We start from the raw sequence: 133,462 nt of genomic DNA, 5'->3' as shown, positions 1-133,462 counted from the left end.
TGTAACATACATGTCAGATGACAGCCGCGTCAACTTCTGGTAAGATTCTCACTCTTGTTCATCACATGCATGCAAACCAGTCTTTATAATTGTCAGAAATATCCTTCTATGTTTCTTACTGGAGTAGCTATGCTATGTTATAGTATTTGTTTTGTCTGTTGCATAATTTGTGTATTGACATAAGGCATTGTATTCTGTACCCTAATTTAGAAGTTGTAATCTTCATTCTACCAGAGCAACTTCATTAGCTTTTCATTAGCCCCCCCCCCACCAATGTGTGATCAAATATCTGTTTTTGTAATACAGTCCGGTACCTTTGACCAAACCCTTGACCCACCTCTTATGGAGTTGCTTTTGATTCGCTGTCACAGAGGGGGAAATGGCTTGGATCAAACACCTGCTTCAGCATCGATCCTATTTGCACGTTTACGGAGCAACGATAATGGCTTCTATGTAAATCGAAGAGACTCCAGCTGATTGCAGAGAGAAACAGAAAGATAGAGAGATGGGGGTGTAATCACGTGGCTATGTATTATCTGCTGGGTGAGTGTAATGAAACACGCTACTGGAGCAAGGACAATGTTTCTTTCAGCGATTGGAATCATTGATGTACTTAACAACTGAAAATCAAAATGCCATCTAAATGAATCACTTTAAAAATGTACACTACCGTTCAAAATACATTTCCTTGTTTTTGAAAGAAAAGCAAATAGTTTGTCCATTAAAATAACAAAAATTGATCAGAAATATGGTGTAGACATTGTTAATGTTGTAAATGATTATTGTAGCTGGAAATGGCTGATTTTTAACGGAATATCTACATAGCCGTACAGAGGCCCATTATCAGCAACCATCACTCCTGTGTTCCAATAGCACGTTGTGTTAGCTAATCCATGTTTAGCATTTTAAAAGGCTAATTGATCATTAGAAAACCCTTTTGCAATTATGTTAGCACAGCTGAAAACTCCTCTTTCTATTTTGGTTAGAGCCAGTTTGCGCGGTTCTGTGAAGGGAGTAGTACACAGCGTTGTACGAGCTCTTCAGTTTCTTTGCAATTTCTTACATGGAATAGCATTCATTTCTCAGAACAAGAATAGACTGACGAGTTTCAGAAGAAAGATCTTTGTTTCTGGCCATTTTGAGCCTGTAATTGAACCCACAAATGCTGATGCTCCAGATACTCGACAAGTCTAAAGAAGGCCAGTTTAATTGCTTCTTTAATCAGGAAAAGAGTTTTCAGCTGTGCTAACATAATTAAAAAGGGTTTTCCAATGATCAATTAGCCCTTTAAAATTATAAACTTGGATTAGCTAACACAACATGCCATTGGAACACAGGAGTGATGGTTTCTGATAATAGCCATTTACAACATTAACAATGTCTACACTGTATTTCTGATCAATTTGATGTTATTTTAATGGACAAAAAAATGTGCTTTTCTTTCAAAAACAAGGACATTTCTAAGTGACCGCAAACGTTTGAGCGGTCGTGTATATGATCGTTTAACACAAAGGGTTTCATACTTTCTCATGGAAACGGCTAGAATCACATGTAATGTTTACCTGGTGTTATGCATAACATTCTATCATACGTTTCCCTTTCTGAATATGGTCTTTGATCAAAAGAGAAGCATGATATGTCATTCTCCATTTCAATGTCGATCAAAGTAAAGATGGAAAAACTAGGTGACTGAAAACCACAATAATCCAAAGATTCAACACACCAGAGTGATTTATGCAAAAGGGACATTGTTCATGTTCCATATTATCATCTTAATATTCTCTGACAGTTTCCTGGTGAATCATTGACAAGTCATTATTCATTGCATTGTGTCTGATGACTCCATCAGTGTGGAAGCTGCCAATTACACAGAGAGGGATACGTTTCTAGGTTACCTGTCAGGGAATAAAGCTTACTTGCGTCTTATGTAAGATGGTCTCAATGAAAGTGGGCCGCCATTAGTGTCAAGTAGTTTGTGGCTTCAGCTCACTCTTAGGTCCTTTGGCATAGCGGTATGTTCTTTTTGATGCCTTGGTTAGGCATAATACATCATGTGACAACGATGCTAATGTTATGGTCCGTTCTATCGGGGATCCTTGGGATGTCCCTACCCCAATGAAGTTTACATTTAAATGGTTAAGGTAAGGGTTAGGGTTAGGTAAGGGTACGGGTTATGGTTATGATTAGGGTAAGGGTAAGGGTAAGGGTAGGGGTTAAGGTTAGGGTTTAGGGTAGGGTAGGGACGTCCCAAGGATCCCTGTTAGCACTGACCCTAATATTATAATCATTTGCCAACATGGATGGCGTTGTTCAGTCAAAACTCTCCATCCCAAAATGATGTCATGTTGTTGTTGTCCAAATGGATTTAATGAAAAAGGGGGCTAATTATACTGAGTCAGGGCCAGAAGGGGCAATTTTCTCGCACATTTCCTTAATGTTGTGACTGGTTAATCAGTCTGACCTTAGATCAGTCCGACAATAAGACTTAGAGGTTTATCCACCCAGCGTGCTGGACCTGTGCCCACACTAATCACAAGGTCATTATGGCCACGAGTGTCTCTCGCCACTCTGCATCCAAGAGCCATTTGTTAACCAACGGAGCAGGAAATGACCCAGGTTTTCGGCCAGTAACCCAAGCCTGGAGGATCTGGTTGAGGGAGCGCCACTTAAGACGAGACGTTGATCAAACTAGGTCCCTTCTAGACCGAGCGTGCGGGATTAGTGGGCGGAAGTGACATTGTGATTCACGGCCCTACTGCTCGTTGACGACGACATCAACGGCTTCAAACTCACTATTGTTGACAGACTATGGTACTCCCAGTCCACTGATGGATGTGGTTCCATGTCGAATTCCTCCTCGGTGCTCTGTGAGGAATGGGATCCTTGCCTCATCCAGTTGATCTATAGTATTTGTGTGACATACACGCCGAGTGGTTAAGTGGACAAACGCACCACTTCCTTTCCTCCACTTTGTAACCCTAACCCAGAGGCAAGAGAAGGGGAAGCGAGGGGAGGAGCACCACAGTATCCTCGTAATAATGGCTGTGAAAACGGAGAAGCTGTCATTAATATTGCAACTTTCTGGATGCCTTTAGCTGTTGTACTGTCCCATCAGGCAGAACCTATCATGGCCACGCACCCATAAAACACGAGACTCCATTACACAGCGTTCCATAGAGCAATGGTGGGTGTGGAAAATGAGTAGGACTGGTTGGCATATGACAAGGCATAACTCAGAGATTGAGTCGACTGGACACCCAGTACAAGCCTATTAAAGTGATTGGATTACATAGATAATACTGGTTTGACTCTAGAAGTCCAGTCCAGTACAGTACAATTCTATGTTGGGCGGATAGTAGGTGGACACGTTAGTGTAAAAGGCCATTGGTGGTTATTGATTGGATAGGGTATCCTTAACCCCAGTAGCTCAGTGTTGCACATACTCAGTGTTGCACATTCTCAGTGTTGCACATGACTATACAGTAAAGCAATATACAGTGGATGGTTCATTCAGGCATATATTTTATTGATTTCATATTAAGATGACCAAAGAGGTATAAGTGTGTAGTTAAACCCAGTTGGAATAAAATCCCAATTCTCTGTAACTTTCCTTAAAGGGCCAGTTCAGTCAAAAACGTGAATTTCCTGCTTTAAAAAAAAGTATAGTTCAAAATAAACACTGAAATGTTTGTGAAAATTATGATAATGCCTTTTTTTGTGTGAGAGCTGTTTGAAAAAAATGATCACAATCTGATCTTGCTTTAAAAAAAAGTATAGTTCAAAATAACACTGAAATGTTTGTGAAAATTATGATAATGCCCTTTTTTGTGTGAGAGCTGTTTGACAAAAATGATCACAATCTGATCTGATTATTCTGACCAATAACCAGTAATATTTTATTTGCATATATATCCTCCTACTCTGAAGGGGTAAGTGGGGTAGGCTCTAGAGTCTAGAATCCTATCTGCCAATCAGGGCTGTGTATGTAAATATCTAAACATTTGTATCAACACGCCCGTATGATCAGCCTGAGCATTTCAATTACAAAAGGAGGCTCAGGGAAATAAATTCTGAATAATATATTTGGAGTTATTTCCATGAAATGAACACATATTTATTAAACATACAGTGATGATTTAATACAATTAAAAAGACTGCATAGGGGCTTTAAAAATCTATTAACTCCTGCAATCCCACTGTGATACATGCACATTGTGGACTTTTTGAGCTACAGACTTCTGCACCATTGGATTTGTCTATTTCTTCTACACCGGTTGGTACCAATCAGTAGTCTGTGTGATTAATGGGGGCTGAGCCAGAGTGGTGTTTGTGAGACAAGGGTGGATCCCGAAGGGGCCCCGGGGCCGGGTCTTTTACAAAAACCTCAGGAGAGTCAAATTATGTTCTACTTGTAGCGCTGGTTGTCCTGAAAAGAAAATTGAGAAACACTTCATTGTGAGGCTTAATATAAGGGCTGGACATGCAGATCAATGAAAAGAAGATTTTCACTGGGGTCTCGGGACCGATACGGTTAACAGTTGTACACCTTGTTGTGATCAAATCAGAAAGTCTAAGGGATAACTTCACAATCAATATCTAATTTTAGGCTTCATTACCTTTTACTACGACCAAGTTGCCAATGGAAGTTTGTTCCCCAAAATCATGGCTCGTGGATCGAAATAGAGTAGAACAGTTGTAGACAGAAAAACACATATGGAGTGGGCATCAAAGCAATACCATATTGTGTTTTTTTATGATGGATACATGCCAGTGAGTGAGTCTGTGGGTCACAAACTCTGTAGAGAAAACAATCAGGGACCCATCTGTTCCCCTGCATCAGCCATTACCAGTTCCATTTCTACAGCAAGCTGTTCTTGCCAGTATGAGCACAATAAATGACAAGCACAGTGTCGTAACCAGTCATAACAACTAATGTTAGTTTATGACAACCAACATGGCTGCAGAAAATGACATTGACTGCAGGGCTCCAGACTAACATTTTCCCCTGGTGGCACTAACGTTTTTCAGTTGGTGACACCAGCCCATGATTTAGAAAGTTATTCACAATGTTTTATTAAGAAGTGTAATAGACTAATGATATGGTATTCAATAAACACGTTGTTACATCTAACATGTCCATGCAGGAACGCATGATATTTTGATATGCGTTTTGGGTTGACAATAAGGCTATTTTTAGGTAACACTTTACTTGGATAATCTCAAGTAGATGTTCAGGAGATGTTCAGGAGATGTTCAATAACTGTCAACAACATTTCAACTAACTATCCTCGAACCATAACCCTGACCCTAACCTTAACCCTTATCCTAACCCTAAACTGAACACTTACCCTAGCCCTAATCTTTACCCTTAGCCTAACCCTTATTCTGAACCTAACCATAGCAATCATTTGCATGTCAACAATGACTTTGTTGATAGTATGACAATCTGTACATCATCTATGTGGCACTATCTAAATAAGTGTGACCTATTTTGTAAAAATTGTACTGTCAAAATAGGGCTCCAGAATTCAGATTTTTTTGTTAGAAGAGATGAATTTGCCTTCTTCTTTTACGTACACTAATATTATATACAGGCCTAATTCAATTGGTTCTAATTCACCACCCAAGGAGGTGTAAACTCAAAACACATTAGCTAGATTGCTAACTCTAAATATAACACCTACTGCTAGTAGCCATGTATTCATCTAAAAGTAAATGTCTGTAAAAAAGTGAACTCGCGATGGCCAATGTGCAATTTCTCGAGCTACGTATTTCAAAGCCACACAAAGGTATGTTGATTGTTAATTAAACAGTGTGCTTTGACCTCAATTGTGATCAGTGAGAAATACAAAGTATACTTACCGAAAGATATGACCCTACTCTCTTTAATATGGACAACTAGTTGTTGTTGTTGTTGTTTACAGCAGCCTGCCCCAACGAAACAGGCAGGCACTGGCAGCACAGACACTTTTATTACAGGAATCATGAGGATAATGTACTTTATTGTTTAACAAATTCATGGTTTTATCTGCCCCAAAATTTGGACATTTTGATTGAGGTGACCGGGTAGAATGTGCAGTTCGCACCAGTGTGCGACCAATACATTTTTTTTTTACTTGCAAAGCCGAGTCAAAGGGTCGCTTCATGCGTGGTTGCAGTCTGGAGCCTTGTGTTACATGTTACTGCTTACAACGTGACAAGAATAGATCATGACATATTGCCATGATTTGTAATGTCTGAATATGCTTTTTTTTTAAACTTATGAATGGGGTAACCAAATGTTATTTTACAACTGGTCAAAATAAGTCCCCAAAAATAGTCTTACATCCAAGTTCTCAAGCTACAGTTGAACTTACATCCTTGCTCTATCTTAACTCCTCTCCTGTAAGGGCTAAACAAAACACCAGTGCATTGTAAGCCGATACCACCATCAAGTGATTCTGAGGAGACTTTGATGAAGTCATGCCCCGTCTCACCTGACATGGACATCTAGGTGCCCATGCTGAAGCCTGTTTTGAACCTGCCGTCTCTAGTCTTATTTATTGATTCATTTATTGGACTTCCCAACACCTCCATAGGAAGGACCATTAAACTTGATTGTCAGAGCGTGATAACTTTAACATACTCTGCAATATAGTGTTACTTATTCTGGATGAATAATAGATTGTTGAATAAGTTGAACCCAGCCGTGAGTGACTACAGACCGCTCTTGCTGATTAACACTGATATCAAGGACTGATACTCAAACATGTAGACGCATCTCAGAGCAGTAAGTATATCGAAATGATCATTTGATTTCAGGTCTGGCCATTAAACGCATGCCTTCGATGGTTATGAGAATGATTTGAAATGGACTGCCCAGTAGGTCTTAGTCTTTGGCCTTTTGAAGATGCACACTAAAGTTTATTGTCAATGCATGCAAAACAGAGTGTTTGTGTAGTTGGAGCATGTCTTATTTGCAAGCCATTGGGAGTGACTACATGTGAACACGGTGTGTCTCTGGGTAGAACCAGGCTTCTTCCCTCTCAAAGGTCAGTGAATCTTTATGTTGTATTAACTTTTTACATAAGTGACGGCAGTTGTCAACAGGCTTGTTTCTGTAGGTCTCTCTGGAGCTACAGGTAATTGATACAATAATAGATCTATAAGTATATTGTGAAGTGGGTCAATGTTAAGAGCAGTTTACTTTTCTCCTTTCTCTGTGTGAAAATGACAGTAGCAATGGTTGAAAATGTAATGTATTTATGGAAATACATATCTGAGGTGTATTATTAACAACCAAACGTTAGATCCAAAAATGCTAGCAGGCAATAGTTCATATGGATTTAACAATATTACTGTACTTACTGTGAATGTTGTGCTAGATTCAGTGAAGGCTTATCAACAGGAGAGCAATAAATTATACTGTTACATTTGGTTTACACTTTAAATATTAAAGCACATGCTTCCCTATGAATGACCAATAATGTAAATACAGACTCTAATGGCCAAGACCAGTTGACTTGGATATACCCAAATGAGAAAGTTTATCTTCCGATGCCAAGGTTAACCCGAAACTTTAACCAACTCATCAGACACAGATTAACCAGGTCTCATTACCCCTTGTGGTGATCAGATAGGATCTCCTGTTTCTCTTAAGGGCCTCAACCGGCCAAACTTGTGTCTTATTGAAACACTAATCAGGTTGACCCGTGCATCACGTTTGTAGCCGTTTGTTTTGTATTATGGGTCTTGTTAAATTGTAATTGGTGCAGAAAGTTAGATGGAATCTCAGAAGAGGTACTGAGAGACAGAGCACTGTCTCTCTTCTCTTCTTTATTGTTTATCTTCTCTGGTCTTTGCAGCTAATCCTTCTACCTGAACACTTCATCAATTTCTGTCTGAGTGAGCAGGCACACACACGCACACACACACACACACGCACACACGCGCACACACACACACACACACACACACACACACACACACACACACACACACACACACACACACACACACACACACACACACACACACACAATCTCCTCCTAGGGTTAAAGTCCCCACGGCATGTGTTAGTATTGAGGTGAGCCAGCCAATTGTTAGATCTCGCCCATGTCTTCTGTGTTACAATATGTCATCACATATAGAGTTGTAATATATTATTCACCCTTTCTGTGGGTTACTTAGGTCCTGTACATTACACTAACAAGCAGCTCTATTATAGCAGAGTTGAACGCCTGTATAGAAGCCTAATTGCTCTGCATAGGTAATTGCTGATAAATGTCTCCGTAGAATGATGTATGTAGTCAGGTTTAGTCACAAACCTCGAACTTTGTTTGAACTGATTTGTTCATGTTCAGTTTTTACACAAACATTTAAACAACCAACATTTTCAGACTGCAAAACCAATGTGCCAAGTGCAAAAAATACCATGAATCTCATTAGAGTCTGGCATTGTGATTTATATTTAAACTTTTCTTCAATAATATGCACGATAAAGCTGTGACTATTTATGCATTGCTGTTTACTAAACTTTTATTTAAAAACTCGCTTCCTCTATATTGCATATTGTTGAAGACAAGTTACAAAATTAACTCACACTGCGAGATTTCAATGAGGTTTAGAGTATTTTTAGCACTTTGCACAATTATTTTGCGCTCAGAAAATGTTGCCCTTAATGTATGAAATACAGAGTTTATGTGTATTGGTTCAACTGTTGTGTCTATTTATACTGAACAAAAATATAAACACAACAGGTCATGAAACATGGGACCAACACTTTAAATGTTGTACTGACCAAAAATATATACACAACATGTAAAGTGTTGCTCTCATGTTTCATGAGCTGAAATAAAAGGTCCCAGAAATGTTCCATATGCACAAAAACCTTATTTCTCTCAAATTTTGCCCACATATTTGTTTACATCCCTGTTAGTGAGAATTTCTTATTTGCCAAGATAATCCATCCACCTGACAGGTGTGGCATATAAAGAAGCTGATTAAACAACATGATCATTACACAGGTGCACCTTGTGCTGGGGAGAGAGAAAAAAGGCCACTCTAAAATGAGCAGTTTTGCGACACAACACAATGCCACAGATGTCTCAAGTTTTGAGGGAGCATGCAATTGGCATGCTGACTGCAGAAATTTGCACCAGAGCTGTTGCCAGAGAATTCTCTACTATAAACCACCTCTAACATTGTTTTAGATAATTTAGCAGTACGTGCAACCGACCTCACAACTGCAGACCAAGTGTAACCACACCAGCCCAGGACCTCCACATCCAGCTTCTTCACCTGCAGGATCGTCTGAGACCAGCCCCTGGACATCCGATGAAACTGAGGAGTATTTCTGTCTATAGGAAAGGCCTTTGTGGGGAAAAAAACTAATTCTGATTCGCTGGTCCTGGCTCCCCAGTGGGTGGGCCTGGCTCCCAAGTGGGTGGGCCTATGCCCTCCCAGGCCCACCCATAGCTGCACCCCTGCCCAGTCATGTGAAATGTAGAGATAAGGGCCTAATTAATTAATTTAAATCGACTTGATTTCCTTATATGAATTGTAACTCAGTAAAATCGTTATTGTTGCATGCAGCATTTATATTTTTGTTCAGTATATATAAACTCAGCAAAAAAAGAAACGGCCCTTTTCAGGACCCTGTCTTTCAAAGATAATTAGTAAAAATCCAAATAACTTCACAGATCTTCATTGTAAAGGGCTTAAACACTGTTTCCTATGCTTGTTCAATGAACCATAAACAATTAATGAACAGGCACCTGTGGAACGGTCGTTAAGACACTAACAGCTTACAGACGGTAGGCAATTAAGGTCACATTTATGAAAACTTAGGATACTAAAGAGGCCTTTCTACTGACTCTGAAAAACACCCAAAGAAAGATGCCCAGGGCCCCTGCTCATCTGCGTGAACGTGCCTTAGGCATGCTGCAAGGAGGCATAAGGACTGCAGATGTGGCCAGGACAATAAATTGCAATGCCCGTACTGTGAGACGCCTAAGCGCTACAGGGAGACAGGACGGACAGCTGATCGTACTCGCAGTAGCAGACCACGTTTAAAAACACCTGCACAGGATCGGTACATCCAAACATCACACCTGCGGGACAGGTACAGGATGGCAACAACAACTGCCTGAGTTACACCAGGAACGCACAATCCCTCCATCAGTTCTCAGACTGTTCGCAATAGGCTGAGAGAGGCTGGACTGAGGGCTTGTAGGCCTGTTGTAAAGGCAGGTCCTCACCAGACATCACTGGCAACAAATTCGCCTATGGCCACAAACCCACCATTGCTGGACCAGACAGGACTGGGAAAAAGTGCTCTTCACTGACGAGTCGCGGTTTTGTCTCACCAGGGGTGATGGTCAGATTTGCGTTTATCGTAGAAGGAATGAGCGTTACACCGAGGACTGTACTCTGGAGCGGGATCAATTTGGAGGTGGACGGTCCGTCATGGTCTGGGGTGGTGTGTCACAGCATCATCGGACTGAGCTTGTTGTCATTGCAGGCAATCTCAATGCTACGCGTTACAGGGAAGACATCCTCCTCCCTCATGTGGTACCCTTCCTGCAGGCTCATCCTGACATGACCCTCCAGCATGACAATGCCACCAGCCATACTTCTCGTTCTGTGCGTGATTTCCAGCAAGACAGGAATGTCAGTGTTCTGCCATGGCCAGCGAAGAGCCCTGATCTCAATCCCATTGAGCACGCCTGGGAACTGTTTGATCGGAGGGTGAGGGCTAGGGCCATTCCCCCCAGAAATGTCCGGGAACTTGCCGGTGCCTTGGTGGAAGAGTGGGGTAACATCTGACAGCAAGAACTGCACTGCAGTAGTTAATGCAGCTGGTGGGCACACCAGATACTGACTGTTACGTTTGATTTTGACCCCCCTTTGTTCAGGGACACATTATTCCATTTCTGTTAGTCACATGTCTGTGGAACTTGTTCCGTTTATGGCTCAGTTGTTGAATCTTGTTATGTTCATAGAAATATTTACACATGTTAAGTTTGCTGAAAATGAACGCAGTTGACAGTGAGAGGATGTTTCTATTTTTGCTGAGCTTACATATACACCTACTCATTCCAGGGTTTTTCTTTATTTTTACTATTTTCTACATTGTATAATAATAGTGAAGACATCAAAACTATGAAATAAAACAAATGGAATCATGTAGTAACCAAAAAAGTGTTAAAGACATCCAAATATATTTTATTTTGAGATTCTTCAAAGTAGCCATGCTTTGACATGACAACAGCTTTGCACACTCTTGGTATTCTCTCAACCAGCTTCACCTGGAATGCTTTTCTAACAGTTTTGAAGGAGTTCTCACATATGCTGATTACAGTACTTTTCCTTCATACCCTCAAATGGGTTGAGGTCGGGTGATTTGGAGGCCAGGTCATCTGATGCAGCACTCCATCACTCTCCTTCTTGGTCAAATAGCCTTTACACAGCCTGGAGGTGTGTTGGGTTATTGTCCTGTTGAAAAATAAATGATAGTTCCATTAAGCGCAAACGAGATGGGATGGCGTATCGCTGCAGAATGCTGTGGTAGCCACCCTGGTTAAGTCTGCCTTGAATTCTAAATGAATCACCGACAGTGTCACCAGCAAAGCACCCCCACACCATCACACCTCCTCCTCCATGCTTCACGGTGGGAACCACACATGCGAAGATCATCCGTTCACCTACTCTGCATCTCACAAAAGACAAGGCAGTTGGAATAAAAAATCTAAAATTTGGACACATCAGACCAAAGGACAGATTTCGACCAGTCTAATGTCCATTGTCCCAATCAAGTCTCTCCTTTTTGTTGATGTAATTTAGTTGTGGTTTCTTTGCAGCAATTGGACCATGAATGCCTGATTCACACAGTCTCCTCTGAACAGTTGATGTTGAGATGTGTCTGTTATTTGAACTCTGAAGCACTTATTTGGACTGCAAACTAAGGTGCAGTTAACTATAATGAACTTATCCTCTGCAGCAGAGGTAACTCTGGGTCTTCCTTTACTGGGGTGATCCTCATGAGAGCCAGTTTCATCATAGCGCTTGATGGTTTTTGCGACTGCGCTTGAAGAAACTTTCAAAGTTCTTGAGATTTTCCACATTGACTGACCTTCAAGTCTTAAAGTAATGATGGACTGTCATTTCTCTTTGCTCATTTGAGCTGTTCTTGCCATATTATGGACTTGGTCTTTTACCAAATAGGGCTGTCTTCTGTATATCCCCCCTACCTAGTCACAACACAACTGATTGGCTCAAATGCATTAAGGAAAGGCAAAGTGTGGCTACTTTAAAGTATTTCAAATATAAAATATATTTTGATTTGTTAAAATATGTGTTACTTTTTAGTCTTCACTAATATTCCATAATGTAGAAATTTGTAAAAAATAGGTAAGTTAAAAAACCCTGGAATGAGTAGGTGTGTACAAACATTTGACTCGCACTGTATATGTTATCCTAACAAAACACTGTACATGGATAACAGGGATTAAATACAATAGAGTTAATACAATGCTCAGTACTAAATTATGTACAAGACCACCAAGAAGAGAAAGGGATGGCACTGTGTCTTTAGCAAGCACCATATTGTAAGGTTGCACTAATCAGCTTTGCTTTGTGTATGAATGAGCATCTATATGGGGAAAGGCTCATGTTGCAACTGGCTAATTCCTCTTAATCCTGACATATCTCCTACTACTTAGAGATTGTTTCCAATGGAAGGAGCGAGGGGATTGCTAGCGAGATTAGCGCTGTTTAGCTCCTCCTCTGCTGTTTACACTCATAGTTGCTTTCCCTCTCTCACTCCCTCGAAGCTAACCGAATTCACCGAAAATGGATTAATCCTCCTCCAAAATATGTCCCCAGGCACAATGACAAAACGATGTAAGTTTTTTTTTCTGTTGTTGGTTTTGGTGTTGTTGTGGATTAGATAGACAAAGTTGTGTGAGTGTGACCAGGGGATAACCTTGGCCTGACTGAAATTTGGCCTCATGGAGGTGTACTGTGTGTGGTTGTCAGGTATTAGTGCTGTAACTTACTGGAAGATAATAGGGCAAGATGGCCTTCCCCCATCCCAGCAAACAAATGATAGTAACCAAATAAAAAGATCCAATCAACACTCAAAGAGCCATGTCTGCATATAAGTGCATATAACATTTATATATTTTTCTAAACCACATTTTATATGCACTTACATGTAGACATGGCTCTTTGAATGTTGGTTGGATCTTTTTCTTTGGTTACTATCATTTGTGTTCTGGGATGGTGGAGGGTTATCTTGCTCCCATTATCTTCCTCTGATTGTAGGTCATGCAGTGTAAAGCCCCCATTCAGGAGATGGAAGACCTGCAGGTAAAATTATGAGTCCTCTACTCTAGAGATTGGGACTGATATCACTGCTTTGACTCTTGTTCTGGATGCCGTTGGAAATGGGAACATACACCCCTGTCGTGTGAATTTATAGAATGTGTGTCAGAATTACAAACCTTGTTAAGGAAACTCACAGTGGGATGCAATCTCCACATCGGTAGTGACTGGAGGAGTTGACAGCATGCACGTACACCTACAGGCCTTTAAGTTGAGGTGGATCTTTATAGCCTCGTTAGGCTGAGATACAGTGCATTCGGAAGGTATTCAGACTCCTTCCCTTTTTCCTCATTTTGTTACGTTATAGCCTTATTATACAATTGGGTGTGAATACTTATGTAAATGTGATATTTTTTTATTTTTTATACATTTGTAAAAAAAAATCTAAAAACCTGGCTTGCTTAGTCAATATGGGGTATTGTGAGTAGATTGGTGTTGGGAAAAAACAATTTAATCCATTTTGGCATAAGGCTGTAATGTAACAAAATGTGGAAGAAGTCAATCGGTCTGAATTCGTCAAATGTTTGTTGTTGTTAGTCTTTTAGAGCTTTCCTAGTATGTCTAGTTGCCTTTTCAGATACCCAAACTATAGTACACCCATCCATTCACTAATACAGTATTATACAATTTGTTGAACGTTGCTGGCTAGCAGCTATCATCAAAGTGCACCGTCAAAGAACGGTTCTTCCAGGTGGAATGATACACTCACCTTTTGGTCTTTCACCCTACACCAAGACAGTAGGCTTATTTACGCCTTCCTGTTCTATCCCATTGTTGTCTCTGATGTTTAAGGGATCATCCATTAGGTTTTGTTTTGGAAGCCTTTGATCGTGTAATGGACCCAGAGAAACATCCCCCTGAGTTCTTGGTCCACGCTAACAGGGCAGTCATTCGTTCAGTACTGGTATGTCTGGTGTTCTCAATGTCTAAAGTGTTAGGACTCATTCCCACTCACACACGAACAGTGATGTAAAGTACTTAAGTAAAAAATACTTTAAAGTACTACTTAAGTCGTTTTTTGGGGTATCTGTACTTTGCTATTTCACTTTTACCTTACTACATTCCTGAATAAAATAATGTACTTTTTACTACATACATTTTCCCTGACACCCAAAATTGCTTGTTACATTTTGACAGGAAAATAGTCCAATCGATACAGGGACGTAATCCCCCATCCCTCTTTCCAACAAAGAAAAAACCTGCTCCTGCAAGTGAATTGGACGGCCAAATGAAACCTGCCCCCAGCGCCTCCTTAATATAACTTTTCATGGCTGAGTCTCTGGACCTGAGAGAGAATACAGCCCTCCTCTCGGAGGAGTGGTGCTGAGCAGGAGGTCAATGGCACAATCGTAGGACCTGTGAGGAGGCAGTCGGCTGGCCCTTCGTTTGCTGAAGACCTGATTCAGATCCCCGTAATCCTGAAGGTATGCGGTAAAGATCAGGCTTGTCATCCCCAGCTGGGGGAACAGGAGAATCGAAAGCCTCCAGACGAGCATGGCCAGAAAGATGTGGAAAGCGTTGCTGGCAGATGGACTGGCATGAAGGATTCCATCCCAGAACTCTTTCAGAGGGCCAGTCAATTTGAAGGTTATGGATAGAAATCCACGGATGTCCAAGAACCAGGGGTAGCTCAGGAGAGTCCACCAAATTTCACTGGATAAAATCCACATGATAATCCAGAACTCGTAGCTGAATAGGCATGGTGAGTTGCTTCACCTTCCCAGACCCTAGGGGCACCCCATCCAGCGCAGTGACCGACAACGGAATGTCCAGTTTAGTGAGGGGCAGCCCCTGTTGGCGAGCTAATGTGCGATCCAGAAAACACCCGGCAGCCCCAGATTCTATGAAAGCAGGAATGTCCAACTGCCCATTGTCCCACCGCAGGTTGGCTGGAAGCATCTGACTCGCCAGTATTCTCCCATCTACTGACGAGTCCTCCCGTTTCCCGTCAGCTCGGGACAGGAGGCACGGAAATGTCCAGACTGTCCACAGTAAAGGCAACGTTGCTCGTTAATCCTGCGTCTTCTCTCCAGACCGGAAAGTCTGGGGCGTCCCAATTGTATTGGCACCTCTGAAGGAGAACCAGAGCTGAATTGAGAACTCTGATGGGGTATAGGACAAGCAGACGCATAAGGCAGTGGAACAAATGAAGAATTGACTCCCTCAGCGGAACCCGAAACACTTGAATCCACTCAGAACCCCTCCATCCTCTTACAACAACGTTCCCGAAGCCGGTTGTCAATCCGTGTGGTCAGAACGATAAGCTCATACAGAGTATCAGGGTTGTCCCGGGAAGCCAGTTGAGAACCTCACTGAGTCTGTTCATAAAGGCTGGGTGAAGTGCCTCTGTATACCGCTCTCAGCGGCGTGTGTCCGAAAGTCAATAGCGTAATCAGCTACGCTCTGGCTGCCCTGACAAAGCGCAATGAGTCTTTGAGCAGCATTCATGCCACTGATGGGGTGATCAAAAATCCAAATAATCTCCTGGGTGAAGCTATGCCAGTTAAAACAAACGTCCGATTGCTGCTCCCATATGGCCATGGCCCAGGCCAGAGCCCGTCCTGAGAGCAAGGAGATGACGTATACCACTCTGGAACGCTCGGTGGGAAACGTTGATGCCTGCAGCTCGAAGGCCAGCGAGCATTGGATGCACCTCATAGCGCTCTGGTGCCGGGAGATGAGGCTCCCAAAGGGAGGAAGATGCTGAGCTGGTAGGGAATGGAGGATTAGGAACAGCCATAGGTGCAGCAGCCGTTGCTCCCGTCTGTCCTGTCTGCAGAACGAACACAAGAGTTCTTAAATCATCCGACAATGTCTGCAGCCGCGCCTCATGGCAGCCAATCACAGCTTCATGGTGGGTGAGAGCCAACCGTAAATGGTGGAGTTCGGAATGTTCCTCGCACGACTGAGAGATCTCTGCTGGGTCCATTGTTGACTTAGGTCTACTGTCACAATAATGCTTGTACGAACTCAAACCCAGGTGCAGAGAAACACAGCAAGCAGAGGTAAGGGTAAATCCAGATCTTTTGCTTAGAGCCTTAACATAAACAAGTCAACCGCACAAGAGCACACTAATAAAGCAATGAGACCTAAGCAAATATCCAGACCAACTGAGGAACCTAAATAAACAAGGCAACCAGGTGAACAGAGAAGGTAATTAAACACAGGTGAATCCAATAAGTAATAATCAGGGTAACCTGGAAACTAGAAAACAAGGTAAGGGTGCCCTCCAGCAGTAACCTAAGGAAACAACAATCAAATAAAACAGAAGCTGTGACACCTCTCCCCTGAATTCTGCAAAATACAAAAGTATAAGAACACATTTACTCATTTACTCTGGATATCCAAGAAAATATATTTTACAAACAAATTCCAAGAATCCTTAAATAATATAAAGTCAACTGGGAAAATCATCAGCTATTGAATAAGGAAAAGGCATCAACAAGTATTCAATCTCAATTTATTGTTGGAAATAAGACATGATCCTGATATTATTTAATGTGAATTCAATACACTTTTTTCTGAATATGGGTTCCTCTCTGTCAAAGAAAATGTAAAAAACTGATGGAAATCCCTTAGATTACATTAAGGGACATTTCCCATCTGTAGTTCAGTTTGATCTCTCTCAACCACCTTCATGAGGTAGTCACCTGGAATGTATTTCAATTAACAGGTGTGCCTTGTTTAAAGTTAATTTGTGGAATTTCTTTCCTTCTTAATGCATTTGAGCCAATCAGTTGTGGTGTGACAAGGTAGGGTTGGTATACAGAAGATAGCCCTATTTGGTAAATTAATTTTGTTATTTTTAAAACATTTTATTTAACGTTTATTTAACTAGGTAAGTCAGTTAACTTCTTGCGTCGAGCCATCCCGGATCCGGTATCGTGACTACAGCCTCAAGCTCATTACCATAACGCAACGTTAACTATTCATGAAAATCGCAAATGAAATGAAATTAATCTATTCGCTCTCAAGCTTAGCCTTTTGTTAACAACACTGTCATCTCAGATTTGCAAAAATATGCTTCTCTACCATAGCAAACTAGCATTTAGCATTTAGCGTTAGCATTTAGCATTAGCATTTAGCATTAGCATTAGCAGGCCACATTTTCACAAAAACCAGCAAAAACATTCAATAAATCATTTACCTTTGAAGAACTTCGGATGTTTTCAATGAGGAGACTCTCAGTTAGATAGCAAATGTTCAGTTTTTCCTGAAAGATTTTTTGTGCAGGAGAAATCGGTCCGTTTGGTGCGTCACGTTTGGCTACCAAAAAAACCCGAAAATTCAGTTATCCAAACGCCAAACTTTTTTCCAAATTAACTTCATAATATCGACTGAAACATGGCAAACGTTGTTTAGAACCAATCCTCAAGGTGTTTTTCACATATCTCTTCAATGATGTATCGTTCCTGGAAGTATGAGTCTCCTTCTGTAACGCAAGGTACAATGATTGCCACTGGGAATTACGCACCGACTTAGACAAAGGACACCGGACGGCCCCCTGGCAAATGTAGTCTGTTATGGCCAATCTTCCAATGATATGCCTACAAATACGCCACAATGCTGCAGACATCTTGGATGAACAGCGGAGCGCATAAGCTCGTTCACAGCATATTCACAGCCATATAAGGAGACGTTAGTAAAACACAGCGTCAAAAATCCTGTTCATTTCCTGTTTGAAGTGTCATCTTGGTTTCGCCTGTAAGATCAGTTCTGGGGTACTCACAGATAATATCTTTGCAGTTTTGAAAACGTCAGAGTGTTTTCTTTCCAACTCTGGCAATTATATGCATAGTCGAGCATCTTTTCGTGACAAAATATTGCGCTTAAAACGGGCACGTTTTTTTATCCAATAATGACATAGCGCCCCCATAGGTTGAAGAGGTTAAGAACAAATTCTTACTTAGAATGGCAGCCTAACCCAGAAGACACTGGACCAATTGTGCTACCCTCCCCCCTATGGGACTCCCAATCACGGCCAGTTGTGATACAGCCTAGATGTAAAAAGAACAAGTCCATATTATGGCAAGAACCGTTCAAATAAGCAAAGAGAAAACCACAGTCCATCATTACTTTAAGATATGAAGAAAATTTCAAGAACTTTGAATGTTTTTTCAAGTGCAGTCACAAAAACCATCAAGCGCTATGATGAAACTGGCCCTCATGAGGACCGCCACAGGAAAGGAAGACCCAGAGTTACCTCTGCTGCAGAGGATAAGTTCATTTGAGTTACCATCCTCAGAAATCGGCAATTACCTGCACCTCAGATTGCAGCCCAAATAAATGCTTCACAGAGTTCAAATAACAGACACATCTCAACATCAACTGTTCAGAGGAGACTGTGTGAATCAGGCCTTCATGGTCCAAAGGAGGAGGTGTGATGGTGTGGGGGTTCTTTGCTGGTGACACTGTATGTGATTCATTTAGAATTCAAGGCACACTTAACCTGCGTGGCTACCACAGTATTCTGCAGCGATAAGCCATCCCATCCCGTTTGTGCTTAGTGGGACCATCGTTTGTTTTTCAACTGAACAATGACCCAAAACACACCTTCAGGTGTATGAAATATAAAATATATTTGGATTTCTTTAACACTTTTTTGTTTCCGTATGTGTTATTTCATAGTTTTGATGTATTCAGTATTATTCTGCAATGTAGAAAATAGTACAAATAAAGAAAAACCCATACATAAGTAATGACTGGTACTTTTGACTGGTACTGTATATCTTCATCAAATCTATGCAAACTGGTCTTGTTCCTAAAGATTTGAAAATTGACAAAGTTATCCCCCTCTATTAATCTGGGGATCCAATATATTTTACAAATGATCGACTAATATCTGTACTGCCATGTTTTTCTAAAATCCTACAAAAATTGGTGTATAAGACAATATTGAAACTTGTAAATCAACATTGTATTCTATACTCGCACCAATATGGTTTACGTGGATAAAATCTTTACAACTTTTAACAACAATGAATATGCTCTTGGCATCTTTTTAGATTTATCCAAAGCTTTTCACACAGTTGATCATGAAATATTATTTTCTAAATTGCATTATTACAGTTTTCATGATTATACATTTAAAAAATATATATATATATTTCACCTTTATTTAACCAGGTAAGCTAGTTGAGAACACGTTCTCATTTACAACTGCGACCTGGCCAAGATAAAGCAAAGCAGTGCGACACAAACAACAACACAGAGTTACACATGGAATAAACAAGCGTAAAGTCAATAACACAATAGAAAATGAAGTCTATATACAGTGTGTGCAAATGGCGTGTGGAGATAGGCAATAAATAGGCCATAGTAGCGAAGTAATTACAATTGAGCAGATTAACACTGGAGTGATAAATGAGCAGATGATGTGCAAGTAGAGATACTGGTGTGCAAAAGAGCAGAAAAGTAAATAAAAACAATATGGGGGTGAGGGCTATTTACAGATGGACTATGTACAGCTGCAGCGATCGGTTAGCTGCTCAGATAGCGGGTGATATAATGTAGCAATATGTATGATAGAGAACAATTTGTTTATGCAAACGGCTGTGCATCTACCAGGACCAAGATATCCTGTGGTTTGCCACAGGGTTCAATAATTGGACCTTCTTTATTCCTAATCTATGTCAATGACTTTGCTGGTGTGTCTTCTATCGTACTTCCTATTCTCTTTGCTGATGATACACACAATCATTTTGATTCACATATTAATGAAGCCAACTCAGGTATGGCCACATTTTCTGAATGGTTCCAGATAAACAAATGATCTCTAAATGTAAAAAAAAAAATATATAAAAAAATAAAACTTTATTGTATTCACTAGTAAGCATAAGAAATATAGTTAAGAAATGAAAATAAAAAAGAGCCAGAATCTCAATTGGTAGGAATGAAATGGAACAGGTCACATCCACTAGATTCCTCAGAGTTCAAATTGATGAAAAGTTATCCTGGAATGATCATATTCAATTTGTTTGTAGCAAAGCGATGACATCTGTTGATATCATCAGAAAGATTAGTGGTTTGGTTCATCAGGCTTGCTTCCTAACTCTATACTATAGCTTAATTAACTGTAATATTGTCTGGGCCAGTACATATGCCTCCTACCGACACAAATTACTCATCATACAAAATACATTTAATTACCTGGCTCCATCTGCACCTTTGTTTAAGAAACTCAATATCTTGTCTATTTACAACATTAATGTACGCCAGTTATGCACTTTCATCGACAAATACCTCCCAGATAGTTTACCTAACCCTTCAATGGATTCTTCCATGGTCATTCTGAAATCAATCTATATAACACAAGACACTGCGAAAACCTTCATCCTCCCCACTGCCGCACCTCACATAGTTAATTCTCTATCAGATACAGAGGTACCATACTCTGGAATTCTTATCTTCACATTGCCAAAACATCATCCTCCCTCAATAACTTAAAGCAAAGACTGGGGGTCAGCCTGAAACTGCATAATAATCCCCTCCATATAGCCGAACTCTCTCTCTCTCTCTCTCACACACACACACACACACACACACACACACACACACACACACACACACACACACACACACACACACACACACACACACACACACACACACACACACACACACATTGTTTCTTGTATATTGAGTATATCATGTACAATTATAATTAATATGCTTTGATTAACTGATTGAAAAAACACCTTACTTGCATAATGTTTTTACCGTTTTTTTTCAAATCTATTTTGTCTTTCACGTCTTTTCTTTGGTGCAAATAAATAAAACCTAAAACATTGGCTCTGTTTCAACCCAATTAGATCCACTCCAGTGTTCAAAGTGCAAGGCCTATGCACGCTGTGCATCTGAGGTAATCAAGTATCCTTGAGTAATGTTCTCAGGACATTGTGAACAACCCTTACAATTACAATCATCTCACTGGAATTCCAACAAGGCTAAACACTGCGGTAACAAATCTAATGAGAGATAAAGCTACAGATCCTTTACAATCACTTTTCTTTACACAAACCCAATATTTGAGAAGGCCCAGGACTACACTATTGTTTTGACTACCAAAAATAGACCATGGACTTATAAAGACACAAATAACAAGCCTGGCTAACAAGGTTTCCCATCCATCCATCAATTCATCCATCCATCCATCCATCCATCCATCCATCCATCCATCCATCCATCCATCCATCCATCCATCCATCCATCCATCCATCCATCCATCCATCCATCCATCCATCCATCCATCCATCCAGTACCTTCTTCGTCATTTGAACTGGCATGTGGGGAGGGGTTAAGGAAGATACAAGACACACGAATGGAAGCATGCAACCATGGTAACCACAATTGGAAGGGAATATGTAGAACGAACTGCCAAGACTGGAGACATATTGCTTATATGCAAAGATGTGAATCATTTGATTTGATGTGCCAAGATTGGTAGCCCTTTTGTTTATTTCATTCGCGGAATGAAAAGTTGGGTCTTTAACAAGAAATGTTCATTCACAATGGCCATGTTATTCCTTTACCCCTCTCTTTCCCAGGAGATCTCTCATGAAGATGTTTCCACAATCAGGGAAATCGATTATCTTCGACACATTTCCTGATCCGACAGATACCTGGGAGATCATCGAGACCATCGGGAAAGGGACTTATGGCAAAGTCTATAAAGTACTCAACAAGATCGATGGCAGCAAAGCGGCTGTCAAGATACTGGACCCCATCCATGTGAGTAATGTTTCCTTACTTTCTGAAGTAGGTTCTGAAGTATGTGTGTCTGCATGTCGAGGTGCATGCTTTTGAAATGAGCATGTTGGGGTTTGGTTTTTAAGTAGGCCAATAATAGGAATGTCCTTTCATGCCATGCAGGTGTTGTTGTTATTATGCATTAGTGTGACTGGCCGGCAGTAGCCTTCGGTATGTTTATGGTCCTGGGGAGCCATAGTGAGGACACATCACATTACCTGTAGCCCCAGAACTGTCATGTGGGGAGTTTCAGGGAGCTTTAGGTCCTGGGCTGCCATCCATGATGAATAGAAACTACACATTGGTCAGGAACGTGGTTTTCGGACAAGTTTCACATGGATTTTCCCGTTTATTTTTCACATATTAGAAAAATGTCACGTGAGGAAAATAAATGGCACATTCTCAGACATGTGTAAAGTTTCACAAAGATGTTTCACATATATTTTTCACACAAGTTCATTACACATTTTCCAACATTTCACATGTGCTATTCTAAGTTTCACATGTGTGCTTTTGGAACCGGTGGGATTGGAGTCCATGTCTCCCACAGGAGAAGCCAATGTCTTGACTGTTTGATCAAGAGCGCCAATATTGGGTTTCTCTTCCAATGTATATGTAATGGACACAATGGGAGACAGAGAGCTGTTTTAAAGGTGTTTATTTGTAACGGACCACAGGAGGAGGCAGGTAGCTGGGTCCAGGGGCAGGCAGAAGGTCATACACAGGGGGTCCAAAAAGGCAACAGGACAGGCAGGGAAAAGGCTAGTAACGTCATCCAGGATTTCAGGCAATAGGTTGATAACAGGAGTACAGACAGGGAAAAGGCGTTGTTAGTGAGGCAGGCCAAAACTATCATACACGGGAGGATTAAATTGCAGGGAACCCAGCACTCCAAATAGACACGTGTCACACATCAAAAAACAAACAATATCTCACAGTGACGGGGTGCAAAGAACTTAACTAAATAGTGTGTGATAATGACATACAGGTGTGTGAACAGGTTATCAGAATTCAAGTGATTGGGATCTGGAGAGTGAGCTGCGTTCAAGAGATCTACGTGTTTGAGAGTGTGAGCTGGAAAGTGGGCTGAAAAGTGAGCTGCGTTCAGGGGATCTGTGTTTGAGCGTGTGAGTTGGAAACAGACGTTACAGTATATTTATTATCAATTTCTCTCAATCTCAGAATATTGATTCTTCAATAAAAAATAGGGCTGTCAAATGATACATTTTTTAAATGAGTTAATCGTAGGATTTGCTGTGATTAATCACGATTAATAGCAAATTCAGAATTTTCTCGAATTGAGCTGTCATTTAAGCTTTTTTACATAAAGAATATTAACGTCTTGATATTGTCCATGGTAACAGTTAGCAAAATCAGGTAAATTTAAGATTTAGCAAAGCTATCATCAAGGCAAAGGGTGGCTACTTTGATGAATCTCAAACATAAAATATATTTGTTTAACACTTTTTTGGTTAACACTTTGTTGGTTACTTCATGAATTCATATGTTATTTCATAGTTTTGATGTCTTCATTATTATTATACAATGTAGAGAAAAGTGAAAATAAAGAAAAACCCTTGAATGAGCCAAAACATTTATAATGGAAATTAAAAATCCTCAGAAACGCCAACTTGTTCTCGTTGACTTGCATACTAAATTTAACTAGCTAGCTTGTTTTTCACTCGGTAAAAACAATAGAGGATACAACAAAAAAAGACCAGAAAACTCATCACAATTTTGTTAAACATGTCATCTCTAGATTTAGAAAATGTAACCATGTGTACAAACTGGAAAACAGGATAAAAAATAAGAAGATATGGAGAGATAGCTTCGCTGTTCTTTTCACTGGACTTCAACGTTGGAAGAAGGACGCACTCCAAATGCCTCTCCCTTGTGGGATCGCATAGTATACATGTATATCAGTGGAACCCCATGGAGCACTGCAATAAAAATGGAGTGGATGCTCAGGAAAAATAAAAACATTTTTTTACGCACTTTAATTATTATACACAGGTAGGAAACATTGCTACTGCAACATGTTAACACCACCTTTTCACATGTGAGGAGAATAACATTATTTCACCCCCACATGTGAACTTGCAATTCCACATGTGAAAGTGATATTTTCACATTAAGAGTTTTCTTCATGTCAAACTGCAAATGTGATTTTCACATGATTGTTTTTCACATGTGAACATGCAATTGCCTTTAAACAGCTTGGAAAATTCCAGAAAACTTTGTCATGGCTTTAGAAGCTTCTGAAAGGCTTATTGACATCATTTGAACCAATTGGAGGTGTACCTGTGGATATATTTCAAGTCATACCTTCAAACTCAGTGCCTCTTTGCTTGACATCATGGGAAAAATCAAAAGAAATCAGCCTAAAATGATTGTAGACCTCCACAAGTCTGGTTCATCCTTGGGAGCAATTTCCAAACGCCAGAATGTACCACGATCATCTGTACAAACAATAGTACGCAAGTATAAACACCATGGGACCACAAAGCCGTCATACCGCTCAGGAAGGAGATGCGTTCTGTTTCCTAGAGATAAACGTACTGTGGTGCGAAAAGTGCAAATCAATCCCAGAACAACAGCAAAGGACCTTGTGAAGATGCTGGAGGAAACAGGTACAAAAGTATCTACAGTTGAAGTCAGACGTTTACATACACCTAAGCCAAATACATTTAAATTCAGTTTTTCACAATTCTTTCACAATGTGAAATGTCAGAATAATAGTAGAGCGAATGATTTATTTCAGCTTTTATTTCTTTCATCACATTCCCAGTGGGTCAGAAGTTTACATACACTTAATTAGTATTTGGTAGCATAGCCTTTAAATTGTTTATCTTGGGTCACATGTTTTGGGTAGCCTTCCACAATCTTCCCACAATAAATTGGGTGAATTTTGGCCCATTCCTCCTGACAGAGCTGGTGTAACTGAGTCAGGTTTGTAGGCCTCCTTGCTCGCACACGCTTTTTCAGTTCTGCCCACATATTTTCTATGGGATTGAAGTAAAACAAGTCCTATATCGACATAACCTGAATGGCCGCTCAGCAAGGAAGAAGCCACTGCTCCAAAACCGCCATAAAATAGCCAGACTACGGTTTGCAACTGCACATGGGGACAAAGATCTTCACAAAATAGATGGCATCACGAGGAAGGAAAATGATGTGGATATAGAAACTGAAATTCACTTGAGGTGAAAACATGTTATTTTCGTCACATGAGAAAAGGTGGTGTTAACACGTGAACTGTACATTTAATACATGTGAACATATGGTGTCGTGAAAACAGCCATCTCAAATGTGAAAATCCGCTTTTCACACGTTAAACTGCAAATTGAAAGTCTATCTTACTGGCTTCTGTTCTCGCCTGAGGCTCTGTCTTCTGTTTGGTCACACTTTGTCACTTTATCAAATCTTTTCTCTCTTTCTTTATTTCATCTTCTCTATGTCTCTCTCTCTCTCAGTTCGTCTTCAGTCTCCACAACAGACTTCCCCAACCTCCTCATTAGAATTCTTCCTTCTCTTTCTTTCTCTTAATCAATTTATACATTTTAATCTATCTCCATCTATCTCTCTCTGTATAGCTTAATATCAAGCCTCCCCTTCTTTTGTTAACAACACAAAGCATCGACTGTAGATTTACCTGGGTTGTGCTTTCAAGGCCCTACAATTACACGAAAGAGGGAAATGTTTCATTGTTCATTCATTAAACGTATATTTTATGACTGATCTAGAGACAATACACGTTTGAAATTTACGTGGTTGCTATGGCTATAAAACCCAGCTAACATTTTCTTCCTCTCACTCAGTTTTGAGAAGTTAAATCTGGTGAGATGCTGGAGAAATAGGACACAAACGGTACATTGCTATGTTGAAAGACAATTTGAAAATGATCAACTACAGTAGCTACTTGACTGTAAAATGTTTTTATTATTGGCCATGTAGTTCAGTAAGCAGTAGAAGTGTTTACAATTCCTAACAATGGTTTCTTTCAAAAGCAGATACTCAACACTATACGTGGACAAGGTTTAAGTAGATTATGCAACTCTTGTTGTGTTCATTTGCTTTTCCAGGTACAATGAATGGCAATATCAAGTGAAAGCGTAATGAACAGTTGTTTTTATCCATTAAACTCTCGCATCATCTTAATAACTGTCTCATTAGTCTGGAGAGAGTTTGTTACTGTTTTTCATTAATGAAGAACAATTATCTATAGACCGTTCTCTGAGAGGAGCATCCTGTTAATCAATCGGTTGATAGGTTCCAGCAGAGACCACAAGCACAATATCACTCATTAAAGATGATCAGATTCGTAAGCATCGAGATGACATTTTAGTAACCGCAGCTGTTGGTTTCATTATGACTGTTTAATTCCTCTTTGTGATGCGAGCATGTACTGTGATTTGGCATATGATTGAATTACATAACATGACCAAAAACAATGTATGATAAGACGTGGCTGCAGAACACCACATTGTTACAGATCGGTCATTGAGGATTCATGGTAAGTCTTCTGTCATTTGACGTGGTTGACCCCATGTTGGTTCTTGTTTTCCAGGATATCGATGAGGAGATTGAAGCAGAATACAATATCCTCAAGGCTCTCTCTGACCACTCCAATGTGGTTAAATTCTTTGGGATGTACTACCAGAAGGATGTCAAAAACGGGGACCAGTTGTGGCTAGTTCTTGAGGTAATGTTTATTTGCTGTACATCAATGTGACTAACTATTTACATTTTAGTCAATTATAAGACACTCTTATCCAGAGTGACTTACAGAAGCAATTAGGGTTAAGTGCCTTGGTCAATGATAGATTTGTTCAACTAGTCGGCTCTATACAAGGTAGACAGCACAGTGGTGAAGGGCCGAGGCGGGGGAAGGTATTATGTAACCGTATAAGATCCAGCAGGAGGTCTGGACATACAGCTTTCCCATAGAAGGCCATATGGGCTCTCGTGTCATTGGCTCAACCTGTGTCGTGCTGAGAGAAGTAGAGGGAGGATTTGTATTTCCTGGGCCGTCTCCACAAATCAGTGTGGACAGCTAATTTTGCTCTTGTCTGGCTGAGTGCAGTATATTCTGGGTGTCCAGGGGCTATTTCACGACTGCAAATATAAGTTCATTACACTTTTTATACTACCCTGCAATCGCCAACATACAGTTGAAGTCGGAAGTTTACCTACACTTAGGTTAGAGTCATTAAAACAAATTTTTCAACCACTCCACAAATTTCTTGTTAACAAACTATAGTTTTGGCAAGCCGGTTAGGACATCTACTTTCTGCATGACACAAGTAATTTTTGCAACAATTGTTTACAGACAGATTATTTCACTTTTAATTCACTGTATCACAATTCCAGTGGGTCAGAAGTTTACAAACACTAAGTTGACTGTGCCTTTAAACAACTTGGAAAATTCCAGAAAACTATGTCATGGCTTTAGAAGCTTCTTATAGGCTTATTGACATCATTTGAGCCAATTGGAGGTGTACCTGTGGATATATTTCAAGTCATACCTTCAAACTCAGTGCCTCTTTGCTTGACATCATGGGAAAATCAAAAGAAATCAGCCTAAAATTATTGTAGACATCCACAAGTCTGGTTCATCCTTGGGAGCAATTTCCAAACATCTGAAGGTACCACATTCATCTGTACAAACAATAGTACGCAAGTATTAAAAGCATGGGACCACGCAGCCGTCATACCACTCAGGAAGGAGACGCGTACTTCGGTGTGAAAAGTGCAAATCAATCCCAGAACAACAGCAAAGGACCTTGTGAAGATGCTGGAGGGAACAGGTACAAATTATATACATTACATTTACATTTACATTTAAGTCATTTAGCAGACGCTCTTATCCAGAGCGACTTACAAATTGGTGCTTTCACCTTATGACATCCAGTGGAACAGCCACTTTACAATAGTGCAACTATACAGTTGAAGTTGGAAGTTTACATACACCTTAGCCAAATACATTTAAACTCAGTTTTTCACAATTCCTGACATTTGATCCTAGCAAAAATTCCCTGTCTTAGGTCAGTTAGGATCAACACTTTATTTTAAGAATGTGAAATGTCAGAATAATAGTAGAGAGAATGATTCATTTCAGCTTTTCTTTCTTTCATCACATTCCCAGTGGGTCAGAAGTTTACATACATTTGGTAGCATTAGTATTTGGTAGCATTGCCTTTAAATTGTTTAACTTGGGTCAAACGTTTCGGGTAGCCTTCCACGAGCTTCCCACAATAAGTTGGGTGAATTTTGGCCCATTCCTCCTGACAGAGCTGGTGTAACTGAGTCAGGTTTGTAGGCCTCCTTGCTCGCACACCCTTTTTCAGTTCTACCCACACATTTTCTGCCCACACGTTGATTGAAAGGTATGGATGGAAAACCAGGAAACATAACTGCTCTGAAGGACCTGAGTTGGGGATACCTTCCCTGGAGGCCCCATCATGGGAAGCTTATGTTCAGTATTGGTGTGGGTAAGACTCAACCTCAGGTAAAGGATTTAGCTGAGCAATGCGCCTCAGGATTATAGCAGGTATCCCCAGGTGACCCTTTTATACAACGCACATAAACATGAACATTTAAAGAGCAACATGTATTGTTCAAACTGTAGCATGTGTTGTTACAGTTTATAGTAGTGGGTTTTTAGGGCAATACAAAGGCACAATGTCAGCAGTCCAGCAAGCTTGTCAGTGTTACTAACTATTCTACTGTAAGTACAGTGTAATGCCTCGATTAGAAAGGATTTCCTCATTTCAACATGTCAAGTCAAGCGCACTATTTGACTGGCTCAAGAGGAAGAATAACCGCAGTGAAGGCTGAGACTTTTTGCCAGGCTGCTTTTTATTCACACAATGAAAAACAACCTCATCCTTCTGAACGTACCGAGTGTGAATTTCATGACTCAACTATGAAAACGGTGGTATTTGAGAGAGAAATTCAAGGGGACCTGGTTGATGTTATGATTGTGAGAGGCAATGTGGCCCGTAGCTCTGCATCCTTTATGTTGTATTTCCCCCAGAATGCCAAGCTCCAGAGAAACGTGTTACCGAGGTCAACCTGCGTCTGACGAAAGTGTTAGCGAGATCTGATGCGCCACTAGCTGAGCTTTGTGCTGTCTGAAATTTGACCCTCAAATGTGAGTTCCTGGTGTGAAGATCGAGAGAGAGTATTTCAAATATAATATGAATGGCTGGTAATAATGGTTAGCTGGCCCAAGAGGCTCTGGTGAGAAAGCTCATAGCGCCAAAAGTCACACATGCTGTCTGTGTTGGATGCTTCCAGTTGTGTGTTTGTTTGTGTGAAAACACATAATATCTTTGTATGTAGGGCTAGATGTAGGATATTTTCTGTATGTTTACCGAACAGTGTTTGCCAGTGTGCGTGTGTGCGTTTTTGAGTTGTGTGATTGTGAATGTAAATGTGCACCTGCGTGCATACGTGCGTGCGTGTGCACGTGATTGTGTGTGCACGTGTATCCCCGGCATTTGTTTGTGAGCCCCTATCGAAGCATGTAGGACAAGTGGCCTCTCTGCTGTGCCTCAGGGAAGGTTATTTGTTGGCCTGCTTCTTAACTGATGTTGTCCTCCGTGCCACTGTGTTCTGTGTGATGCTTCAGCCTGTTTCCATTACCCTAGCCTCTTTTACAAGTCTGTAATCTAAGGTAAAGTAGCCAAGCTTGAACAAAGCTCCCACATTTCTGTTATCCAAGTTCAGAGTGGCTTGAACATTATCATCTATCCCCTCTCGGTGTAATGCTAGCCCAGTAGATAGTTTTCACATCGCCAGCTTATGTTTCTGCCTGGCTGTCCTCAGTTTCCTTCTCGGTGGAAGGGTCGTTTAATCACCTGTCTGACTTTAGATGTCAGGCTCCTCTCTGAATGAATGTCGGACTTAAAACCCATAATGTGACCAGCAGGAGGACAGGGGTTTTCTGTTAGCATAATCAGCATAAGCATACTCTGAATACAATGTTACCACACCATTCAGACTTCCAAAGCATACCAATCAAGGGCCGCAGTCTTGGTTAGAGTAAATCCTATTCTGTCACAAGGCAGGTGTTGATATGTACCAATTGTGCCTTTGTTTTAAGTCCTCGCTAGGGCTCCCTGAGGTATTTCAGTGGAGCACAATTACCGCGGGTTAGAAAAGCAAAGCCAGTGTTTGGGCGAGTTCAGTCAGCTTTGCAACTTTGTTTACTCTCTATCCCCACTGTGTTTTGCATATCTGTATGCAAACTCTTTCCTCATGCAAAAACCTCAAGCCAACAGCCCAAATCTGAGGGACTAATCCACGGGGCTGAAATCACTGCCAGTCGCGTTACTGGACGCTGTATGTGTGTGTGTGTGTGTGTGTGTGTGTGTCTGTCTGTCTGTCTGTCTGTCTGTCTGTCTGTCTGTCTGTCTGTCTGTGTGTGTGTGTGTGTGTGTGTGTGTGTGTGTGTGTGTGTGTGTGTGTGTGTGTGTGGGTGAGTGCTTGCATCTGTGAGTGTGTGTATGAGAGTGTGTGCATGTGTGTGTATTTATACAAAGGGAGAGGGGAAAATACAAAGGGGCGAAGATGGGTGATAGAGGATGCAATCACCATGGTTACAGTCCTTCCTTCTGAACTGTAATTTTCCGTGGTTCATTGTGGATCAGAGGATCCCCTCTCCTCATGCCACGCTGCTCATTATGACGACGATCTGCACAAATTGCATCCTTCACTTTGTTGCTTCCTCATTGGGCCTCATTGGGCTCTGCTCTTGCGCTTATAACTCAGTCTCTCTAGTGGACTCCTTTATGATAGATAGCGGATGTGGGGAGATGAGGGAGCTTTCATCTTTTGCTCCCAATCTGGGTCCATTGAAGGTTTGAGACCTCAACCCTATCAAAACTTCAAAGATACCAATAAAGGGACCAATTTGATTCTCTAATTGGGAATATTGTTGACCTAAATTGTATACCTTGATATTTTTGGTTCTCATGGTTGAATGGTAAACCCAAGGAGCTGTGCTATTTATGGGGCGGCAAGTAGCCTAGTGGTTAGAGCGTTGGGCCAGTAACCGAAAGGTTGCTAGATCAAATCCTCAAAGTTAAAATTTGTCGTTCTGCCACTAACAAGGCAGTTAACCCACTGTTCCTAGGATGTCATTGTAAATGAGAATTTGTTCTTGCCTATTTAAAAAAAATGTAATTCTCAAGATCTTATTTCACATGGCTTTTTAAATTTACTTGGTACTTTAATGATGAAAAAGCCACAAACTAACATAATTAGGAGTTTAGTTAGGGAGTAACTTTAATTCAACTTTAATGTCCTCCTATCTTTGAAATCAAATCAAATCATATCAAATTTTATTTGTCACGTGCGCCGAATACAACAGGTTCACCTTACAGTGAAATGCTTACTTACAGGCTCTAACCAAAAGTGCATTTTTTTTTTAAGTATTAGGTGAACAATAGGTAAGTAAAGAAATAAAAACAACAGTAAAAAGACAGTTAAAAAATAACAGTAGAGTGGCTATATACAGTAGCGAGGCTATAACAGTAGCGAGGCTATATACAGTAGCGAGGCTATAACAGTAGCGAGGCTAAATACAGGCACCGGTTAGTCGGGCTGATTGAGGTAGGATGTACATGTAGATATGTTTAGAGTGGTGGGTGGCGGGACACAATGCAGATAGTCCGGTTAGCCAATGTGCAGGGGCACTGGTTGGTCGGGCTAATTGAGGTAGTATGTATATGAATGTATAGTTAAAGTGACTATGCATATATGATAAACAGAGAGTAGCAGCAGCGTAAAAGACGGGTTGGAGGGGAACACAATGCAAATAGTCTGGGTAACCATTTCAGGAGTCTTATGGCTTGGGGGTAAAAGCTGTTGAGAAGCCTTTTGGTCCTAGACTTGGCACTCCGGTACCGCTTGCCATGCAGTAGCAGAGAGAACAGTCTATGACTAGAGTGGCTGGGGTCTTTGACAATTTGTAGGGCCTTCCTCTGACACCGCCTGCTGTAGAGGTCCTAGATGGCAGGCAGCTTAGCCCCAGTGATGTACTGGGTCGTACGCACTACCCTCTGTAGTGCCTTGCGGTCGGAGGCCGAGCAATTGCCGTACCAGGCATTGATGCGACAATGCTCTCGATGTTCCAGCTGTAGAACCTTTTGAGGATCTGAGGACCCATGCCAAATCTTTTTAGTTTCCTGAGGGGGAATAGGCTTTGTCGTGCCCTCGTGCCCGACTGTCTTGGTGTGTTAGTACCATTCTAGTTTGTTGGTGAAGTGGACACCAAGTTACTTGAAGCTCTCAACCTGCTCCACTACAGCCCCATCGATGAGAAGGGGGGGCGTGCTCCTTTCCTGTAGTCCACAATCATCTCCTTAGTCTTGGTTACGTTGAGGGATAGGTTGTTATTCTGGCACCACCCGGCCAGGTCTCTGACCTTCTCCCTATAGGCTGTCTCGTAGTTGTCGGTGCTCAGGCCTACGACTGTTGCGTCATCTGCAAATTTAATGATGGTGTTGGAGTTGTGCCTGGCCATGCAGCCGTGGGTGAACAGGGAGTACAGGAGGGCACTAAGCATGCACCCCTGAGGGGCTCCAGTGTTGAGGATCAACGTGGCAGATGTGTTGCTACCAACCCTCATCACCGGGGGCTGCCCGTCAGGAAGTGCAAGATCCAGTTGCAGAGGGAGGTGTTTAGTCCCAGGATCCTTAGCTTAGTGATGAGCTTTGAGGGTACTATGGTGTTGAACTCTGAGCTGTCGTCAATGAATAGCATTCTCACATAGGTGTTCCTTTTGTCCAGGTGGGAAAGGACAGTGTGGAGTGCAATAGAGATTTCATCATCTGTGGACCTGTTTGGGTGGTATGCAAATTTGAGTGGGTCTAAGGTTTCCGGGATAATGGTGTTGATGTGAGCCATTACCAGCCTTTCAAAGCACTTCATGGCTACGGATGTGAGTGCTACGGGTCGGTAGTCATTTAGGCAGGTTGCCTTCATGTTCTTGGGCACAGGGACTATGGTGGTCTGCTTGAAACATGTTGGTATTACAGACTCAATCAGGGACATGTTGAAAATGTCAGTGAAGACACCTGCCAGTTGGTCAGCACATGCCCGGAACACACGTCCTGGTAATCCATCTGGCCCCGCAGCCTTGTGAATGTTGACCTGTTTAAAAGTCTTACTCAAGTCGGCTTCAAAGGGCGTGCTCACACAGTCGTCCAGAACAGCTAATGCTTTCATGCATGCCTCAGTGTTGCTTGCCTCGAAACGAGCGTAGAAGTGATTTAGCTCGTCTGGTAGGCTCGTGTCTCTGGGCAGCTCGCGGCTGTGCTTCCCTTTGTCGTCTGTAATAGTTTGCAAGCCCTGCCACATGAGCGTCGGAGCCGGTGTAGTACTATTCAATCTTAGCCCTGTATTGACGCTTTGCCTGTTTGACAGTTCGTCGGAGGGCATAGCAGGATTTCTTATAAGCTTCCGGCTTAGAGTCCTGCTCCTTGAAAGCGGCAGCTCTACCCTTTAGCTCAGTGCAAATGTTGCCTTAATCCATAGCTTCTGGTTGGGGTATGTACGTACAATCACTGTGGGGACGACGACCTCGATGCACGTATTGATAAAGCCATTGACTGATGATAAAGCCAGTGACTGATGTGGTGTACTCCTCAATGCCATCGGATGAATCCCGGAACATGTTCCAGTCTGTGATAGCAAAACACACAAAGCAGTATTTCAGTCCCTTATTATCAATTATGCAAACAACCTCTATAACGTCAGCCCAATGTTACAATTTGTATTATTATCTTTGTGGTACTAATAGCTCTTCCAGCATCGTATAAGTCATAAATTGATATTGCTGTCTATTCTGTGCCCATGTTGTATTTATGATTTTTATTTTATTCAGTGGACATTAGTCTTCTCCTCACTAACAGCACATAACACATTGCTAATTAAATGATACTGCCTGAGAAGCCGGTGTTCGGAGGATAAATTGGCACAGGTGTTGTGTACCATCATATTCAAATAATGATTGACATATTTTCATTAAAGATGTAAATTTGATTAATGTATTCATACTATTTAATCCTTCCACGAGATATAGTCCTGACAGAAATCTAGGGTTGCTACCTAAGCCGGCTGGTTGTTCATTCTATCGGTTAGGTAGCCAGAGACGAGACCCAGTCGTGAAGTCTTTTTGTTCTCAACCTATGGACCTTCGTTCTAAATGTTTTGTTGCCGTGATGACTAGCAACACTCTTATCCCTTGCTTGCTAGCCAACTTCGGTAAACACAGTCACGTCAAACAGTGCAGCCAGAATAAAAGCAAAGTGCAGCATTTGTGTTTGTTTAAGCTGTTTTCTAGTGACATTTATTTCGATACATCCATAACAATGAGCTATTGATGTGCGATTTTGCCTGGCATAGAACATTTGCTCTCTCGCCAGGACAGGTGGGACAGCTGACAATTGAGTTTTGATATTGAAACAATGTTGCAAATGTCGGAGAGATAGACAGCAACATTTATACAAATCTCCATTTTTTTTGTGGTGATCAAGTTTATAAATGTCCTTTTTGGGCTGATCAGACAGTGGATTGCGCAGTGAGATGGAACAGTAGGAATTTTAACGTCATAGCCTTAGCCGGTGGTAACTTGTGGAATAGACACCGGCTGGAATTAAGTTTGAACCAATCAGCATCCAGGATTACACCCACCTGTTGTATAAAAGGAAATAAGGCCTTGAGTGCCAGGGAGTAAAGTGGTTGGCAGGATAAAGCTAGCATCTTGGGTAGTTCTGGCTTCACATATGTTTTTAATCTCTGCATCCAGAATCAAATCATGCGTGCAGGCTGGTCAGCTACTCAACAACTGTGTAATGGTTTGTCTGATACGATTGACTTCCTATGTGCAGGGCTAGCCATACCTATGCCTGACTACTACTGTTTCCCCTCACTGAGTTGCTACACAATGTCGAGGTTCCAGTTCCTCACAGAGATACGGTGCCTAATGACACATTTACAGTGTGTGCTTTTGGAAGTCATCGAATCCAATCACATTTTATTGGTCACACACACGTGTTTAGCAGATGTTATTGCGGGTGTAGCGAAATGAGTGAAGGTAAGCCGGTGTAAAAATACTTGTCGCCGTGTCATTCAGTATCAAAGCTCAAAGGAGAACCTCTGAGCTGATAACACCAGACTTACACGGTAATGCAAACTCTTATGTAGGTAAGCTAGTTGAACGGCAATACGCCCGAACAACGGTTAGTGTCATCAGTAGTGCCATTGTCACAGTGTTATGGCAGTTGTCGTCAGCTTTTACATATTGCTACATACATGGCTAGATATGGTACAGACTTATTTTTAAACCAATGAAAATGATCAAAAACAACCAAACCATTACCGTGAAGCACGTTGGCATGATTAGTATTGGAGCAGACTGCAGCTATCAATTCTATGACCACCGTCCCACCATAATAATGAAGGATCATTGCAGCGATGGCATGTTTAATGCAGATAAACTAACAGGGGGGAGATTGCGTTCATTATACGATCCCTATGATAGGGGTAGATAATTGTTCCGTCTGTGAAATGAGCTGAGAAGATGGATCCGGGGTCTGACGTTTAAATAGCCCGGCACTCTGCTTTTTTACTCACATATATCAATCATAGTGTGCCGCTGCTTCAAACCCTCGTCCACTCTGCCCTTCATTTGAACAGCAATCAAGTGCTCTGTTCTACGCTTTAAGTTGTGAAATCATTTCATATAAGGTGCTAATAACATGCATCTAATCATGTTTCATTTTATATTTTTTGAAACACACTATTTCTCTTTCAGCTCTGTTGTCTTCAAGCCTCCATTTTACTCCCTTAAAAACACTGCCCTTATTCTCCCCGACTCCAGGTCGTCGCCAACTCTGGCCGTTATTAATTGACAATGAGGTTTATAATGGCTTTGTTTGTTAGGGCTTTAAATTAAACACAGTCAGAAATAAGAGACCTTGGCCTGAGGACCAAACACGCACAATCACACACACACACACACACGCACGCACACGCACACACGCACGCACACACACACACACACACACACACACACACACACACACACACACACACACACACACACACACACACACACACACAATGATAAAACATCATTTTTGTTACAAGTTGAAAAGTAACAAAGGAAAACATGAGATAAGTACACGTCAGAAAACCTTGCGTAGCTGTTCTTTCAAGAAATCTTTGTGTTTATGGAGACATCTCTTTGTGCTGCAGTAAACATAGATCTACACAATTATACTGCTCAATTTAACTAGCTGCACCTGTAGAGAAAACATCCCCAAGCTTAAAATGGAATGCCCAATCAAAAGGGCTGGTATGGGGAGGGGGGGGAATACATATTTGTGACATCCTCATCATCTTTTCTTCTTTCTTTTCATGGTCTTTGATCCATTCACTTCATTTACATGACAAAAGCAGCACCTGATCTGTATTGGATCATGTCCTGTTCTGTTTCGAGGCTTACTGGCCAAACCTTTGAGCTGACAAAGAAGAACTATGGTGATTCACAATATGCATTTCTTTTGAAGCTGTCTTGTTGCAGTGGGGTGATTGGTTAAGGTCCACATATCCTATAGGCGGGATCATCATGTGATGACTCACAGTACCCACAGACAGCTCTTAGCTAATGATTGACAGGACCCGGTATAGCAATGATGATGACCCAGTATGGAGCTCAGAAAGCTTCACATCTCTACTACTAGTTAGCTATCGTCATCGGGTTTCCACTAGCTACCACAACCACAAAGTCAAAAAGGCTATATCGTAAAAATGTAATAAAACAAAAATGTGCTTTTGTCTTCATTTATGATTAGAGTTAGGCATAAGGTTAGCAGTGTGGTTAAGGTTAGGTTTAAAATCTGATTTGAAGAAAATAGATTGAAATAGCTGGTGTTTATGACTTTATGGTTGTGGTAATTAGTTTGTGTACAGTATTTCATACCGTCCCTCCATTTTTATTGTGGGTATAAATAGCAGGCGAAGACTTTTAAATCCAACAGCTAGTCTAGCAGAAGGTAGGGGGATGGAGCCGGTGATGGCAGCTAACAGTATTAGCCCCTAAGTCTCAAGTCATTTCCATACAACATGTGAGGAATTATGTTGATGTCTTGTCCAAAGCTGACTGCAAAAATGTGCCCACCGTCTCTCGCGGGGAGATAACCGTGAGGTTTCAAAACGAAGCCAATATCTGACATTAAAGTATATGTTCTTCGTGTATTCTGAACTCTGGGGATATTTGACCAATGTTGACAGAAGAGCCAGTTCTATCTAATTTGATGGGTTCTGGTTTAGGGCCAAATGTGGGTATTGATGGAATTAGCTATTTCTGGATGTGTAACAGTAGTTGGCAACATGACTTGAAGTGACTCAAATGCAAGAACTTAATAAGATACTATGCTACATCTAGGTAATCCCAAATAGAAAACAATGTAGCTAAGTGTGAAATTTCACACGTCGTCTTTTAGTCAGCCAGCTGGTGCGACTGCCTCTTTCAACATGTCCAAAATAATTCATGTTGGCGTTAAATGGGGCACTCTAGAAGACCAAACAGTGCGGCCAGGAGAGTGAGTGCTAACGTTTAGCTTGGCTAATACCATGGCACTGGAGCCTAGCTAGCTCATTAAAATGGATCGGTCTGCCTTGCCCTGTGTAATTTAATGATGACAGGTGATCTCGGCAGTGATGTGGACTCTGACGTCAGGCTCAGCCGGCTCCGTGAGACGCTCCTGTCTGCAGAGGCTTCTGATACGCTCTGCTCGACTGCAGTCTGTCTGCAAAGGCTGATAGGAAATCGCCGGGGCTTGCAGGAAGGGAAGTGAAGTATTACTGTTACAGTTTCTGGAATACGGGGGTTTTGACTGAGCTTCTATAAAACAATGTTTTTCCGTATCACCAGGACAGACAGACAGACAGACAGACAGACAGACAGACAGACAGACAGACAGACAGACAGACAGACAGACAGACAGACAGACAGACAGACAGACAGACAGACAGACAGACAGACAGACAGACAGACAGACAGACATGCAGAGACAACATACCATGGTTTAGTCCTTGCGAGGGCAAATCAGTTCGCCCATGTTCAGCCCTCTAGGGGTCTGTGTGAAGCTCTCACATATGAAGGGTGCTTGACATCATCTGACGTCCCTGACAATACACCACCTGGCTGCCACTCATCTTGTCTGTCGTCATCACACGTCTTGACGTCCGTATCTAAGTGTTGAAGGAAACATAAGACAATAGGAGAAGTTAAGCATATCAAAGCATCACGTCCACCTACAGTCATGACCAAAATTACTGGCACCCTTGATAAAGATGAGCAAAAAAGACAAATACTATGCTATATTGTGTGCTCCAAAAAAAATCATAAATGCTATTATTTTCTGCTAACACAACTGCTCAGATTTGATTTAACAAGGTGTCTTTCTGTTTTTGTAGATTTTTACGTGTCAAAATGATTGGCACCACTGTTTTTTATTACTACGGAAGTATGACAACACTGAGCCGTTTGACCAATTAATCTTACCAGATCCTTCATGTCCTTCATCTGTTTTTACGGACTGCCCTCTTCAATTCAAACCACAGGTTTTCAATGGGTTTCAAGTCTGGAGACGGAGATGGCCAAAGGCCAATGTTGATTTTGCGGTCAAATAACCATTTCTTTGTGGATTTTTATTAGTTCTTGGTGTTATTGTCTTGCTGGAAGATCCACTTGCGGTTAAGTTTCAGCCTCCTGGCAGAGGCAACCAGGTTTTTTGGCTAAAATGTCCTGGTACTGGGTAAAGTTCATTGTGTCGTTGACCTCATCAAGGGCCCCACGACCAGTGGAAGCAAAATAGCCCCAGAACTTCAATCTCGGCCGCCATATTTTACTGTGAGTATGGGGTTATTTTCTGATTATGCATCCTTCTTTCGATGACAAATTGTTTTGGGGTTCTTTGGCCACACACACCAGTGGTTGAAAACGGCCAGCAATCATTTTGACACCTATCTTTTTTATAGTTATTTAATTTTCCGCAAGTCATTTTATTAGTTTAAAATAATACAACTTTCAAATGTTTTGGAGCATACAACATAGCTCAGCATTTTTATACAGGACTGTATATTCCAACCATTTCCTTTCCTTTCTCCCATTTATAAAGTGCACACTGTGTACTGTAAACTGCAGGCTAAGTGGAACAGGCAAATTACAACTCCCTGTGGTTAGCTCAATGAGTGCATGTAACTGGCAGAGAAACATGAGGGCAGAGACACAGTGCACAATGGCTTTGGGCCATGTGGACAGAATGTTAATGAGATCAGAAAATGGATCTGTCTTTCTGGGAACTCCTTACCAAGTCACCAACAGAGAAGCTCTCTATAAAAACCTGGTTGTGTTACTGCATCTTTCCTCCATCCATTTCCCATCCTCCTTTATTTTGGGAATTTAGCATTAAAACGTTGTTTTTGCTTGCTTTTCCCGTGACGTGTGAATGATCATGGAAACAAACATCACCAAAAAACGGTATAAACTCTCTATAACTGGTTACCATTACATCATAGGAGACATGATTGCATTGATGATTACACTCTGCGTTTTGTGACTCACTCTGAGAATGAATGTGAAGCATTTTTCGGTTGTCCTCCACAAGAGGGTGCTTCTAATTATCTGTAACCACTGAGGTTTCTTCCCTCATTATCCCTTCAATGCACAAGTGAGACAGAGATGTCTCTGATTATAGGAGTATAAGTGTTCTACGCATAATTAGACAAATAGACATTTCCCTTTTAGAATGCAAAAAAAAATGTTTTTATGCATGCAGTTCCTCATGAAAAATGCAGGCAAAACAAGTAGCATTTCTGAGAGTGCAGAGACAAAATATTTATTGCTTGATTCAAGCTTCCCACTGATGCAGATGAGGGGCCATTGTATCCGTCTATAAAGTACTTAGACACAGCTACTTAGATTGTACTATTATGCGCCACTCGGGTTTCCTCCGCATCTCAGTCGGCACTCAAGGGTGTTTTCTCTTTATCTGGAGGTCAGGTGATGACAGCCCAAAATAATGGGGTATTATTGTTGCCTTGGCAACACCTAGGGCAATTCTCTGTGATTTTCTGTGATTTTCAGGCAGGCGTTGACATTGATAACAGAGCCACGTCTCACTTTAAGGAGATAGATTCTGCTGCTCGCACTGTAACCTTATGTAGTGTGCAGAAAGTGACATTTCTTCATACGAGAGATTTGTTGTGTAATCAAGCTTAGGTTATTTCATTTTTTTTTGTAGTGTAAAATGGGCACTGATTACTTGGTAATGAAAACAAGTCTGTTTTCCCTTGACATGCCGCTCAGTAAAGCTCTCTGCCAAATGTATACTTTAAAACACTTTTCATGGGTTTTCATCAAGGCATATGCATATGCATGGGTTTTAATCTTCCTGACAGAAATAGTCTCCAAAGTAGGCGGAGGTGCTTGATTCGAGGACCTCGATTCGCACATCTTTAATAATTACAGTTTAGTCATCACAAAGCCGATTATACCCCTCTTAGGAGAATCTGCATTTTCTCCATACACACGATTCCTACCTCCCCCTAAGCTGTTTCAAATAGATAAGCGTAGAGAGATTGAACAAAATAATCAACTATCACCACCATGGTCTTCAGAGCTTTGAAGATTCCTTCTGAAATCTTAATTTTGTACCCAGCGCTTTTATCAGAAGGGTGTTACACAATGCGAAGCTACAGTATGCACATCTAGATGTGGCATATCTAGATTTAAGCTCATTGTCTCGGCTTTGGCCAGAATATGCTGACTCACGCTACGGTTTAGCAAAGGAAAGCCATTGTCTTCTCTCTTTCTTATGTGCCTGTAGCTCTGCAATGGAGGTTCGGTGACAGACCTGGCCAAAGGCATGCTGAAGAGAGGGGACAGAATGGATGAGGCGATCATTGCCTATATCATACACGAGGCCCTCACGGTAAGCGTGCTCTTTGAACGGTGGATGGACTTGTGAGAGAGAGAGAGAGAGAGAGGGAGAGAGGGCGAGGGAGAGAGGGAGAGAGAGAGGGGGGGGGGAGGAAGAGAGAGGGACAAAGCCTGAAAAATACTTTTCCCAACTATGAATTGAATGACCCTATTCCGATGACTTACTATATTACTACTATCTCTGCTGTTACAGGGTCTCCATCACCTGCACATCAACAAGACCATCCACCGGGATGTCAAAGGCAACAACATCCTACTGACCACACAAGGAGGGGTGAAGCTGGTGGACTTTGGTACGCTGTGGTGTGTGTGTGTGTGTGTGTGTGTGTGTGTGTGTGTGTGTGTGTGTGTGTGTGTGTGTGTGTGTGTGTGTGTGTGTGTGTGTGTGTGTGTGTGTGTGTGTGTGTGTGTCTGTATGGCTCAGTGTATTGTGTTCATTTGTCAGCGGTCTATGTGTGCCTACGTGTCTGTGATACTGCCGATGGATCAAATCCATTACCCCAAATTGTTTGCCACCTTAATTGGCTTACATTTATTTTCTTATCCAGGGTGGAATACGTTTACCCGGTGGTGGGAAGGTGGTAGGTGGGTAGCCGCAAATACATTTCCATTAGACGCAGTGTCTCCTGCATTTGGCCTCACCGCAGAGGACATTGTTTTTATTCGTCGTGTTAGCAATGCAGCGCTGATTTGTTTCCCGTTGTTCTCAACCAAATGCAGCTCTCTGTGCGCTAGCCAGAGTCTGAATAAGGAGAAATGATTCAGGCCATTTCCAGCAGTGACTCAGCGAAGCTCCTTTGGGGCCTGAAAAGCAGCATGCCTCTTTCCATTACAGCTGAATCTCCTCTTTATTCAGCCTGTTAAGCGAAGCTTCTCTTAAAAGCATCAACCTGCGCATGTCGCTGCCTCCCTCTCTTCCCTCACTTAAACCAATGAGTAATGGGTCTTGTGAATTTTTGTCGGCTCCATAGAAATTCCACGAATAACACACTTCGCCCATTTGCGCTCTTTGTTGCCGCTCCTCTGTTTAACACTTCCATTAACGAGGTTTTCACTTCTGAGGAGGCTCCACTTTAGCTATAAGATACTCTCAAGTGATACTCTCATGGCTCGCCGTGCTCGCCCAATCCCTCAGATAGATGGTCGCCACCCTGGCTTCAGTCCGTATCAGCCCCAGTGCAGAGGCCATGTGAAGATGCTAATTACTTTGGGGGAATTCTGGGTAGCGGAGAGATAACGGGGAAGCTTGGCATTCACGCAATCAGGGTAGGAAGGGGGTTAGGAGGAGGAGGGTGAACCCGGATATATGAAATGAGCAGATAGGAGGAGCAGACCCCACAGAGGGAAAGAGAGAGGGAAATAAGGATGACTCAAGACCCCATAGAGAGAAAGAGAGAGGGAGATGGTGATGACTCATAACCCCACAGAGAGGGAGACAGTGATGACTCATGATCCCGCAGAGTGAAAGAGAGGAAGATAGTGATGACTAATGACCCCACAGTGAGAAAGAGAGAGGGAGATAGTGATGACTCACGACCCCACAGAGAGAAAGAGAGAGGGAGATAGTGATGACTCACAACCCCACAGAGAGAAAGCGAGAGGGAGATAGTGATGACTCACGACCCCACAGAGCGAAAGAGAGAGGGAGATAGTGATAACTCACGACCCCACAGAGAGAAAGAGAGAGGGAGATGGTGATGACTCACAACCCCACAGAGAGAAAGAGAGAGGGAGATAGTGATGACTCACGACCCCACAGAGAGAAAGAGAGAGGGAGATAGTGATGACTCACGACCCCACAGAGAGAAAGAGAGAGGGAGATAGTGATGACTCACGACCCCACAGAGAGAAAGCGAGAGGGAGATAGTGATGACTCACGACCCCACAGAGAGAAAGCGAGAGGGAGATAGTGATGACTCACGACCCCACAGAGAGAAAGCGAGAGAGAGATAGTGATGACTCATACTTTAAAGTTCCCCTGGCTCTGTCAAAGTCAGCCAACAGGAAAGCATTGCTTGGTCAGGATAGTAAAGTCATGGTAGACTATAGAAAAGCTTCGATGTTGTTACAGAGAAGTTGTCATTTGGACACACAATGTTCTCCTTCCACTTTGTTGTTTAATATTTCACGCACCACATTCCCCATGAATACTTCATTCAAATGAGGGCAGGATTCAATCAAACCTGCACTCCAGGAAACACACTGTACCCCCTCCCTTTCAAATGACCCTTCTGTATGATCTGATTTAGCGAAGTCCTCCACACAAATACCAGTGCTACACTCTACATTATGAATACAGAGTTAGGAGGTGACCTATAAACAACTAGGAGTGTTTGAGGCTGTCTGAATATCCCATGGTCAGATTCATTTGATCAAGCATGCCTTCATTTTGATTAGCACCCCATCAGAAATACATAACGCCCCGTACGTTTGTACAGAGGTACAGAGATCTGTGTTTTACAGTGTGGTGTTATGTTGGTTTCATCAGTGTTTCTGAGGCTGTAAACTATTATACATATCACTGATTCGAAAGGGGGGGGGTATCAAAATGTTATGCATCTAAAAAATATATAATTTGCAGGCGCTCTTTTCCAGAGCGACTTACAGGAAGGAGCCTTGTTCAAGGACACATCGACGGATTTGTCACCTAGTCAGCTCAGGGATTCGAGCAGCGACCTTTTGGTTACTGACCAAACGCTCTTAACCGCTAGGCTACTTGCCGCATAAATATGTGTTGCTATGACAAAAACAAAAGATTGTCATGGGAACAGAGAAGAGTTTATGTTTCTTCATTTAGCTTCAAATGTGCTGTCATTATGGTGAGAATCACCCAAATCCTCTTCCAGTGAATTAATGTAGTCTACTCTTGTTGGGGTTGGCGAACCATGTTATCTCACCCACTGTGAAAACTAAAAGACACTCAACTGCACATTTATTCCAATAGGCTGTCATGCTGTGCAGGAAAAATTGTATTTCGCTTCTCTCCGGAATCCTGGTAACTGATTTTGATAAGAAAAAGGTTGGGGAATATATCAATGGGCACATTGATACGTGGAGCGACAGACAGACAGACAGACAGACAGACAGACAGACGGCCCAGAGCGACGAAATAGACAGACAGTGGTGATACAGGGGGCTGGACATAGGTGGCTAGGAGAGATGGGGGGACAGAGAGAGCGAGAGAGAGGAAGATAGAGGAAGACACGTGCTCCACGCGTGTCCTGCGTCACGCCGAGGCTAATAGTTGTCCATGTGGGGGACTGGCACGTCCCACGCTACACTAAGCAGCTGAAAAGATAAAACCCCTGCAGTGACTCATCACCACCCTGAGAAAAAAAAGCCCTGAAAAAGAGAAGAAGAATATGGATGGAGGCCATCTTTTCAGTTCCTTAATGAATATGCTAATTGACAGTGTTATCTCTCTGATGATTATTAAGGGTGTTCCGCCGGGCCCTGCCTCTGGGTAATGTTGTAGAAAAAGAAAGGCCACGGGGGCTTTTTATAGGGCTGTCTTTGTGCATACGTGTCAGGGCCTGTCTTTGTGCATACGTGTCAGGGCCTGTCTTTGTGCATACGTGTCAGGGCCTGTCTTTGTGCATACGTGTCAGGGCCTGTCTTTGTGCATACGAGTTAATATGTGTGAACGTATGTGTGTAGGACGTGTGTGTTTGATTGGGTGTAGGTTTTCTGTGTGTGTGTGTGTGTGTGTGTGTGTGTGTAAGCAGGTAGCCTAGCGATTCAGAGCATTGGGCCGGTAACCGAATGGTTGCTGGTTTGAATCGCAATCCCGACTAGGTGAAAAGTCTGTCGATGTGCCCTTGAGCAAGGCACTTAACCTAAGTCGCTCTGATAAATGACTCAAATGTGTCTGTGTACTGACTATCTGTGCAAACATTTTTCTGCTAGTAACATGCATGTGTTCGTGCATGCATCGTTTGTGTGTGTGTGTGCATGCATGAGCGTGTGTGTGTGTGTGCACGTGCACGTGCAGCACAGTGTGTCAGCCCTGTGTATATCCCCTCCTGCATATAATCCTAATCCCTTTTGATGTTTGCTACAGCACCGTTGAGAATCTGCTGCTTACTGCAGTCCTTCTCCTGCCTATTCATTCCATCCAGAATGCAGTTTAACCCATTCAACAAGGAAGTCCTCGGAGAGATATCCATTATATACTCTTTACAAATAACATCGTCTTATACTCTAGTTCATTCATATTCACTATACAGTTACATACAGCATAGATAAAAGCCAACATTAACATTGTTTTACACGTGTGATTTGTTGACTCAGATGGAGTGTACTGTATACTGTATATTCATCTATGCTAGCAACATGTCATATACTGTATTGTAAAACACTTTGGAATTCTCCAGTTGTCTGTTTAAACATATAAGCACATAGTAACCACACAGCTAGTTGTTGATGCACAGCTTCTCTCTCAGTCCGTAGTAGTCTCGCTGCATTCTGTTGATAACCTAGTGCCCATTGGTGGATTCAGTTCAAGCTGCTCCTCTACCACCTACTGCAGCTTCACACTGATTTGTCTGGACTGGAGTCTGGAGTCACGACTGTGGCTCGGCCTTTCGCTGATTGTCCAGACATTTTGATATGAACACATGAGCAGTGGTGGAAAAAGTACCCAATTGTCATACTTGAGTAAAAGTAAAGATACCTTAATCGAAAATGACTCAAGTGAAAGTGAAAATCACCCAGTAAAATTCTACTTGAGTAAAAGTATTTGGTTTTAAATATATTTAAGTATCAAAATTAAATGTAAATGCTAAAATATACTTAAGTATCCAAAGTAAAAGTATAAATCATTTCAAAGTCCTTATTTTTAAGCAAACCAGACGGCATCATTTTCTTGTATTTTAAATTGACAGATAGCCAGTAGCACTCAGACATCATTTACAAATGAAACGTGTGTTTAGTGAGTCTGCCAGATCAGGCAGTAGGGATGACAAGGGATGGTCTCTGGATAAGTGCGTGAATTTGACAATTTTTCTGTCCTACTAAGCATACAAAATATAACGAGTACTGTATGGAAATGTATGGAGTAAAAAGTATATTATTGTCTTTAGGAACGTAGTGAAGTAAAAGTTCAACGGTAAAGTTGAAAGTACAGATACCCCCCCCCCCCCCCCCCAAAAAAGACTTAAGTATTACATTAAAGTACTTTACACCACTGCACATGAGTGTTACACCCACATCATGTGTGTGACATCTTCCTACCCTCCTAACTGTGAAGGTAGGAAGAGAAACCAGCCTTCTGATAATGGCTATGGCCACAGTGAAGAGACGACTCATGGTCCTATTCAGATTGACTGGACCTTTAGAATAATTCTTAGTTAAATATCCACCGTAGACATAGCTGTTTGAATTGTATACAGTCTCCTTTCAAAATGACCAGAAGATAACGGGAACACTTACCAAATAAATTAAATCATGTCATGGTTTGAATGGGTTAGTCAGTATTGTGTAGAATAGAAAGCAAGTGCTAATATAGTCGTTCTGAGGTTTGTTCATGATGGATTTCTAGTCAAATGCACTGCTAAATCACTTGGGGGTATTTGTAATTCAAAGCAATCCATCATTTGCTTGAGAGCGATCACAAGTTGGCGTGTGTTTAGGCTATGTTTGAGGCTATGTATGTATGTGTGTGTGTGTGTGTGTGTGTGTGTGTGTGTGTGTGTGTGTGTGTGTGTGTGTGTGTGTGTGTGTGTGTGTGTGTGTGTGTGTGTGTGCGTGTGTGCGTGTGTGCGAGTGTGCGTGTGTGCGTGCGTGCGTGCATGCGTGCGTGCATGCGTGCATGCGTGCACACGTCTGTTTTCGTTCAATGTCACCAGTGACCGCACCATCATGACTAACAGAGTGGGTCGGGGAATTTCGTTTACTTCATCCATCCCAGCTGGAATATGAATAGAACTTCCCTCTTTGACCCTATGACAGCTCATCATCGGAACCAGCTGCTCTGGTTTCTGTCTGATGGACATGAGATGAAAAAAAATCTATAGATGTCCTATGTAACTGAACTGTGATGTCTCAAAGTATACAGCCGTTCATACTGTGGTTCCTATTTAATTGAGCTATGTTGTCCTTGTGTCTTTGTGCAGGTGTTTCGGCCCAGTTGACGAACACTCGTCTCCGTAGGAACACCTCGGTGGGAACACCTTTTTGGATGGCGCCGGAGGTAGGCCTCCCTTTACCTCGCTAGACACTTACACGGCACCCAACACTGGACCTGTAGAAAGAATGCTGACTTTTGTTGACCCTGATAAGTAGAATTGATTTATTTGACTTTTGTTTAACTAGGCAAGTCAGTTAAGAACATATTCTTGTTTACAATGACGGCCTACCCCGGCCAAACCTGGACGACACTGGGTCAATTGTGCTCCGCTATGAGATCACAGCCGGTTGTGATACAGCCTGGATTTGGACCAGGTTGTCTGTAGTGACGCCTCTAGCACTGGGATGAACTGCCTTAGACCGCTGCGCCACTCGGGAGCCCCGAATAAGAACCAAATCTCACCTGAGTGTTGGCCTCTGACCAGCTACTCAATGTTCTTGTCTGTCACAAGACACTAGCGCTTGGCTGGCTCACACTACAACACGATGCTGAAGGTGACCTGGTTAAAACGGACGTCCTTCTTTTTTTTTACATGACCTTTACATCCACTTTGCAAATGTATTTGGTGTTAACTCACGCGGAGAAATGGCATTTTACATAACGTTTACATAGAGTATAACTAATGACATTAGATTCGGAGGTGGATGTCCTTTCAGGTGGACCATTTGAGTTTAAAAAAATACTTTTTAAAAAGCAACAGCGTACAGAACACCGGACAGAACCAGAGAGAGGAGTGCGGCCGATAGTCGATAGGCTATCGTAAGGTTTCTCTGACAGTTTTGGAAGTATTTTACGAAGGGTTGGATGGTACCTACTGTGCTTTGTTGGAAAAAGATAAGAGTACCTCAAATTTAGTGGATTTGAGTTGAGGGTAAGGCAAGATGGATTCTAATGTATCTGCTTGGCTTTTCTTGTTGTCGTAAATGCTGAATATTCTTCATGACTGTTGAGATGAAGATTCCGTATTGCTTATGGTTTCTTGTTATTCTTGTGAGTTGTGACATGTTCATGACACTACTCTTCATCTATGTTTGTGCGTGTGTACTGTGCTATGGTGTGCATTCTGCACGTTAATGTGTACTGTGCTATGGTGTGCATTCTGCACGTTAATGTGTACTTCACTATGTTCATGTGACGTTTTGTCATTTAGAATATTTCATTTTGGGACCCTTGTCGATAAAGGTGTCTTAATGATGTTGTAATTGTTATGTTTGGACAATATTATGCATTTTTTTGAGTACGCTACTAAAGTATGTACCTTGGGAATGATTACTGTTGTTTCCCTGCAGGTGATTGAGGTGTCTGGGTGTGGATTTAACTGTGTGTATCGATGCTCTGTCTGTGTACGTACCGTATGTGTCTCCTATGGGGAGATATATTTTGTTAGTGGGATGCCATTTTGGCCTAAGGATATTGTTGATGGCGGTTTGTGTGTGTGTGTGTGTGTGTGTGTGTGTGTGTGTGTGTGTGTGTGTGTGTGCGTGTGTGCGTGCGTGCGTGTGCGTGCGTGCGTGCATGCGTGTGTGTGTACACTTGATGATGGTCTATCTGTGTGTGTGTGTGTGTGTGTGTGTGTGTGTGTGTGTGTGCTCTTGATGATGGTCTATCTGTGTGTGTGTGTGTGTGTGTGTGTGTGTGTGTGTGTGTGTGTGTGTGTGTGTGTGTGTGTGTGTGTGTGTGTGTACTCTTGATGATGGTCTATCTGTGTGTGTGTGTGTGTGTGTGTGTGTGTGTGTGTGTGTGTGTGTGTGTGTGTGTGTGTGTGTGTGTGTGTGTACGTGTGTGCCCTATCTGTACAATATTCCCTGTAGATGCCTGCAGCAGTTGTTGATAAAGGTGTGCCCGTAACTCCCAAGACACTCTCAATAATATTCTCCTTAGACAAGCTTTTTGAAACTATTAGAAAGACAGACTGCATTTTCCTGCTGCTAATCGTAATGAGGGTGTGTGCGCGTGTCTCCGTCTACAGGTTATAGCGTGTGAGCAGCAGTTGGACTCCACGTATGACGCTCGCTGTGACGTCTGGTCCCTGGGCATTACTGCCATAGAGCTGGGAGATGGAGACCCGCCCCTCTCCGACCTCCATCCAATGAGAGCTCTCTTCAAAATCCCCAGGTCAGGCTCCTATAACTGCACATTTAACCATCTGGGGATTGAACCGGGGTTTTCAGTGCAAGATAACCAACAGAGCAGGAAGTATTTTCCTAAATCACTGAGCTAAAGGCTAGGCGTTAGCTATGTCTAACATCTGTTGTTAGATATCAGACAACGAGACGTTACCCCAACAACTAACATCAGCCTAGCAATCTAACTGCTACACAGATGGCAGCCGTGGTGGCTATTCATAATGACAAATGTCCATTGGGGTAGGGTAGATATCTGTTGAGGGGTGGTAGAAAGTCAGTGGGGGGCAGGGGTAGCAGGTAGCTAACTAGTGGTGGCTATTCAGCAGCCTGATGGTCTGGGGGTAGAAGCTATTGGCCAGTCTTAGTTTTAGCCATAATGCTTGGGTACTGCCCGCATTTGAGTGATGAAAATGGGGAGAACAGGCCGTGGCGAGGCTGAGGTCCCTGATGATCTTCTTGGCCTTCCTGCGACACCTGGTGTTGTAGGTGTCCTGGAGGGCAGGCAGTGTGCACACAATGGTGCATTCGGGCTGAGCGTACCACCCTCTGAAGAGCCATGCGGTCAGCGGCGGTGGAGTTGCCGTACCAGGCTGTGACGCAGCCTGACAGTATGCTCTCGATGGTGCTCCTGTAGAACACTGTGAGGGCCCTTCATACACAAAAGAGCAACACAAACATCACAACTAGGTTTTATTACTGCACTTTTCAGTTGGTAGAATAGAACGTCAAAGTAGGGCAGTGCAGGCAGTTTGGACTGCAATTTACAAAACCATTTGCACTCTACAGTTCTGTAGCCAGCGAGATGAATTGTCCTTCTATACAACTGTCTGCGGGGCTTGGATCTGTCAGAAGGCTAAATGAATAGATAGCTTTCTTTTGCATTACAGCAGCTTAGACGTACCACCTCTCTCTGCTATTTACTGTGATCCTCCTCTTTCTGTGGATAAATAGGGAGGGGTGTCTAGATCATCATAGGGAGGGGAGTCTAGATCATCTTTTTCCTCCTCTGCCCCCACTGTGTTGGGGGCGGAGGAGGTGAATGGTTATTGATTACTGTCGTTGGTCTTCAGGCTGTGAGGCGGGTGCACAAGCGCTCATCACCGCTGTCATCTTGACGCCATAACATTTTGTCCATCTCCACCCCACCACTGTGTGCACCAACACACAGAGTCACACACACATGCCTCACTAGACTGGAAAAATTGCAAATGGTAAATGACAAAAGAGTAGCTTCCTCTCCCTTCTTTCTTTCACCTCTCTCTCTCTCTCTCTCTCTCTCTCTCTCTCTCTGTCTTTCTCTCTCTTTGTCTCTCTGTCTCTCTGTCTTTCTCTCTCTCTCTGTCTTTCTCTCTCTTTGTCTCTCTGTCTCTCTGTCTCTGTCTTTCTCTCTCTCTCTCTCTCTCTCTCTCTCTCTCTCTTTATCTTTGTCTGTGTGTCTCTCTCTCTTTATCTCTCTCGTTCTTGCTATGACCCTCTCTGTCTAAACACACACACACACACACACACACACACACACACACACACACACACACACACACACACACACACACACACACACACACACACACACAAAGGCCATTCTCTCAGCTCTCCCCTCTGTTGTTAGTGTACTCTTTGCTTGGGGGTTTTTGTTCCAGAGCAGTCATCATCACACAGCTATCTCTGAATCTTTGTGACTGCTGTTACAAGAGCTGCAGGCTCTCTCCACACACTTCCCTCACACTCCTCTTTCACCATGCTGGCCAGGATCTCCATTGAGAAACCATGTTAAATGAACAAAATTCAATAGATTCAGTGGGATGAATGCCACTGACTTTTGTATTTTTGGTTGCCAAAATTCCCTTCTCCTTTGTTTTGCCAACACTCTACATCCAACACTGTCCTGTCATGCCAGCAGACATGCTAGTATACAAGTAATCAAACACATTGAGCAGGTTTGTAAATGCATTTCACTGATGCATTCAAATGGGTCTTGAGTTCAACAGTGATTAATTTCATTCTCTTACTCACACACTAGTGACCAGCGAAGGCACACGCTGTGTTTTTGCTTGAAGTGCTGTCCCCTTTTAATAGCCACGATGACATCACCCAAGATGTCCGGAAGCTGTTCCTCCACTGGATTATGGCTAGGGAACCTGTGTTCAGGATTATCCCGGTTTGATCCCAGAGAGAGCAGTTCTGCCAACACTCCCTCTGGCCTGGCACTGCCTAGCAGTCACCCAGACAGATAAGGGACGGGAACAGACCCCAGGTCAAGTCTAAAATACACACTACACAGCCAGGAAAGCATACACACACAAAATATGTCCCAGCATACAGTACATGTCCAAAATACATGAATTTAGGTGAAGGAAGGGTAATAAAAAAAAACTCTTCAGTTTGTCCTCATAGGGGAACCCTTGATGATGCTAGGTAAAAGCCTTTACAGAGGGTTCTACCTGAACCCACTATGTAGGGTACTCATAGAACCCCCTGTAAATGGTTATACCTAGAACTCTCTATGAATTGTTTACCCGAGAAACCCTTTTATATTCTTCCTAGTACCCTCTATGAATGGTTCCACCAGCCTTATTAGCCTTTAAAATGTAATTATTTATGACAATACATTACATATATTATAAGGCCTTTATTTGAGAGCCTAGTTATACCCTAACACTTCCATAAAGGGTTCTTCAGATCAAAACGGTTCTTAGTAAAGGAGTAGAAAGATACAGGAGTGTATAGGAATGGTCTAAATATTTCCCGGAATTACACATTTTAAACACGTTGAGTAGGTTGTACTAATCACACAGATGAATTAGTTGCATGAGAATTTGATGAGATGTGATGAGCTTGTTTGACCACTGATATTATCTTGACTCAATATTACTGATGGCTGCGTCCTTTTACAATGGTCAAAACCCTTTAGTCTCTCACCAGTATATCGCTACAGTAGGTGTCCTTGTTTCCTCTCAGCTCCTTGATTCCACATTCAGCTCCAGTATCCAGGTCTAGATAGCAGATGGTTGACTATCCCCTCCCCACAGCTTCTCCAGACCTGTTTGTCTTCCAGATAAGAATTCATTTTAATAGTGGGAGCGTTGGCAGAACAGAGTCCATTTAAATGTCTGACACACACTCTGTCTATATGGGGTGTGAACTAAGTGTGATAACCAGGAGATGTATGCCCTCCCATTACAGCAATGAATCGCTGTCAGTGCGGACGTGAAAAGGGCCCAATGCATCAATATCGTCAATATCAACTCTTCCAACCTGCGCCAAGCACCCTCTCCTAAAGAACCACGTTAAACAGGACAGGGAATTATACAAATGAGCGTTATTGTTCCTTAGTGGGTGTGGTCTTGTCTTGTCGGGGTTGGGGGGCTAACTACAGTCTCTGGCTGTATTTGCTTGTTAAAGGACCACTTTTTTGTATTCATTATGGATACTTTGAGATTGGAGGAGAAAGTCTGCATAATGGGTATAATGTCTTATAACTGTGTTATTTCCGATTGGCATAACACCTGTCAACATTTTGATGGTCCCATGACAAGTTTATGTCAGCATTCTGCAAGTACAACCTGGTGCTGTTTAGCTTCGAAATCGTTTGTTGGTGTTTTTCACCAAAATGCTTAGATCCAAGTGGCCTTAAAGTTTCCCTATGTGAGTGTCAGGCTTAACGTTGAGATTTCTCTTGGTGTCTGAAATGAAGCACAGTGTGATGATCATTCCATCATCCTGCTCCCAGCCGTAGACTCTGTTCTCCTCCCAGTCTGTGTAATTCACATTTTATCTTATCTTTTGATTATTTCCCCCATACAGAAACCCTCCCCCTACCCTGTACCAGCCGGAGCTGTGGTCGGACCACTTTAACGACTTCATCTGCAAGTGAGTATAATGGGAGCTGGGTGTGTGTGTATGTTATGTGTCTGTTGGTGTGTGTGTGCGTGTGTGTGCGTGTGTGCGTGTGTGTGTGTGTGTGTGTGTGTGTGTGTGTGTGTGTGTGTGTGTGTGTGTGTGTGTGTGCGCGTGCGCGTGTGTGTGCGTGTGCGTGTGCGTGTGTGTGTGTGTGTGTGTGTGTGTGTGTGTGTTGCTAATTACAGAGCACAAACGTGTAAACATTCCCTCTCATTTACAGGCCAAAATACTTGGTTTTATTATCATCTTCAGATTTGCTCTTCATAAACCATTCACCCTATAAAATAGAAGCATGAATCAGAATATCACAATGTTCACTTGCTGATTGCAAGGCCCAGAGCATAAGTAACATTCTCCCTGTCCAACTGTCTCACCCACAGATGTCTGATCAAGGACTTTGAGCTGAGGCCTAACGTTCTAGACCTGCTCCAGCATGTGTTCATCAGACAGATTGTAGGCCGAGAGAGGATCCTGCAGAAACAGCTGATGGAACTCATAGACCTCAACCAGCAGATAGGACCCACTGGAAAGACAAGGTACCATCATGATACAGATGACCTCTGTTAGCCAATGGTAGAAAGATAAAAGATAAAAAGGCCCCACATAGCACTATGCATTCAGGATTCAACTGACCTTTGCATTAAATGACAGTCTCACCTTGTTCACCAACTACTTCTCAGATAGAGTTCAGTGTGTAAAATTGGAGGGCCTCTTGTTCGGACCTCTGGCAGTCTCTATGGGGCTGCCACAGGGTTAAATTCTTGGGCCGACTCTTTTCTCTGTATATATCAATGATGCCGCTCTTGCTGCTGGTGATTCTATGATCCACCTCTACGAAGACGACACCATTCTGTATATATCTGGCCCTTCTTTGGACACTGTGTTAACAAGCCTCCAAACGAGCTTCAGTGCCATTACAACTCTCCTTCCGTGGCCTCCAACTGCTTTTAAATGCTAGTAAAACTAAGTGCATGCTCTTCAACCGATTGTTGCCCGCACCCTCCCACCCGACTAGCATCATTACTCTGGACGGTTCTGACTTAGAATATGTGGACGACTACAAATACCTAGGTGTCTGGTTAGACTGTAAACTCTCCTTCCAGACTCACATTAAGCATCTCCAATCCAAAATTAAATCTAGAATCAGCTTCCTATTTTGCAACAAAGCCTCCTTCACTCATGCTGCCAAACATACCCTCGCAAAACTGACTCTCCTACTGATCTTTGACTTTGGCGATGTAATTTACAAAATAGCCTCCAACACTCTACCTAACAAATTGGATGTAGTCTATCACAGTGCCATCCGTTTGTGTCACTAAAGTCCCATATACTACCCACCACTGTGACCTGTATGCTCTAGTTGGCTGGCCCTCAGTACATATTAGTTGCCAAACCCACTGGCTCCAGGTCATCTATAAGTCTTTGCTAGGTAAAGCCCCGACTTATCTCAGCTCACTGGTCACCATAGCAACAGCCACCCGTAGCACACGCTCCAGCAGGTATATTTCACTGGTCACCCCAAAGCCAACACTTCCTTTGGCCGCTTTTCTTTTCAGTTCTATGCTGCCAATTACTGGAACGAATTGCAAAAATCACTGAAGCTGGACTCTTATATCTCCCTCTCTAACTTTAAGCATCAGAGCAGCTCACTGAGCACTGTACCTGTACACAGCCAATCTGTAAATAGCACACCCAACTACCTCATCCCCATATTGTTATTTATCCTCTTTCTCTTTTACACCCCAGTATCTTTACTTGCACATCATCATCTGCACATCTATCACTCCAGTGTTAATGCTAAATTGTAATTATTTAGCCTCTATGGCCTATTTATTGCCTTACCTCCCTACTCTTCTACATTTGCACACACTGTACATAGATTTTTCTATTGTGTTATTGACTGTACGTTTGTTTTTGTGTAACTCTGTGTTGTTGTTTTTGTCACACTGCTTTGCTTTATCTTGGCCAGGTCGCAGTTGTACATGAGAACTTGTTCTCAACTGGCCTACCTGGTTAAATAAAGGTGTTCTCAACCGGCCTACCTGGTTAAATAAAGGTGTTCTCAACTGGCCTACCTGGTTAAATAAAGGTGATCTGGCCTACCTGGTTAAATAAAGGTGATCTGGCCTACCTGGTTAAATAAAGGTGAAATAAAAGAAGAAGAAAAAACAACAGATGGAACATTCTAGAAACTCCTTCCATATGAATGTCATAATATATTTCATGACATCTCTCTGTTGGTCATGTAGACCTATTCTTATATAACCTTGCATGTTTGACATGTTATTATACAGTCATGTCACTTGTTATCTACAAAAGGGACCCATGCCGTGATCCAATGTGAAAATGTAGTGGATTTATTTCATCTTAACTTTCAAACCCTAGCTTCACCTACTCCACACAGTACTTTATGTTCTATTACATTCTATTACGTTCCTACTGGTTGCACAACTGTCTGCCATTGGAGGAGAGAGGCATGAATTTTTACTTGGATGTAGACAGTAATCCAAATTGCACATCAGCTGGATATTGGGTCACCTTCAGGCTCAAAGTTTCACCAGTGACTGAATGTTGGGCCCCTGAAGCCCAGATATCAAGTTCAACCACTGCAACGATGTCATATCCTGCTTATGAACTGTAATGTTATTTCTGTCATTTAAGCCATCATGGAAAGACAGACAGAAGCACAGACAGTAACGACAGGTAGGGGTTATGAGTGCCCTGGTAGGGGTTGTAGGGGTAGCTAGTTACCTGCCCACTTCTTTTGTCTAATCAAAGCCCTAACTGTAGACTGTAGTTTGTAGCCTACCCACAATCCAGCACTTTGCTGAAATCAAGTCATTGTGCTGTGTCTGGATGATTGTTGTCGACATCAAAGGATGACAGTGTCATCCTCGTGTTCCAGATGTGTTTTAGTCAGGCTAGACCCTTTTGAGTGTAGATGTGTTGTTCGTTTCTCCGTCTTCTGTTTCATGTCTAACTTTGACTGTAGTTTTTACCTCCTACACCCATGTATTAACAAATCAAACAATGTATGACCCATGAAATAGCGTGGAAAATGACATTGTCACAGCTTTACTGACTTTATTGTCCCCATGGGGAAATTTTGTTGCACTGTCATGTAAAGTGGCGTTTAATTACAAAACAAATTGACAATACAATTTTCCTAACAGTTACATAGCAATAAAAAGAGACTAGCCTGCTGGCCTTACTGGGTGGATAGGAACATTAGCCCAAGCTATTTAGGAGGGAAATCACACCTGGCACAAATGATTGTCTAGTTCTGTTTTTGCTGCCGAGGGGTGCCCTATACCTGCACCCAGAGGGGATTAGTTCAATGTCCGGGTACAGGGGGTGGCTGGGGTCTAAAATGATTTTGTGAGCCTTGCAGAGGGCCCTGGCCTTAAAGATCTCATCCAGGCCTGTCTGCTTGACTCCAAGTACCTTACTTGCTGTGGTGATAATCCTTGTCAGCATATTTCTCTGACTGACAGTGGCATTGTTAAACCAACAAACAATACAAGCAGTTGAAATGCTCTCAATGAAAGATTTGTAAAACAGAGTCAGTATAGTACAGTCAACATTAAAAGATCCCAGCCTTTTGAGAAAGTACAGTCTCAGTACATTTACTCCACTGAAGCTTATTGTCCAAGAGGACACCCAGATATTTGTATTCCTCTACAATCTCTATGTTCTGAACTCTGATGTTGCAGAGGTAGGTGTTATGCGCTTCCTGAAGTCTATGCACATCTCTTTGGTCTTGTTGGTATTGAGGACTAAGTGGGATTGGTCACACCACTCTACAAAGTAATTTAGGACCGGGCCATGATGTTCCTCGTCATCATGTAACAGGCAGATCAAGGCAGTGTCATCAGCGAACTTAATGAGGTGTCTGTCAGGATGGGAACTGTACAACTATTAGTGTACAAGGAGAGCCTGTGTTGGTGGTACGTATGTCGGACACTTGGGGACCTATTTTGACCCGCTGTGACCGTTGGCTCAGGAAGTCCAACAGCCACAAAACCAGCCACAAATCTAAGGGGAAGTGCCGAATGAGTCTCTGTGCCAGAATGTAAGACTGGATTGTGTTGAAGGCAGAAGAAAAGTCAACAAACAAAACCCTGACATGGGATTTGGCTCTAGATGTCTATAGAACATGTTGAGGAGACTACACCCTCTAGATGTCTATAGAACATGTTGAGGAGACTACACCCTCTAGATGTCTATAGAACATGTTGAGGAGACTACACCCTCTAGATGTCTATAGACCATGTTGAGGAGACTACACCCTCTAGATGTCTATAGAACATGTTGAGGAGACTACACCCTCTAGATGTCTATAGACCATGTTGAGGAGACTACACCCTCTAGATGTCTATAGAACATATTGAGGAGACTACACCCTCTAGATGTCTATAGAACATGTTGAGGAGACTACACCCTCTAGATGTCTATAGACCATGTTGAGGAGACTACACCCTCTAGATGTCTATAGAACATGTTGAGGAGACTACACCCTCTAGATGTCTATAGACCATGTTGAGGAGACTACACCCTCTAGATGTTTATAGAACATGTTGAGGAGACTACACCCTCTAGATGTCTATAGAACATGTTGAGGAGACTACACCCTCTAGATGTCTATAGAACATGTTGAGGAGACTACACCCTCTAGATGTCTATAGAACATGTTGAGGAGACTACACCCTCTAGATGTCTATAGACCATGTTGAGGAGACTACACCCTCTAGATGTCTATAGACCATGTTGAGGAGACTACACCCTCTAGATGTCTATAGAACATGTTGAGGAGACTACACCCTCTAGATGTCTATAGAACATGTTGAGGAGTATAAGAATGGCATCATCAACTCCTCTACTGGGCTGATAAGCAAACTGATACGGGTCGAGGAGTTTCTGGGTGGCGCTGAGAACACATGACTTTTCACAATTTTCTCAAGGCACTTCATTACTAAGGATGTCAAGTCATTCAGCACAGAGGGATTAGATGCTTGAGGAATGGGTAGAATCATTGAGTTTTTCCACAATACTGGAACGTGTTGCTGGTCAAGCGAGGATTGGAAAATGTTTGTAAAAACACCAGCCAAGGGGGTGGCAGGTAGCTTAGTGGTTGAACGAGTAACTGAAAGGTTGCAAGATCCAATCCCCGAGCTGACAAGGTAAAACATGTGTCATTCTGCCCCTGAACAAGGCAGTTAACCCACTGTTCCAAGGCCGTCATTGAAAATAAGAATGTGTTCTTAACTGACTTGCCCAGTTAAATAAAGGTTCAGTTTAAAAAAAAAATTCAGCACCATTTTACAATCAGGTTTAGCACAACCAGCCAGTAGAGTCAGACAGCGTGGATTAAGACATGTCATGGCACCATTCAAGGCAGGGAGGGAAAAAACAGGGAAAGGAGCTACTAGCCAGTTAGACACAATAACAATAGTGGGGACCAACAATTTATTTGTTTAAGAGTTGGTCAAGCTCTGTTGTGGTCAGCCTCAACCTTTATCCGCCTGGGGAGGTAAACGCTTTCTTGGAGTCGCACTCAAGAGGGGTTGAAAGGACAACTAGGAGAGGAGTGTCTGGATAGTCATGCAGCTAAATTGTCATCGTGGGCAAAAAGCTTGTGTAGAAGCACAGCTTGAATAGAGCTAGATCAGGGCTCTCCTACCCTGTTCCTGGAGAGCTAACGTCCTGTAGGTATGAAAATGAAATACTGTAATATAGTTTTTTAAAACGGCATTGTTTTTGCGGACTGTAGTGTTTTTGCAAACTAGTATACTGTGGTATTTACTATAGTATTCTACAGTATACTACAAAATGATATAGTAAGTACTACACACGATCGTGGAATACTAAAGTGTGTAGTATAGTATTCTACAGTATACTACAGTTTACTACAGAATTCTATGCTAAGTTCTGTAGTATTCCATAGTCAACTGTAGTATTTTTATGTGGGAGTGTGTGGATGTGGGAGATTTGTTTAATTTAAGTAGATAGAGAGTAAAAAGAGAAAAAGGAGTCAAGGCGTTGCAGTTTTAAGAAAATAACTTTATAGAGGAATGTAATGTGAAGCCATTGTTAAATGCTGGATGAATCTACTGCAATCACTTATCAGCTATGTTGCTGTTATAAGTTAGTTGTTTAGATGCAACTAGTTGCTTTAGACTTTATATTGCATCCTGTGTTGTAGGCATGAGCGCATCCACACCAAGAAAGGTGGTCAAATTATGTCATCAAGCCCCACCCCCGACGAAGTGGATGACCTTGTCACCCTGGAAGTACTTGATGAGGTAAGAGATTCAATTGGCTGAAGATATCGGATATGTATTATCAACACGGTAATAGCTTCCCCTTAGCCGATAGGTGGAATTCTTAGCCATATTGCTCAAATCTAGCCAATCCTTTCAGATCCACACATACAATTGAATCAGCTTTGTGTTAATCAGTGTCAAGGTGGTTTTATTTATTCTCACTTGGTATTAATAACCTAGGTCAGGGAGGGGCAACTGGTGGCTGACTTCCCATTTTGTAGGCCCACGGATACATTTCCCAAAACGGAAGCAACTTTTATTTTTTACCGCTTATGGCCCCCAAAGGGCTAGGGCTAGCTCTGACTGCATGTGTGGGTGTGGATGTGGGTACACAGACCCATGAGCCACTGCAGCCCCTCATGATGAGTTCAGATTTTTTGTTGCCTCCATCCCCATCAAAGCTGCCATACCTGACCTACACTCTTGTAAAAAAAAAAAGGTTCCCAAAAGGGTTCTTCAACTGTCCCCATAGGAGAACCTTTTTTGGGTCCAGATATAACCCTTTTGTGTTCCTTTTGGGTTTCTGTGGAAAGGGATTTACCTGGAACCCAAAAGAGTTCTACCTTCAACCCACATTTTTTCTCTAAATGGTTATCCTATGGGCACAGCCAAAGTGCCCTTTTAGGTTCTAGATAGCACCATTTGTTCTATGAGTGTAGGTTATTGATAACCACCCACAGTTTAAGTTAGGACAGTGTTTCCTCTCAGAATTACTTCCCTCTAGTCTCTACACCGGTATTAAATGAATATAGAAGCAAAATAGCTATATAGTAAACACATTTAGGGTGATTTATCAAAGCTGAGTGCTCCATTGACATATTGAAACATACAAATTACTCAGTCGCCTCAGGATATTTTTGCCCATTCTTCTAGATGGCTGGTTTTGTTTATATCCTAGTCTGGCCCGAGAGAGGGGGTGGAAACAGAATGTATGATCTAAGCACAATGCCTAATGGAATCAAGGTTGAGATGATGAACGGAACTGAGTCCAGATTCTCATATTCATGTGATCAACGACAGTGTACATTTATTACGTTGCATAATGCTTATTTACACTGACAGATATATTGCCAATTTGCCAGCATACTGTAAGCAATCCTAATAAGTGTTTCATCTTACTGCAATGTTTCCTCGGTAATCATTGCTCTGCACCGAGGCCCTCGTCAAATGATACTGAAACACTGTGATGACGTCTCTTCAAACATCAATTATTACCTTTGAATGTCACAATATTCAGTGCGCATGTTTGATCTCTTCCCAGAATTCAGTCACAGAGCAGCTTCAGAGGCGCTATGCCAAGGACCAGATCTATACCTACGTTGGAGACATCCTCATTGCAGTTAACCCATTTCACAAGATGGAGCTGTATAGCCCACAGGTGTGTGTATTTGTGTGTGCGATGTGTGTTTGTCTGTCTGTGTGTATTCCTGCGAGCGTGTGTGTTAATGTGGCCAAACAGACACTACTGAATGTACCCGACCGTATCTCATTAGGGCCCCAGTGCCCCATTTCCTCTTTCCCTTCCACGCTCCCGTTGTCTCTCACTCTCTTAATCTCTCTCTCTCTCTCTCTCTCTCTCTCTCTCTCTCTCTCTCTCTCTCTCTCTCTCTCTCTCTCTCTCTCTCTCTCTCGCTCTCTCTCTCTCTCTCTCTCTCTTTCTCTCTTCACTGGTCACACTTTTCCATTTATCACACGGTTTCTTCACTGCCTCTCTTTTCATAGTTTATGCTGTTCTGTAAAAATGGTGCTTGTCTTTACTGAACTGCTGATGTTTTTGTAATTGAACCCTTCAAGACAAAATGCCCTGATACTATTTTGAAGTTATATTGTCCATTGTGGCATGTTGCACATAATTAAACTAGTCATAACTAGTCATTACATTTTTGAAGATTGCTTGAAGAGATTCTCCGGTACTTTTGTGTACTTTCTAGCCAGTCGTTCTGAAAATAGTTCTGAAAGTAGCACTCACGAGCCAAAAGTTTCAAGTTTTATTAGTCATATGTGGGTTATACACCGTCCAACGAAATGCTTACTTGCGGGTTCCTTCTCAACAATGCAACAACAATTAGAATGAATAAAAGGAATATGAACATAAAGTAAATGGCTCACTCTCGCTCTGCTGTGTGTGCATGATGTGCCTCTTGCTAGCTGTCCCTCAATTGGCGAGGGGCTGAAGCTCATTGGTTGAACTCGAGTTGCTAGGGGGCTGGCCCATGTGTGGGAAAATCGAAAGAAAATGGCATATCCTCCAGAAAACAGTCGCTTTCAAACTAGGGATTTCGTGGCTAATTGATGTAAGATCGTAATTATGCTCATAGATTAGGCATGTATGAACTACACAATGACACATCCAGCTCAAAGAGGGAGGTTTAAAAAAATATATACATATTACGCTCCAAAGTTCCAGAGCACGTCTTTAATCTCTTTGTCTTTTTGCTATACTAGAAGGCAGCTAGAAGGTTGTTGTATTTGAGTCAGCCCATTTTAGCTGCATATAGTGTAGCTAACTTACTTGTTGGTATCAAATTCAAATGAAATCCCCTTACATGTGCCTTATCCTTTTCCTGGCACAGTACACAAAGATGTACATAGGAGCGAAACGCACCGCGAACCCGCCACACATCTTTGCTGTCGCTGACATAGCCTACCAGTCCATGGTGTCATACAACGCAGACCAGGTACACAAGTCCGTGTCAACTGTAATGTATGAATGATACAGTACGTTCCACTCTGTGCTGTACGAGCATATCAACATGTCAGTAGACCAGAATACCATAGTAACTGGGGATTGGTTGTTTCTGTGCAGTGCATTGTAATCAGTGGAGAGAGTGGTGCAGGAAAGACAGAGAGCGCCCATCTATTGGTCGAGCAGCTCACGGTGCTTGGAAAGGTGAGATACGGTCGTAAGAATGACATAGAATGTAATTACGGCACTTCATGTTGGCTTGTGACGGCAAACATGATACTCTGCCTGTTACAGTGCACCATTGCAGATCATGCTTTCATTGTTACTCGTCGCTTAAAATGATACGTTTTTATGCTGATCGTCCACATCTTTGCAGGCCAATAATCGATCACTCCAAGAGAAGATCCTATTGGTCAATAACTTGGTGGAGGCTTTTGGGAACGCATGCACCGCCATCAACGACAACTCCAGCCGCTTCGGGAAATACCTGGAGATGAAGTTTACCTGCGGGGGGACCGTTGTCGGAGCGCAAATCTCAGAATACCTCCTGGAGAAATCCCGCGTCGTCCATCAGGCCACGTAAGACCCCTCAGACAGCTTCACTAAGGCATTCATATGGCCCTCATCTGACTGGCACATAGCCTTCATGTAATACGTATAAGGCATTCTTGTGACTTTCACACGACAACAACATTACGATTGTGGCCAATGGCCAATTAATATGTGGGTCCATCTATTTGGCTCAAAAGACATTACTTCTATAATTTTTTAGCAGCCTCTGGTCAAGAAGGGCAAGGGATAACTGGAAGATTTTTTCCTCTGTCCCTCTGAAGCTGGTGGAAGTGCCTTCCCACTGCAGCTTATTGCTCCTGTTGTAATATCCCATGACCAGGGAGTGCAGAGGGTAGAGTGAGAGTGGATAGCTTATTTCTCCTGTTGTAATATCCCATGACCAGGGAGTGCAGAGGGTAGAGTGAGAGTGGATAGCTTATTTCTCCTGTTGTAATATCCCATGACCAGGGAGTGCAGAGGGTAGAGTGAGAGTGGATAGCTTATTTCTCCTGTTGTAATATCCCATGACCAGGGAGTGCAGAGGGTAGAGTGAGAGTGGATAGCTTATTTCTCCTGTTGTAATATCCCATGACCAGGGAGTGCAGAGGGTAGAGTGAGAGTGGATAGCTTATTTCCTGTTTGATCAAAGATTCTAGCTGTCGACGTCTCCTCATTGGGGCTTCAAAGGGTGACTTTTTGCTCTTGGTAAATAAATTCAGACTGAGGGTGAAGGATCGGTGCACTCTCTGAGAGTAATGTTGTCTGTCAGTTAACTATGTACCTACTGCCTAGATTCAAAGTGTCCCTTCTCCCATGGGGTTATATTGTCTTTGGTGCCAAAGGGAGGGGGGGGGGTAAAATTATATTAAAATGAGAGGTTTAAATGCAACCATCATGAAGCCTATAATCGGATGTGATAAGTATTGCATGACAAATATCGTTAAAACTGATGACAGTCTATCACAACTGAATTAACACAGCAGTCTAGATTAGCTTGGTTGCTTGCCAATTATGTGTTTTCGGAGTACATCTTACTATGTCTTTGGCTTTTTATGAGATTGTAAATAAGCTTCTGGTAATCTTAGGCAACCATAGCTGACAGACTTGGATGGGATTAATAGTCTTTGTGTTTCAATCATCAAATATATTCATATGTGAAGACATATATACCTGTCCTGTGACTGTCCCTACAGAGGTGAGAAGAACTTCCACATATTCTACTACATCTACGCTGGTCTAGCTGAGCGGAAGAAACTTGCCCACTACAAGCTATCAGACAGCAAAACCCCCAAGTAGGTCCCGCAATTAACCTTCCTATCTCTCCTAACCCTATACTTTCCCAAATACCCTGCTTTGCTGCCGTTACCCCACCAATCATGACCTTATTAATTGTGGTTTATTTTCCTGTCTTCTGTCCCAGGTATCTGTTCAACGAGCACATTAAATTGGGCCCTGACATAGTGAACAACACCTTCTACAAGGAGCAGTTTGACTCGGTGGAACAGTGTTTCAAAGTCATCGGCTTTACCCTGGAGGTACATACACTATAGTACATTGGGTTCATCGCTGATTCCTAAAGCAAAGAAAAGCAACCTCCTGTCCAAAGGTTACCGACATAACCGTTCTCAGTTAAAGCCTGGATGATTTTTTACTAGGTTGCTCTCAATGTGGAGAGTGCCTTTGCCATGTTATGATGCTTTTTTTTCCCACAAATGGCTCCTATTTTATTGCCTCGGCTGTGAAAAGGGGAAATTATAGTAAATGAGGAATTCAAAGGAGAAAAAAAAGTATTCATGTGCAATGAAATTTGCAAATGGCCATGAAACAGTTCCAGGAAAAGAGGCCCATTCTGGTTGAACGGTCAAGAGAATGATTTCCAGTGTTAGGCTGTCATATGAGCCAGTGTGGACTGTGGCATGATGCCTTGTACAGTTTGCAATTAGCAACATGGACACTGATGAAGCCCAAGGAAGTGCCGTAAATAACTGATTGCCTCTGGGTTCCACAAGTCAATAGTACTTATCGTATGTACAGTATAATCACTATAATCGCTAACCACTCTGCTAGTACGGCTATCTCCCATTCTCCTGTCTACCTTGCACATAAAGACAGGGTGCATCTAAAGTGCATCTCTGATTTGGATGAAATGGATTCTGATTTCATTTCATTAGGATCCCCATTAGCCGACGCCTATGGCGATAGCTAGTCTTACTGAGGTCCGGCACAAGACGGAGAAGACATTACAGAATTTACAGACACTTAATAAAAACATTAACATGAATTGTGTGTGTGTGTGTGTGTGTGTGTGTGTGTGTGTGTGTGTGTGTGTGTGTGTGTGTGTCTGTGTCTGTGTCTGTGTCTGTGTCTGTGTCTGTGTCTGTGTCTGTGTCTGTGTCTGTGTCTGTGTGTCTGTGTCTGTGTCTGTGTCTGTGTCTGTGTCTGTGTGTGTGTGTGTGTGTGTGTGTGTGTGTGTGTGTGTGTGTGTCTGTGTCTGTGTGTGTGTCTGTGTGTGTGTGTGTGTGTTACACATACATGTCAGTACATACACACAAACAAGTAGTTCACATTGGAGGAGAGGTGTTTTAAACCGTGCTAGCTGTTGGATAGCAGCTCCCCATCAAGAGAGAGCAGAGTTATCACGAGCTTGTCGGTGTCATGTCAGTCTGAGTATAGTGACATTAGGACACGGCATGTGACAGTGATGCCAAAGCCATCAAACAGACTTGTGTTTGTGTGATGTAGGAATTCTGTCAGATTGTAGGCTACCAAGCCCCAAGGCTATTAACTAGGTAGTTCCAATAGAACCACTGAATCTATGAAAAAGCCTTCAGATGAAATCTCCAAATGATTATTCCATGACTTTGTATCAAAGTATGAATGTGTTATATTCTGAACAATAAGGTCAAGTTTAATCACACATTTTGAACCCTTAGGAGCTGGGCAGTGTGTACAGTACTCTGGCTGCTATCCTAAACTCAGGCGACATTGAGTTTACCTCTGTGGCCTCCGAGCACCAAACCGACAAAAGCAACATCTCCAACATAGCAGTTCTGGAGAATGGTGAGACACAGACGCACAGTCCAGCACCTGGTGTGATGTAAAGCAAACATGACCATCACCTCTTTCCCCGCTAATGCCCATTACCTCTCCAGAGAGGCCAGCTTAGCGTGAACGCTGGAGATATAAAGCACTACAGTATCCCAAGCCTGTTTACATGCAGTCCCTTTAAATTCAGCTTGACACGCCTGACATGGGGACTAAGTTGTGTTTGATGATTTTAATTTAATTTATGAGAACCCTTTGAATAACCCTCTTTGGTTCCAGGTATAACTGTTTTGGTTCCAGGTAGAACCCTTTTGGGTTCCATGTAAAAACCCTTTCCACAGAGGGTTCTACATGAAACTCAAAAAGGGTTCACCTATGGGGACAGCCGAATAACCCTTTTGGAACCATTTATTTTCTAAGAGTGTGGTCCAGCATCTGTATCATGGTGTGAGAGCCAGTTATCGTATTTTACCAGCTGCAGTTTGAAGAAGTGTTATCTCGTTTTGATAACTATGAATGTGCGTGTCTGTGTCAGTGTGGCTGTATTCATGTCTGTGTGTATGTTGAGATTTGTGTCCTTGTTGATGTGGCGTGTCATGTATGGTTTTGTTTTGCTGAATGCGCGCATGTGGGATATCTGCATCTTTTTTAATAGGTCCTCTTTTTGTGTTTGACTATGTCTGGTTTATGTGTAAAGTACGTGTACAGGATATCTCTCTGAATGTGTACATTTTCATCATGTTTGCATACACATACAGTATATCGTCCCAACAATGTCCTCCCTGCTGCCTGTCTACCCACACCGCATGTCTATATCCATGTTCATGTGCATTTTATCTGTGTTGTCGCTGCAAATCTACATGCAAACGTCAATACCGCAGGGCCGTTTCTATGGTGACAGCATCCAGTAGCTATACATTCTTTCCATCCCTGGGTTTCTCCCCACAGCGGCGTCGCTGCTGTGTATCCGTCCAGACGAGCTCCAGGAGGCCCTGACGTCCCACTGCGTAGTGGCCCGGGGCGAGACCATCGTCAGGCCCAACACGGTGGACAAGGCCACGGAGGTGAGGGATGCCATGGGCAAGGCCTTATACGGCAGACTCTTCAGCTGGATCGTCAACCGCATCAACACCCTGCTCCGACCCGACACACACCTAGGGTAAGAGAGCGCGCGTGTGTGTGTGCTTGTGCGTGTGTGAGTGCGTGTGTGAGTGAGTGTGTGCGTGCGTGCGTGCGGATGCCCTGAAAATGAACATAAACCTCACTAGTAGGTGCTAATCGTAACGACTGTCATCATTATAAAACCTTCCTGATCTGTCTCTCTCCTACCTCATCCTTTCTAATACTCTTCCTTAATACCTAATCATTTCTGATCTCCCCCTGACAGAGAGGATGACAAGGGCCTGAACATTGGCATCCTGGACATCTTTGGCTTTGAGAACTTCAAGAGGAACTCGTTTGAGCAGCTCTGCATCAACATCGCCAACGAACAGATCCAGTTCTACTTCAACCAACACATATTCGCCTGGGAGCAGGTAGCCCATTCCTCCTTGTCGCTAACATAGTCGTCTCTCTCTGAAATAGTATGAATACTCATCTGAGTGTGCCTATGCCTCCAGGGAAGCATTTCAAAGCACTTTTCACCTTTGGATACGACTTGATTTCCATTTAAATGGTGATAACGCATCGTCGTTTGTCCACCTGGCTCTTTAACAGAGTGCGTAAGGGTGAAATATCCTTCCGCTTGTAAGGGATGACAATTCCCCAGCCGTCGTCTCTGGGGTGCGCTTTTGCCTCAGGCAGAGAATGGTTTGCTCATGTTAAATGCTTTAGTCTAACCCCATAGAGAGGTTCCATAAATCATTGCAAAGGAGGGTCAATTAGGAGTTAAAGACAGTCAGTGTAGGACGCACCAGGGCAAAGTCTGGCATAAGGCCCCGATATATAGATGTACTGTATGTACAGAACGCAAGGCTTTTTCTACCGTGCTAAGTGTACAATATATTTGTCTCGACTGTCCTGACTAAATTCTGCACAGTAAGACATCTGTAGAACAACGTATATCTCCTCAGAACCATCATACCGGTATTGTAACATCAGGCTCTTGATAGACTACATCCTTCCTGAAGAGAGTAAGGATATTTACTTGTTTTTTATCAGACAAACACTAAGAGCAAAGCCCAGAGGAACAAGCTCTTCTGATTCTTGTCCGTGTCCCTCTGGAAGGCTTTGTTTTGTTTCCTCAGGATGTTATTCCAGCAGTGTTGTCCTGCTGCCCTGAGAAGAGGTTGCAGATTCAGAATGACTTTACCTGAGGCTTAATGCTGTGTTCTGTTCCAGATATTAGATGCCTTGTGTGCATGCATGAGCGTGTTTGTCTGTGCGTCTGTACCCATTGTGAACACGGGTACATAAAAGTAGAGCAGGGCAGCATCGACAAAAATCCATATTGCGATAAATTGCCTGGATTGATGCCATAACGATAAACAGAACGATATGTTTGTGCACCACAGTTTTTTTATTGTCTTTACTACTACTAGTAGTTTGATGGTTGTCCCATTAACAATCACCCATATTAGCAAACGTATTTCATTTAAAGTTTCACATTTTCTCTAGTTATAGGCTACTTATCATAATGAATCTGCGATAAGTGAGCGGTATGGTCGATGTCGCTAATTTTCGGTTTGTCGTCCCAGCTCTACCTAAAAGCTTTGACGTTGTATTTCAATTTTGTGCTTCACCTCTAGAGAGACATATACTGTATGTTCTGTGATGTTTCTGACTCATAGTTGGGCCTTGACTTTATCAGGTGAGCCAAACATGAAGAACTAAACTAAACCTACCCAGGGTGATGTTATCTGTCAGATATGGTTTTGGTTTCATTCAAAACCAGCTTCACCATTCCAATGTAAATCTTTCTGTCCCTTACCCTCTCCTATAGGACGAGTACCTGAATGAGGATGTGGACGCCAGGGTGATTGAGTATGAGGACAACCGTCCTCTCCTGGATCTGTTTCTGCAGAAGCCCATGGGCATGCTGTCACTGCTGGACGAGGAGAGCCGTTTTCCCCAAGCCACCGACCAAACCCTTGTAGGCAAGTCCCCACAGAGTCCTCACTCAGTCCTCGTGTAGCTACTAAGATCTAATCCCAAATGCCTCAGGGCAGTGATCGGTGTCCTGGTTAAGTGTCCAACTTGGCCCCATTTTCATCATGGCTCCCCAATGGGTGTTCTGGCACAAACTGGTTGTCGTGCATTACCCAGGTCGCTGCTTCACATTGGTGGTGGATGAGGTGAGCTCCCTCCAATACTATGTAAAGCGCTTTGGGTGTCTAGAAAAGCGCTATATAAGTCCAATAAATGATTATTCATATTATCATTATTATTAGGATGTGTACACCAGTTTTATCCTGTTAGCTAAGCCACTCCCCCACTCAAGTCATGAATTATTCAGTAGGTTCATTTAGGAGGACCTAAAAGTAGTTTAAACATGGCTTTTTAAATAATTAGCAGCCTTGCGAGTATGTTATGTGTATGCATTCTTGTTTATTCTGTCATTCAATTATGTTTACATGCTTAGCCATCCAGCTTGGACTGCTAGTTAATTAACCTGTGAACTTTGTCCATTGTAGAAAAGTTTGAAGACAACCTGAAATCCAAAAACTTTTGGAGACCAAAAAGGGTGGACCTTGGCTTTGGAATTCATCACTATGCTGGAAAGGTTATAAGGCCTCCTGTCTAATACATCAAATATATGTTTTAGGTCAAATATTTAGAGTTGGCAATAATAATTTAAAAAAAAGACAGGATATGGGGAAACCCCAACCCGTAATGTGAATAACAGTAGCAGGTGTAATAAGCTGAGTTTGCTGTAAAACCGTGTTTGTGCATACAGGTCTTCTTACCCCCTCTGTTGATCATGTTTAGGTGATCTACAACGCTGCAGGCTTCCTCTCTAAGAACAGAGATACACTACCGGCAGATATTGTTCTTCTACTGAGGTCGTCAGAAAATCAGCTGATTCGCAAACTGGTCACCCACCCGCTCACCAAAACAGGTAAACACACATGGTCTAATAGCAACTTTTAGCACAATCAACTAACCTATGTTTTCATAATAATTGAGGTAGTCTCTCAAATTGGCTGTTTTCTTGTCAAGCAAGGCATTGATTTTATTCCCATCTGACTCTCTCCTTACTTGCCTTGTGGTGATTATTCAAATATTATATCGTAACAACCTCAATATTTATAAGAAATGAATGCCGATGTAAACAAATGTGTTTATTTGTCTAAATTGAAATGCTAAATGCCAAAGAACCAAAGAAAACCGGTCCATGTCACTTGTTTCAGTGCGGCCTGTTGTTGTTGGAGGCAGGGCTTTTGTTGTGACAAGCTGGTCTTTGCAGCGTGAGTACCCTTCATAGGCAGAGGACGAGGCCAACTGAGCTCAAATCCAATCAGCAATCCCATAATCACTCTTTAATATACCCCTGAAGCTGTTTTATTGAGCTACGGCAACCTCCCCCCCCCCCTTTGTACTGTCACCCCTACTGCCCTCACGAAAGCTAACACGATGGCATGCTAGCACGCTACTGGAGAGATTAGCAGAGAGCGAGTCCACTTCTCTATAGCTGTGTGCTATTGAAATAGCATCGGCCTATAGCTATACACCTGACATTATCAAGTAACATGGAAATTCTGTCTATGTTTGTTGATGAATTTGCATGGCTGATGTTGCATCACTAATTTTGATTTTCAGATTTCCTTCTTTTGCTAACTTGGAATTGTCCCTCTTTAGAGTAACTTGCTCTATGGGGTCAAGCTTGTTTCATTTATTTCTCCCACATATTCCCTCCACCTTCTTCCATTTTAGTACAACTTGATTTGGTTATATTACATCTAAATGTCCACTGGCATGTCTAACTACTGCCTTTTTGTTTTTCCGTGAAGGCGCTGATTGCCAGTTATCGCACTAACTCTTTCCTCTTTTGAAAGTGTGGTGTAGCATGTCCATTTGTTCTCAACTTCTCTCCCGCTATCTCTCTATCCTCTAGGTAATTTGGCCCACACAAAGGGTAAAGGAATGAACACACTCATGAGCATGCCTCGCACCCCAGCACACCCTCACCGCACCATGAACTTTGCCAAGGTACGGGTATAAGATTTTCCTTTGCACACACTCAAACAGAGTTTATAGTTCTGTCGCATTGCCTTTCTTGCTTCCCTTTTCCAATACAGTAACGCTAAGTGTCCTCATTGTAATTCCATGTCAAAAATCTTTGGGAAAATAATGCTGTCTTTTTTTCCAGTCTCGCTTTCTCTTTCAGATAAACTAACCTTGTGTGTCCTCTCTGACTCTCCCCTGTCTCTCTCTCTCTCTCTCTCTCTCTCTCTCTCTCTGTCTCTCCCTGTCTCTCTCTCTGCTTTTATCCTTGTAAAGATGGGAGTGCTTAAGTTATTCAGTTCTAGTATGTCACTCTGTGAGGTAATGGAAATCTCTCTGTCTATGTTGTATCTATGTTGTATCTGTGTTGTGTGGCAAACCATCTACCCACCCCTAGGAAATAATAAGACTAGTCGTTTTACCTTTGTTTTTCTTCATGGCTCGTCCAATTCCTATCCTTTCGTATTTCCCTTTCAATAGATGAGAGTGAGAATCTATTAAGTTTGGCTGCAAAAGCAGTCTTTTTGATTTTCCTTAGAACCTCAGAGTGAATTGATTGTCTGATTAGATGTTAAAGGAGAGGCTTTCATGTGCGTATGACTGGTAATTTGGATCTTTTCTCATTTACCTCGCTTTAATGGGGTTATTTCTGTTTATGACACCACGCCTCATGATATCGATTAGTTTTGAGGATGTGCCCTTCACACACTAGTAGGAGATTGAAGTCATAACATTATCAACTTAAAGTTGTCTGTTGTATTTCTGCATAACAACCTAAAGTTACCCCTAGAACGTATCTTCCCCACAAAAAGGGCACAACCCTTTACTTTCCAGTACCCCATACTAATCTGATTGGTAGGGGAAGAGGAAAATTGCATTTTTTTTAAGTCACAATTCCCACTTTGTCAAACCAATTTGTATACCTGAGGGCCATCGGCAGAGGCTAAACCAGGCAATTAACTGTCTTTGATGAGTACATGCATGTATTTCCATTAATCTGCATATTTTACATTTCTGTGAAGCACATCAGAGACTCCTCCTGTAGTCATGAGAGTGAAAGTGTAATTTTAGAAATGTTTTAGACTCATGGTGTAAAGGTGTGTTTTGTCAGTGCTGTTGCTTTTTAGTGAGCAATGTAACTCATGTGCAATGTTTCAAGGTTCGTATTTGGCGGTGTCCCAGATTAGCATATCTTTGCATTTATGGTATCTCCTTATTACTCTGCTATTGAGAACATTGTTGGAAATTCTCAGAGGGCGTTTTATGGAATAAGAAAAGTCCCACAGATTTTCAAGTGTCTGGATTTCTTTTAAATGTCAGTTTCACCAATGATCATAAGCAGGAAAATAGCTAGTTCCTCTGTGGTAAAATCCTTATAATCCATGCCATATCTAGCAATGCCAGTTGAAACAAACTGACTTAACACATACATTCTCTTATGATCAAGTGGTTACTGTCCTTTGTCACAAACGTCTAATTTCGCACCTCTGAAGTCAATACTCAGCATTAAACATTTAAAACAAGTTGTCATTATGCAAACTTGATTCCTAACTTGGCTCGTGTTTGTTTACGCTTCCTTCCTCTTTATGCATCTCTTGCAGCCTTCTTCTCGGAAATTAACTCTCACCCCAGAAAAAAAACACAAGCCTTTCTTGCTTCTCGATCACACAGTACATATTCAAACGGTGATTGGTGATTTTCAAAATTTTGTGATTTTCACACAACAACAAAAATGAGAGACAATTCCATGAAAAAAATATGATACACAGATGATTGGGGTAATAAGGCTTCTGAATGTTGATACCCATTTTAGGCTGTTACCTATTTGTTATTCACAGGACAGTATTTTGGGGTTCAGAGCCCTCATCTAACACATCATTGCTTTTCATGTTAATTACACAATTGATGAATAACTTCCAATCCATAATGATTTCATACTCGTACCGTTCAGTCAATTTAAAAAAACATAATAATCTACAACATCTTTTAGGGCCAGTTTTCCCTAGACTGAGATTAAGCCTTGGTTTTAACATCAATCTCAATGGAGAATCTCCAACGACATGGCGTTTAAGTCCAAGACTGAAATTGATCAGTGTCCGGGAAACTGGCCCATAGTATTTTACACTATATATAATACATATAATACTGTTTTTCAATATTCACTGATATAACTCAACAAATACACCTACCATCAACCTGTGCTGAATCCTTTTTGATAAACTCCGTGTTTTGTGTGTCCAGGGCGATACTGGAACTGGAGAGACCACCCACCATCCGAGAGAGTCCACCAACATGAGAACACAGACAGTAGCCTCCTACTTCAGAGTAAGAATGTCTCACTTGATCACTTCCTACATTACTGAGTGGATAGATTATCCCCAACCCTGGTAGTATAGCTCTGAATGGTAGTACAGCTCTGTTGATAAACTGACTGGTAGTACAGCACATTTGCATACTGTGACATGTAATGTGTACCTATTTATCTCCTTGGCGTTGTACCAGTACCCCTGGAAAAATTGGTTATAAATACTGGTTTACACGGGGGAAAAAAGCAACTAAATATGTCTTCTCATACAGGAATTCAAGAATAGGCATTTTCGTCTTATTCAGGTCTTTACCCGGACACTAGTTTTGATTGGATGCTTTAGGTAAACTACTCACTTCCTGCCTCTTCATTCACCAGTATTCCCTAATGGACCTGCTATCCAAGATGGTGGCGGGACAGCCCCACTTTGTGCGCTGCATCAAGCCCAACAATGACCGGCAGGCCAGTAAGTTTGACCGGGAGAAGGTGCTGGTGCAGCTGCGTTACACGGGCGTCCTGGAGACAGCTAAGATCCGCCGGCAGGGCTACTCTCACCGCATCCTCTACACCAACTTTGTCAACAGGTTGGTGATCCTAATCATAGAAAAGACTCCATAGGCTCCCACTTATTGCTTGTGAATGACTAGAAGAATAGACAACTCATTTTGAAGGATTTAGGCTAATAGTGTGCAGGAATGGTTTGGTAAGTCTAGTATTGGTTGTTGCAGGTACTACATACTGGCTTTCCATGCGCACAAAGAGCCAGATGTGAGCCCAGAGACTTGTGCAGCTATATTGGAAAAAGCCAAACTGGAAAATTGGGTCCTGGGCAAAACGAAAGTAAGGTCACATTCATGGAGTATTTTGTAGTCAAATGTAAATGATTAGACAAATCTCATGGAGAGTATGACTGAGTCTACACCCTTCGATTGTGTTTCGATGTGGTGTCTCAGGTATTTCTGAAGTACTACCATGTGGAGACCCTAAACCTGATGGTGAGGCAGACCATAGACCGCATCGTTCTGGTCCAGGCCTACGTCCGGGGCTGGCTGGGGGCCAAACGTTACCGCAAAATACTGGAGAAGAGAGCACAGAGCGCTGTGGCCATACAATCAGGTCAATACGTGGTCACTTTGACCTCATGACCATAGTGGAACCAAAACTGTCCCAGTTCCTTTTAAACGTGTGCAAATACTGTTAACGTCATTATTATCATAAACAATAGTTCATATCTGTATGTTAATGATTTGTCTCTAATATATCGTCCACCAGCGTACAGAGGACATAAAGTACGGAGGAGATGTGCTGATGATAAATTAAGCAAAGCCAAGTTTGAGACCTTCATCACCCAGTTACAGGCTGGTGAGGAGACGATTTTGTTTTCTAAGATCGGTTTGCTCGTGTTCAGAGGGATACGTGGTACGTTTAGTGTAGCTTCAACTTGTACCCTCCTATTCTGCAGTTTTCCGAGGTCACCTCGCCAAGAGGAAGTACAAGGAGTTGGTGGAGGAAAAAAATAAAGCAGCAGCCAAGATTCAGGCCCATTACAGGGGACACCGGGAGAGGAAGAGTTTCAAAAAGAAAAGGTAAGGACAACCATGTCGATGGATCTGCACTACGCAAAAAACATAGTCACAGTCAAATGTAGGACAGTAGATCCAGAACTTTTTAAAGAAAAGGTAAGGACAACCATGTCGATGGATCTGCACTACGCAAAAAACATAGTCACAGTCAAATGTAGGACAGTAGATCCAGAACTTTTTAAAGAAAAGGTAAGGACAACCATGTCGATGGATCTGCACTACGCAAAAAACATAGTCACAGTCAAATGTAGGACAGTAGATCCAGAACTTTTTAAAGAAAAGGTAAGGACAACCATGTCGATGGATCTGCACTACGCAAAAAACATAGTCACAGTCAAATGTAGGACAGTAGATCCAGAACTTTTTAAAGAAAAGGTAAGGACAACCATATCGATGGATCTGCACTACGCAAAAAACATAGTCACAGTCAAATGTAGGACAGTAGATCCAGAACTTTTTAAAGAAAAGGTAAGGACAACCATGTCGATGAATCTGCACTACGCAAAAAACATAGTCACAGTCAAATGTAGGACAGTAGATCCAGAACTTTTTAAGCATTGTGAAGTTGATGTTTTATTTAGTATACACTTTATATTTAAGCACTAAGGCCCAAGGTGGTGTGGTATATGGACAATATACCACAGATATGGGCTGTTCTTATGCGCAACGTAGCGTGGAGTGCCTGGACACATCCCCTAGCCGTGGTATATTGGCCATATACCACAAACCCCCGATGTGCCTTAATGCTATAATAAACTGTTTACCAACGTAATTAGAACATTAAAAAGTTTTATTTTTTGTCATATCCGTGGTATATTGTCTGATATACCACTGCTTTCAACAAATCAGCATTCAGGGCTCGAACCACCCAGTTCATAATTAGTATTTCAGTATTTATTAGGATCTCCATTAGCTGCTGACAAGGCAGGAACAACTCTTCATATCAACGTATATGTGGAGTATACCCCCTATAGTTGTTCCAGATCATAAACATGTGACACTGAGTTTGATTCTGTTCAGAGAAAAATCAACTGCATTCTCTTTAGGGAGGCCATTGAGAAAGACAGGGTAGAGAAAGAGAGGATCGAAGCTGCCAAACTGGAGGAGGAAGAGATGGCCAAATCCGCCGTGGTCCTCCAGAGTAATTACAGAGGCTATAAGGAGAGAAAGAAACTCAGGGAGCGCCACAAGACACTGTCCGGAGACGATTTGAGACTAAGGTCACCCTCACCTGTGGAGTTGGAGTCTGCTATTATCGAGGAGGATGAAGAGGAGGAGCAGGAGATTGCAGTGGAAAAGGAAGAGGAGAATGGGTTGACCGAAGTTGCGGAGGAGGAGGAAGAGGATGAAGACACGGCCAAGGCGGAAGAGGACGACGACGATGAGCACACTGAAGTGGGTGAAGAGCTGGTGGACGAGGAAGACACAGAAATTGACCAGCAACAGAATGCAGAGCGAGCAGAAGGGGAGGAGGTTAACCCGGAACAGGAAGCTAAGGCAGCTACAGTTCTCCAGAGCAACTTCAGGGGCCACAAAGAGAGGAAGAGGCTGGTTGAAGAAGGCAAGATCCCAGCAAGGAAACAGAGAGTTATGAGCCCAACTGAAGACGAGACCGCAAAGGTAGAAGGTATGTCAAAACCAGAAGGAATGTCAAAGGTTCCAGAGACAGAAGCCGTGTCTGCAGGAGTGGAAGAGAAGGGGGAAGTAGATGAGGCCAAGGCAGCAACGGTCATCCAAAGTAACTTCCGTGGCCACAAGGAGCGCAAACGCCTGCAGGAGGAAGGAAAAATCCCCAAGAAAAAGAAGGCCAAAGAGGCCAAAGAACAACCCAAACAAGAACTAGTCCAGCCACAGGAGCCAACGCTAGAACCCCAACCAGAGCCGTCCACCGCAAGCCAGTCGGAGCCAGACGAGGAAAAAGCTGCCACCGTTCTGCAGAGCAATTTCAGAGGACACCGGGATAGAAAGAAATTCAAGGAGGAGAGAGAACGGGTCAAAAGGAGCAAGGAGGAACCCATGGTTGAGGAACAGGAGGAAGGATTGAAGGTTGAGGACAGGGTTGTGGACCTCACCGATGTAGAGCTGGTTCGCATAGAGGAGACAGAGTCTCAGGGAGGGGATAGGTATGACGAGGAGCAGGCAGCGGTGAAGATCCAGAGCCAGTTCAGGGGCTACAAGGACAGGAAGAACCTGAAGGACACCAAGGCCACAGCCCAGAGAGATACGGAGGAGCTGGAGGTCTTTTCTAAAGAGGTAATCTAGTACTAACCCACTATAACCCACTTGATACGTCTGCCAACAGCTTTTCTTGGGGTTCTGAACCCCCAACCTTTTGATTATATGTATCAATTGTCCATTGTCTATACAACAGGTCACGACGTCTTCCCAGAACTACATGAGCCTCCAGCAGAAGCTGAACGAGATCATCCTGGCCCACCAGATAAACCCAGCCAATAGCGGCATGTTTGTCAAAGGGCAGGCAGTCAATGGCTTTGCTGCCAACCATCAGCAATCAGGTAAGTCTGACTTGTGTGAAAACCACAAGACATTGTACATAGCAAAGACACAACAAATGTACTGTTGAGTCCAGACATGGATGAAATTCAATACATTTCAGAATAAGGCAATCTAAATATTGTAGACTGGTTTTAAACAAAAACCAACTGGAAGTACTAATGGTGATCCCGAGTCACTCTGGCAGTGTTGCGTATCATTTCCTGTCTGAAAAAGAAAACCCTTCTTTTCTGGTCTATCCATCATTCCAGTGGGCTCCTGGCTCGTCTGCTTGGTCAAACCGCTCCAAGACTATCCCTCGCAGACAGAGAGTTGAATAGAGTTCACTGACATTGAAATAAGACAGAGTGCACTTGCAAATAGCCTTTACTTCCATAACCAACTCCTTCTTCATTTGTAAAGAGAACTTATGACCAGTGTTTCTTTGAGTGTCAGGTTGGCCCTATAGACCACACAATATGTCAAACACATTTACAAGTATTTACATTTTTCGAAGCAGCTTTCTCAATGTGTGAAGTGCACAGATATTATCGCGTTTTTTTTTATGTCTTGTGTCATTTCCCCCTTTTTGTGAAATCATTCTCCTATTTCAGGTGCTACTTTCAGCCTGTGCTCAGTCATCCCTGCCTCAGGTGCGAAACAAGATGGGGAAAAGAAGGCACAGCTTTTGTTATGTCTCCGCTTCGCACTAGCTGATGATTTTATCAGCGGACAAAGCTCTGTTTTCTCTCTCATTAAGGCTAGATTGTATCTTTAAAAAAACCTGGGGATGTCAAGTGCCAAAACCGGAAAGCGGTTCTCGACGGCGATGCGTCATCAGAAAATGAATTTGATTCCCACCGGTGATATGTGCAATTGCTTTGAAAGGATGAGCAAGGGAGCTGGCAGAGTGAAAGTTCAGCATCTCAGTGCTTGGTGTGTCAAATCCGTCTGGCAGCTGAAATGTTATTATCATCATAAGTTTACCAGGTGTCGGGAAGAAATATAATTATTGTGTCATCCGTGATTAGTTTTATTGGTGTCATGGGTGACTTTCTCATATTGGATTGTGAGAGCCTAGAATATGGGGACTATGTGTGGCTGCTTGCAGTGCTGTGTCTAAGTATAAAGCGGCAGCTCAACACAATTGGTAACCTGGTATCAGATCTGCATTTTCTGAATGTGAGATATACACTATATTAGTACAATAACAACTCACCACAACAATACAATCCAAACTGCAATCTCTTGAGATGCCTGCTATGTGCCCTTTACAAGGTGTTCTTAACAGCAACACATTGCCTGAGGAGCAGAATTCATTTCCAGAGACATTACATCCTCCAAAATGTATTCGATTTGATCCAATAATAAGCTGTCCTCATACCTCGCTACATTTCAATTAAAAATACTAATTTTTGTATGCAGAAAGAAAGTTGGGGACATTTCTTAGAATGCCAATCATATTTCACTTCATGGAAAAGGTCATTAAATGCTAATCACGTTTCATAAGGCACCGCTGTGGCAATTACAACAACCATTAATATGGGGATTTCAAATGAGCTTTTCTCCTTTGAGCAATACAGAATCACTGACGACCTTTAAATAGACAGGTTCAATAATATGAAAAACTATGCCAACCCATGCATGAAATACAGCCTTTACCTTACATACTGCATCCATATGCACACAAACACATGTTATTCAATACATTACTGAGACCTATAGGTCATCATAATATGGAACACAGTAGAGGCTGCTGAGGGGAGCACAGCTCATAATCATTTATGGAACAGAGTGTATGGAATGGCACCTGGAAACCATGTGTTCACCCCCAATAGCCTCTCCAGTGATCATACGCCCAGTCATAAAGCCTCTTAAGTAAGTCTTTAGAAAAACAGTGTCTAACATAACGGCCTAAGTCAATTTTACATACAGCTCTGTAGGCCAAATATCAGCCTCAAGTAGGCTACATAGCATCCAAACCCTAAGCCCATGAGGTTAGTTTAACTGAATAATGTAGGCTTACGATATTTGGGGACATTTAAGTTTGTAAAATACCTAAAATTCTCAAAACTTAAAGTCCTACTCCAGTCTCCTTTTCAGCTCATTTATCACCTGATTTACTTAACAAAAGATCCATCTCAATAGGTAGTCCAGGTGTCTCATGACATGAAACAAGTGGGCAGGTGGACCTTTCCTCTTTTGTTCTCCATTGTTCCTCTATTGTTCATCAGTAGTGAGGTTGGCGATGACATCACAAATTACCATCAAACTAATTCCTTGAATGTCCTTCTCCTTGAAGTTTGCAGTTTGCAGTTGTGTATAACATTTTTTTTTACCCTTTAATGTGTGTACTTTCACATATTTATATTTAGGATAATGATTTTCAACAATAAAAGTTACAAAATCTTTATGTCTTTGGTAGAATAGAATCTCCTGAAGCCACCATTATTAAAAATGCCCTCCCATTTCAAAATTATTTCCAGGTAATATTCTCTTCGGGTATTGCTACAATTGTAGCAATGTTTGTCCTCTCGGAAGCTATGTTTAAAGGCAGTGATGAAAATATTAGAGCGTGCAGAATAGTGCAGAATAGTGTGAAGTGGAGTAGAGTTAACAAGCAGGGGAGTCATTGTGTGTTCTCGCTGCCCTCAGGGGGTCAATCGCCTCCTCATGCTAGTCTTTTGGAAGCCATTTTCTCAAGCATAACATGAAAAAACTGTTTTCACTCAGTTCCTGTGTAAAAAAAACCACAAGGACACAAAATGTCTCTGTTTATTACATAGCACTCTTTTAAAAATGATGAACCAGGGATTTGTCAAGTCACAATAATGATAAATACTGTAGATAAAAAGTAATAACCTGGATAACAATACACCTATGTCTACTTTCTCTAGCTACTTGGAAATCAAAGTATTATTGCTGATCTGGGTCTTTTTGTTGTTGTGATGTTTCAGTCGATCTGAAAGTGTGTCGGACGCCTCGCAGAACCCAGCAGCCAAAGACGCTCAACACCCCTGAGGACTCTACGTACTACAACCTCATCCATGTGAGTCTGACTCCATCCATACAGTCACCTTCTCTGTCACCTTTACAGCACTGTAATAATTGCATTTTTATCTATTGGCATTCGCACTACATTATTGATGTGGCCATTTTTCTCCAAGAGTGATTAAGACACAAGATCAAAGGGAATGTAACAATCTCTGTTGTTCGAAGTTTTCCAACCTTAAAGTTTTCCATTAATGTAGTTTTGCCAAGGTCTGTCCATGACAACTTCAAGTGCTCCGATGGAAAGCAGGAAAGCATATTACAAAACCGTACAAGTCTCTCAACTGGTATAGATTCAACTTGAATCCTATTGGGTGTGCTATTAACCTCTCTGGGATATTTGGGAAGGTAGCGTCCCACCTCAACAACAGCCAGTGAAAGTGCAGGGTGCCAAATTCAAAACAACAGAAATCCCATAATTAAAATTCCTCAAACATACAAGAATTTCACACCATTTTAAAGATAAACTGGTTGTAAATCCAGCCACAGTGTCTGATTTCAAAAAGGCTTTACGACGAAAGCACACCAAACGATTATGTTAGGTCAGTACCTAGTCACAGAAAAACACAGCCATTTTTCCAGCCAAAGATTGGAGTCACAAAAAGCAGAAATAGAGAAAATGAATCACTAACCTTTGTTGATCTTCATCAGATGACACTCATAGGAGTTCATGTTACACAATGCATGTATGTTTTGTTCGATAAAGTTCATATTTATCCAAAAATCTCAGTTTACATTGGCTCGTTATGTTCAGTAGTTCCAAAACATCCAGTGATTTTGCAGAGAGCCACATCAATTTACAGAAATACTCATAATAAACATTGCTAAAAGATACAAGTGTTATGCATGGAATTTTAGATCCACTTCTCCCTAATGCAACTGCTGTGTCAGATTTTAAAAAATCTTTACCGAAAAAGCACAACATGCAATAATCTGAGTACAGCGCTAAGACAACAAAGCAAGCCATACAGATATCCGCCTCCAGGAATCCCAGTTCCACTATAAATGTTTGAATTATTCGATAAAGTCCATCATTTATGTCCAAATACCCCTTTTTGTTCGCGCGTTTAGCCCAGTAATCCAAATTCATGAGGCGCGAGCAGACGAAAAGTCAAAAAGTTCAGTTTACAGTCCGTAGAAACATGTCAAACGATGTATAGAATCAATCTTTAGGGTGTTTTTATCATAAATCTTCAATAATTTTCCAACCGGAGAATTCCTTTGTCTTCAGAAATGCAATGGAACGCAAGCTAACTCTCACGTGAACGTGCGTGGTCAGCTCATGGCACTCTGGCAGACTTCTGACTCATTCAGCTCCCATTCCCCCCTCTTTCACAGTAGAAGCATCAAACAACGTTCTAAAGACGGTTGACATCTAGTGGAAGCCTTAGGAAGTGCAATATGACCCCATAGACACTGTATCATGGATAGGCAAAGAGTTGAAAAACGTCAAACCTCAGATTTCCCACTTCCTGGTTGGATTTTTTCTCAGTTTTTGCCTGCCATATGAGCTCTGTTATACTCACAGACATCATTCAAACAGTTTTAGAAACTTCAGAGTGTTTTCTATCCAAATCTACTAACTATATGCATATTCTTTTAGGACTGAGTAGCAGGCAGTTTACTCTGGGCACCTTTTTATCCAAGCTACTCAATACAGCCCCCTGTCCCAAAGAAGTTAAGCCTTGATGCACTCAATTATGTGTTATATTGTTGAAATATTTCTGTCTAATAATTTCAGTATGCACTAGAAAGCCACAAAGTAGGGGCTGGAGAGTCCCTGCAGGTTTGTTCCAACCTCATCCCTTCAGCTTCAGCTGATCTCAAGCTAGCTGATCTTAATTGTTAGTCAACCAACAGATCGATTGATTACTGGACTAATCACCTGCCGGCTTTAAGTTCTAAGTTTTTACATAGTCTCGAAGGCTATATTGGAGGCAATACATCTTGTAAGTAGGCTATAGAGGTAAACATATTCACAGATTTGAATCCTAGTTTATTTCCATGTAACACGACTTCCTGTGTCTTTCACATTCAGAGGTCTGTCCAGGATGACAAGCGCAGGCCACGGAAACAAGGGTAAGTCAACGGCCCATCATTCACCCTGTTTTAACTAGCCACTTGTAGCTACTGGCAGGCCTTTAAGAGGTTAGATCTGAAACTTGGCACTGCTTGTGAGTAATGAATATGGGACAGTGCCAACTGTAAGGCCAGGGTGTGGGTCCAAACTTAACGGCCTGTAGCCTTACACATTTACAATGGATTTAATTGGCCTTATCCTTCATCCTCCTTATACAATGGTTTTACTTAATGAAATCTAACTATATGACAAGTGCCATGTGGACAAAGTCCAATATAATGCACTCATAGTAACATCAGTACTTTTACTGTATGTTTGTTGTGTATTTTATGAAAGATGCAGTGATCAATTATTTAGGATCTACAATAAACCTAATATGTTGCAATACATGATAGACAGACCATGTGAGCCTCCTTTGCTCCGTGTCTGTTTTTTGTTTGATGTGAATCTGTGTGTGTCCCAGTGTGTCTGTGTGTGTCCCAGTGTGTCTGTGTGTGGGCCACGAGGTGCGTGTAGCTCCCAGAATGGTGATGATAGAGGTTCCCCTAGGCTGGCAGACAGACAGATAGGTCTGGATGAACAAGGAATGGTACTTTATCAAAATAATCTGGACACACACACACACACACACACTGGGCTGTGAGACAACGAGACTGTACACATCAAGGGTAATAATTTGTTAGCAGATAAATAAAGCCAGCTATGGACAGGAGCAGTTTACATGCATCATTAAGAACGAGAAGGTCAGGAGGAAAGATAGCATCTCCAACTGTCGCTGACAGCTGAGAGAGAGGGGGGAAAGGGAGAGGGACAGGGGTGGGGAGAGGGAGTGAAATAGGAGGGGAGAGAGTGATAGAGAGAGGTGGATTGTGTCAGTGAAGAAAAGCAGTGGTGAAACAGCACAGTGAAAAAATGAAGGAAGACAGATGGATACAGTGCCTTCAGAAAGTATTCATACCCCTTGACTTATTCCACATTTCGTTGTGTTACGGCCTGAATTCAAAATTGAATAAATAAAAATGTTTCTCATCCATCTACACACAATACCCCATAATGACAAAGTGAAAATATGTTTATAGCAATTTTAGCTAATGTGTTGAAAATGTAATACAGAAATATCTGATTTACATAAGTATTCACACCCTGAGTCAATACTTTGTAGAAGCCCATTTGGCTTTGATTACAGCTGTCTTTCTGGGTGAGTCTCTAAGAACCTTCCACACCTGGATTGTGCAACATTTACCCATTATTCTTTTCAAAATTCATCCAAGCTCCATCAAATTGGTTGTTGATCATTGCTACTCAACCATTTTCAGGTCTTGCCATAGATTTTAAAGTACAGTGCATTCTGAAAGTATTCAGACCCCTTGACTTTTTCCACATTTTCTTACGTTACAGCCTTATTCTAAAATGTATTTTTTTTGTAAACCCTTGTCAATCTACACACAATATCCCATAATGACAAAGCAAAAAACATTTTTTTGAAATGTTTACAAATGTATAATAATTTTTTATTTTTTAAACTTATTTACATAAGTGTTCAGACCCGTTGCTATGAGACTCAGGTGCATCGTGTTTTCCATTGATCATCCTTTCGATATTTCTACAACTTGACTGGAGTCCACCTGTGGTAAAGTCAATTGATTGAACATGACTTGGAAAGTCACACACCTGTCTATAATAAGGTCCCACAGTTGACAGTGCAGGTCAGAGAATAAAAACCAAGCCATGAGGTCGAAGGAATTGTCTATAGAGCTCCGAGACAAGATTGTGGGCAAGGGTGCCAAAAACATTCTGTAGCATTTAAGGTCCCCAAGAACACAGTGGTCTCCATCATTCTTAAATGGAAGAAGTTTGGAACCATCAAGACTCTTCCTAGAGCTGGCCACCAGGCCAAACTGAGCAATCAGGGGAGAAGGGCCTTGGTCAGGGAGGTGAGAAAGAACCCGATGGTCACTCTGAAAGAGCTCCATAGATCCTCTGTGGAGATGGGAGAACCTTCCAGAAGGACAACCGTCTCTGCAACACTCCACCAATCAGACCTTTATGTGGCCAGACGGAAGCCACACCTCAGTAAAAGGCACACGACAGCCCACTTGGAGTTTGCCAAAAGGCACCTAAAGGACTCTGACCATGAGAAACAAGATTCTCTGGTCTGATGAAACCAAGATTTAATCCATTTTAAAATAAGGCTGTAATATAACAAAATGTGGGAAAAGTTGAGGGGTCTGAATACTTTCCGAATGAGTCAAAACTGTAACACGGCCACATGGCCACCCAGGAACGTTCACCGTCTTCTTGGTAAGCAACTCTAGTGTAGATTTGGCCTTGTGTTTTAGGTTATTGTCCTGCTGAAAGGTTTCTTGGTAAGCAACTCCAGTGTAGATTTGGCCTTGTGTTTGTTAGATTATTTTCCTGCTGAAAGGTGAATTCATCATTCTATCTGTTAGAAAGCAGACTGAACCAGGTTTTGCCTCTTCAGTATTACTTAATGTCACCAGTAACCCGCGGTTTCCTTCCTCTGTGGGGTACAGAGATGATCATGTTAAACATGACTTGTTAAGAAAGACATTTCCCCTGAACTTATTTAGGCTAGCCATATCAAAGGGATTGAATACTTATTGACTCAAGACATTTCAGATTTTTTTTTTTAGTTGGTAAGAATTTCATTTTTTGACATTATGTGGTAAAGTGGTACAGGCCAGTGACAAAAAAAGATTACAATTGAATCCACTTTTAATTCAGGCTGGAACACAAGACAATATGGAAACATTCAAGGGGTGTGAATACTAGAAAAGCAAAGAAGAAAGGTTCACAGAGAAGGGGAAGAAACCAATGAACAGAAGAATGTGAGAGAGAGAGAGAGAGAGAGAGAGAGAGAGAGAGAGAGAGAGAGAGAGAGAGAGACTCCAAGCCTGGTGTAGAACGATTGGGCTGGTAATGATGTGGAAAGAGTGAGAGAGATAAGCCCTATACCACTGCAAAGTTCAATAAACCCCATTTGGCTCCTGAGACGCAGGTCCTATTCAATTAATACTCGTAATCAAGTCTCCAGAGAATGACACAAACGAATCCCCTTGCGCTGTGAGAATAAGCATTCGGATTCAACAATAAAACGTGTTTCCTGTGTTAATGAAAATGCAAACCCAACTAAAACTCAACTTTCAGTGCTGGAGGAACACCTTTTTTAGTTTTAACCCGGAAACCCGTTATGCGGTTTTGATTGAAAAGCACCCATTGTGTGGCCGGTCTAACTGAACGATATAATAGCGGCAGAATCCTGTTAGTTAGAGAGTCCGTAGGCATTGAGGCTTGCTCGTCTGCCTGCCTCTGCCTGTGACATAGATTACTGTTTCTATTACATAACTCAACCAATAAGCCGGAAAGAAGAGGGGGGATATGAAAACCCACAGAGGGGAAATTTCCATTTGAGTCTGTCAATAGAAGAGGAGGGGAGGCAGTGATTAATCAGGAACTAGGAAGGCCCTTCCGCCTCGGCTGTAGAACTAAAGGTCCTGGGTTCACATTATGCACCACTCCAGCTAGCTCATCACAAGGCTGGTGTAATGAGGAAGTGGAGTAAGGGAGTTCATATTGATGCTCATCCTGCTATGAAATAATATACTCTGTTAAGGCTACTGTAGCCATCGGGTGAACAGCGTGGCTGGCTAGAGAAACTTCCTCAATACCGATCAATGGCCGAGCAAATGTATCGTTGATATTTCCTCGCCATGACACAATACAGCAATACAACAGCTTCTACCCCCAAGCCATTAGTCTGCTGAACAATTCATAAAAATCACCACCGGACAATTTACTATGAACCCCCCCCCCCCCCACCACCCCCCTTGTACACTGCTGCTACTCGCTGTTTGTTTGTTTTTGTTGCCTATGCATAGTCACTTCACCCCCACCTACAAGTACAGATTATCTCAACTAGCCTGTACCCCTGCACACTGACTCGGTACCGGTGCCCCATGTATATCAATCAATCAATCAAATGTATTTATAAAGCCCTTCTTATATCAGCTGATGTCACAAAGTGCTGTACAGAAACCCAGCCTAAAACCCCAAACAGAAAGCAATGCAGGTGTAGAAGCACGTTATTGTTAGTGTTTTTCTTGTTACTTTTTATTTTAGCCTAATTGGTAAATCATTTCTTCTTCTTGAACTGCACTGTTGGTTAAGCGCTTATAAGTAAGCATTTCACAGTAAAGTCTATACTTGCTGTATTTGGTGCATGTGGCAAATAAAGTTTGATTTGATTTGAATTGATCGGTTTGCCATATATCGGAGAGCCAAATTATCATTCCAAACTGAGGTTTGGAACAATGTATGGCATATGAAATGTCCACTTATTGTCAAATAGTAAGTGACTGACCATAACTGCCTTCTCCTGTCTGTGCTCCAGTCCTGGGAAGCTGCTGGACGTAGATGACCAGTACTACCAGGGCCTCCCCACCAGTAGGTCCACGGGTGCCATAGCCGGAGACAGACGCACCTCTCTCACCAGACGAGCATCTCTCGAGAGGAGGCAGTCTATCGAACAGAGGCGCTCTATAGAGAGGAGACAGTCTTCTGCGAGGAGACAGTCTTCTGACAGGAGGCAGTCAACAGCTGCAGACAGAAGTCCACAGACAAGAAGACAGTCTGCAGCTGCCGACAGGAGGCAGTCTACTGACCAAAGACAGACTGCAGCTGCAGACAGAAGTCCACAGACCAAAAGACAAACTCCAGACAGGAGACAATCGAGAGAGAGGGCAGTCTCCGAGCCAGCAGATAAAAGGTGTGTAATCCATTCACTACAGACAAATGCATATACTCACATATCTATCTATTGTGAAAATGCCTGGGAATACGTGTGGATACACAGACACAAGACACTGATACATAGTGTATGTCCATAGCATGAAAGTCTATGATGACACAGAGAGACTGCAGAGAGAAAACAAACCAATCCTAAATATTCCACCATGAGCCTTGATCTTTTCTCATCTATTATCATCTATCATTCCATCTGTATCCCTCTGCTCATCTCCCACTGTACTGCATCTCTCTTTCCCTCTTTCACAATTTGGTCATCTGTTCATTTCCTGCCTGGCCCTGTCTCACTTTATCTCCTGTGTTGCTGTGTTGACAGGCACTCCGTTCCCAGACTGCCCTCTGCAGAGGGCCAGGACGACAACCCTTATGACTACAGAAAGCTCCTGAGAAAGACCTCCCAGAGAAGAAGGCTCATCAAACAGTACAGAGACTGAGCAGTGCCCTTCTCAACGGCCTACTCCATTTTAAAGCAAATTGGCATAATACCTCCCTGTATGTGACACCGCCAGAAGCATGCCATAACATCTGTCATAATGCGACATGATAGTTCATTACTGTTGACTTTTGTTAACATCTGACAAACCCTATTTGAATGTCTAATGAGTTGCGTTCTATGATAGTGCCGTGTCAGCTGTTATAAACTAACATTGTTTTTCATAAAATGTCATGACAGCTGGTATGTTTTGCTAATGGCATTGTTAGGACGGTGTTGCGTCAAGCCACTTCCCTGTAGTTACCAGGTTGAGTTTGGGGCCTATACATAGCAGATGGCGTCACGAACGGGTTAACTTTGTCAGTCTGTAAATACTTGCGTCAGGATCTTCTAAGAAGCATATTTGTTGTATCTACTTTAAACAATGCTGGTAAGCTTCATTCACTGCTTAGTGTGAGCTGATAATGTGTTCTTTCTCCTTCAAAATGTATATGAAAGGAATTTAATGTCAAAAGAGATAGAGAATAGAAATGGAGTGGTATGTGGTGCAAGCCATGACGGCTCTACCTCTAGGATCTGTTTCAGTGTATTGTGATCTATTTAAAACAGGTTTACTACTATTGATGTCCATGAATATAAAGTTGGAAGGAAAATGTGGTCCTATGTCATTTATGGTGATGCACAGTGGGTTATCAAACAAGGGTTCGTGGTGATCATTGGCTGTAGGCAGCTTACGTTCCTGAAATTCACTGCATTGGCACTACCACTGTACAGTATGTTGATATGAATGCTTCTTTGCTGCTTGAATGGTCAATATTATCAACTCAAACATCATTTTATTATTGTTGTGAAGTGTAAATATACAAAGCAATACAGATTCATGTAAAAGGTCAACGCTAATTTGAATACATAAATTGACCTGTAGACCATAGTGTATGTCGTACCATCAGACCAAATGTAATGTCATATCGATTTTTAACGCAATAACTGCACGATTTGAGGTTGCGTGTTATTACAGTTGATTACCAACCACGCTTAGTACTTTATCTTGTTTAACTTTAATTAAGTGGCTGTCTACATATTTGGGTCTTTTAAAATACATAATTTATAATTTATCAAATAGTGTGTGCATATGTCATTGCTCTCCTTGGTGTGACATACAGAAACCTCTGAAGGGCAGATAGGCTGCTGTACTTCCTGATAAACTATCAGTCCTTTTCTGCATTTCCTGTCCATATTTTTTTCGTCTTTAAGAGTAACTGTCCGTCCGTCTGCCAAGCCCCATCCTTCGGCTTACCTTCCATGTGGCTCTAACCGTTTATTAATTAAGAGAGCCCTTGGGGATGTTGACAGCTTGCCCTGACATGGACATTTTTGGGGAAAGTTGTGAAAAGTAGTGCACCTTTCCTGGGATCTGGTGTTAGGAGGGGGTTTGAATGTCGACCCCAATGTAAGTGTTCTGATACACAGAAAGGGTTTTAAAACAGATTAGAAGTACTTTGAAACACCCAAAGTGGTTCTTTTAATCTGAATATTGGTTTTGTGAAAACAGTTTTGGGGGTTTTAGTGCATGTAAAAGGCAGCATAAAAAAATACACAATCAAAATAGTTAAGAAATGCAAATTATTTATAGCCTAAATATTGATTGATGAGGACCTGTGGAGAATATTTTTTGTGGAATCTACCTTTTTTCAATGCTTTATTTAGACTGGAAACAGGAGGAGATAGAGAATGAGTGATCGTGGGACAGGCAGAAGTAAAAATTGAACCTTTGAAGAATTCTGGGGCAGTAAGATGGTACATTTCATTTGAATTTGATTGAAGTTTTACAAACTCAACCACCCCACCACAAAAAGATTCTAGGGTGAATTGAAATGTATAATAAAAAAAACTAAAAACATACTATATACTTACTAAAAATGATTGCAAGTCATTTCAATGATTTGTTCATTTAATTTTACCCAACAATTTAAGAATAAATCCAACTTAACATGTGGCTTAAAAGTTCAGATATTTTATGAGGAGATCCAAAGCCTGAGAAATTTGAGATATTGAACTAATTGGTTTGAATCCTATCGTGCCACATGGCTCTGTTTTAAGAGGATTATGGGTAATTCAAAAGTGTTTAGAATTTATTCTTATTTTACACAATGGTGTATGAATGTTTGAAGAAAGAAAAGTATATTTAAAGTATAGTTTAGTATTAAGCAGCTTGATGCACCATAAGGTGTAATGGATCATGATGAACGGATATCCAAAACGGCATTTTTAATGTTCAATGATGAGAAAACCCATTCCCACATTTCTAACTTTTGATGGAAGAGGAAATTGCAAAACATGTTGCAAAACCTGGAGTTACTGTTGCCAAAATGGGTTAAACAGGCAAATGAACAGACCCATTAATGAATGCTAAACAATAAAATACTCTGCTCTAGACAGGATTTCAAATACCATAATAGTGTTTAGAAACTATAGAGGGAGGAAACGGCACCAAAAGAGAAGTTATCTAATTCTGCTCTAAACAGAATACCAATATAGTTTTTTCAACCTTTTTTGGTAGGGCTCCCAGTCCTTGGCAAGGTGTTGTGCAACACTTTATTAAGTGGTGTTACAACACACCATGCAGTGGTGATTTTAGCATGTAAACCTTGGTGGGGAAAACATCAACAAAAGAAATGTCATGGGGATGCATGACAGGGAAGCCACTACACAACACAACACGATACTAAACAATACATTAATTGCACTATAACGGTGACAAACTGCCCACAAATGGTTACATAAATCTGTCCCAACAGCAGTTTTCTTTTCAGAACCATGGAATGAATCCTTACCACTGCTACACCTGGCTATCAGAGAAGACTTGTCTGGCACCGAAACAGTTCATTCAGCCTCATTTACTGCCTTTATAAAGAAATAAGTTGACATGGCTGACTTGCTTCAACAAATGTGGTTTCTACTGGCAATTGAGATGTACATACTATGGCATAAGGGAACGATGAGCGGAAAAGAGGCAATCCGTAAATTTGATTGAGACATTAATGAGCGAGCTAAGACGAACGTAGACAATATAACTATTTGTTAAGCACTTTTGAAATGTACAGTGACAAAATTCAGAACATGGGTCGATCTTACAGTATTCTCCCTGTTACACCAAGTCGGAACCGTAGGAAAAATAAAGGGGGGCATATAAGCAGACAATGAAAGCTCTTACAATATTCGATGATTACATTTCTCAAATACAGGCTAAAGGCTACATGTGCACCACCAAGTCAGAACAGTAAGCTAAATTATGAGTGGGGAAGGGACCCAATTATTAGGGTGAGACACATGGGCTACTAACAGCTTACTACATAATATACACTTAGTATTACTTTCTTAGCTACAGTATACATATCTCCCTGGCAGATTATATCATTTATGCAGCAGCATACAAGACATTTTTGGACTCTTGTTGTGCTGTGCTCACTTGAACAGGAAGGTGGTGTGGGGGTCCTTCTTGTGGGAAAATTTTGTCATAATTTTTAAAAATCAAAGTCTGGCATTCTCTGGATTTATAGTGCTTTTAAGGCAACTGGGTACTGTGAAAAATACAAGGTCAAATCATGGCGTCAGTGATCTTCAGGTCGGAGCTCTAGATAGTGGCATGTGTTCCCGGTTTGGAATTCCAAGTTGGATGACCGTTCAAAAAGTATTTTCCCAGTATGAGCTTGTTTTTTCGAAGTTCCCAGTTGTCTTGAACTCACTGAAGTCTGAGATTTCCCAGTTCAGAGTTTCCAGTTGTTTTGAATGTGGCAGAAGTCATGCTGGATTGACAGCATGGCCAATGTATTCAACCTTTTTTGGCCCATGTTACATGTGAATGTTTATCCTTTTAAGTTTGGAAAAGAGACCCTTAAACCCAGACTTGGACCACACACCCACTCCACTGAATAGCAGGCTAGTGATTGCTTTGCAACGCTTGCAGTTAGCCACTGATTCCTTCCAAGCCACTCATTGGTGAATTTGCGATTTCCAACTTGTTGTGTAATGTTTATGTCCAATGGCCGATGAGCACAATACGTTTTATATGACAAGGACTGAAAAGGATTTGCCAGTAGATTGTCAACTTGATTCATGATGATGACTGCTTGTCTAGCTGGCTAGCTAAGATTTTGAAAGTATGTTGTTGACATGATCAGTCCAATCAAAGCTTCGGTACATATACCGTGAACCGATGTAATTTTATCTGTGGCCAATGACCTTGAGCCTTCTTGGATGGGTACTTCTACTGTAAATCTATGGCAGCTCCTACGGGGCTTGAACTTTCTAGCTCTCCCTGTAGATTTTGCAGAGACGAAGTGTCCCCATGAGTGACAGAACACTGAACTAATCATGGCACAGCTAGAGAGCATTACCAACCCCTATGTTTTGTATGTTCTGCTGGCTGCCCCACCACCACAGAAAGCACTGAGCTTGGCTGAAACACCTGCATTTTGTAGCTGCCTTAGAAAGCAAAAAAGGAGACCATGTTTGTATGTGGCTTTATTAATGACATTTTTTTTTTAAATTGCAAAATGATGTTATGCGTATTAATGCCAAAATAACATGCAAAACAGGCTTTTTTTTTGCTAAACAGGTGGGGCTCAAAACAGGTGGGGCAGTCATGAATAGGTTCACCACTGACACCATGTATTGCTTCAACACTTCTCAGGATGATGTGTTTCAATACTCCAGAAACTTTAAGGTTTTATCTCCTTCGTGTTGGTGGCAGCTCAGTTGCCACTCGTTTTGGTGTTACAAAGCACTTCATTTTAACAGTATAGATTGTATTGGCTTAATGTAGATTGAGAATGGCTTTCAACATTACTGTTGTGTTCAGGTATGCCTACATTCACTGTGAATTGTTTTGACTTTACACTCTCTACTTCCCATGCTCAGGTTGAATAAATGTGGAAATCATTTTAACGCTGTTTAATAAATTGTCCAAATATATTACCACTTATGTAAATGCAAACCATGGTGTTATTCAACTTTCCTACGTATTTCCCTTATGTTAACTTAGCATTTTTTGTTGTTGAGTGAATCCGTAACCTTTAAGTGTGACATTTAAAGCAGAAAAGCCCACAGGGTTTGTTACTGATTCACTTGTGATGTGTTCTCAGTGGTCACACTAGCAGCACAACTGATTGATGATAGCATCCAGCAGAATGTAGTCTGCCCCAAAACAAAACACATCCCTATTTCCCCAGATGACCTCATAGCTATGTTTCTTCTTTTTGTAGGCCTGTGCATAGCCGCAGGAAGTAGGGATGCTGAAAAATATGAATTACAAAACAATATTAATACATTGTTATTAATTATTGTTAAGGTATTATTTTTTTTTACAAAAGTAGCGCACTGGGGCTTTACTAGTCCTGTATTAGCAGACCGATATAGCCATCTGGGATCTGGATGCATGGCTTTTGGACAGCACTGACAGTCATGGCTTGAAGGGCTACATCTTCTGTCAAGTTAAAACGTCAGATTTGACTTCTCATAGCAAGTTAGGAGAACTTATGCAGCAGAATTAACGTAGCAGGTTAGGGGAATTAGGTTAAGTTTAGGAAAAGGGTTAGGGTTAGCTGAAATTCAAAACATTTCAACTTTTGACATTCATTTGACAACAGCTGGAGCCCTTCTAGCAATGACCGACGTAGAGCCAGGCAGAACGCCACTCTCCATGGAGCACTCGGTTTGAACTCTAGCGGAGCGAGAGGGACCCACGCGTTCCCACTCCACACCGCGTTACGTTTCCTTGACCGGAGGGGGGCAATGATAGGAGGCGCCAAGGCATACAAAAGTTTTGGATCAATGAATTATCAGGGCAGCCAAGCTGGAGTAAAACAGTTTAAATGAGACTGTTTCTGATGTTGAGTTCCACGCACACAGCAGGAGGGGGACAAAGATGTTTGGTCACGACTCATGACGCAACCCAGTTCGTCATGAACTGAATCACATTGGAATTTATTTAGTGACGTGAAACCAGGTTAACACTACGGTGGGACACGTTTGTTTTATTAAGTTGCTTATACCAGCAGACCCTGCGCTCTACTTTTCACCGCTGGATTATACTCTGCATAGTAGTGCTTATTCCTGAAAGTGGCCTTAGTGAAATCGCCTTTTTATCGCCTTTTTTCACAATACGGATATATTCATACTCTTACACTCTGCCATACTACATAGCCTTGTATTTTACCCAGTGGTGAGAGGTTGCGCTTTACACTGAATCGCGAGGGGCTCTGGGTAACTGTTACCGAATTCTCTGAGAAGACAATGCCTGGCATTCCATCTGTATACCTGTGGTCGCCTGCGTACAGAGAAGAGTCTCGGTGAAGAGAGCGCTACGTTTTGAGCACTTTTGCAGTTTCGTTTGTGTCTCTATTGAATGCACAGTTTGATTTTGTGCAGCTGGAAAAGAGTCGACAGACAGCTTCAGCACCACGTCTCTGAACAGCTCCCGTTTCCCTTCGGCACATTTCCCCCTGGTTGAATGGGCGCTATTTGTCCGTCTTTCATATAGCTCTTAACTGCTGGCGACTGTTTGCAATGGCATCACACGGATTTTGGGGTCTTGGCGCGCCAGAGAATGCTGGTGATAATACCAGCAACCAAAGCCCCACTACGCGTGAGTATTATCGGCTTGAGCCCCTAAAGGGAAAATGAAATAACCTATTTGGTTGGATAAATCAACGTTTAACGCTTGCAACCCCTAACTCGCATAAACAATGTATTCATGCTACCAGGATAAATGTGGCTTAACAATGACTGGTAGAAGATGTCACATTTTGTTTTTATGTCATGCATATAGCCCCTAGACAAAATGGGCTTAGTCAAGGTTAAGACGACTTAAAACATGTTGATTATATCAATTGCTAGTAGCCCTATCATTGTGAATTTGGTAGCCCAATACAGCGTATTATGTTCATGTGAGGTTGTGTTCACCTTGTTTCAGCACGTTTTTTTCTGAATATTTGTAAGTTACACAGCCTGAATATACCCCATTATTCATCCGTCTTTGACTTGCTCTCTCCAGCCAGGGCATGGTGCCAGGCGGCGGCCCAAAAACTACCTGGAGGCATTGGATCGAAACTGTGTGGTAGGTTGGTTCTGGAAAAGAAAAAAAACAGCTATAATTTGCATATTAGCATAGCCTATATGAAGCAATTTAAAATTGTCGCAACATATTCATTGCTTATCGTGCATTGAATTGTTTCCTCCTTTTCTGATTTTTATGAACTGAAACAAACATATAAAGCTCTACTCAGTGTTGCTGGAGAGGGCGAGAAAACATCCGAGCCGACATCTACCAAACTGGATCAGACAACGGTTGGGACCTGCGGATGCAACAAACCGTGCAATTGTCTAAAGGCGACTGAGGCGACTGTCGGTTTCTCAGATCTATATTCAACAGGTAGGCCTAAAAACATGACAGGCCTATATTGATACATTTTTCACATACGAAATCGTGATATGAGTGGCCTACCCGCATGATGCAACATTCGTATGAAAAACAGAGTAACCTTCAACAAATTCAACAAGAAGCCCATTTAAAACCCACATAGGCATACTGACGTATAGACCTATTATTTTGAACTGAAAAATGTGTTTTGTTTTCTTATTTACATATAATTAATTTAGGTTAGTCATTATCACTTCGAAACAAATAATAAAATAGTCGATGGCCTTATGTATCTGGTGTAAATGCCTATATTTCCTAATAAGTCTACAGTTTATACGCATTTTGTCCTTACTTAAATCTAGGCCTCTCTGTCCTTCATTTTCAAGGTTAAAATGACACTTTAGAGTTCAAATTCAAATTGCCTGCATTTTTACATTGATTTACAGATCTACTACCCGCGTTGGATGGTGACTTGAAGACAATGACTTTTCTCCAAGAAGTTGTGGATATTTTGCTGGCATATATCACGGAATCGTTTGATAGGGAAACGAAAGTCATTGATTTCCACTATCCCAATGAATTGCTCCAGAGAAACAACTGGGAACTGCAGGATGAGCCAGAAACACTGGATGATATTTTGATAAGCTGTCGTGCAACTCTGAAATACGCTATCAAAACAGGTATTATAAGATATATATTTATTGCAACAAAATGCTAATGTCGCAGATTTTTTTATGAGAGGAAATGGACAATTCAAAATCAATATTGCCTGTCTGCCTGCTGTTTTACTCAGCCTATAGCTATCTATATGTTTTTTTGTAAATTCGTTTTGGGTCAACATACACGAAATTAATTGCTAAATGTTTTCTTCTGAAGAGTTGTTCCTGTTCATAAATTAGGCCTGGGGCTACCCAGACGAAAAATAAAGTACAGCAGGCAGATTGTTTAAAAAATATATATTAAAAGATTGAGATTAAAATATAAACCAGGCCTATCCAGTGGCATATCCAAGAAAACAGACCTACATGTGTGTTTTCGTTACATGTTTTCATTTAGCAAATGACTGTAGATGGTATGTATAGATGGTGGAAATGTAATGTTTTTGAGATCCTAATCTGTTAAATGTGCTAGGTCATTTCCCCCCGTGCCGCACTATTCGGGATGAAGAAAGGCATAATATATGGAGCAAAATGGAAATGACATGATGTCCTTCCCCAAAATACAATTTCCAAACGAATTTGACAGTATCAATGCTAAAATCACTAACACGTTCCATATATGCCATGCTATTATCCTCACCATGTTCAATTTAAAAACTAAAACGAATAACCCTCAGGACTGGTAAAATGTCAAAAAATACGGAAACGTTTTGAAATCACCTTCTCTCTAAAATGTTCTAGCATGACCTTACACGCTTAATAGTTGTCACTCCAAAAACACACCACAACTGAATTCAACTATGAAGGAGCTACATACAGCCTTACATGCCAAGCTGTGCCAAGTGGCATAGGCACCAGAATCACATAAAAAGCACAGTATGGAAAACAGAAATACAGGAAAATATGCCTGACATTTCCAAAAAGACCACAACAAAATTCTGTAATCTCACACAATTTCCTCTGCTTCTAGCCCACCCCAGATACTTCAATCAGCTCTCAACAGGATTAGATATGGTTGGTCTTGCAGCTGATTGGCTAACGTCCACCGCAAACACCAACATGTGAGTATGACTAGCCTCATCATGATTCAAATGATAAAACATAATAACAATCATTTCCATTTCCGGTCCATCCATGGGCATTCTCTGCTGCGACTTCTCACACTGATAGTGGAGTCTCACTCAAAGAGAGCATGTGAAAGGTTGAAAGGAAAGGCAGCACATAATTCAATCCCGTATTAATTTAACCCCACCCCTCGCCGCCTTCCCTCCTTCGCTATCCCCATGGCAATTCAAGAGGAGAAAAATTAGCATTTTGGCTTGATTCAGGCTAATCGGAAGTTAATTTCTGGCTGAGTGGGGGATGATATATACTGAGAGTCATGGCTCAGTGAAATAAGGGTTCTGCTAGCACAATTAAATGCACTGAATCCCCAAAATGAATACATTTGTAATCCATTTGGAGTCAGACATGCTGCAGTGTAGCAAGCCGTTTGTATGATGCAGAGAATGTGGAACTGTTTTGTAATGTAGAGAAAAGGATAAGAGTGTCTACTAAATGACTTAAATGTAAATGTAAAAGAGTCATACATAGAGTAATGCATTTAACCTACATAACCTGCAATGACCTTTGTAAATTCCACTGTGTTTGTGGTTGAAATGCAAGTTAATTGACAATCAAATAAAGAACGTTGTACATTGACATCTACTGCTATGTGCATTCCAATAATCCCAAAGTTTTGCTTTGTCTGTCTTGACTTTGAAATACGTTGTCAGCTTCTATTAGCTATATAACCCCATCCCTCATGCTAAACCTGAGCCCATGATCAACTGTTTCTCAAGACAAATCGGTTGTGAACCTCCAGAGGGGAGAAAAGACAGATGCTAAATCATTTGTCTGTCATTACATATTTTGTGTAACTCAGTCATGTGATCTCTCTTGTGCAATCCAGGTTCACCTACGAGGTGGCTCCAGTGTTCGTGCTGCTGGAATACGTCACTTTGAAGAAAATGAGGGAGATCATTGGCTGGGAGGATGGCCGAGGGGATGGAATCTTCTCTCCCGGTGCGTAGGTGACGCCAATTATACCCCCCCCCCCCCCCCCCATCAGATTCACAGAAAATTGGTTGGCCCAACTCCAGCTATGTGTAAATTAGCATTTTGATGACAAAAATGGAACACTTTCCACAGTCAATTAGCATAAAACACTTCCTCCCTTACAACATAACGGTTGCTTTCATTTCTCCTCTGGACTCTTGGTTGACATGTAACAAAAACAAAAATACACAGGAGGTTATAATAACAGAGGCAAACCGATGCTTTTTCACAATTACATCGACATATATGTTATCATCATTGAAACATTGTATTTTTTGATTATTTCCTCAAAACATTTAAGACAGATTCTCCCGAGACATGTATGTTACCAATACATAACCATTGCATTTACTTTTAGTCCTGTGTTATTGAATAGCCAAAGCATTATCTTCACGTGAGTTTTGACATCTGATGGCTGTACCAAATGATCCTGACACAACACAAGTGATTGAGTGGTGTGCGTCGCCTCTCTCCCCTAGGTGGTGCCATTTCCAATATGTATGCCATGCTGCTGGCTCGCTTCAAGATGTTTCCTGAAGTGAAGGAGAAAGGAATGTCATCAGTCCCCAGACTGGCAGCCTTCACATCCGAGCATGTAGGCCTCCCTCCCCTTACTCCTATCTTTCATTTTCACTTTATTTAATTTGTTAATTCGTTCATTTATCGTTTTATACATTTCTTGCTTTGACTTCCTTTTTTGTGTGTGTTTAATTTATTGTGCATTTCATTTAGCTGCTTCATGGTGATGTTATCCCAATGTCTTGGTGAGGGAGTATAATTTGTATGCTTTGTTCTTAGATTACGTCAAATTACAAGGATCCAGCGTTCACTACTTAAAGAGGGTAATGTTTGGCAAAGTGGGCGTCAGATTCCCAATGAAATCCCTTTGGCATACTGCTGGGCCAGCTGTTCCATATAAAGCCAGGTCACATTTTCCATCACTGATGTATTCATGTTGTAGAAAAGGGACTGACATCACCTTCACATGCAGCCACAGCTAATGTGAGGCTGATTTGCTGACATTCTGCATGAAAGTACAGCACACAGGGACACTTGCTGTTATCTCCTCTCCCCTGCAGTGGCCCAGGACATTTAAATAATTTGGGCAAACAACAGCTCAAATAGAACACTCCCAAAAGCATTTGCTTTGCCTTGGGCAGCAACATTCCAACGTTACTACAGCTCATCTCTTTTTATTCTTTCCTTGGTCTTGAATTCCCTTTATAGCAGCATTCAATGAAATGCATCAAACAGGAAATGCAATCAGGTTAAGAGAAGAGGGATTTCTCTACTTCTGTGTCTTTTAGAGTCATTTCTCAATCAAGAAAGGAGCAGCAGCCCTTGGCATTGGTACAGAGAGTGTCATCTGCATCAAAGCTGATGAGAGGTACTGTAGTGTTTTAACTATACAGTAGGCCTCAGGTGCAGAATAAAACAGAACATGTCATTTAATGGCAAAAGCATTCAAGCAATGAAATCCTGTTTTTTTCTTTCTTCACAGTGGTAAAATGATACCAGCTGACCTTGAAAGGAAAATACTGGAAGCCAAGCAGAAGGTAATTTCATACACACATGACACATCCATCCATATCCCTGTTGAAGAGCAATGGCTATTAAGTCATTTTTTCCCCTTCATACTGTGCAACCATATGGAAATTTACCACAACGATGATCAGGAATGTGTTGTGCTATTATCTAGAATATATCATTGGTTATGTCATGTGAATAATGAAGAAATAGTTATAATGTTGGCATGTGACACTGTACATGCAAATGATTTCTTTTCATGTTTTATGTTCAGGGATTTGTGCCATTCTTTGTGAGTGCGACGGCTGGCACCACAGTCTACGGAGCCTTTGACCCCCTCATTGCCATCTCAGATATTTGTAAGAAGTACCAAGTCTGGTTCCACGTGGATGTAAGTAGAAACACGTGTACTTTATCTCTTAAAAAAAAATGTTTTTTTTTTTACATGCTGATTTTGTACAGCTGACCGATAAGAATCGTCCCAACTGATATACAGAGCAAGACTCCTGTTATGGTGGCAAATTACATGAAGTTACACTATACAAGTGGCTATTACACACTCAAGTTACTTTAGGTGAAGACCTTTGTTGTTACCTCATCAGATGGTAAGTCCATAGCATTTAGCTTTGGGTGTTTCAGGGACAGGGGCACACAGAGCTCACCAGTCAGAGTTTGATTCATGTAATATATCTGAGTCCCCTCTGCTGCTTTCAGCTGACCTAGATAGGAGACAGCCACTCAGCCAGTTTCCTCTGTAACACTGGAGATTATGGAAACTGGGTCCGGGGCTGTAAATCATCCTTTCCCCTGACTTCCCCATCATGGCCTCTCTCACCGAAGGACTCTGTGTAATGGAGGTGATTGAGGCATGACATAGAGACACCTCTATTAAGACCAAGAAAGGAGATCCATCAGTGTCAAACTGCAGACATGCTGGATTTGTTTAGGGCCTTTTTATGTTGAATTCTTGTATTTTTGAACATAGAACTGTGAGGGTGAGGTTTAGGTTTAGGAGCTCCCTTTCCACAAAATATGAAATAGAGACGAGTCGTCAGTATTTGCAGGAAACTGTCAGCGGGGTCACTCCGGGAATATGAACTGTATGTTATTACATATGGCTGGTTGAGTTCAGACATGCTGTGGTGTAATGGGGCTCTTCATGTTGAGACTCAGTCTCATGCTACAAAGTGTTCTGTAGTTTGGTCATCTCACTATCTCTCTCTCTACTCAGGGTGCGTGGGGAGGCAGTCTCATCATGTCCAGGATGCACAAGTGGAAGCTAGATGGAGTTGAGAGGTCCGTACTGAAATGTACTAAAATGATGAATTTTCATCTTTTAAATCAATATTCAGAAAAAGTACCCATTGTTTTTTCAATTCACAGGGCCAATTCAGTGACATGGAACCCTCACAAGATGATGGCAGTCCCACTGCAGTGCTCAGCCCTGCTGGTCCGGGAGGAGGTAAGGGGTCAAAGTCCCCTTTACATATATATTCATCACAATATCTTCTTTCGTTACATTTCAGAATAAGAGGCCTACTGTATGTTCCTACATGACTAAGGTCATCTCTAAGTTACACATCCATCCTAAATGACCTTGTAGCGAATAAGATTACAGGATATGTATTAACTAGCTATTGTCACTGTTGTATAATCGGAATTATAAACTGGTGGGTCAAGCCCTGAATGCTGATTGGCTGAAAGCCGTGGTATATCAGACCGTATACTATGGGTATGACAAAACATCTATTTGTACTACTAATTATGTTGGAAACCAGTTTATAATAGCAATAAGGCACATCGGGGGTTTGTGGTATATGGCCAATACACTACGACTAAGGGCTGTGTCCTAGCACTCAGAACAGCCCTTAGCCGTGGTATATTGGCCATATACCACACCCCCTCAGGCCTTATTGTTTAAGTGATTCTTTTCTCTTCTCCAGGGGCTGATGCAAAACTGCAACCAGATGCACGCCTGCTACCTGTTCCAGCAGGACAAGCACTACGACCTGTCCTACGACACTGGGGACAAGGCCTTGCAGTGTGGACGTCATGTAGACATCTTCAAGCTCTGGCTCATGTGGAGAGCTAAGGTTGGTAGAGTACCGATTGCAAATGTAGTTCTCTTTCGATCATTTAGTTCAATAAAGATCCCCTCTAGAGATTTTCATCATGCCTTGATTAATTGTAAAACAGATTGTTTTAGATAACATTTATGTTGATATTTTTGGTATTTAAAAACATATATATTATAGTTCTCTTTGCCAGGGACTATCTCATGTATATTTCAAAATAGATATTCCAAAAGCCTTTTACAGCCTAGTACAATGTACAGTGTATTGCTTTTTTGATTGCATTGTTGACGTCTGTTTGATTACATTGTGTGCAGTATGAATTCCAAACCTTTAGTAGCCTTCTGTTTCTTCAGTCAACAAATGGTCCTGTTAAGTATAATATAGTGAGCTTTGTGATGCTGGACATCCCAGACAAATAGATTCCCTCTGACCATGTGGCTGGGACGTAAAGGCTTCAAGTAGTTAGTTTGACCCCTGCAGCTTGACAGTTGAGGACTAGTGGGGTAATTGCTTATCACAGTGCTACAATGGGAACTGACATCAACCTGCATTGCAAAGACAAGGATGTGTGGAGGGAGTTGTGTTTTGCTCGCGTTGCATTTGGACTATGGGTTTTAGTGTACCAAGTGTCTTCTTTAATTTGGACAAGACATTTATGAAACATTCTTGGAAAATGTCAATCACCACAGGAAAACAACATTATTTGTTCCTGCTATCAGTTATTGGGACTTAAAAATATTAGCTATCGCTAGTATGATTTTAAAATAAGCTCTCTTTTTTCCACCTTTGTCGTTACCTTGACCGTGTTGTTGACAGCATTTTCCTCTTCGCCGATAGGGCACCATCGGGTTCGAGGCTCAGATTGACAAGTGTCTGGAGCTTTCGGAGTACCTGTACAACAAGATCAAGGACAGGGAAGGATATGAGATGGTCTTCAATGGAAAGGTATGTTCATATTAAATGTGCTGTACGGTTAGACACTGAACGACATGAATGATAACACAAAAAAAAAAAAACCGAAACAAATACGTGATGATGTTGTGAATGGCTCAAATCTAATTGGAATGTATTTTATACTATAGAGTAGGGCTGAGCCACGCCATAAAGCCCTCAAAACTCAACCTCGAAGCCATTTCCACTGTGTGTGTTTTTTCATTGTTCCCCTCTAATGACGGGCGGATGTCGACCTGGGACACCAAGTGGTTGCAATGAATTATCAGGTAGAACAGAAAACCAGCAGGCTCCGGACCTCGTAGGGTCAGAGTTGAATACACCTGCGGTAGAGTATGGACACCCTGGCATTTAAATTACTTTTATTTAGCTATGCTTATAATTACAGCCATATACAAGACAGAAACCACTATACCACAATAGAGTGACAGGCAGGAATAGTCCAAATCCCCTGGGAATTGGTCCAGGTGTTAACTTGGCTTGGTGGCCCGGAAAACCACAGCACCACATCAGTGCAGTCGGGGACTCAACACTGCTGCTAAATAAATGAGTCTGGTATGCATGGTCAGTCAACCATTGGTAATGAATGCTTTACACCAGTGAGCAGACAGAATTTTTTCTCCCATCACATCTGGTACTGGGAGATCGACATGTGAGACACTCAGACATAGCTAGAGGGTCTATGAATGAGAGCCACTCTACCTGCTTACTATTCAGACCACTGCCACCGACAGCACCACCCGGCACAGCAGAACTCACAGAGTTCTTTTGTCAGGGTGTGAATTGCTCAGTATACACTGCGCTGGCTTGATAAATTGACAGCCATGATTGCTTTGAGAGCTTTCTATTTTGTACAACCTGAGTGGATTCCAATATTCCACCGTTTCTCTAATGGATTTTTTTCCCCGCCTGTCTTTCCAGCTCAATTTGACGTGTGCACCAGCGTGTGTGTGTGTGTGTGCGTGCGCGAGTGTGTGTGCGTCCACGTGTAAAGCATAATGATTGACTGATGAATCATTTCGTCTTCCCATCTTGCATTGTCCCAGCCTCAACACACCAACGTGTGCTTCTGGTACCTCCCTCCTGGCATGCGGTACATGGAGGACAAAGAGGAGAAAAAGAAGCGCCTGCACAAGGTGAGCAGTAAGACGTAAAGGACTAAGTCCGGTCCTTATTGTTTGAGCCTCAAACGCCTCCGTCTCACTGCACTCAGTTTGTCCACATTATGTCTCCTTCACCCGAAACAAAATGGCAGTCCTCTGATGTCATTTGTAGAAAAGCCCCTGTGCCTAAAAATGGAAGGCGTTTGGGAAGTCATTAAGCATGTAAATAGAGTTCAATCGCTCAACCTCGATAGCACAATTGGATTGAGAGAATCTTAAATGACAGACATGTTTCCGTGGACTGTGGGAGGAGGGAGGGAGTGAACATGGGGGGGGGCTACTGTCCATGAGTTCAATCATTGGCCGTGGGTTGTTACTGTGGCAGCCACTCAGCAGCAGGGGTCCTCTAATCTGCATTTAGGATGAACAGATGATGTGCGTGCCAGCCATATATAGAGACCTCTCGCTCTCTCTCTCTCTCAAACACACATGGTGCTCTATTAAATCTGATATACTTTAGCCGACATCCTCATAGCAGTTGTTTTGGCAGTGTCAGAGGTGGAACTGAGTTAGAGCTGTCAAATCATTACACCTAAAGTGGACATTGCCATTGGCTGCAGGAATCCCATCCAGCCTTGTTTACAAGTTTGAACTCTGGAATGTGAGATGTAATCTACACCTCGATTAGGCTGATCGAAATTCTCATTATTTTATTTAAGGATTTTTAACATTTTTGCGTAATTATTTTTATATAGCCTTCACTTTCTCGCGCTGAACTTCTAAAGTGAGTGGGGCGGGTGTGGCTTCGTGACAATGATCGCAAGAGCAGCTGCTCACTGGTTTGAAGGCTCCAATGCAGTTCCACCTCTGACACCGCCGAAACATGTGCTATGGGGTGTCTGTTATCGCCCGGTTAACGCTTGATCTGATTGAATCTATGCCATTGTCTCATTCACACGTGCATGATAAACATCCTGATTGAAACAGTGTTGACATGCCCCATCTGTTATGGGTATAGATATTTAGCAGGACTGATATTCTGCGTTTTCCGTAGACAGAGGTGATTGTCATAATGATGACCATTTAGCACAATTAGGGACTGTGCTGGAAGACATGATATTCTGAATCCATTTTGACTAGATTTTTTTCAACCACCAGTGTTTTTCAACAGTGCTTTGAAACAATTGGACACAAAATCCTTTGCCAAAGGACTTATTCAAGTGAGGCACAATTCAGAGTTGATTATTTATTATTATTTGCAGGGTTGCCAATGACAACAGGACACCTGCAACAGATTTGTGTGGAATGATTGTAGTAATAATAATAATAATAATAATATGACATTTGTAGAGCGTATTTCCATTGCTCAATGCGCATAAGGTAGAAAGCAAAAACAAAAAACAGCATCAATACATCAGTAAGGAGAAACAATGACCACAATACATCAAAACATGACCTGCTGATTCAACATATAGACTTAAAACAAATTAAGCGATCAAACATTAAAAGCTAACTAGCATTTTGCATTATCATGAGGAAGTGGCTGGTGAAAACTCGACTGCTGACATTCAAAAACATGTTGGGACCGTATCAACAGTGCACTAACGAAACAAATACCAAAATATCCTTTTTTTGGGTGGATTTTCCCTTTAAAGACAATATCCATTTTCCTTATTAAGCCTAAACTTGCAGAAGTTTCCAAAGTTCCGTTCGCCTTGTGTAACTTAATACCCCAGATATATTCTAAGTCAATTGAAGATTACTGTGGACCTGCAGGTGATTTGAATCTGTAAAGCTCTAAGCTGAAAAGTTGAGCTTCACAAACTGTCACCTAGCATTACCTCTTGGTAGTACCTCCTTGCCCCTTTAAGCCAAATGTGAATTACAAAAATACTGTACACCCATGTAAAATAGCCTTTTATCCTTTGTATTTCTCTTGAGCACTTCCCAAGCCGTCATACTGCTTGTGAAGGAGACGCGCTCTTTCTCCTAGAGATGAACGTACTTTGGTGCGAAAAGTGGGAGGGTGGCAGCATCATGTTGTGGGGGTGCTTTGCTTGCTGCAGGAGGGACTGGTGCACTTCACAAAATAGATGGCATCATGAGGTAGGAAAATGATGTGGATATATTGAAGCAACATCTCAAGACATCAGTTACAGCTTGGTCGTAAGTGGTTCTTCCAAATGGACAATGACCCCAAGCATACTTCCAAAGTTGTGGCAAAATGGCTTAAGGACAACAAAGTCACGATATTGGAGTGGCCTTTGCAAAGCCCTGACCTCAATCCTGTAGACTATTTGTGGGCAGAACTGAAAAAGCGTGTGTGAGCAAGGAGGCCTACAAACCTGACTCAGTTACACCAGCTCTGTCAGGAGGAATGGGCCAAAATTCACCCAACTTATTTTGGGAAGCTTGTGGAAGGCTACCCAAAACATGTGACCCAAGATAAACAATTTAAAGGCTATGCTACCAAATACTAATTAAGTGTATGTAAACTTCTGATCCACTGGGAATTTGATAGAAGAAATAAAAGCTGAAATAAATCATTCTCTCTACTATTATTCTGACATTTCACATTCTTAAAATAAAGTGTTGATCCTAACTGACCTAAGACAGGGAATTTGTACTAGGATTAAATGTCAGGAATTGTGAAAAACTGAGTTTAAATGTATTTGGCTAAGGTGTATGGAAACTTCCGACTTCAACTGTATATATATATATTTCAGGGGGTGCTGCAGCACCCTCAGCACCCCTACTTCCCACGGCTATGCCTGTGTCACTCTCACTATCTCCTCCAGAACATGTAATTGAATCTGCCTCTGCACATCAGAGAATGTAATCCACAAAGCCAGACAGACTGTACTGAACAACAAATAAATGACTTTTACCAAGTTTTATTGCAAGATAGCCTCTCAACATCACAGTTTCTGCTGAACTCTTCTGAACCTTGTTGGTGTTAGATTTATTTGTCACCCCAGCTGTCTGTAGCTGTCTTTTCGGCCTGTCCACTGAGTGAATGTAATTTGTTTAGATACTATAGCTTGACTACAGGGATGTGTCGCACATTGAAAACACAGAGGTTTGATAAAGTGAACGGCATTTAATACTGGAAGTTTCCTTTTTTTAGGGAATAAAACGTTGATTCGTGTCCATTTGTTTGTCAAAGGAGATTGTCAATTTATCCAGGCTTCACAAAAAGGGGCTTGACATTTTTAAATAAATACATGTGACCTTGTTTTACAATAGTATTTCCTCGTAATAGTCGAAAAGCACTTAATTAACACTTTTTCTTTGTAACACAACTGTATGTGTCTTGTTGTCTAGGTGGCTCCGGTGATCAAGGCCAGGATGATGGAGTATGGGACAACCATGGTCAGCTACCAACCACAGGGGGACAAGGTCAACTTCTTCCGCATGGTCATCTCCAACCCCGCGGCCACCTTTGAGGACATCGACTTTCTTATCGAGGAAATCGAGCGGCTCGGTCAGGATCTATAAGACTTGTGTCACCCAAATATCCCTTTCCTTTTCCCTAAATGGATGAAATGTTTGTTGTGAATGTATTGGTAATCCATTTTTCTTTCTTCCAAAGTCATATATTATAACAAGGTATGTTTGAGAAGAAAAAAATAATCTATAGATATATCCATATTTATGTATCGCAGCTTTGTCGTGGACCTCCTTGGTCTGGGGTTCTGTAAAAGTTTTTCCTAGTATAGAGTAGTGTAATTGATGTAACTTTATATGTATTTTTGTGATATGAAATGCTAGTGCAATAGGTTGATGAGGAAGAGTTTATTTTCTAATTGTTTTCTCATTTGCAAGGTACATTGGATGTGCCAGATGTGGTTAAATTCCATTGTAAGCTACATTCTAGTCTCACTCATGTTTAAAAGAACACTTCCGACTTATCTCAACTCAGTCCACTGCCTTAACATTTGCATACTTCAAGCAGTGGTTTTGGTCAAATGTTGGTTGACTCACTTCTACTTGTATTAGAAAACAATGACAAAGTCTCCAAATCCAACACATCCCATAACTGTAGTATCTGAATTTAAACACATTTCCAAAGAATCTGAAGGATGAAAAGAGTCGTGCCTCATAGCAGTGAAGGAGAAAGACAATGTCAATTGACTAACACCAAGCAGCTCTAAGAGTAGCGCCACAGTAATGCTCTTCAAAGCAGCCATGTTTATGCTCAACAGCAAAAGCACTTTTCATTGGATGACCTCGTTTATTTAATGTCACTTTCAATTCTCTCTCTGGTGTGTAGTGGGTGCAAGATGATATCAACTCAGCAAAAAAAGAAACGTCCTCTCACTTCAACTGCGTTTAATTTCAGCAAACTTAACATGTGTAAATATTTGCATGAACAGAACAAGATTCAACAACTGAGACATAAACTGATCAGGTTCCACAGACATGTGACTAACAGAAATGGAATAATGTGTCCCTGAACAAGGGGGGGGGGGTTAAAATCAAAAGGAACAGTCAGTATCTGGTGTGGCCACCAGCTGCATTAAGTACTGCAGGGCATCTCCTCCTCGTGGACTGCACCAGATTTGCCAGTTCTTGCTGTGAGATGTTACCCCACTCTTCCACCAAGGCACCTGCAAGTTCCCAGACATGTCTGGGGGGAATGGCCCTAGCCCTCACCCTCCGATCCAACAGGTCCCAGACGTGCTCAATGGGATTGAGATCCGGGCTCTTCGCTGGCCATGGCAGAACACTGACATTCCTGCCTTGCTGGAAATCACTCACAGAAAGAGCAGTATGGCTGGTGGCATTGTCATGCTGGAGGGTCATGTCAGGATGAGCCTGCAGGAAGGGTACCACACGAGGGAGAGGATGTCTTCCCTGTAACGCACAGCGTTGAGATTGCCTGCAATGACAACAAGCTCAGTCCGATGATGCTGTGACACACCACCCCAGACCATCACGGACCCTCCACCTCCAAACTGATCCCGCTCCAGAGTATAGGCCTCTGTGTAACGCTCATTCCTTTGACGATAAACGTGAATCCGACCATCACCCCTGGTGAGACAAAACCACGACTCGTCAGTGAAAAGCACTTTTTCCCAGTCCTGTCTGGTCCAGCGACGGTGGGTTTGTGCCCATAGGCGACGTTGTTGCCGGTGATGTCTGGTGAGGATTTGGCTTACAACAGGCCTACAAGCCCTCAGTCCAGCCTCTCTCAGCCTATTGCGGACAGTCTGAGCACTGATGGAGGGATTGTGCGTTTCCAGTTGTTGTTGTTTCCATCCTGTACCTGTCCCGCAGGTGTGATGTTTGGATGTACCAATCCCGTGCAGCTGTTGTTACACGTGGTCTGACACTGCGAGGACGATCAGCTGTCCATCCTGTCTCCCTGTAGCGCTGTCTTAGGCGTCTCACAGTACGGACATTGCAACTTATTGCCCTGGCCACATCTGCAGTCCTTATGCCTCCTTGCAGCATGCCTAAGGCACGTTCACGCAGATGAGCAGGGACCCTGGGCATCTTTCTATTGGTGTTTTTCAGAGTCAGTAGAAAGGCCTCTTTAGTGTCCTAAGTTTTCATAACTGTGACCTTAATTGCCTACTGTCTGTAAGCTGTTAGTGTCTTAACAACCGTTCCACAGGTGCATGTTCGTTCATTGTTTATGGTTCATTGAACAAGCATGGGAAACAGTGTTTAAACCCTTTACAATGAAGATCTGTGAAATTATTTGGATTTTTACGAATTATCTTTGAAAGACAGGGTCCTGAAAAATGTACGTTTCTTTTTTTGCTGAGTTTAGGTGTGTGTGACCGAAACACATGATGGGGAGTAATTCAGGCCAAGTTGTATAGTCAGCCATGTTGTTTGTACCTCTCAGTAAATTGATATACACTGAATATACCAAACATTAGGAACACCTTCTTAACATGGAGTTTTAACCTGTCTCCTCCCCTTCATCTACACAGATTGAAGTGGATTTATCAAGGGATCATAGCGTTCACCTGGTCAGTCTATGTCATGGAAAGATCAGGTATTCGTAATGTCTGGTACACTCAGTGTAATCCTGTGGCAGTGTCACCTTCTTGGGATAGACATCAGACCTTTTAGAGCAGAGTCTTCATTGGAGAGAACCTGTATTTGGATTGGAGTGAAGAGATTGGGTCAATATACTGCTTATTCATGGGGCCAATGAGCGATTAATTACATGTAGAAACTGATAGAATTTTGTTTTGAGTATAGGGCACTTCACCAGGCTTGCAGCTATACTTGACATCACTTGCACAAAAGCATAGGGAAGAGAGGTGCCTCCCTTATCATTGTGGTTGAGGCATCTACCGTGTATTAATTCTCAAGCAATTACATATTTATCTGGCCAATAAACAAAGTTAACAAGCATCGTTTTGGTCAACTCAATAGTCTACAAAATTAGATGATCATATGCAAGTGTCAAAAAAATGTATAACTTGCAAAAACATTGTTAAAAGTTATGGACAATTGCATAGGTCAGCAGAGGGCAAGCCCTGCTTCACTATAAGCAGGGGTTTTGTAGCATTGTCATTAGAACACAAGTTAGAAAAGCACAATTTCCTCAACATGGTTTGTCAGTGTACAATCCCTTTTAATCATAGGTTGTAAATATAATTTTTAGATACCATAACTGTAGTACATATCTATGTGTATGCATTTGTGTATACAAAAGGCATATAATCAGAGACTATTTGTGAGGTAAAAGGATTCATATTTTCTCTATTGAAAAAACAGTATTTTCATCCCTGTTAGTTGATATTGCTTCTTCTGTGTTTTTATGTCAAAATACTTGACTTGATTAGTGTATGATAGCTACTTCAAAGATAAATGTGTTCAGGGACTGGCTTTCAAAGGAAATTTTCCGAATTCATCTTGGAAACCATTTCAGATTACGACTATGGTACAGTGTAGATTTCAAATGAGTACACAAAGCCATTTCTAAACTCAAGCCCTGTGGTTTTTGTGTACAAGTGATACAGTACTTGACAGTATGTGCCAATGTGAACTTTTGTGTGTTTGTAACTGTGTTGCCTTAGTATCAATCGCCAGTATTGTCTAGTTCTCCTCAAAGGGAAGATTGTGCACTTTAGACTAAACGCATAAGATGACTTAATAATGTGCAATGTCCAATGGTTGTTCATAGTTCGATGTTAAAAGACATACACAAAAAATGGAAACTGTCATTCGTCTGAATGTGTGGCGACTTAAGGGTCTGTTGGAAGTACCGGGTTTGATTGGAAAATGCTTGCTTTTATTGTTCCGTTGTTTTGTAGTCGGAGTGATCTTTAGATATTATGAAGTCCATCAACTGTCTTCAACAATGGAAGTTTAAATATTTAAAAATAATACAAAAAAATGCTGCATCCTTAAATCTATTTTCTGAAGTGATTCTATATTTCCATGCCTTATCTAAATTGTCAAGCACACTGTGACACAAGCAACATTGGGTATTGAATCATAGAAACAAAAATAGGAATCTCACTGTGGTAGTCGGAAAGTCAGCCATTTTGTTTCTCTTGCTGCTGCTACTAGATTTACTTCCTTTGCATGTGCATGAAACGCCTTGCCTTTCCAGCTTGTGAAATACAATCTACGGTATATGTAGTCCGGTTTCCACTAGTTACCATAGCCACAAGTCAAAATTGCTTTTTCGTAAAAATGTATTTAAGGATAGGGTTAGGCATACGTTTAGCAGTGTGGTTAAAGTTAGGGTTAAGGTTTAAAACCACATTTTATGAAGATACATTTAAGAAATAGGCAGGGTTTGTGTATTTTTGGCTGTGGTAACTAGTGACAACCATGTAGTCCCTCTTAATATCTTTAGCGTCAAATTAATAGCTTAGCTTATACTATAGTGTGCACTGTCGCTAGCCTTTAACAGCTGCTTTGTGTATCGTTGACGTCCTGTAAAAAGTTAGCTTCTCGATCAGCAAGCATGCTAATCTTGCCTTGCAACTGTCCTCTCTGTGCTAATCTAACTTTCTCTATACTGTATCTCTTTCGCTTTAAGTCTGTCGCAATGAACGTAGAATAATATATCTTTATGTGTAGATCCCAAGCATGCCTTTCTAAAAGCTCTTCTATACATATATATATAACCTCTCTATCTCTCTCTTTCGCTCTCTAGCTTTGCCCTAGTAGCAATCAAATCTCACTACGAATAATGTATTGCTTTCCTCTGAAGTTTCTTGGCTACCCACAATATTCGCAGTCTGTTTGGGAATGTTTTTGGTTTATGCTGGCTTGTGTCATGGTGATGGACTTGATAAACAGCATTACATAAGTAGTTTCATTTAGTGTCAGTGGAATCTGAATAAAAGCGGTCCCTTTTCTGAGGTCCCTAATTGCCTGAACTGGTGTCTGGAAACAATAGATCCTGTACAGTCAAGATTCCCAACCTGGTTTCTGGGATGAGTCTAAAATATATTACCTTTGCCCTGTAACAAAGTATGTTTGAAATGACAATCTGAGAATTGACTGTGTTTACAGAAATAAACACACAAACATGCATTTATGTGATACAAAAAGAATGTATTATATAAACTTATCCTGTAAACTTGGTTACTGGTTTTGAATGAATAGGAACCCTTATGTACAGTCGCATGTATACAAGCCTCTCTCAAACATCCAGTTATCTTGAAATGTGTGTCATTCTCTTGGGGAAATACAAATAAATATTCTTCTTGCCAAATGTAAAAGACATCCTCAGTTTTGTCTTTTATCCTGCCTCAACACAATTTCCAGACCTCTGGAAATGTCAGAAAACGTCCAAACATGAAAGAGCAATATTGCATAGTTGGGTGATTCTGCAACTACGGGAACTTATGTCCTCAGATGTCCTTTTTTAATGATTTTATTCTTTATATGTTAAGTTCACACAACAATCACCCCAGATTTCTTTTATCACCTCTCTATCATGTATTTTAGCTACTTTTCAGATGCATTTTATACCTTAATTTCACTCTTTCGCCCTTGTCCCTGACCCAGACGTTTGAGCTACTACGATGAGAAAACATTAATAACTACACATTATGAAATGTTACCTTTTAGAGAAAGAGTCAATTAAATCAAATCTATATCAATATTTATTGTGAGTATGGCCTTTATGTTATTTACACAAAACATACCTATCCTTTGGTAGTGGTGTCATTGCCACCACTGAGGGCAAATTCAAGTTTTGTCAAGAGAATGTTAACTTAGTTACCATGGAAACTTATTGTGACACTGAAGCACATGGCTGCAGCAGACAGTTGTTCCAGAAGTGATGTACAGAAGTTGAAGAAAAATCTAGGTAAATATTGCTTGTGTATAGAATATTGTTATTGTCAGTCATTACTAAACAGGCTATAATTTCTTTAATTTGTGGTAGAATTTAGATTATTTTTTACATATATATTTTATGTACAGAGGCTTGCGAAAGTACTCACCCCCCCTTGGCATTTTTCCTATTTTGTTGCCTTACACCCTGGAATTAAAATGGAATTTTGGGGGGTTTATATCAATTGATTTACACAACACACCTAACACTTTGGAGATACATTTTTTGTTGTTGTTGTGAAACAAACAAGAAATAAGATGAAAAAATTGAAAACTTAAGCGTGCATAACTATTCACCCAATTCTGACCAGTTTCCCAGTCCCTGCTGATGAAAAACATCTCCACAGCATGGTGCTGCCACCACCATGCTTCACTGTGGGGATGGTATTCTCGGGATGATGAGAGGTGTTGTGTTTGCACCAGACATACCATTTTCCTTGATGGCCAAAAAGCTCAATTTTAGTCTCATCTGATTACCTTCTTCCATATGTTTGGAGAGTCTCCCAGAGGCCTTTTGGTGAACACCAAAAGCAGTTTTTTTCTTTAAGCAATGGCTTTTTTCTGGCCACTCTTCCATAAAGCCCAGCTCTGTGAAGGGTATGGCTTGAAGTGGTCCTATGGACAGATACTCCAATCTCCGCTGTGGATCTTTGCAGCTCCTTCAGGATTATCTTTGGTCTCTTTGTTGACTCTCTGATTAATGCTCTCCTTGCCTGGTCCGTGAGTTTTGGTGGGCGGCCGTCACTTGGCAGGTTTGTTGTGGTGCCATATTCTTTTAATTGGGATGTTCAAAGTTTCAGATATTTTTTATAACCCAACCCTGATCTGTACTTCTCCAAAACGCTGTCCCTGACCTGTTTGGAGAGCTCCTTGGTCTTCATGGTGCCGCTTGATTGGTGGTGCCCTTTGCTTAGTGGTGTTGCAGACTTTGGGGCCTTTCAGAAAAAGGTGTATACTGAGACCATGTGACAGATCATGTGACACTTAGATTGCACACAGATGGACTTTATTTAACGAATTGTGTGACTTCTGAAGGTAATTGGTGGCACCAGATCTTATTTAGGAGCTTCATAGCAAAGGGGGTGAATACATACAATATGCACGCACAACTTAAAAAAAATATATATATCATTTTTTGAAACAAGTAATTTTTTAAATTTCACTTAACCGCTTTGGACTATTTTGTGTATGTCCTTACATGAAATCCAAATAAAAATCCATTTAAATTACAGGTTGTAATGCAACAAAATAGGAAAAACTCCAAGGGGGATGATTACTTTCGCAAGGCACTGTATTTAGTGTAAACTATATGCTAGCTGTAATACTAGCATATACTAATAATACTATTTGTTTGTCCTTTGCCTCCAACCCCTTTCGATGTGTGGAACGGATGTGGGTGGCGCTAGGTCTACATAAGGGCGCAATTTTTTTTTAAATCACAAAAGCTCTGACGAAGACCGTGAGGCCGATATGTAAGCTTATTAAATATCAGTGATACTATCAAGAGCAGTGTGCGGTTTCCTTTTTCCTTCAGCTGGAATACTAGCCAAAGCATGCTAAGAAGTCTTGTCATTTTTTCTCCAGAAATAGTAGAAGCGTCATTTCCATCACAAACTTAACTGTGGTGGAAATAACAGAACGTGGTGGAAATAACAACTTTTTTTAAACTTTAGACTTATTTAATCATGTTTTAACTTGAATCCTTTAATCTAGAAAATGCTCCAAGATGTGCAAAATTGGAAAACTTAAGTAGTATTTTATTTGTTTTTAGAAGATGCCACATAAAACAGCACAGATGTCACAGACATAGAAACAAAATAAATGATCCTACACGATACAAAGAACATCTGCAAAAAGACAGAGAGAAGATAGTGAAATCTATCTCTGAGCTTACAAAGCGAGAACAAAGAAGCAAGAGATGGCAATGGAAATGCAACCAACGTAATAGAAGACAGACTTTAAAGAGAACAGTTGCATTTCAGACCTACCTATCAGGCAACACAACACCTTAGTCACCAGTTGACTTGCCGCCAGAACATGAGGCCATCATACCTGCCCCTGATGCACGCCCTGATACCCCTTCCTCATCATCTGCAACAGGAATGAGAAGTCGAATACTTGCTGGAAGGAAAAAGGTTGGAAGAGGTCGCTCAAAAAAATAGAGATCTAGCCTCCCGGGTGGCGCAGTGGTTAAGGGTGCTGTACTGCAGCGCCAGCTGTGCCACCAGAGACTCTGGGTTCGCGCCCAGGCTCTGTGTCCGGGAGGTGTTGGGGAATAATCAGAATTGGTTGGTAACATAGGTAAGATGTTTTATATTCATCATATGCTTATGAGTTATTTCTCATAAGAATGTATTTTGTTGTACTATAGTGGTGGCCATTGGCAGTTATCTGTTCTATGTCAAGACTAAGTTGCATGGGCCGCAGAGAGGGGAGAGGTCAAGGTGTCATCATGTGTAAACATATCTTTTGCTCTTTTGCTCCACTGTGTCTGTGTGCCAGTCACTCTCCTCTCCGTGAGCTTGTCCAGGATTGGTTGTATTTAGAATTGGTTCTATCTAAATGACAATTTGATATATATCATAGGGTGGGGGTAATGTCTTGGTACCATTTTGTACCAAGGACGAAATAAGAGCTTTGTTTAGGAGACCAAACTGAACGATAATTTATAGCCAACTCTGTCTGGCTAGGGGATACTCCTCTCTGAAGTAAAGTCTTTTGTTTGTGTAAGTTCCTAAGACCTGTGGTTTGTCATGTCGTCTAGGGGGGGTGGATCTTTGCTATTAAAGGATCTCAGTTGCAATGTAGAGGGGGCTCTCAGAGAATTCATTGATAGACACTGAATTTATCTGAGAGTCACAGGATTGTGATAGAGCTCATATAATTAAAGATGGACTTTGATAACTAACTCTGACTTGTGTTGTGGTTTGCTCCCATGATTTGGTAAATAGAGGAAATTTCCACGACAGAGGTCCATGGGGCGACGCACAATTACGCCTAGCGTCGTCCGGGTTAGGGAGGGGTTGGCCGGTAGGGATATCTTTGTCTCATCGTGCACCAGCGACCCTTGTGGCGGGCCGGGCGCAGTGCGCGCTAACCAAGGCTGCCAGGTGCACAGTGTTTCCTCCGACACATTGGTGCGGCTGGCTTCCGGGTTGGATGCACGCTGTGTTAAGAAGCAGTGCGGCTTGGTTGGGTTGTGTATCGGAGGACGCATGACTTTCATACCATTTGGATACCATGAAATTGGGGAGAAAACGGGGTAACATTTTTAAATAAATAAACATAGAGATCTTTGCATGACAAATGTCAAACTTGATAAAGCTTAACGGAAAACTGAGGAATACAAAAAAGGTATGGTCAACTGAAAATGGAGAGACAAGATTCCCCAAAGACAAAACAGAAAATGAAGGGAACTCCGAAGAACTTGAGAAGGATTTTATTGTTTCAAAATGCCATCATTGCAGAGTTGCCCTTCATCACTGCCCTTCAAATATGTCACTCTTTGCTTCAAGCCACACACCCCCCTCCCCTCCATTGCCGAATGGAGCAAACGTAGGTTACCTCAAAGTTTGTTTAAGAATTTTGGGGAAACGTGTCGTTTCATTACAACCCATTATGCAACGTAGCAAACATTCAATCGAACTGAACGCACCCCACACCTCAGAACTAACTTTCTCATAGCGTGGTTACTTTTTGAACTGATAGTTAAACCAACCTGTTTAAAGTAATATTTCATTTGGACCCCTAGAAGGGTATTGACCCTGGAACCCACTGACCCGGAACCCCACCGCACAATATGCAATACAAAGTTACGCCCTTGGGATGAACTATGAAACAAATTAATTTCTTAGGGCCATTTGTGTCTGAATTGGAAGTTGTGTAATATTCCATTTATGCTGAATTTGCTTTAAATATGCATTATTGTCAAATGAGATATTAGTGTATGGGGTTCTACAGAGCAAAAATACCATAGTGACTGATTCCTGCTGTAACCCAAGGTACTGTGAATGCAGTCTCCGCCAACACAGGAACATTACCTTTACATTTCAATCGCACTATAAAGCAGGGCTTCCACGATAAGGGTTGAACCAAGTCCTAAGGCTACATTCCCTAGGGTGCGAACAACATCACTAGTGTATCAGGGAGGACATTGTCCTCAGAAGCACGACGTCAACACGACGTCAGTGGCTCTATCTAATCTCTAGGTGGCACTGCTTCCTCACAAGTTTCCCAAACCTGGAGAGATCGTTATATCAATTCCACTTCCACTCGTAACATGAAAAATAATCTGAAAGCCCTGTGTCACACATGGTTTATTTGTTTGGTACCGTGCATGCTTTTCATCTTTCGGGTCATTTTGGTGTGTTGTATGCTTACAGTTATTTAGCTGAGGATTGTTTTATGAAAGCCTCCTTTAAAGTTGGTTGAACATCAGATGAAAGTGAAATTTACTGTAAGCAGATCCTCACTTCCAAAACTCTGTAAAAGGTTTCCAGATGGGGGCTCCCAAGTGGCTCATCGGTCTAAGGCACTGCATCTCAGTGCTACCACTACAGACCCTGGCTCGATTCCAGGTTGTATGACAACCGGATGTGATTGGGAGTCCCTTGGGCGGCACACAATTGACCCAGCGTCGTCCTGGTAAGGGTTTGGCCGGGGTAGGCCGTCATTGTGAATAGGAATTTGTTCTTAACTGGCTTTCCTAGTTAAATGAAGGTTAAATAAAAATGGTTTACCTCCACTATCCTCTCCTTTTCAGGACGAGAGTTGCTCGCGGAGATAGACGGAACACTGATGCAAGGGAACTGGCGCCATTTGTGTCTCTAACAGACTTCTGGCCCACATTAAGATAGGGTCTTACCATATTTGTTTACTTAATGACACAAGTCCTGATCTGTTCCCTAAGTGTTATTTATAATGTATGCTAAACATTTGGAGACCACATTATTAGCTGGCTCAGGCCTGCAGTTCTCTCCAATGAGATGGGTGATATCTTGAATGTGACATGGTGGTAGTAGCCCACTTATTTAACTCGTTCCACACTACAGCAAGTCTCATCAGTTGCCGAAGTCTGTTCGGGTGATGTTTGGCTACCCTTCTAGTTTCCACACCGACCTGGGCATTGTTTTCCAGTGGCCTTTATAGCAGAAATTAGGTCAGGAGTTGATTGATTCCCATTCTAGAGCTTCAAAGCCAGTTTCCTGCTCTACATTGATGGCAACATCTCTAGGCCCTGGTCTGCCAGTTGTTATGACATTGTTGCCCTGTTCCCAATACAATAAGTCACATTCTACTTCCTCCTCCACATAAAGATGCCTCTCGCCAAAGCACATGTCCTCTCATGTTGTAGATCCCCCTTGGCTGGGCCGTTTATCAACAGTGTATCGGTTTAGTGTCGGCCATGACCCTCCACATGTGGCCCACATCTCAGGGCCTATAAAGCACTAACACTGTAAATCCTCAATGTGATTATTCAAAGGAGAGGAAAGCCCTCCAGTCCAAACACTGGTTCTGCATAAACCAAATATGTAGCCGAAAAGGCCGGTTACAGTTTATCACTTTGGTGCCATTTTCGCCAAAGCAATAAAAGCTGTGAATTGTCTAAACTCTTCGTACAAAAACTGCAAACTGGTACCACGTGTAACGCAGCAAGTCTTACATTCAAAACCTTTTATCAGGCATTCATTTTATTTGGAGACATCTTTCACCACACATTGATCCAAAATATAAGATCACTGTGAAATAGCATGAGAACATTGATTCAATCACCAAAACACAACATCTTCAATTTAGTTATTTTAACAACCAGTTAATCCAATAGCAAAACAAAAATGCAAGATACATTTTTCAAAATTGCCCTTTGAATATGGCTCAGTACTGTAAATTACACTATTCACACATTTGGCAATTCACTTACACTACCCACCAAAATTAGCCCATGTGTGATCAAAGGTTATCAACATTGCAGTAAATGTCCTCATTGTTCATGCACCTGGGGAAAAACCTCTTGGCATGGCGAATCCAAGCCTAATATAGGTCTGGATTGATGTCATTGAATCCATGGCCTGGAGGGGGGCATGTCAATAGGGATGGCAATCATACACCTTCCATCTGTAACACACACACCAACTTATATGATGATGTTGTCTAGGTGAGGATGGATGTACTCTGTGCAGGAAGAGACTGAGGAGGACTGTGAGCAGGATTCCTCAGGTCTGTGAGGAGGAATCTTGGGTCTGCTACACAACAGACTGAGGATATACACCTGTGCTTTCATGATCCCCAACATCTAACTAAACACACAGACCACACACACGCCGATAGTGGGGTGGAGATATTATTCACCTGGGCAGGTATGGATCAGATGTAGATCATCAACATTTTTCCTGAGATTGCAATCGTCTCTGGCAGCACTATCAATAACAGCAAGAAAGAAAGATCAGTGGACCAGTATTCCCTGGGCCACGCCCCTCTGAGATCTTTCCAGCCAGAGTGGCAGTCCTAGTAGTGCACCCTTTGCTTTCGGCCAGCTAGAAAACTACAGACCCATGGTTGCATTGCTGGTCTCACGCCCAGTTGGATCAGACACTCTATTACTGTGGTGTGGTCAAAAGGATGGAAAAGTCTGGTGATTAAGCGGATATTGTGGATGGAGTGTCAGCCGCTTTGTATAGGAAATCAAGCATACGGACCAGGGCATGGGTGGCTGATCTGTTCAGCCTGCTCCAAAATTGTCTAGGCTCTATGTTTGGTGACATGTCCTCTAATCCAGGATGCTGCAAAATTCTCCGCTACTTTAGAGAGCTGTGGAGTTAATGACAGCCGTTTTTCTGTGTCTGATGGGCCGTGTGAGAGTAGAGGTTTCAAGCGAGGAGAATGCTCCTCCCAGACATGTGTCAAATCCCATGGTAAGGGGGCTGGGAACACCGGGGGACCAACGCAACCAAGCCGGGCTGCTCCCCAGAGATTTACCACACCTACTCGGCTATAATGATGCTGGTGGCCACGGCGGTCAGAGGAAGGAAAGTCACCCACCTGGGGAAGGCCATTCTAGCAGGCGAATGTAGCAGCTAGCTACTGGTATAGAAATATGATGTAACACTGTAGCTCTAGCAGAGACGATTTCATTGCACAGCAGTTACTGTAGCTAACGTTAGGGGAAAGCTGTAATGCTAGACAGACAGCTCACCCCATAGAACCGCATTATCACAATCTCATCTCAGTGAGCTAGCTAGTGGAACTAGGTTTAATGACCTCACCCAGTCATTCATTCTTTGACAAGACAAGCTGGCGTTGCTATGGCTAATGCCTAGCTAGATAGACATGATCATTGTTCCACAATGTTGTGTATCTAGCTAGCTATTTTGACAAGTGAAGTTCGCTATCCTAGATACCTACAACATAGGATACGAGTAGCTATAGCCTGTTTATCACTCCCTCCCTGTTCAGGTTTGGGACGTTCTAGGTGGTGATACAACCATCACCTAGATAACACACGCAGCCCATGGTGTGGCCGGGTGGCAGGCAAAGCGGAGGCCATTATCGTCGTCTGTCCAATGAAAACGCTTAAGGTGGGCGAAGCTCCAAGTTAGATATAAAACATGACACATTGTAACAACTGGCCAAGAGATAATATTAATGTTCTATGTATATTATCACAGCCAAATCACTATTCTGTTTGAAAAACTGCTTCTATCTCAAGGCCATCAGACTGTTAAATAGCCATCACTAGCCCAGAGAGGCTTCTGCCTATATACATTGCTCGTCCATATATTTATATATTCTTAATTCCATTCCTTAGATTTGTGTGTATTGGGTATATGTTATGAAATTGTTAGATATTACTACACTGTCAGAGCTAGAAACACAAGCATTTCGCTACACCCGCAATAACAGCTGCTAAACACATGTATGTGACCAATAAAATGTGACACACACACACAGGGACAGAGCGAAGCACTGTGTGCGTTTAGGAATTTGTAGGATTTACTGGTGTGTGTGTGATACAGAAGAAGCTTGATAATGCAAGCTGGCCACCTAAAGTTAGCAAACCTAATGCATAGCTGGAGCCCTGAGCTGGAGGAAATGTATTTGGATAGTAACTAATAGTTACACAATATTTAGCAGGCAAACAGTAGTTGTGAATTTCAAGTGTAACTTGATCGCCTCTAGTGCTGCTCAACAGTGGATCGTCACGTCATGTTTGTTCCGTGTGCTTTTTGTAAAACAATCATACCATGTGACTGGCTCAATTTAATTTAAAAAAAATACCCTGATATACCACCGAAGCCAACGTAGGGGTTAGCAGCACGATGGACTGTGCCTTCCAGATCCTCAAGAACAAAGGACCACAGTCGTGAGAGAGTATCACTCTCTCTTGCTCTTCCTCCACTCGATCGCGTGGATGTGGCCATTGTCTAACCCAATCACCCTTTGTGCGTGGCTAGGTTCTATAAGGGTACGGTGCCGAGGCCGGGCAGGATTTGTCTATCGTGTTTGTCATCTATGAAGAGGTGGTCAAACTACTCAACAATGTCTGGAAGTCTGACAACTAAAATCAGGGGACAGGTGGAGGACAGAAGAGGGGGGGAATGACTAGATTGCTGATGTGTTTGATAGGAATCACTCGAGTGGCACTTTTTTCAGGCAAAATGAGAATTGAGATGATCAGAGTGCACTTGTATCCCAACTACAGCTTGTAAATATTACAAAACCAATGTGCGCATCTTGTCTCTGCCGAGACCTGTTTTGTAACATGATTCGCTTTGAGATACTGCCAGTGTCGCTTGTGTTATATTTATGATAGTTTGACAGGTTGCAGATGAAGTTAGACATGTTTTTGTTCAGTCCTGAGCACGCAGCCAGACTTGTCTCGAGACTGTATGCAGTGCACGGACTAGTTCTTCCCTGCACATTTTACTTAAATAAGAACAGCACCAAACACCTTAGCTAGATGTATAATTGCGTGACTAAGATCTCTTCATCTACAAAAACATCTAAATGAGTTATTTATTGAATTATCTTAAAGATTAATTCGTATTATTTTGAGGAAGTGGCTAGTTACTCAGAACAGAACCTGCCATGGTACAATATGCAAACATAACACACCCACATCAAACCCCACTCCCAAGGCAACTCTCATTTGGCATCGGTAATGGCTGCTAGCATTTCTTAATGAGCAATTTTCCAAACTAGTCCAAAACAGGAAGCGCAATTATCCTTTACGTAACCATACCAAATATAAAACATCATTCTAATTTGGAGTGTCACAGATATACATTTATGTTACGTCTACGGAGGCCAGGCTGAGCACTTAGAATGGTTATACAACATAGTGACCCAGCTGCCTTGGTAATGGCTTTTGAAGAGTATGATTGAGCTACTGTGTCTACTCCAGGTCTGTATAAGTCAGCTTGTATCCATGATACGGAGTATTACCATAGACCAACACATGATGCTGTATTCCACACTAGCTAGCTGGCCCTATCGATCTATGGATGTCTGCCGTCTATAGGATATCCCATAGACAATTTTCCTGCAATTCTACAGTTTAACAAGGGGAATCTATATTTATGAACAAAACCATTTTAGATTTTGCCACAAAGTATATTGAAAAGTGTTTATGACTAGATAACCAATCTACTCCCTTCCCTGAAAATCAGACCCCCAATAAATAAGATGGGTCTGAAACCCCGAGTGGCGCAGCGGCCTAAGGCACTGCATCTCAGTGCTAGAGGTGTAACTACAGACCCTGGTTCGATTCCGGTCTGTATCACAACAGGCCGTGATTGGGAGTCCCATAGGGCGGCGCACAATTGGCCCAGCGTCGTCCGGGTTTGACCGTCATTGTAAATAAGAATTTGTTCTTGCCTAGCAAAATCAAATATTAAAAAATAAATACCAACCCTGTGACTCAAACATCCCACCCATTTCTCTGATGAGCCCACCCACAGTGATCAATTGACAGGCAGGAATATTCATGAGGCCAGAATAAAGCATGACAATGAGGAAATAAAATAAAACATTTGGAGGAACAATTTTGTTTTACCCAATAAAAATAATGTTGTACTTGGTAGGTTGAGAAAAGGTTTGTCACAAATAATGCAATCACAATAATGTAGTACAATTTTTGATAAATCTTTTAACAATGTTCTTTTTCATTATGGCTGTGTTATCAGGTAGGGCACTGAACAAGAACTTCCAACTTGAAAATGCAAACTGGAGTATTTATTTATAAATGATCCAATTAGATTTGTTTTGTGAGGACAGCTTTATTTATACATACAGTATATATATAAAAATTGCAGCCATAATCAGCAATAAAAAAAAGATATATAGCTCTAGTAATATGGGTCACTGACAAAATGAAAAAAGGTTTTTAGAAATGTTTGCATTTTTTAAATGTATAAATTGAAATACCATTTACATAATTATTAGGACCTTTTGTAATCGCACCTTTGGCAGCATTTACAGAGTCGAGTCTTCTTGGGTATGATGCTACAAGCATGGCACACCTGTATTTGGGGAGTTTCTCCCATTCCTCTCTGCAGATCCTCTTAAGCTGTTAGGTTGGATGTGGAATATTGCTGCACAGCTATTTTCAGGTCTCTCCAGCGATGTTCGATTGGGTCCAAGTACAGGCTCGGGCTGGACCACTCAAGGACCTTCAGAGACTTGTCCTGAAGCCACTCCTGCATTGTCTTGGCTGTGTGCTTAGGGTCATTGTCCTGTTGGAAGGTGAAGCTTCACCCCAGTCAGAGGTCCTGAGCAGGTTTTCATCAAGGATCTCTGCTCTTTGTTCTGTTTATCTTCCCTTCGATCCTGACTAATCTCCCAGTCCCTGCCGCTGAAAAAAAAATCCCCACAGCATGATGCGACCACCACTTTGCCTGATTGGTAGAGTGCTGCAGAGATGCTTGTCCTTCCATCTCCACAGAGGAACTTGAGGTCTGTCAGAGTGACCATCAGGTTCTTGGTCACCTCCCTTTTGGTGATTCCAAACATTTTCCATTTAAGAATGGAGGCCAATGTATTCTTGGGGACCTTCCATGCTGCAGACTTTTTTTGGTAGCCTTCCCCAGATCTGTGCCTGGACACAATCATGTCTCGGAGCTCTACGGACAATTCCTTCGACCTCAACTGTGGGACCTTACAGACAGGTGTGTGCGCCTTTACAAATCATGTCCAATCAATTGAGTTTACCACAGGTGGCTCCAAGTTGTAGAAACATCAAGCATGATCTAAATGGTTCTCTGATCCATGTCCCTAATTTTTTTTAAAGGGATCTGTGACCGACAGATGCATATCTGTATTCCCAGTCATGTGTAATCCATAGACTAGGGCCTAATTTATTTATTTCAATGGACTTATTTCCATATGAACTGTAACTCTGTCAAATCTTAAATTGTTGCGTTTATATTTTGCTTCAATGTATTGTAATACAGACTAACTCAAAATGACAAATTCCCCAAGGGATCAAAAACATATGCAGCTGCTCCGTTTGCTCAGGCACCTGTGACTATGTCGACAATGCACCTTTTAAAAGGCAATGTTCCTGACATTTGAAGAGATCGCATTGACGGTAAATGCTGCAGATGTCATCTCAAAGGTATATTACCAAGAGCAATGTGCTTCTCTACAAGGTGCCTTGGACTTTAGTCCAAAACAGGCAGGAGATTTAACACTGCATCAAAATAAGCATGTGGTCACCCAATTAGCGTCGATTCTTGAAGTCGGGTAAACCAATCACAAAGACTGTTCTATCTCCAGAAGACAGTTCTGTGAAAGAGTACATTTTATTCCTCTCTGGTTCTATAAACTAAGGAACAAACACAAATTGACATCCACAAAATGACAGAGTACTCAGAACCTTCGATATCTAAGGTGTTTAATGATGAAGCACTATGATCTTGGTTTACATAGTAGAATACAGAGGGAGAGGTCCTTCAGACAGTGACTAGATCAGACACAGCAGATAACTTAAAAATAGAGCCATCGGGCTAGGTATAGAGGACCACGGGCTAGGTATAGAGGACCAGTCAGTCAAAGGACAGAGCAGCTACTGATCCTGTCACTAACGTAGAGGGAAGCAGCAGGGCAGGACCTCGCCTTTCAGTTGACTGACCACAGAGGATTAGAGCAGAGACACAGCAGGTGTCAGGAACGTAGGCTGTATTAGTCAAGAGAGAACCAGCAGGTCAGAAGCAGCCAGGACCAGGGAGGTGATTATATAGTTTGAGTTGTATAGAAAAATTGCCATTTCGTTTGTATATGATTTAGTTTCAGTTTTAGCTTTAGTGTTCGAGATAGAAAGCATGCGTGGGAGGCTAGGAGAAGGGGGGGTTAATTTCTTGCCACTGGGGGGCAGTAATACAAAATGAGATGGTCATTAGGTTATGTTTAAATTATAAATGTGGTGCCAAAAATATAGTAGAAGGAAACCCTGTTGCACATGTTTACACCAATCCAATACTTTTCAACTTTAGTAGTACAGTTAGATGTTTTCCTGATAGCTAGTGATAACTAGTGATAGACAAGCTAGGCCTATTTGAAATATCGCCATCTTCTGGCAGCATTTACCCCCCAGATTCAGTAGCTTGAACCCCCCCTAAACCTTGAAAACCCAATTACATTTATGCAGAAGATTAGGGGGAAAAACTAAAACGGATCATTCATGATGGCTTTTATTTTTTAAGTCGTTTTGGAGTCAAATATAGTTTATTTTTCAAACGGGTTTGTTAATTATATTTATTTCAATTTACTAAATCATTTTTTCCTGATTAGTTTTACTTTACTATATTAACCTTGAGAGAGAGGGGATGCATTAATAGAAGACACCAGGTGTTCCAACGACCTGTATTAAGACTCCTTTATTCCTACAGTCCCCTTGCTGTGTACCTGCCAGCTAGGGCTCAGGTATAGACGTCAACACACACCTATTAGATATAGTACCTTACTAGCCTCAGGCTCCCTCCACTACTTCCATGCCTCTGGTTATATCCTCCTCTCCATTTCTCATCACTCTCTCCCTCCTACATCACTTTGATCAGCAGTCCTCGGTAAGTGTGGTTGTTGTTGACAGGTAAAGCAGGGCATTATGTTCCAATGTAGGACCAGGAAGTCTCAGACCACTGGCCCCGCCTTCTGTCCATAATCCTGGCTTCCTGATTGGTGGAGACAGGGGCTAGTAAGGCACGTGATTGGGGTGGCTACCTCCTCCATCTGTTAAGATACAGGAAATAGAGCGGTTACTCTACTGACCACGGGAGAGAACCTGTGAGGTAGTGACTGTGAGAGAGGGACTTACATTCTGAGACACTTGTCTTTTCCTCCACTGACTACTCTCTGGCCATCAGGACTCCAGTCTACTGCAAACACCTGTGAGTGAGAGAGTGACAAACATGTGCATCTTCAATATATTCCCATTGTTTCTCTTTAGTTCATTTAACTATATGTCACAAGTAAAAGCCTTGGGTAGCAAGTTGATACAATTCCAAGTCGAAGGTTATAACCACCCTCCGTTTTAGGAAGTGTCAAATAAAAACATTAAAAACTTCCCTTTTTAGTCTACACATTTTATCTGCCCATATAAAGCCTTTATGACCAAGAATACTTTTTTAAAGGATCTACTCAGTGGGGTAATTGTTATTACCAAAAATAAACAAAAACTTTGGGAGCCATGCCAGTTATTATTTTTCTTACTGCCATCATTTCATACATTTTATATCCTTAGATTTTAGAGTATTCTGATTTTTTTTTAGCCAGGGGGCCATTGTGTTTTCAATATTGGTCAGGTATAACAGGAAACCTGCTAATTTTGTTTATATTCATGTTTACCAATACCTGTTACCTTTGGGTCCTGTCTAATTCTTTCTGCAAGTGGTTCATTTGCCAGTGCAAACAGGAGGGGGGAGAGGGTACATCACTGTCATGTGCCGTTTAAAAAGGCAATCTATTGGTTTTTAAAACAATAACACTAACAGAATTCCCAGTCAAATCCTATTGCATGGTATGACGACTAGGGAGCAATGAAGTTCTAACGCAGCCACACAATAGCTTGAATTTTGTACCGAAGTTGACAATCACGTCGACTGTTCCTTTAATTTGTTATGTGCATACGTGACTCAACAGAAATAGCAAGGGAAAGAGCAACAGCTCTTTCCCTTAGTTACGGGTCTCACTCAATTTCGATCCAACCGCACCCAAGATCCCATTAGGCTTACAGAAATGATTGCCTATAAAAACATATCTAACTGATGGGATACACAAACAAAACTATAACAATGCTACATTCCTTGCCAAATCACAAATACAAAATGGACTGGTTGATTAAAGTAGTGTTCCAACCATGAACTGCAGCTTTGGAATAAATTAGTCTCGTCTATGTTGTGTTTTTTCCCGAACTGCTATAGTGTGCCTTTTAGAGTAGGTTCCAACCCCCAACAGACTCTTACAAGACTCTTTAAGAAGAAATTAGTGGGTCAGTTAAGTATTTTTTTTAAATAAATAACATACTGCAATTCACAAAGAGTTGCAAACACTTGTTGAAATTCTTTCACTCATTTAACTGATGGAGGTTCAATCACTTCTCTTAACACATGTGGACCCAGAACTTAATTGAGCATCTCGTCTTTTAATTTTAGAGCCCCATTTGTGGAAAACACCATCCCTCCCTCTCACCTCATCTGCGTGTCCAGGTAGATCAGTGTGTAGTTTGCCAGTCTTTATGTCCCAGACCTTCAGAGTGGAGTCACTGGAACCACTGACCATCAGTCTACTGTCTGCTGACCACGCCACCTGGTACACTGCAGCTACATGACCACGCAGGGACTGTAGGTACCTACACACACACACACACACAGTTAGAGTCCCACCCGGTGGAGAGCAGAACTACTACATACAGAGACAGTGTTTATGTAGGTTTACATATTGTACCAATGTTTTTATTCTCTGTAAACAGAACTGGTGCTTAGTGAATCAAATGTTCAGCGTGAATCAGAATAGAACAGAGATCTGGACTCTGTCATTATGCAAGCACAGTCGATAGAACAAGGCTTGTCGGCTCAATTCCCGCCCCAAGGCTTGTCGGCTCAATTCCCGCTGGGGCCATCCGTATGTCAAAAAATGTATGCATGCATGTCCAAGTCACCTTGGATAAAAGCGTCTGATAAATGCATTATGGATTAGAATTCCCCCACTCTTATTACATACTTCCTAGCGCAGTTCCCCCACTACTGTACATACTTCCTAGCGCAGTTCCCCCACTACTGTAGCGCAGTTCCCCCACTACTACATACTACCTAGCGCAGTTCCCCCACTACTGTACATACTTCCTAGCGCAGTTCCACCACTACTATACATACTTCCTAGCGCAGTTCCACCACTACTATACATACTTCCTAGCGCAGTTCCACCACTACTATACATACTTCCTAGCGCAGTTCCACCACTATTATACATACTTCCTAGCGCAGTTCCACCACTACTATACATACTTCCTAGCGCAGTTCCCCAACTACTATACATACTTTCCGGTGCGTCCGTCCCAGATCTTGATGGACTTGTCGAAGGAAGCAGAGGCAAGGAGGCGGGTGTCGGGGGAGAACAGGACCTCGTTGATCAGAGCGCTGTGACCCGTCAGTCTCGCCAGAGGCTTCTTATCCTCTGCTGGGTTCCAGAGGAACAAGGTGAAGTCATCAGAGCCCGACACAAGACGCTCCGGGGCCTCACCCTACACAAAGGGTAAGAGGTTCAGTGGACCCCAGGACCCCTTGGCGGCAGCTAATGGGGATCCTAATAAATACTAAATACACAGCAGAGACAGGAGACACTCACCCTGACTTTGTTGTATCTCTGCAAGGCTTTCTCTTTGAGTTCCTCAACTGTGGAGAGAACAGAGGTGTCAAAACTATGTTCAATATCACTACTCCAAGAGTTGGGCAGAGACAGAGGTGTACGTATAAAGTCAGAAAGAGCAAATAGGAGACTTTGTTGTATCTCTGGGCAGAGGTGTCAAAACTATGTTCAATATCACTACTCCAAGAGTTGGGCAGACAGAGGAAGGAGAGAGAGGCACAGAGGAAGGAGAGAGAGGCACAGAGGAAGGAGAGAGCGGCACAGAGGAAGGAGAGAGCGGCACAGAGGAAGGAGAGAGCGGCACAGAGGACAGGTGTATGTACATGTGCCAGTCTGGTCCTGGGGGTTGATGGTAGCGTCGGCGGGTTCAAAGGCGCCAGTCCGTAGCACATAGTCAGTACTGAGAGCCAGGGTGTTGACCCAGTGAGCATGGCCTTGAAGAGTCCTGCACTGGACCCCCTGAGGAGGAGGGGGAAGAGGAGAGGGGTCAGATGAAGTAGAATGTCTGCATCCCAAATGGTACCTTATTCCCTATAAGGTGCACTACTTTTGACCAGGGTCTCACACACACACACACACACACACACACACCCACTTACATCTTTAGCCCTCCAGACTTTAATGGTCCTGTCCTGTGATGATGTGTATAGCAGTCCGTCTCCTCCCCACTTCACACAGGTAACAGACTGGGTGTGCCCCGTCAGGATCCTCTCACAGCGACCCAACACAACGTCCCAAACCCTCACCGCCCCGTCCTTACTGCTGCTAGCCAGGTAACGGCACTCTGGGTTACTGAGAAGAGAGCGCACAAGATAGTTATATTAGAGAGAAAGGAGAAAAGAGAGCGAGATGAAAAGATAAATAGAAGAGTAAATCTTACAGGTGTAGAGGTTCCCAGGAGATCCATGTGATCCACTTGGTGTGTCCTGTCAGGGTCTTCCCCATCTGCTGTCCTGTCACTGGGTCCCATATACAGATCTACACAGAGAGACACTGGTTAACACACACACCTGAGACTGGGTCCCAGATACAGATCTGTGTGTCAATTCCAATGTCATTTCAATTCTGGAGTTGAAGCAAGAAGTGGAGAAATTACTTAGAATTGCAGCAATCTTAAAAACTATTTGGGGAATTGAATTATAATTTAGACTGTCTCAATTGGAATTGAAAAAGAAAGCCATCCTTGGAATGGAATTATAATTTTAAAACAAAAAAACTTGTATAAAACTTGTATTATAATTGTGCAAATTCCAAATTACTGGAGTTAATGCATTTAGCATTGAAATGGAATGAAACTTTGTTTTAAATCAAATAATTATATACATGAATGTGTATACATTATTTGTTACGTTTTCTAATGAGGAATTGACGTGCAATATATTTCCAGTTAGATCATTTTTTGTCCAATTAAAGTGATAGTTCAACTAAATTACACATTGGTTTCCTTACCCTTAAGCAGTCTGAACTATGGCATTGTCATTTTGTCATTTGGGTGAACTATCCCTTAAAGGGTAGGAAGCATGAGTTTTTACTCACCAAAGTAACAGTGTGGTCAAAGACAGTTGTAGTCACAATCTGGTTACATATAACTACAAACAGTTACGTTACGTTTTTTTATACATATTTATTAACTTATCTGCGAACATCTTCTAAACTACCCACAATGCACCATTCTTCAACATCATATGGAACCCAATATTTTCTGCCGTTACAAGAGCCATGCTCTACTGAGCTACAGAGGACTACAACATGTTGCATTGCTTACATTTAACTTGGAACAATTCTGGTGTCAGGGGGCTGATCAACATGTTTCCCTGCATGCCGTTTGACTGGTCCATTTTTACAATTCTTTGTGTCGGTGTAGATTGATTGCTCTTTATATTATGCCGCACAAAGAAATATATATTTTTGAAATCTACTCCAATCCGTCAGCGGTTGGATTTACTGCACCCGTTGTTGAGATGATGGAGCCAGTTCATATGGTTTAGGTTGTCTGGAATGCAAAAGGTGGGTGATGAACTAAATACTGCAAATTCAACAATTGGTTGGATTTCAATGGGAAATAAACACCACCCTGAAGGTTATCATGCATCTTCTGGTATTTGAATAAACTTACAATTGCATATTAATTTATGCAGCCCTTGATAAGCCCTTGGGGCGGCAGGGTAGCCTAGTGGTTAGAGCGTTGAACTAGTAACCGGAAGGTTGCAAGTTCAAACCCCCAAGCTGACAAGGTACTAATCTGTCGTTCTGCCCCTGAACAGGCAGTTAACCCGCTGTACTTAGGCTGTCATTGAAAATAAGAATTTGTTCTTAACTGACTTGCCTAGTTAAATAAAGGTTAAATAAATAAAAACAAGAGGCTGGACATGCAAGTGAAGGCTACAAGGTTGTCATTTTATTTATTTTTTTAATAAAAATTGTTTCAGTATCTGTGTTAGGGTAAAACTAGACTGTTGCGGTATAGCCTTGTGATATGTAATGTATTTTCATAAAGGGTTGCATTTTTAAGGATACTATATTCGCCTAGGCGCTCATTTGTTGAAGGCTACAAGGTTGATAAGAATTGAATGCAACAACCATCACTAGCAAACACAGTCATGAGTGGTAATTCCAACATTCACTAACAGGCACTCTGGGATATATGCAGATATTTGCATATATCCCAGTGTGCCTTTAGAGTGAACACTGGAATTACCACTCATGACTGTTTTGTTAGCTTTGTTCCCACACTGTGACAAACAAATTGGGGAAAAACCTGTATAACAAACACAGTAGCCATTACCGTGTGGAATAGAGTATTTCATGCTCTTCATATTAAACAGCTTTCATTTATCTAGAATAATGAATTAGGAATTGTATTTTTGAATAATTAGAATTCGAGATTAGTTGAATTGACTCAATTTAAGAACTGCTCAAGAACTACTCAATTTAAGAATTTTGAATTGATGGATTTTCTAGGGAGAGGGAACTTAATTTGTGGAATTGACCCCAACCCTGGTCTAAGTGTCTCTCACCTGGCTGTTCTTGCAGCCAGAAGCCAGCTTCCGTCCGTCAGGTGACCAGGAAATAGTCAGCACCCAGTGGGAGTGGCCTAAAGGAGGAGAGGAGACAGTGAGTGTTCACAAGGGTCAGGTCGATCAATTCTACACATTGCTCTCTTGTGTGTGTGATGGCCCGATTATTTGAATATTCGAACGGACGTTAGTATTCGATTACCTGACAGAGTATTCATTTAAAAATAAATGATATACTGTACAAGTATTCACAACCCTGACTTAGGACTTGGGTCCTAAGTCTTAGGACTTAGGGTCCTAAGTCTTAGGACTTAGGGTCCTAAGTCTTAGGACTTAGGGTCCTAAGTCTTAGGACTTAGGGTCCTAAGTCTTAGGACTTAAGACCCAGTTCACGAGCTCTATGGCTTCTTCTACATGTCGCCAGTCTTTAGGCATTGTTTCAGGCTTATACTCTGAAAAATGAGGGAGATACAGCACTTTCAATGAGTGGACAGTGGACATTTCCAGACAGACATTTCCAGCACCTGCTGGTTAGTCTGGCTTAAACACTTTTTTGCTGTGGTATAGTTTTCGGTATCGTCATACTAAACCGGGTATCGAAGTAAAAATTCTGGTACAGTAACAACACTAGTGCGTGTACCTCTGGAGGTATGTTGTGGTGTCTCGGTGGTCAGGTCCCAGAACCTCACTGTAGTGTCTCCAGAACCACTGGCCAGGTACCTGAGGAACACACATTACAGCTAGTCCAGCGTGTGTGTATACATCTCCGTCTTTGTGTGTGTGTGTGTGTGTATATATATATATATACTTACTTCCCAGTAGGGCTGAATGCGGCAGAGATGACAGCCTCTGTGTGTCCCTGTAGTGAGGAGGTACAGCGAGCGACAGCCCTGACCCTGAACACCGCCTGGGGTTGGTACACTACGGGCAGAACAGTCTCAGTCTCCACCCCCAGGGCCTTCACACACACCCTCAGGCTCTCCACCACCTCCGCCTCGCCACGCACAAAAAACGCCAATGGTACCGGCTCCTCCTGGAGTGATATGGAGAAGAGGTATTAGTCAAATCTAACGGGGATCCAAATAAACTATCACAACAGCCCAGGACAGAGTAGAGGGAAGGGAGTAAGAGGCAGGGTTAGAGAGATGGAAGTTAAGTGTGGATCATGGGGCTGTCCTTGGGGATTTAAAGCAATACGTTGCAGTGTGTGAGCGTTGTGTGTACCTTCTGTAGCAGTGCATTGCAGACCAGCTGTAGTTTGTCAGGTGTGATGTCCAGCGGGACATCAAAGGGAGAACCCAGCGGCTCCCCCGCTTCATCCTGAAACTGGATCAACAGCCGTTCCACATCACTGGACATCCTTTCTGCTCAGGGATGGATTAGGGGTTGGAGCTAGGCCTGGGACGATACAAGTAGAACCATGTTTTTAAATGGCAAAATTAAAAACACACCAAGCAGACCAAACTCATTGGTCGCTAAAAGAAATTATACATGTCAAATAGCTTGTAGCATTGCATGGTATACCAAAACTTCTGTACTTTCCCCCATACTAGACCATGAAAAACAGTCCAGTACTAGAATTTGTTACTTTCGGTACTTCTGTCAAATG

At 42.0% G+C, this 133,462-nt stretch overlaps 3 protein-coding genes across 9 annotated transcripts in view; 2 read left to right on the top strand and 1 right to left on the bottom strand.

Moving 5' to 3' along the window:
• Positions 1–12,766: 12,766 nt before the first annotated feature.
• myo3a (myosin IIIA) lies at positions 12,767–92,783 on the top strand. 5 transcript variants are annotated; one of them, XM_065019475.1, is made up of 38 exons: positions 12,767–12,882; positions 21,912–22,095; positions 26,681–26,815; positions 41,022–41,126; positions 41,328–41,427; positions 47,248–47,324; positions 48,551–48,604; positions 49,231–49,376; positions 53,189–53,254; positions 53,665–53,820; positions 55,946–55,987; positions 59,487–59,586; positions 60,869–60,985; positions 62,181–62,285; positions 62,414–62,497; positions 62,670–62,872; positions 64,039–64,137; positions 64,266–64,380; positions 65,779–65,905; positions 66,839–67,049; positions 67,278–67,425; positions 68,832–68,985; positions 69,523–69,611; positions 69,818–69,947; positions 70,944–71,038; positions 71,330–71,374; positions 73,295–73,378; positions 73,737–73,942; positions 74,087–74,198; positions 74,312–74,474; positions 74,631–74,720; positions 74,821–74,944; positions 75,988–77,194; positions 77,313–77,457; positions 80,392–80,483; positions 82,524–82,564; positions 86,977–87,351; positions 87,706–92,783. In XM_065019475.1, coding segments are annotated over exons 1-38 (5,646 nt in total). In that variant the 5' UTR covers positions 12,767–12,880; the 3' UTR covers positions 87,824–92,783. The 5 variants fall into 5 exon arrangements, with proteins under 5 accessions (XP_064875547.1, XP_029517136.1, XP_064875548.1 ...); XM_029661276.2 differs by lacking the exon at positions 48,551–48,604; XM_065019476.1 differs by lacking the exon at positions 55,946–55,987.
• A 935-nt stretch (positions 92,784–93,718) lies between these two features.
• On the top strand, positions 93,719–108,808 carry gad2 (glutamate decarboxylase 2). Its single transcript, XM_029661275.2, has 16 exons — positions 93,719–94,468; positions 94,877–94,939; positions 95,099–95,254; positions 95,689–95,922; positions 96,872–96,962; positions 97,853–97,965; positions 98,478–98,593; positions 99,306–99,385; positions 99,500–99,554; positions 99,800–99,916; positions 100,757–100,821; positions 100,909–100,987; positions 101,469–101,618; positions 102,438–102,545; positions 103,598–103,687; positions 106,979–108,808. The coding sequence occupies exons 1-16, from the start codon at positions 94,390–94,392 to the stop codon at positions 107,150–107,152; spliced, it is 1,770 nt and encodes a 589-aa protein (XP_029517135.1). The 5' UTR covers positions 93,719–94,389; the 3' UTR covers positions 107,153–108,808.
• Positions 108,809–124,851: 16,043 nt separating this feature from the next.
• nle1 (notchless homolog 1 (Drosophila)) overlaps positions 124,852–133,462 on the bottom strand; it is a 12,769-nt gene continuing 4,158 nt past the window's right edge. For all 3 annotated transcript variants that reach the window (XM_029661274.2, XM_029661273.2, XM_029661272.2), the window contains exons 2-13: positions 133,078–133,251; positions 132,666–132,886; positions 132,494–132,573; positions 131,854–131,930; positions 129,717–129,814; positions 129,436–129,628; positions 129,160–129,295; positions 128,816–128,862; positions 128,509–128,711; positions 127,661–127,820; positions 126,288–126,358; positions 124,852–126,202 (exon numbers count right to left, since the gene is read on the bottom strand). In XM_029661274.2, the coding sequence (XP_029517134.1) occupies positions 126,190–126,202; positions 126,288–126,358; positions 127,661–127,820; positions 128,509–128,711; positions 128,816–128,862; positions 129,160–129,295; positions 129,436–129,628; positions 129,717–129,814; positions 131,854–131,930; positions 132,494–132,573; positions 132,666–132,886; positions 133,078–133,212 (1,434 nt within the window). In that variant the 5' untranslated portion in view covers positions 133,213–133,251 and the 3' untranslated portion in view covers positions 124,852–126,189. The remainder of the gene's footprint in view (positions 126,203–126,287; positions 126,359–127,660; positions 127,821–128,508; positions 128,712–128,815; positions 128,863–129,159; positions 129,296–129,435; positions 129,629–129,716; positions 129,815–131,853; positions 131,931–132,493; positions 132,574–132,665; positions 132,887–133,077; positions 133,252–133,462) is intronic.

Source organism: Oncorhynchus nerka, linkage group LG6, assembly GCF_034236695.1.
Source record: "Oncorhynchus nerka isolate Pitt River linkage group LG6, Oner_Uvic_2.0, whole genome shotgun sequence".
Taxonomy (NCBI): Eukaryota; Metazoa; Chordata; class Actinopteri; order Salmoniformes; family Salmonidae; genus Oncorhynchus; species Oncorhynchus nerka.
The sequence above is the reverse complement of the archived record's forward strand: the minus strand, read 5'-3'. Positions and strand labels throughout refer to the sequence as shown.

Coding starts and splice junctions, on each gene's coding strand:
- myo3a (XM_065019475.1), top strand. Junction 49,377..53,188: donor GCTCTCTTCAAAATCCCCAG/GTCAGGCTCCTA, acceptor TCCCCCATACAG/AAACCCTCCCCCTACCCTGT. Junction 60,986..62,180: donor TGGAGCTGTATAGCCCACAG/GTGTGTGTATTT, acceptor TTCCTGGCACAG/TACACAAAGATGTACATAGG.
- gad2 (XM_029661275.2), top strand. CDS start 94,390: ATGGCATCACACGGATTTTGGGGTCTTGGCGCGCCAGAGAATGCTGGT. Junction 95,923..96,871: donor GAAATACGCTATCAAAACAG/GTATTATAAGAT, acceptor CTCTGCTTCTAG/CCCACCCCAGATACTTCAAT. Junction 99,555..99,799: donor TACTGGAAGCCAAGCAGAAG/GTAATTTCATAC, acceptor TTTTATGTTCAG/GGATTTGTGCCATTCTTTGT.